At 45.3% G+C, this 107,597-nt stretch overlaps 3 protein-coding genes across 10 annotated transcripts; 1 reads left to right on the forward strand and 2 right to left on the reverse strand.

Moving 5' to 3' along the window:
• Positions 1 to 534: 534 nt before the first annotated feature.
• TMEM39B (transmembrane protein 39B) lies at positions 535 to 30,926 on the reverse strand. 7 transcript variants are annotated; one of them, XM_075908560.1, is made up of 11 exons: positions 29,524 to 30,926; positions 25,924 to 26,021; positions 23,062 to 25,074; positions 15,377 to 15,580; positions 11,871 to 12,090; positions 9,957 to 10,040; positions 5,839 to 5,993; positions 4,396 to 4,732; positions 2,556 to 2,743; positions 1,719 to 1,839; positions 535 to 918 (listed from the first exon to the last, which is right to left on the reverse strand). In XM_075908560.1, exons 4-11 carry the CDS (start codon positions 15,502 to 15,504, stop codon positions 682 to 684), a joined length of 1,470 nt encoding a protein of 489 aa, XP_075764675.1. In that variant the 5' UTR covers positions 15,505 to 15,580; positions 23,062 to 25,074; positions 25,924 to 26,021; positions 29,524 to 30,926; the 3' UTR covers positions 535 to 681. The 7 variants fall into 7 exon arrangements, with proteins under 7 accessions (XP_075764675.1, XP_075764673.1, XP_075764674.1 ...); XM_075908558.1 differs by lacking the exon at positions 25,924 to 26,021; XM_075908559.1 differs by having other exon boundaries at positions 23,062 to 26,021.
• A 116-nt stretch (positions 30,927 to 31,042) lies between these two features.
• On the reverse strand, positions 31,043 to 56,626 carry KHDRBS1 (KH RNA binding domain containing, signal transduction associated 1). Its single transcript, XM_075908563.1, has 9 exons — positions 55,975 to 56,626; positions 46,710 to 46,834; positions 45,984 to 46,100; positions 42,843 to 42,989; positions 40,852 to 40,985; positions 39,345 to 39,549; positions 36,053 to 36,120; positions 35,644 to 35,702; positions 31,043 to 32,310 (listed from the first exon to the last, which is right to left on the reverse strand). The coding sequence occupies exons 1-9, from the start codon at positions 56,279 to 56,281 to the stop codon at positions 32,213 to 32,215; spliced, it is 1,260 nt and encodes a 419-aa protein (XP_075764678.1). The 5' UTR covers positions 56,282 to 56,626; the 3' UTR covers positions 31,043 to 32,212.
• PTP4A2 (protein tyrosine phosphatase 4A2) lies at positions 55,956 to 102,506 on the forward strand. 2 transcript variants are annotated; one of them, XM_075908565.1, is made up of 6 exons: positions 55,956 to 56,047; positions 84,936 to 85,602; positions 87,561 to 87,653; positions 96,348 to 96,478; positions 99,614 to 99,688; positions 101,099 to 102,506. In XM_075908565.1, the coding sequence occupies exons 2-6, from the start codon at positions 85,507 to 85,509 to the stop codon at positions 101,205 to 101,207; spliced, it is 504 nt and encodes a 167-aa protein (XP_075764680.1). In that variant the 5' UTR covers positions 55,956 to 56,047; positions 84,936 to 85,506; the 3' UTR covers positions 101,208 to 102,506. The 2 variants fall into 2 exon arrangements, with proteins under 2 accessions (XP_075764680.1, XP_075764679.1); XM_075908564.1 differs by lacking the exon at positions 55,956 to 56,047 and adding an exon at positions 71,691 to 71,918.
• Positions 102,507 to 107,597: the final 5,091 nt, after the last annotated feature.

Consider the following 107,597-nt stretch of genomic DNA (forward strand, 5'->3'; position numbering starts at 1 on the left):
TTTTGCTTAGTAACTGCTGTCAGGTTTTTTTTTTTTTGTTCTCAATAATTTGTGTCTCTCCCCCCTTTTTTTCCCAACAGAATTTTTTTCCCCAGTGGTTTTTTTTTGGGGGGGTGGGAGGAGTGTTTGGCATTTTTGGTTAAACCATCTGGCAACCCTAACCACAAGGAGTATTTGGGTTTCAGCGAAACCACAGTAAGATTCTCAAACTGTAAGTGTCCACCCAAAGGGCCTTGAGTATCAGGGCCTTGCCGCTTTCACTCAGTCTCCTCCTGTAGGCAAGGCCTTAGACTCGAGCACTCCCAACCAACAAGCAGCTTTGGAACACGATCCTATTGATCTATCCATTCCTCACTGACCCCACAGCCTGATCCCTCCCTACATCCTCCCCGCCCACAGAAAAACAACATTTGCACCTGTCAAGAGCAAAGGTTCAGAATCACTTGTTTCAACAGAGATATCCTCTAAGTATAGGCAGGGAGGGGAAGACTTTGTTGTTTGATCCTGCTCCCCAAACAAACACACAAACAGCTGTTGGGAGTACAAAAATATGTTTTTTTTCCTTTTAATTATATCAGTTATCAAAGAAAAAAAGCAGTGGTAACAAAAATACAAAGCTCTGAGGTTGTTTGTGGTTTTTTTCAGGTTTTTTTTGTAATACAAGCTGAGCAGCTGTGTGATTTAATTGAGCTTCTGCTCTGAGTCTCTGCTGGCAGAGTATGAGTACGCTTTTCCCAGGACCAGCCGGTCACGCAGCAGCTTGAAGAAGGCGTAATAATTGCTGAAGAGGATCAGAGCCAGTGAGATGGTCTGGTGCCACTTCTCTGACGAGATCAGGGAGTAGAGCTGGTAGAAGATGACGGCTCCTTCCAGCAGAATTAAAATGTTCAAGATCCTCAAGGGTTTGCTGAAAAAGAACTGGAGGATAAAGAGCCAGGGTAAGGAGCCGCATGGGAGTTAGTTCTGCCTTGAGCATGCTACGGAAAATATGGGACACACCACAAATGGATGCCCAAGGAGCTAACACACACAAAGGCCTGGCTGCACTAGACCAGGCAGGTCGGCTTCAGGTACGCCACCCAGCAACGCAAAATGCACAACCGAGTCTAGCCGAGCCGCCGCAGCATCTACACTGCGGGAGGCCAAGGAGAGCACGTGCTCCCGTCAGCTTCCCTTACTCCTCACAGAATGAGATGTACAGGCGACCGGTGGGGGCTGCCCTCAGCAGTTGATGGGGGGAGCAGGAGGGTGTCTACACTACACCCGCTAAATCGAACACTAGAAGATCGACCTCCGGAGGGTCAATCTTCTCTGTAGTGTCCACCTGCCCTAAGATTTTGCCTCTAGCAGCACACTCGCTTCTCACCCACGATGAAAAAAACGTTGGTGATCTGATCTCCGGGACAGGGGCACAGAGGTCCTTCCCCGAAAGCCCCCCCCCCTCCCATTAGTGCTCAGGATAGGAACAGAGAAAGCACAGGACTAACACTCAGACCAGGGGCTATCCCTGGCTCTGTCACTCCCCTGCTGCGTGACTGTGAGGAAATCACTCCTTCTCGCTGGGCTTGCTTGGCTTCCAGCTTTGTCTCTCTTGTCTGTTTAGTCCCTGAGGTCTTTGGGGCAGGGACTGTCTGCGTGCGCAGCGCCCCAGACAAGGGGGCCCTGGCCCTGTTGTGCAAGGAATCACTCATAAAGGAGGAGGAACACCGCCAGCTTACATGAAAGCGGAAGTGTGAGACATCAGATGGCACAGCCACGTTGTAATGGCCCACGGCTTTGTACACGTTCTTGCTGTGTTTCACCAGCACCCCCTGGGGCCACATGCATTCTTCGGTCCACCTGCAAGAGAAACCGGCTCCTGTAGTCGCCACCTCCAGAACAACAGGATCAGGCACAGGGAAGGTGGCAGTGGCTCTGAACAGTGTCTCCAGAGGAGTCAATGACATTCCCCCATTAGTGGTGGTGGTGGGGGGGGAGGTGTACAGCAATGCAGCTACCCACAGTTCTAACCCTTGAGTCCAACACTAACGACTCTTGTAACCATTTGCTAAGACACTGAGGCACGGTGATTTGCGAGGGCAGACTGTGGCTTGTTGCGTCAGCGTTTAATAGCCACTTTTCACCAACACATCAGAGGTTTAAATTATTAATGGAGATATCCCTATCTCCTAGAAGGAGAAGGGGCCTTGAGAGGTCATTCAGTCCAGTCTGCTGCCCTCACAGCAGGACCAAGAACCATCCCTGACAGATCTGCCCCAGATCCCTAAATGGCCCTCTCAAGGACTGAACTCACAACCTTGGGTTCAGGAGGCCAATGCTCAAACCACTGAGCTATCTCTCTCCCCTGGCCATAGACGGGGTACATCAGACCCAGACAGTGTCAGGCTGATTAGCAGCCACTTTGGAGCAAGTCTGGTTTCATTATTCCTGATGCTGACCTGGGATCTCTCCCGTCCCCCGTCCCCCGCAGGAATAGAAGCCTGGGAGAAGAACGCCCCGCCCCCACACACAAGAGAGAACAAACCCGTGCTAGCCAGTGGGAGCAGGTTCCTTACTGATGCTGTAGCACATTGGAGCACAGGGCTGGGTCGACTTTCTGCCAGCAGCCCAGGTGCGCTGCAGCTTTGTGGAGGAGGTCGCAGTAACGGGCAGGCAAGAGATGCTGCATCAGAATCACCGAGGTGCTGATGGACACCAGCAGGAACAGCTCGCACGACCACCGTTTGTCGTAGTACTGAGTGTTCTGTCGGGAGCACGAACACAACGGGACAAGGCGTTAGGACACCCTGGCCCCACAGAGCAGTGTTGGAAGGCGGGAACCAGCCCCGTTTGCTGCAGCAATTACAGCTGCTTGGGAAACCAGAGCAGGGCCAGAGCTGTTCCAGCCCTACAGTCAGCAGTAAGAAAAGGTGAAACTTCTGAGCACTTGGGATGAGAAATCGAGGCCCTGCTGGGTGAAAGGAACCTATTGGGCACAGTCACTTTCCTATGCTGGGACCCCACCATGATGACTCGCCTTTTGCTCAGAGAAGAGCGGGCCTGCGCTTTCAGAACAGGTGGCTCTGAGATCGAGTCCCATGGCTTGCAGAAGTGACAGGCATGAAGCCAGAGGCATGGTTCCGATTACAACAGGAACCCGAAGTCTCCACTCTCTGCTCATCCGAATACATGTGCTATACTGTACAATGGACTATGAAAATCCAGTAAAACAGACACAGGAGAGTCCCCTCTATTACAATCTACCCTCTCCCTAAGGAGAGGTTGGAAAGAAAAGAATTTCAGTTTTATTCTGGTCTTGGATCTGCCCCCACAAGACATTAGAGAGCATGAAAAGCTGGCATGGCCACAACCAAAGAGAAAATTCTGCAACTCTCTAGTAGGGATGTAATAGTGGAGTCGATTAACCGACAAACAAAAGCTTATCGGTTAATGCTATATAGACCACATGCAATTCCCTGCCCCCTCTCGCCAGTACATTTTTAGTAGGCTGGTCAGCATGCTCATGCCGGGTCTGGGACCTACCCCTGTTGCAGCTCAGCATTTAAAGTGTATTAGGAGCCAAGCAGGCAGACAGCTTGGCTCAGTTCCGGCTCACGCCAGGTCTGGTAGTTCAGACCCACCCTCAGAGAGGGGCTGCAGCCACCCCACGCTGCTGCCTCTGTATCAGAGGCAGCAGCGCAGGGCGGCAGGTAGCCAGTCTGTGAGGGGAACTGGTTTTTAAATTGGCTTCTCTCATGGACCAGCTCCTGCCTGGCACCCCGCGCTGCTGTCCCTCTGATACAGAGGCAACAGTGTGGGGTGGCAGGGGGCTCCTCAGGAGTGGGGCCAGAGAGCACTGGCTGCCAGCCCCCGCCCCCGGGGACTATAGAATAGTTGAGTAACCGATAAGAATTCACGAGGTTAATCGAATATTCAATTAACCGATATTTAACATCCCTACTCTCTAGGGGAAAATCAGCTTCACCCGAATAGACAGAAGTTTGCATAACTCGAGATAATCACAGTGTTCGATAGCAGAAACACGCTGTAGGGTTCTGTATTTATTATGTTACATTCATGCTTTTCTGGCTTTTTTAAGCATCACAACATTCAGACCCTTTCTACTCCACAAAGCGAACCACATCACAGAAGAATTTGGAATTAAGCAAATCCATCTGAGACAGGTGCACGCTGATTTGTAGGAATCTGTGTGTAAACCAGACTCTCGACTTACTGCACCCACTTCCCATGCACCGGGTGAGAACTAACCTCGTGAGAGCCACCCCCGCCTCCCACAGACCAAGTGTCTACTTCTGCTAGTGACTCAAACCAACCTGCTTTGCTTGTCCCACCAGAGGAAGGAATTACAGAAGCGCCTGCCAGGGCAGCGAGCACACAAGGGTGTAAGGCACTCACCTTCACAAACCAGACAGGCACGAAGGCCACATAGTAGGCACTGAGCATGGAGCTCACCAGCACCTCTTTCATCCTCCAGTTAAAGTCCATCTTCAAGTACTCCACCTCACTGCGGATGAGGTCTGGGGAGAGGCAGCAGGCATGGGTGGGCATGGCCTCCATGCCGTATATGTGTTTGGTATGCTGCTTCCAGGTCTCTTTTAAAACGGTTAGATAGTCTTTACTCCTGGAGTTTACTTCCCCCGTCTCTTGAGGGCCAATGTTAGCCACCTGGGAGAAGAGGGCCGTCTTCCGAAGGTCACAGTTCAGCTGCAGAAAAGGAATGTACATGCCGAACCTGGAAAAGGACAGAGGCAAGAAGGCTGTAACAAACGGTCCTCTGTTCCCCCAGTCTGACTCCCATCACCATGAGAGTGGAAGTGTCAGAAGTGTCAGCACCCAACTCTCTCTTCTGAATGGAGTTCAGGATCATGAGAGCCACTTCCCACCCAGCATCTAGAAAGGGACAACTAGAGGGACGCTGCCATATCACCCTGGCCCTGTATCTATTGGGAGCTAGACACACCACATACTTACTGTGCCCTGTTGCTTTGGGATGTGCATTGCCAAAGGTGCCCGGTCAATTTTAATACTGCTTGCTCCTGATTTAACTGGAGACACTTCTAGCAGTTAGGTTCTCCTCCCTGAAAGTTCCTCATCTTTTGCACCCATGTCTATCAGATAAAATCACACCATCTCGGCACTATCCACAGCAACACCGCGAGCGGTGCTCCTTATGTCTGCCCACATACAGGCTCACTGCCTCATCTCATTTACCCTGGGTCACCTTAAAAACTGGCTGGGCACGGCCCCTTACTTTTCTGAGATGCTCCTCATTTCACTGGCACAGAGTGATTTTGACGCCCGAAATCACATTTGCTTACAACACTTAGTCTGCCCCTGTTCACCATGGGGCAGGAAAACCTTTGCCAAACTGGGGAAGAAATACTGCTGCCTGCATAGAAATAGAACCAGATTCCTCAGATTTGGTCAAGTGGCAGGGAAAAGTGCTTGTTTCTGCCCATCTCGCTTAAGATAGATGGAGGAAGACAAAGAAGTGGGAAGCTCTGGGAACTGAGCAACCACGGACAAGTTTGAGAAACGAACTATTTGTACAGCCTGAGAAATCTCAATGCGGACAGTCGTTTTACAAAACCCTGGGCAATTAAATTCTGGTTAACTTAGCCTGGGCAGGTCATTCAAGTGGAATAGGAAAGACATATACTTAGCCCCCAAACAGCTAACCTAATATAGTTTTGATCTACTGACAGAGTGAAAGATTCGGTTCCAAGGAGATCAAGTGCTCATTTACTTTCAGGCTACATCTTGCCGGGACTGATTGATTGGAGAGGCGGGTTTAGAAGTTCAGTATCAAACCACAGCTGGGAGGAGAGCGGTACTTACGGGTAACACAGGAACAAGAGATTGAGGAACGAATAGGTTCTGAAGAGGTGAATTATTGATCGGCACAGGCTCCAGCCTGTCCCAGTGAGGACTGCAAACCGAGTCATCACAAGGAAAATGGAACGTGCCAGGGAGACTTTGCCACTTTGTGAAGCCTGCAGATGAGTAAGAGCAGAGCAGGAGTTAGATGATTTACCCTCCTTCCAAAAAGTAGACAGAAAAACTAGCAGCATAACTAGTGAACGAGTTCTACTCAGTCCAGCTAAGCCAGCACCACAAAGTAACAAAGGCGGCTCAATCGCTAGGTACCATGTGGCTGCAGCCAGCTGAGAGGGGCCTGGTTTAGATCAGAATCTGCATGTGGACTCTTCAAGATCAAGAAGCTGAACCTTGGGCACAGATTTCAAATACACTTCCCATTTTGCTGGCGGAGAGGAATGGCCCCTCTGGTTTTTTGTCTAGCCCTGGTGTGTCATCTGTCTACTACAGCCTTGAAGGCCACTCAAATAAGAAGCAGCTTGCTTTCTTGAACACAGTGGGAAGGAAAAACCTCCAGTCTCCAATTTAACGCAGCAAGCCTCTGAAGTCAGCTAAATCCAACCAGCAATATAAACTGTTGCTTATTCAGCTTCTTCTTTGCAGGAAACAGGAATAACTAAAGAGGAAGGGAAGATGAAAGGAGCCAAACATCATTCTTTAGTAAAGGATAAAGTAGGGCTTCAAGTGATTATGAAATAGAATATTATTGATTTAAATATTTTGGATGTTTTCTACTTTTTTCAAATAAATTGATTTCAATTACAAGAGAGAATACAAAGGGTACAACGCTCACTTGATTTTTGATTACAAGTATTTGCCCTGTGAAACAAAATATTTTTCAATTCACCTAATACAAGTACTATAGTGCAGTCTCTTTATCATGAAAGCTGAACTTACAAGTGTCGAATTATGTACAAAAAGCTCTCAAAAATAAAACAATGTAACATTTTAGTGCTTGTAAGTCCATTCAGCCCTTGTTCACTTCTTGTTCAGTCAATCACTCGGACAAACCAGTTTGCTCACTTTTGCAGGAGACAATGCTGCCTGCTTCTTGTTTACAAGATCACCTACAATGAACAAGAGAATGAGCGTTCTCATGGCACCGCTGTAGTTGTTGTTGCAAGATATTTACATGTCAGTTGTGCTAAACATTCATACACCATTCCAAAGGATGTGTATCCACGCTGATGACAGGTTCTGCTTGATAACAAGCCAAAGCAGCGTGGACTGATGCATGTTCATTTTATCTGAGTCAGATGCCACCAGCAGAAAGCTGATTTTCTTTTCTGGTTGGTCAGGTACTGTAGTTTCCACATCGGAGATGTTCTTTTAACATTTCTGAAAGCATGTTCCACACCTCATCCCTCAGCTTTTGGAAGGCACTTCAGACTCTTAAACCTTTGGTCAAGTTCTATAGTTATCTTTGGAAATCTCATGTTGGTATCTTGTGTCTTGTGAAATCTGCAGTGAAGTGTTCTTAAAATGAACAAAATGTGCTGGGTCACCATCTGAGATTGCTATAATATGGAATATATGGTAGAACGTGGGTAACACAGAGCAGGACACGTACTATTCTCCCCCAAGAAGTTCAGTCACAAATTTAATTAATGCATTATTTTTTAATGAGCATGTCATCAGCATGGAGGCATGTCCTCTGGAATGCTGGTCAAAGCATGAAGAGTCATACAAATGTTTAGCATCTCTGGCACGTACATACCTTGCAGTTCCAGCTACAAAAGTGCCATGAAAATGCCTGTTCTCACTTTCTCACGACATTGTAAATAAAAAGAGGTCAGCGTTATCATCTGTAAATGTAAACAAACTTGTTTATCTTAGCGACTAGCTGAACAAGAAGTAGGACTGAGTGGACTTGTAAGTGCTGAAGTTTTAAATTTTGTTTTGTTTTTTTGAATGCAGTTATGTAACAAAATCTACAGTTGAAGGCTGCACTTTCACAACAAAGATTGTTCTACAGTACTTGTACGAGGTGAACTGAAAAATACTATATTTTAAATCATTTTTACAGTGCAAATATTTGTAATAAAAATATACACTGATTTCAATTACAACACAGAAAAATATATATATCAAAATGTAGAAAAACATCCTAAATATTTAATAGTTTTTCAATTGGTATTCTATTGTTTAACAGTGCAATTAAATCCAATTAAGCATGATTAATTTTTGAGTTGTGATTGACAGCCCTAGGTTAAACCAACCTACTACAGTCCAAAACACCACCAGAAATTCAGTAACCAAATATACCTAAATATAGTGAAACTCATATGAGTAATGGATTGAGACATCCCTATACATCAGTTTTCCAATAGGAAACCACATCTAGATTTTATGTTGCAGTCAGTTCAAAACCCTTCAGAAGAGGGAAGGAAAAAAAGCAGTTTATAAGGGAGTCGGAACACTCGATTTTACATTCCGCTTCCAGTACATCTAAACTACACCCTATATCAGTGTTTCTTAAACTTTTTGAGACTACGGAACAACAAACAATATTTTTTTATGCAGAACACCTATGAAAATTTTCTTTAAAAAACAAAAACAAAAACAAAGAAGAGGTCGTGGTACACCTGTGAGTTGTTCACGGAACACCAGTGTTCGGCGGAACATAGTTTAAGAAACACTGCCCTATATTCAAGCTCCAATAGCATTGCAGGAAGTACTATCTATCATCTGGTTTTTACTTTTAAATTTATCATTCCATTCCAAGAATCTTTTACACCTGGTTGTCAGCACAGACCTTTGAAAACCTACACCACTCTAAGGGCTTAGAGTACCCACAGATCTCTCTTATTGTGGTTTTACTGATGGCTCTAGAGCAATAACAGCTAGAGCACACTGTGTTGTACTCCATATTCTTTATGAAAATATGCTTATGATATGGATATGACATAACAGACGTACCTTATGCAAGATGGCTCATGTAAGATATCACTGGAAAGGTTGTGATTTATTGAATGTGATTATCTAATTTGTATACCTGTATCATGTCTGTATCTAAAGTTAGAAATACGGATCACATATTTGTATTTCAAATGTGTTATTTGAGGTGTCACCCATAAGTAACCCTTTGGGTACAACAAAAGAAAAATGCCAGTGTTTTTCCACTGGGAGACTAAAGGATTCCCACCATACATAAGAACTACAGAAAGCCAGGGAGGGATATCATCAGGGTTTTCCTCTGCCACCCTGCCCAAAGAGAGTCTGAAAACACCTAGAAGCAAGAACTGAAGTGGGGCAGAAGAGCTGATCCCAGAATGGAAGGGCAACTAGCTCATGAGTGATAATACTTGAAATCTCAAACTGAAGGCCAGCGCAGCTGCCTTTCAAGACGGTCTGTGATGGGCCTGTGACAACATTTAGGGTGAGGAATTACTATTTGTAGCTAATTTCTTCAGTGAATCAAGCGCAAGTTTGTGCTAGTTGTTTTATGTGCTTAATAATCTGCTTTGTTCTGTTTGCTATCTCTTGAACCACTTAAAATCTGTTCTTTAATAAAATTGGTTTTGTTAATTATTAAGCCCAGTTTATGTAATTTCTAGCTGTGGGCAAGAAGTAGTGCATACCTCTCTTCATACAGAGGAAGAGGGTGAAATTGTATGAGCTTGTGCTGTGCGGATATTTCTATTAGACAGAATTAGTTTGGATTCACCTCCCAAAAGGGGTGTGCACGTCTGCACTGGGTGATTCCTTTCACACAGAGCTGACTTCAGTCTATGTCAGCAGCTGGGTGTGGCCCTACCTGTGTGTGCTGCAAGAGGCCGGAAAACCTAATTCAGCAAAACAGGGAAAGGAAATTCAGGCTGGTGGAGCAGGAGAGGCTGAATGAAATGCCAGTACATCAGGTGGCACCACCAAATGGGGTGTGCCCCCATCACAATGGGAGTAGGCGGCACAGTTAACAAGGCTGGCGTTTTAGCTTGATAAGGTTCTATATTGAGTTGAAAGACACTTCTGTGCTTTCTTTTACCTAACGCACCCACAATATAGCAAGGCAAACACAGATGCTAATCAGGGAAGGCTGGGAAGGAGAAAACAGTTTTGAGCTCGGGCTGTGGCTTTACCTCCTTCACAATGGCACCGATCAGCCTGCGCGCTAAGACGATTGTCGTCACCGTCAGCACGTTGAAGTCAATGAGATGAAAGTTCTGCAATGACAAAAAGGAAACTCTCCCATTTTGCAACAGGTAGCAGAACAGCCTGAGGGTGGTGGGAAAGAGACCCACGCTACTCCGACCTCTCTCCTGGATTATCAGGAGAATGCCCAGGGGGCACGGTGCCAGGATGTCCACACTTTGCTCAAATGAGAGTCACCTGACAATTTACCAAGGGCCTGAGACACCTCGTTTGCATGAAGTGGGGATGATTATAGCCACCTTAGTATTAACAAAAAGGTGCAGCCTATAGAGACTAAGTCCTAGGATGCAATGAGGTCAGGCTACTCAAAGACGGAACAGCGCCTGCTTGGACCCATAGTTGCAATAAGCCGTATTTTTGTATTATGGTTCAAGGCAGCTACAGGCCACAGTGCAGAACACAGCGCATGATGCATCTGAAAGGATGGGAGAGCTCCACACCCCAGCCCAGAACAATACTATTAGCCAGGAGAAGCTACAGCTTGTTCCTTTTGGGAAAGAGGTTTCTCTTAACATTTTAGATCTCCTTTTCTGCTCCTCTCCCCTGCTGTATGGACACGCAGTCTCTCCAGTCCACCAAGGACTGAAATTAAGAGGATCAACTTTATTCAGAGAAGGAAAGTCAGTGTTGGGCTGGAATCCCAAATCTCATGATTCTTAACATTACAAATAAATTCAACATAAAAACTGGCAGGAGCCAGGGTGCTTGTACATTCCTTTTTTTCTCTAGGTCTGTTCTACAGTAGAACCTCAAAGATACAAAGAGTTATGGACCGACTGGTCAACCAGACAGCATGTGAAACTGGAAGTAACCGTTCAGCCAGAGCAGGAGCAGCATTGGGGTCTACGCTCCTTTCCTCTACACAGTAGGGCTGCATCTAGACTGGCAAGTTTTTCCTCAAAAGTGGCCGCTTTTGCACAAAAACTTGCCAGCTGTCTACACTGGCTGCTTGATTTTGTGCAAAAGCACTGACGTTCTACTGTCCAAAATCAGTGATTCTTGCACAAATGCTTTGACGTTCCCGTTCGGGCAAAAGCCCTTTTCCGGAAATACTTTTGTGCAAGAGGGCCAGTGTAGTCAGCTAAAAACTGTTTTGCACAAAAAAGCCTCGATGGCAAAAATGGCGATTGGGGCTTTCTTGTGCAAAACCGCGTCTAGATTGGCACGGACACTTTTCCGCAAAAAGTGCTGTTGCGGAAAAGTGTCCGTGCCAATCTAGACGCTCTTTTCCGCAAATGCTTTTAACGGAATAACTTTACCGTTAAAAGCATTGCGGAAAATCATGCCAGTCTAGACGTAGCCTAAGTGCTAGTTTCACTCTGTTCCTGCCCCTGGCCAGGAAGAGAAGGGGGTGCTGTTTTCCCACATCCCTCTTCCACTCCCACCCAGGCTGGAAGGAGGACAAGCTTGCCCAGTAAGAAGCTGCCTCAGGAACCTGGCCCAAAGCGTGAACTGCTGGAAGTGGAGGTGTGTTTTGTTTAGTGTTTTGGACAACCTCTTTTCCTGGGCCGTCTGTAACTGTGAGGTTCTACTGTGTCACTTTCTAGTGAATCAATACATAGCCCTATAGTCCCTACCAGGATAGGATGCTGAGCTGTTTTGCACAACACCGCGAAAAAGCCACTGTCACGAGAGCTGGGCTAGACTGGGTGTTGGATCTTAGACTGATGTGCTGTCCGAATAGGGCATCTACCCAGACGCTGTTGAAAAGTAGTAGGCAGGGAATGGGTTTTGGGTGCTCAGCAATCTGGAGAGCAACCACACATATAGGAGTGTGACTGCAGGTACCTGCCGAGGCCAGGGATCTATGAGAGTACAGCAGCACATACCCAGGTACCTACCAGTGAGGTGTGTGATGGAGGATGGGAGGGTGGGTACCACCACACAGTTTTGTAGATATTGATGTAGTGGACAAATAGAGCGATGAGATGGCAGAAGAAGAGCTGAAGTTCAAACAAGATACTCCGCTCCACAGGCAGCTCTGGGATCTTACAGTGCCGGAGGGGAACCACTGTCTGGGTTGCCAGAGGAGGGCTGGAGAGGCCTGTACCTGAACCGCTCCTACCAACATAAACCAAAACCCACCAATTACTCTCCAGAGATATGCTGGGGAAAAAACAATGCCCATCCCGAGCCCCCACACTCACACTGCCGAGGATGGACGGGTCTATGCTAAGTGGAAAGTCCAACCTCAAAGCTACCTGCAGAGGCTGCAAAGAACAGGTACAACCAATACGCAGAAGATACCTCTTGCACGCAGAGGCAAGACAACATACAGAAATAGTGTTGCGGGCTCAGTAGGGATGTGATTGTTTAACCAGTTTACTGGTGGGGTTGGAGGAGCCCCCCAAGGCCCGCTGCAGGTGGGGAGCTGCTTTAACCCCAACTGTTAACCAGCTGGAGCAGCCCCCATTCACAGCACGGGTGCTGCTCCAGCGCAGCCTGGCTAGAACACACACACGCACCTCTGTTTAATTGGTTAACCATAACATCTGGCTGGTTAACCAATTAAACAGGCTTTTACATCTCTAACGCTCAGGATATGCTGATACCCTTTTGCCTGGTCTAGGCATGGCATCTGGTTTGTATAGCAACCGCAATTTTTGAAATCAGGTCTGCCTGCAGCACCAGGACATCTGATTCCTCCACTTTGAGCAAGCTCTGAGAGCAGTGCTTGTACACATGCAGCCCTACAGGGACAACTGTTATAGTTAGCTGCAAGTATTTCTGCCTCATGCTGCTTATTTACATTGTGTCATGGGTATGCAGATTCGGTGCCATAAAATAAAGAGATTTCTTATTCTCCCAGAGAGTCTCTTATGCCACAGGTCTAATTCCAGCTATGGACCACTCACTCAAAGAGAAGGGTATAAATGCAAGTCAAGCAAGGTGCATCCAGTGAATGATCCCTAAGCAATACTCAGTATTAGATCTTGGATTTCTAAAGGGGCTTCAGAGCATTAGATGCCAAACTCCCATTAAAAATCCCATCCCAGATCCACAAAAGTCACAGCTATAGTGACAGCAGAAAAGCTTCTGTCAAGAGAATGGACAAAAAGAGAATCAATCCAAACTTCTTCAAAATGTAAGACTGTGAAGCCTGAAAGCCTTAAACACCCTGCATCGTGGCAACTCTGATGGTCAGAGCTTGTCCTCTTCAAGGAGCCAGCCAAAGGTGCTGGAGAACAGAGAGAGAGGTAGACACCAGATGACACGTTTGCTCAGAAAAGAGACAAAGCATGGAGACAGGACCGAGGGTGGTGACGGAGGCTACGCTGCTGCAAGCTGGTCAGTCTCCTGGTTTGGACCGAGGGGAGCCAGGGGCCACGTGCTACGGATCCCCACTCCTCACAATCGACTTTGCCAAACGTTCCTGCTTACTGTGCTAACAAGATCTGTTCTACGGTGTTTCCAATGACCCTTCTGTTTTACCTCGGCGGCTGAGTCACTGCTGACTGCAGAGATGTGATGGGTGGGGCACGTAAGGCTTCCCCAGGTGGACTCACTGTGGGGAGCTCATGTTGTGAACAGGGGTGCTAAACGCTGCGTAGTCAGACCCAGGCGGCACTGGAGCCCAGGAAACTTGCCCTGGTGAGAGTGTGCCCTAAGGGGGGAGACAATGCATTAGAGTCCTGACGGACTTCATTCCGAGCACGCCAGAGCATCGAGTCTGACTCCATGACAGTGTCTTGCCCAAACGAACTAGCCAGCTCTAACAACTCCAATGGAATTGCAGCAATGTGGGTGGCAGCACAGGCTGTCCTTGGCCATGCAGGACCTGGGGTGTTTACGCAGGACTGAGAGGTCCTGCCGTGACCTTACTGCTTTTGAGACTGGAGCTAGCTAGATCCACGCTGGCTCAGGTATGTCCACACATGCTGCATTCATACCTCTGATTGCAGTATAGATTAGGGATGTTAAATTAAGATTAATTGGCTAATCAAACAGTTGATGCAATTTGCATTGACTATTCGATTAGTTGATAAGGGCGCCTCTGCCTTTGAAGTGTAGCAACAGCCCCTCCCCCCCACTAGCCCCATGCTTCCTGCAGCATTTCAAAGAGACAGCGCTGCATGGAGCCCGGGGTCAGCAGGGGAGTCTTTAGCTAACCCTGGGCTCCACTCAGTGCTGCTGCTTTGAAGTACCCCCCACCTTTGCTGCCTCTTTCTGATAGGGGAGGGGAGGGAGTGACTAGTTGACTTGTCTGTTGACTATCCGATAAGCATTTGCTTAGTGGATAGTCAACTAGTCGTTCACATCCATAGTATAGATATACAGAGGCTCAGGTGTGTTACTGAATCGAAAACTTAACATTCACAGCATTAGCTCCCAAGTCCTCAAAGCCCCAAAACTCGCAGGATTGATTCAGCCCTTCAGCCTTTGGAACTCCTGTTGGAAACACCACTTCTATCATACAGGTATCCAGGAGACAGAGACAGGAGGCCTCATAGGCTCTGTGTGGACACTAGATATCTAAGGGAACTTTTTATGAGTAAGATTCTCACCCTGCCAAGACTTTTCCCTGCTCATCACAGGGGCTTGCCCTTCATCTCCAAGGAGGCGTCCTGCACCTCAGGGCTGCTATATGTATATGGATTATAAAATGCTCTGAAGAACGGCTCTATAAATAATATGAAAGAAACATCTCAGCCGGGGGCCACAATCATGGAGTACATTAAGGGATATTCACCGGCAGGGTCAAGGATGTTCTAGCCAAGGGATTTATGACGTGCTCATCATGTGGTTATCTGAGTGCTGATTTTCCACCTCTTCCCCTCTCCTCCCCACACCTCTGTGCTTTCCCCACAGAAGTCAGGCTGAGAGCGAAAGCATATAATCCACGGCTGAGCTGTCACCATTCAACCAGTTTAGGATTTGTGAAAGAAAATCCATCTGCCCCAACGAACCACTGTCCCAGAAGTGCATCAACTGCCATGCACTGCTGGAAATGGTTGACTTAACAAGCAGGACTCTGGAGCCATTTTTTAGATAAAACTTTGTCTATAGCACTCCTCTCCCCAAGGATCTCCAAGTGCTTTAAAACACTTGTTGGGTAGCTAACCATCATGTGCAAAGCACTTGGGAGTCCTTGAGTGTATCACTACCCACATTTTCCCCTATTGCTATTTTGTGTTAAGGACAAAAAACATACTCCAGAGAAGTTGTCATGGATAACCAAGACCGTTGCAAGCTGACATCCATGTACCAAGAACAACAAAAAAACACTGAACCACTGACAAAACGGCTACGGTAAGAGATGGGAAAACATGAACCAGCCTCAAGCTGCATGTTTCACGGAGGAGAAGCGGTCACAGTACATAAAGGAATACAAGAGATGCACATTTACCTGGTACGTGAGCGCACACCAGTGACCGATGAACTTGTGGAATGTCCAGTACCCCCAGGAGCCCCAGTTTCACAAAGAGGATTTCGGCAGTAAGATGTCCGGTTAGGGCCCCGCCTTCCCCCTGCCATAACAACAAAGGGTATGGAGGCTGCCCTGAGAGGTTGATCGCTCTTCACTGTTTAACTATTTCTTCAGTCCTTCCAACTGAAAAGGAAAGATTTATAACACACATGGATTTGGAGCAGAGTAGGCAGGTAACTTTCCTTCTCCTCTAGCACCTCAAAGCACCAAAGACTGTCACAGAACAGGTCGTGTGGGTGGGGGAGTGGCACTATATGTGAAAGAAAATTTAGAATCAAATGAAGTAAAAATTTTAAATGAATCAACATGTTCCATAGAATCGTTATGGATAATAATTCCCTGCTCTAATAAGAATATAACAGTAGGGATCTATTATCGACCACCTGACCAGGACTGTAATCGTGACTATGAAATGCTAAGGGAGATTAGAGAGGCTATCAAAATAAAGAACTCAGTAATAGTGGGGGATTTCAGCTATGCCCATATTGACTGGGTACATGTCCCCTCAGGACGAGATCCAGAGATAAAATTTCTTGATACCTTAAATGACTGCTTCTTGGAGCAGCTGGTACAGGAACCCACAAGGAGAGAGGCAATTCTCGATTTAGTCCTGAGAGGCACGCAGGATCTGGTCCAAGAGGTAACTATAACAGGACCGCTTGGAAATAGTGACCATAATTTAATAACATTTAACATTCCTGTGGGGGGGAGGAACACCTCAGCAGCCCAATACTGTGGCATTTAATTAAAAAGGGGAACTATGCAAAAATGAGGAGGTGAGTTAAACAGAAATTAAAAGGTACAGTGACTAAAGTAAAATCCCTGCAAGCTGCACGGACACTTTTCAAAGACACTATAATAGAGGCCCAACTTAAATGTATACCCCAAATTAAAAAACATAGAAGAACTAAAAAAGAGCCACCACCGTAGCTTAACAACCATGTAAAAGAAGCGGTGAGAGATAAAAAGACATCTTTTAAAAAGTGGAAGTCAAATCCTAGTGAGGTAAATAGAAAGGAGCATAAACATTGCCAAATTAAGAGTAAAAATATAAGAAAAGCTAAAAAGGAGTTTGAAGAACAGCTAGCCAAAAACTCAAAAGGAAATAACAAAATGTTTTTAAATACATCAGTAACAGGAAGCCTGCTAAACAACCAGTGGGGCCCCTGGACGATCGAAATATAAAAGGAGCACTTAAAGACGATAAAGTCATTGCGGAGAAACTAAATGCATTCTTTGCTTCAGTCTTCACGGCTGAGGATGTTAGGGAGATTCCCAAACCTGACCCGACCTTTGTAGGTGACAAATCTGAGGACTTGTCACAGATTGAAGTGTCATTATAGGAGGTTTTGGAATTAATTGATGTTACTGTTAAGTTTAAGTCACCGGGACCAGATGGCATTCACCCAAGAGTTCTGAAACAACTCAAATGTGAAATTGCGAAACTATTAACTATGGTTTGTATCCTATCCTTTAAATCAGCTTCTGTATCCAATGACTGAAAGATAGCTAATGTAACGCCAATATTTAAAAAGGGCTCTACAGGTTATCCTGGCAGTTACAGACTGGTAAGTCTAATATCAGTACCGGACAAATTAGTTGAAACAATAGTAAAGAATAAAATTGTCAGACACATAGAACAACATAATTTGTTGGGCAAAAGTCAACATGATTTCTGTAAAGGGAAATCACGTCTTACTAATCTATAGAGTTCTTTGAAGGGGTCAACAAACATGTGGACAAGGGGGAATCCAGTAGATACAGTGTACTTAGATTTCCAGAAAGCCTTTGACAAGGTCCCTCACCAAAAGCTCTTACATAAATTAAGTTGTCATGGGATAAGAGGGAAGATCCTTTCATGGACTGCGAACTGGTTAAAAGACAGGAAACAAAAGGTAGGAATAAATGGTAAATTTTCAGAATGGAGAGGGGTAACTAGTGGTGCTCCCCAAGGGTCAGTCCTAGGACCAATCATATCCAACATATTCATAAATGATCTGGAAAAAGGGGTAAACAGTGCGGTGGCAAACTTTGCAGATGATACTAAACTGCTCAAGGTAGTTAAGACCAAAGCAGACTGTGAAGAACTTCAAAAAGATCTCACCAAACTAAGTGACTGGGCAACAAAATGGCAAATGAAATGTAATGTGAATAAATGTAAAGTAATACACATTGGAAAAAATAACCCCAACTATACATATAATATGATGGGGGCTAATTTAGCTACAACTAATCAGGAAAGATCTCTGAAGATGTCCATGCAGTGTGCAGCAGCAGTCAAACAAGCAAACAGGATGTTAGGAATCATTAAAAAAGGGATAGAGAATAAGACGGAGAATATCTTATTGCCCTTATATAAATCCATGATACGCCCACATCTAGAATACCATGTACAGATGTGGTCTCCTCATCTCAGAAAAGATATACTGGCATTAGAAAAGGTTCAGAGAAGGGCAACTAAAATGATTAGGGGTTTGGAATGGGTCCCATATGAGGAGAGATTAAAGAGACTGGGATTTTTCAGCTTGGAAAAGAGACTAAGGGGGGATATGATAGAGGTCTATAAAATCATGAGCGGTGTGGAGAAAGTGAATAAGGAAAAGTTATTTACTTGTTCCCACAAAATAAGAACTAGGGGCCACCAAATGAAACTAATGGGCAGCAGGTTTAAAACAAATAAAAGGAAGTTCTTTTTCACACAGCGCATAGTCAATCTGTGGAACTCCTTGCCTGAGGAGGTTGTGAAGGCTAGGACTATAACAGGGTTTAAAAGAGAACTAGATAAATTCACGGAGGTTAGGTCCATCAATGGCTATTAGCCAGTATGGGTAAGGAATGGTGCCCTTATCCTGTTTGTCAGAGGGTGGAGATGGATGGCAGGAGAGAGATCACTTGATCATTACCTGTTTGATTCTCTCCCTCTGGGACACCTGGCATTGGCAGACAAGGTACTGAGCTGGATGGACCTTTGGTCTGACCCAGTATGGCTATTCTTATGTTCACCCCTAGTGTGTTATACCTATTTTACAGATGGGGCAATGTAGAAAAGGGGTTCAGACCTGAAGAAGAGCTCAGTGTTGCTTGAAAGCTTGTCTCTTTCACCAAGAGAAGTAGTGGCCCAATGAAAGATACTACCGCACCTATGACTCTCTCATATCTTGGGATTAATGTGACTACAACAATTCTGGAGAAAAAAAAAGATCCTCAGAGGTATTTGGGTTCTTTCATTGAAATGAATGGAAGTAATGTATCTAAATACTTCTGAGAATCTGGCCAGAAAAGGTCAAATGTCTTGCCCAAAGGTTACAACCACCTGCAAATATAACCCAGTTTTAATCACAGTTTTATGCCTTAACCACAAATCCATTCTTCCTCTTTTAAAGAGTCCTTGAAGAAGAAAAAAGTTGGGCTTCTGCCATTTTTGCTTCCTTCCGATGGGCAAAGACCGTAAACACTTGGCGGCAGGACTATCTGTATAGTCCATGACTGGGGCTCTGAGGTACCACCACGATCTAAATAATAATTTCAATCTTTCTTACAACTAAAAAATTTGCTTTTTTAGGCTGAACTTTTAAATCGTGTCTTGGCTGGAACTAAGCATGTTAAATTGCGGTTACCCAGCTAATCATATAGTCGATACAAATTGTATCGACTATTAGTCAATAGGACCGCTCTGCAGGGCCATAGTGGGGGTTGCTCCAGGAGCCAGCTCGAGCTGGGAGCGAGCATTCTTGGCTTGTGTTTGCTCTGAGAGCCACCCATGCTGCGACTTCACATTTAAAATGGAGAGGCGCAGCGTCCTTGCAAGCTGGGACTGCTTGGTCCCGGCTCGCACTAAGTCCAGCAGTCCCTGTTTACGGGGGACAGCTCCCTGCTGGGACCCCTGCACCGGGACTGCTTCACAGCAGCCTCTCCTATCCCCCCACTGCTGCCTCTGATAAGCACCCTGGAGACAGTGCTGGGGAAAACCAGCTTTTAAGGTGGCTCAGCTCAGCACCAGCTCACATTCCCGCCCCCCCCACTGCCATTCATGGAGGCAGCAAGGGGGGGGGCACAGGGATCATGGGACAAACAGGGACTCAAGCAATCCCCACTGGCATCATTTCCCCACTGTGCCTCTGCCTCCCCTGTGGAGACGGTGCTGAGGGAAACCTGCTTTTAAGCCCAGCTCCCCCAGCACCGGTTCCTGTCCCCCCCCCACCCTTTGCTGCCCCGATACAGGCAGTGGGGTTAGGGGGGAAGCGACTAGTCGCTTACATTCCTAGCTGGAAGATGCCTATGGAAGTAGTAAGGCGGCCACAACACATTTAATAAGAAAGCGCAAATTGAGCTTCTTTTTGGTCTTGATTGCTTAAAACGCTGTTGTGTTATTTATCTTTAATTCTCCCTTAACCGAATTCTGTTAATTGGGATAGAAATTAAGGCTCAACAGCCAAGTCCCTCGATTAAACCGTAAGAGCGGCCACAGTGGGTCAGCCCAAAGGTCCATCCAGCCCAGTGTCCTGTCGGCCGACAGCGGCCAGTGCCACCTGCCCCAGCAGGAAAGAAGAGAACAGGAAACCACCAAGCGATCCGTCCCCTGTGGCCCTTTCCCCGCTTCTGGCGAACAAAAGGCGAGCGCGGGGGCGGACGATCATTTTCGGGACGTGACCACGGGCTGCACTTTTCCACGGGTGGAGGCTGGGGGCAGGAGGGAGCCGGGTAGCGGAGTGGGGCACAGAGGAGGGGGTGGGGTCCGCGGGGGGGGGTCACAGCACAGGCAGCTTCCCCCCGCCCCCAGCGCAGACAGAGGGAGCAGCTCTGAGCCCTGGGGCTGCTCCCCTGTGGGCCGGGCCCGATAGGGAGGCTTGGCGGGGGCTCCCCCCACGACCCCCCCCGGCCATCCGGGGGGGGGGGCAATGAACGGGCTAGACACCGAGTCAACACCTGGGGGGGGTCACTCAGAGCCCCCCCCGCAGCATGAACGCGCCCAGGCCCAGCTGCGGGAGGGGGGGCCCGGCCCCAGACGAGGGGGGGCAGAGCGGACCGCGGGGGGGACTCCTAGCGGGGGGGGGGCGGGAGCCCTGCCCCCTGTGCGAGCCGCCCCCCTCTTACGCCGAGGGGCGGGGCGCCGAGCCCATCCCGAGCCCTCTCACCCATCTCCGCTCCGGCGGCGGCTCGGCCTGCGGCGGGGACAATATGGCGGGCGGGGCCTGGCGAGGGAAGGAGGCGGGGCGAGGGGGAGGGAGAGAGAGAGACGGCGGCCAGGAGCGGACACACTTCCTCGGCGCGCGAGCGGGCCCCGCCCCGCCAAGGGGCAGAGAGGGGCTGGCCCCGCCCCCTCCCCCGCCGCGGATGGGGAGAGCGGGGGACGCAGGGCGCGCCGCCGCTGCACATAGGGGGAAACTGAGGCACGCAGCCTGCGGCAGCGCCCGAACCCGGGGGGTGCTGGTTCCCTGTACCCCCCCCCCACTGCAAAATCCCACGTCGCTGTCATCCCCTGCGCTATAGCCACTAGACCTCGCTTCCCTCCCAGCTCTGGGTTCCCGGCCCGCTGTAACCACCGGACACTCCTATTCACGACTGTGCAGAGGCACAGCTGTAGCCACTACCCCACACTGCCTCAGTAGCTACGGCCGTGGACTTTTGGACCCAGTTTCTATATAGACAGACCCCAGGCAACGGCAGCCACGTGCTAGGCAGCCAGGCGATGCATTTCCTTGCCCCAGCTGCATCAGGCTGGTAGCTGCCTTGTAGCCATTGCTGGCTTCCACGCTGGACCCTGCCTTCCACAGGCCCTTGACCTGGCAAGCATGGCTCCTGCACTGTGCCCTTTCTATTAAATAACCACAGCACCGGTGAGGGTACAGGCTGGGAAAATGTGGTATAGAGCAGCCATTTTCATCGCTGTTTTCAACTCTATTATGTATTTGAAGGGAAAGAAGAAAGCATTTGCAGAAAACCATGCCAGTCTAGACATAGCCTCTGTGTTTTTGAAAACTAGGACTGCTGTAGGTTTTGCAGTGGAAGTAGGGGGAAAACATATGTACCATACAGAACCTAGTTTGTCTTCTACAAAGAACACACACACACACACGCACGCATGCACGCGCCAGATAACAGCTACATACATTAGCAACCATTTAACAGTTTACCACCAACTACGCTGGGGAAGTCACAGTCCGAGAGCCTTCCCCAGTTGTGGTCAGCTTGTGTGTTACTCCGTATTAGACTTATGTTTCTGCAGGATTTATATGTTTAAACTGTTTCACCGTTACAAATTAAGTACAGGCAGGGCCCAGCATAGGTTGTAAACTGATGGAGGAAGGGTGGGAAAGGTTAGTAAATACCTTAGCTTTTTTTTTTTGTATAGTTTCTAATATAAAACGAAGCCATTTCAGGGCTCAAGTCAAAGCTCAAGTCAAAGTGACAAAAGGTCTAAAATTACTGTAATTTCAACCCAGGTGAGGAAGAAGAGTCTATGACAGCTAGAAAGAAAATTCCAATGGCTAGAAAAATATTTTCCTAGACAATCTGAAAATGGGACATAATGGAACACTGGCTATAACTTTTCATCTCCAAGTAGCAGCAAGGCACCTCCAGACTAAAACAGCCATGGGCTAAGGTACATTTGGTGCCTTCATAACAAGTAAAACTGTACTTTAACAGCTGCTTGAAAGACCAAAGCTGCAGTGTCCAACTTCCTCCTACTCTAAGAATGCACTCTTCCTTGGGCACAAGATGGAGCACAGGTTAATGGCTCGAGTGCAACTCCTGACTTGAGCAGCAAGCTCTCTGAGAGCCAAGACAGGAGACTCACAGTAAAGAGAACAGAAACTGCTGATGCTTAGACGGGGGGGGGGGAGAGAGAAGAGTGAGGGAGAGACAGGGGCAAGAGATGAAGACCTATTTTGTCAGATGCATGCTCCGATAAATCTGTCTATAAGGTGCCACAGGACTTCTTATTGTTTATGCAGATTCAGACTAACATGGCTACCCCTCTGATACTTGTCCCAATGCAGACTGCTAGCTCCTGGCCAAACTCAGCACCTTAAAAGGTACATGGATTTTTAAAGAACGAGGAGCTTTAACTTACTTGCCTGATAATTCTAAGTGAGTTAAAAGCTAAGCTCTTGGCCCTTTGCAATCTCTTGTTTTTCTTCTCCGGGACTGTGAAATTCCCAACAATCTAATATATTCACGACCACAGCAGCCGTTTGGCCTCATATCCCTCATCTTTCCAATCTCTCCCAGTCACACTGCATTCCTCCATAGTCTGTGACTATGACATTCAACCTGAGACAGACTTCATTGCACTGGCTATGTTAATACACTATAGACATTTCAGTGATGTGTCAAATGTACCAACTGGAAAGATGTGCAGTATTTCTCTGTTCTATTGCATCTGTTCCCTATATCCAGGACTCCCATCCCATCTACCATGGCATTAGATAGAGATTCCGTGAATTATAGCAATAATTGCAGGATGAGAAACTTAAAAATGTTTACATTTGAAAGCAAAGAAATTTAGTCAAGGATTTTAGCTACAGGAAATAACTATAAATGTATATTAACAGTATGGTTAACTTAACTCAAACAGGCTTGATAAGTAACCTAGCTCTTACCTATGCAATAGTAATTTTAAATTAGTATGTGCCTCGAATCATGTTGACTGTCTTCAACATCTTCAGCTGTTGTCTAGGCTGGAGGCAACACAGTTTATAGAATTAGTGAACTTATATTAAGCAAGACAGTACCAGATGGTGAAAGGGATCTGCTGTTCTAGCCTAGTGTTCCTTTATGAAGGTTATGCACAGAAAATGAATATTCAGACATCCAAAGGCCTATTTAACTCATTAACATTTTCTGTTCCATATGTAATTGCAAAGATTGTGGATAGCAATTACTCACTGCACATCAAACCGTGAGGTTTAAGGTAGCAACCTGTGCGCTTTTATAGCAAGCCTCCTACTGGGTTTGCTTGCATAGCTAGAAGTGGAAATAGCACTTTAACTGGGAAACAGGTACACTTCGCATTTCAGTGCTGACAGTTACCACTTCCTTTCCAGGTTCTGAAGTGAGTGAAGCAGCAGGCTTCAAGGTCCTCTTTACATAAAGAGGCCCCTTCTGAAAGACAGGTGAGGTTAGTTCGTGAGATTGAATGTTCCTGTTCACATTGAGAGAAGCCAGCTCATCTTACTCTATGGTTTCCACAAATCTGACAGCAGGAGGACTGGCCCATTTTGCAAAATGGAGCATTTTAAGATAGAAACAGACACTAACAAAGTGTAATACTGGAAGGTTTCAAGGGCTAGGTCATATTAGCAAAATTAGCAGCGAACTCCATTACTGGTGTGTGGGGGAGAAGAGGAGGAGAAGAGGGTTAGTATTTACATTCAGCACTCTAAAACCTTGATTTTGACCACCCTACAGCTACATTAAAGAGATGGCCTCTGCCTTTGTAAGACTAGTCTAAACATACATGTAAAGTGTCAGAAGCTCTAGTCTTACCAAGATTTATGCCCTGCAACCAGCTCTTCCTCAAAATAGAGTAGGGTATTAAACAACTGTCCCCCTTCTCCATCCAGCTTACTAATAATGAAAGATTTCTGTATGTCCTCTTCTTGTCTGCATCCCACAACCACAGTGCTTTAATCCTCAACAGGCACTCCATATCCAGAGAGCCAGGGAGGAAGATACCACAGCTGGTGTCTCACCCCTCTCCTTATATCATTTCATGATTTCTGCTGGACACCTTATAGATTATCTCATGCCCATGTGATTTTTGGAAGGCAGGTGTATAGCTGATAGTATTACTGTTCAAGAAGGGAATAGCTATCACAGTGCAGCTGTAAAATAAGACAGACACTCACTAAGATGCAGACTTCTAGTCTCGCCTTACTACTGTTTTCACTTCCTCTTCCCACTTCAGTTTCCCACATTTATTTTGCATCAATAAAGACAATAGACTTAGGATCAGGTGTTGACTATTACAGTGTCATTATAGGGTCCTGGTCTTGATTGGAACCACTAGGTGCTATTGTAATCTATAAAAACCGTAAACCCCTTGGAGGAGTTCCTTTGGTACTGTTGACTTTTGGACCTTAATGATTCTATTATGGTAAAACACTCAGAGGCATGTTAGATCTGAACCACACTAGATGGAAAAATGGAATGGTATGAGAGAACAATTACTTTTAATAGATTCATAGATATAAAGTCCAGAAGGAATCCGTCTGACCTCTTGCATAAACACAGGCCAGAGAACTGGACTCAGTCCCATGCTAAGCCCATAATTTCTGGCTCAACTAGAGCATCTTTCAGAAAAACCATCAATCTGATTTTCATATTATAATTCTAAAATCAGTACATATAGTAGACTCAAAAAGATCAGATTATACCAATGCTATATTCAAACCAGTTTTTGCAAATAAGTTATTTACAATAAGATTTACATTCTTCCATAACACTATTTTTTCCCCCCCACAAACACGCAACATATGCAGGAAATGTAAGGTAGAGGCAAGCTGTAAACATTCCAAATAGCATTGTCACAAGATTCACTTCTACCGGATAAAAATTTGCACCATAACAGGTGGTCTTTATCACATCTTTTCCTTGGGATATAAAGGTTGTGCCTAGTAAGAAAGAAATGGGAAAATAATTGGTACAACAATAGAAATACATACTATAATGACATTGCAAAAATATGTATTGAATAAATGAACCATGGAAATCACCAATATAAAAATTGTTTCCCCAATCAATGTTTTGAACACCAATGGACCATGAATATAAATGACTGGTGATATAATATTTCAACACCACCCTGATTCCCACCCTTCCTTCCCTACTGCGTATTAATAGTATTAGAGACACTAGTTTGTCTCCTTTCCCATCTGCTTCTATATAATCAGGGGTTTTGTTCATTGTGCAACAAGGTAGTGCTTTACAGGCAACGTAATTAATAAGACTATTTGCAATTCTGTTCAAGTTTCTCACTCCCAGGTCTCAAAAGTGCAGTGAGAAACTGACCAGAAGCCTGAAAACCACAAGCTTTAGAAGGCTGCTCTTCCCACTCTGTCTTGTGGACAGTTCAGCCGTTGATGTCTTCAATTGTCAGTTGCTTTTGAGTGAAGGCTGGGTTGTCCAACAAATTACTAGGTTTGCAAGGAGGGCAGTGGGGTGCAGACAACAAAATGCCTCCACAGGATAAGAAAATGAACGATAATTGGTGTCCACCAGAGGGAGCATGCCAGTTGTCAAGGGTGAAAGTTACCGACAGCCAAAGGAAACATGAGACTACATCCTTAACATAGCAAGGCTCAAATATCAGCTGATGTGGGATATGTGCAACCCCCCAAAGCTCTTAGCTAAACAAGCTGTGGTCAGGCTTTAAAACCTAATGGTGAGAAGCCTGTGCAAGTATCTAACAAAATGAAGCAATAAAAAACAGCTAGCAGCTAGTTTGAACCTCAGAAACCTACCAAGATTTGGTAGCCTGGATACAAGTAGACAACCTTGTTTTTTCCTTAGAGCATCTTTTACACATTCCCACTCTTCTGATACTTTGGCAAGCAGAATGCTAAAGATGAGAGGGATGGACACAGACTCTAAATTAAACAATGCCTGAAAAAACAGCCCTGCCAAACAGAGTCAGAGCTGACTGCCAAACCTAATGTACTGTGTTTCATGAATGTGTGAACTGAATGCCACTTGGCAGGTCTACTTAGTGCCGTAAAGGAAATGTATTTAGCACGTGCTAGAGACAGAGCAACTATCCTAGTGGAAAGGGATATAGGAACAAAAGAAGGGGCAAGTGAAGAATTTCTATAACTCCTAACTATACATTGTTTAGCCTAGTGGTGTGCAAACTTTTTCCCAGCACAACCCCCAGGAAAATGTTGGCTGAGAAAAGAAAAAAACAAAACCAACCACCCCCCCCCCCCCCCAAACAACAGTGGCCCTTTTAAATGGTGCTCCTCCACGCTGAGCCAGGGAAAAAGTTGCCCCTGGCCCAGCACTGCCAACACCACCACTCCCCCTCCGAAGACAGCCGCAACCCCCAACACAGGTTGCGAACCGTTGGTCTAACCCGCCTAGATACAAACTGAGCAGAAACAGACCAAAATAGAAAATAAAAAGGCCCATGCCATACATTTCTATTCAAATAAAGTGTTTTTTTGCATCTACAGAATCATGTATGTGAGTTTTTGGAAATGCTGGTAAATTAATACTGTGACGTAAAGAAATTTCAGGTTTTCATGTAAGTACTTTGAGGAGCAGCCCAAGGACTACCTTGTCCTTTTGGAAAAAAAATCGTAAGGTGGTATTCAGCCATCACTTCACATAGCTCGCTGAGTCTTTAAGTGGATGCATTACAAGAGGCATCTTTGTGTACAGACGAAATAGGAAGCCGCTCACATGACGTTAAAATGAAAGAGACATAAGTTATGCTAGAACTATGTTTACATTCCCTGAGGAACTGGGTCTTATATCAATGTCTATAAAGTTGAATAAACCCCTTAAAATACATTTTTAACAAACGGATTTGAAAACACAGATTTGCCATCAATCTGCTTATGGAATTCTGCTAAATGGACTTCAATGGGGATGGACAACCCCACAACCTTTAAATATAATCTAACGGTGTGTAATAGGACCTGAAAATGGATCACACTCAATACCAACATGCAAAAGGGACCTGTGTGTGTTATGTGGAGTGAGTGAGTTGAAGAGTGAATACGAATACAAGAGAACCCTTCATACTGGATCTGACAGCTTCTCAGGTTTTTTTTGGGGGGGAGGTGTGGTTAAGAGGAGAGAAAGGATTGGTGCTTACAGCTTTTGCTGGTTGACAAAGTACCTCTATTACTGGCGAAAATACTTTATATTTGTAGTCAAACTCAAAATGCTGAAGAGTCAGTGGGTAGCTTCTTCCAAAGCTATAGATGAAAATTTATATCCACTAATCTACAGCACTGAATTGAATCTTCCAGAGGAGATGAAGCTGAAGCTACATTTTCATCTGGAGATGAAACACTAGTCACCTTCTAGTTCAATGCTGTTAAGCAACTGGAAGGAATATTTCTTCTCTCCCCCTCAGAAGGCATATCTTGTACCCAGGTAGGAGAGCACACTCTAGACAATGATTCTGGGTGTCTAATCAGATCATCATCGACACAGCTTTAGGTGGAAGCTGAGAGTCAGACCTTCTTGTATGGTATGAAGCAGGGGTTGGCCAATAGAGGTAAAGCAGTGGTCCCCAACGTTTTGGGGCTGCCGGGCGCCTGGGGGCGGGGCCACTCACAGGCCACATGACTGGGGGCAGGGCCAAGCATGTGCTGCACGCCCAAGGTTGGCACCAGCATGTGCCGCGATCCTGGGCAGGGGCTGCCCAGGTTCCGCGGGGCCAGCGCGGGCACGCACGGCGCCCCCAGGGCCAGGGGCGGGGGTCTGGGTCAGCACCAGCACACGCAGCGCGCCCGGGGCTGGCTCCTGCCGCATGCCCGGGGGCGGGGCCAGCCCAGATTGCTCCGCGGGCGCACATAAAGGAGGTAAAGCATCCATGATGGCATGTGGTAGTCTTGCCTCCATTCTAGCATCAAATCATACATCTCTTGCAGAGTATCTCATTTAGGAAATAGGAAAATTGTCTCTGGAGATCTATTCCAGTCAAGATCCCAGCTTGGTCTCTCTATTGGGGGGGGGGGGGAGAAAGGAGAGAGTCAAATTGCCCTCTTGTGGAACTGCATGAACCTACAATGTAACTGTAGAAGTTGGAACCTTAATAGTGGACATATGGGATTTCTCTGGTCTCCTTTGGATCTACTCCTTAGAATGATCTGGCATTTGATCTTTAGATCCACACTCAACTCCAAATGGCCCCAAGAAGCATTTAAGTAAGATGTGCTTCAAGTTTGACCTTCCTTTTTGCATAATTGATGTGCTTGGTTCCAGTAGTCTCTCTCGAGCTTTATGTTCCTTAGCTGGAACCAGCTCTTCTGGAGGCAATATCTTTGGAATAGGATTGGAGGATTTGGCAACCGCAACTTGGAAATGGAGCTCTCTGCCAAGGCCAGAGCCTTCACTGTTAAAGCTTTCCGGGATCCAGAAGTACTTGAAGCAGATTCATGTCCCCTATCCTTCCCTTCAGATCCTCTAACCCCACAGGTTTGGCTGACAAGTCCTGGTGTAACAAAAGGCTATTGTTTCTCTTTACAGGCCCAAGGAGTAAGCATGCTGCGCATAGCATGAAGGAGAATTCTTCTCTCCTAAGCATTTCAGGCAATCATCATGAATACTGAAAGCTGGGAAAACTGCTGGGCACGACACCTTTAAAATCCATGCTGCTTGTTGTTGGGCTCCATTATGGTATTGGTACCAGGTAATTATCATTCAGTTTTAGAAGTAGTTAGTCCAGGTACTGACCAACTAATTTAACAAACTAGAAGGCATTTTATCTATGTGATCTGGAGAGAGTCAGATCCTTTCACTGACGTGGTTGGAAAGAAATGAGGCTGCAATGAGTACTATGCCTCCTTTTGGGCCCACACCTTCAGAATGTGTTCACATGCTATAGAGGGGGTAGGACTTGTAAGCACAACTGATAGTTACCAAAAGATGCTTTCATGCAAGCTGCACCATCCGTCCCCTCTAAGAATGAGAATATGCAGAGGACATGTGAAGAATGTTACTAGATAGAACTGCTTCATTGCTGGAAGATGGAGTAGCACCTCCAACACTTCCTTATGCTGGCTTTGAAGCAAAGCCTCTTTGCACATCACAGCTCAAAAGACTGCCTTGCTCTTGTCTTGCCACACTTCAACCTCTCCCCAGACCCACCACAACTTCGTTCTGCAGGAGGCTCGGTGGGAGAGCTCCTAGTAGGTGCACATTCACCCACACAACCCCCACCTCCCTGGGACCACTACAAAGGCCAGTCACACAATGAGCCTTCTACGACAATCTAATTTATCCATGTGCATATGAAGAGCTACTTCTGTTTAGCACCTCAGATGGCAACACCGCCACTTCCTACACAGAAGATGTTAACTAGCCATGTGATGCAAAACTCAATAACCTACCCAGTGTGTCTTTGGCAAAAACATCTTCATCCAGGTAATTTGCAGCAACATCCTGGACTCCTGCAAATTGAGAAAAGATTGTGAGTTTCCTTAACAGAAAAACAGATTTAAAGAAAAAAGATCCTGCATGCAAATTACACAGGAAGGAAAACATGCAACTTAAGCTGAGCTCTGAATAATATTTCACAGTGAATATCAATGTGGGGAGTCTATAAGGGCCATCATTTTACATTTTAAATAACTGAACAGAATTTTTTTTTTTTTGGCAGTAGCAGGACTGTCTATATTCGGTGTCATTTTACATTTTTGAAATTTAAGCTTTCAGATTCCTTTTTTGCCCAGGTTACATTACAGTGCATTTACAAAGTGCACGATTATTGAAATTATGGCTAATTTATGCAAAAGCACGTGGTCTTTTTTTAAAAACATCTACTTTTAAACATTTTTTTTCAAATTTTACATTAACATTTGAAGAATTGTTTCAATAAAGTTTATGCAAGTTGCCGTCACAGTTTATGTAAAAGAGAAATGTGCTATTAAAAGCAGACATTTAGGTTACCTTTTGTTTTTTGCGATGCATGTTAGCTTTACACATCCTTATTCTCCTGCGATAATTTTCCTTTAAAAGGGGGGTATAGGGTGATCTTTTCATCAAGCAAGACATTATGCCCTGAAAGCTGACTCCAAACCATTGTTGAAAATTGTTATTTACATTTTAATAACAATCTACAAATACAACTTTTTGTTTTAAAGTATTCCCCTCAGTCATGCACTGCTACAAGCAGTTTGGTTCCTAATGTTCTAGCGCATTTTTCACCCCCGAGCAGTTTATTTCTCCCCCGTCAGCTTTATATTTTGCAGAGAAGGGTAATACAACAAACCATCTCAAATTTCTCTAAACAGCATTTTACTTTAACCTATTATACTTTCCCCAAAGGATATTAAAAGCCATCACCTGCCCCCTTCTCAAAACAACTGTGGGTTTGTAACTGGCTTTCCAAATGCAGGCCACCTTAAAGCAGGCAGGCATCACCTTTAGACAAGGATTAGTTGTGTTCATAAACAAAATAAAGCTCCTTTTTTCATCCTGTTGATAGCTAGGTCTTAGATGTGTCAATCTTCATTATGTCATTCTACTTTTAAACCAGCCATTTCAGACTCCATCTGGAGTCTGCAAAGACGCTGAGGCTATTTGAAATCTGAATCACTCAATTCAGTAACAGCACCATAAACACTCCTTCCACTTGCAGTTTTGCAGAAGTCAGATTTCTGCTTTAAGTACTGGTTCAAACTGCTTTCAACAACTTCCGGGGGGTGAAAAAAATAAGTTTTTTTCCCTCCTTTTTAAATTAAGCTCACTCACCAGAGGTTGATAGCTTTTTGTAAAAGTTACAGAAAAAACACCATTTTTAGAATGTCTCCATATTTTAAAAAGACCATTAACTTTAGCATTAATTTAAGTTTATTTGAAAGAGAAAAGCTATTTTATTGCTCAACAAAAGAATGACAATTCATCACATTTACTTTGATTAAAAAAGGACTAAACTTTATTGACAAACTGCTGCAGACATTTTGACAAATTTTAGCTACCTATTTAGGCAGACTTACACACGTAGCATTTAATCTTCAAGAACAAAGTGGGAGGACAGCGTACAAATCCAATTAGGACTTTAACCTATGTACAGAGTGAAACTTCTGATTTTTTCAGCTGCAGTGTCCCTTTTTATATAAAGCTAGTGTTGAGACATACTTGAACAAGTTACTGGGATTGCTAAATATTGACACCTTTGCCAATTTTAAACTTGCACTGTATTATCTGCCCCAAATATCCTAAAATGAGAAATCTGTAGTTTTACAGAATGCAAGCCTACTATTCATTTAATACTTTCTAATTTCAAACCCTGGGCAATTAGAGCCAAGTAGTAGTTTAATTTGTTCTTCTCTTAAAAGTCCTCCACATAGAACCAAACTAAGAACCCCTTTTCACTGGAAAATCTGCTTCCCAAGCATCTCTCAACACTGCGTGTTCGGGGCTAGATTTCAAAACCCACGTAAAAAGTCAATTTTACAAACCTAATTTTTTTTTAAATCAATTAACTTTAAAAAAAAACTATTTAATTTATTATGAGGATCTTTGTATTAAAATTTAAACTTAAGATTCATCAGCAATCTGCTTTTAAGGAAAGTTTGACATCTGAGCTTACTTTTAAACGGTGGCAGCCACTACCGTTACATTATGATTTTAATTCTTAAAAACAGCCCTGAATTTTGAAATGTAGCCTACTTTTGGGATTCTGCAACTACAACTTTTACGGGTTTCTTAAAAACCAAACTTAAAGGTTAACAAAACCTTAATTTCATAACTGTTAAGCAAGCATGTCACTTTTGAAACTAACTTTAACTCAACTTTCATTAAAAAAGGTACAGTTGTGTTTATATCTAAACAAAGAAAAGCAATCTACACACTTAAAAAAATTAAAGTTGGTCTTCTAAATCTATTTAACTCATTTTAAAATACTACATACAGAAGCCAGAATGCAAGGTGAGGATGGAGTGGGAGAAAAGGGGGCCACGAAGAAAAACAGTTAGACAATTACTTGTCTGGTGTGGGTAAAGCAACAGGAATCCTGGGAGATACAAGAATCAGTAACAACTGTTTGCTCATAACTGATATTTTTCCCTCATGTTTTTAATAGCGTCCGTAGGGGTGCTCTCTGTAGGCCCCCTTCACTGGCCTAGCTGGTGGAGCCTTCAGGGAGGGCCTTGTTCCATTCCAGTCATCTTGGCCTGCAAAAGAGCAATAAACATCAATGGGCACAGCACACTAACAGCCTGAGATGCACAACTGCACTGTGTACCAGTCAGAACACCTGCCTCCAGTTTCATATCATGACTTTGTGAAGACCAGTGACAGTAATACTCCCACAACTCCATTGGCTCACAAGCCTTTAGAGGCCATCTTTTAAAGACAAATGTTTATCTACAAGATCCCAGTGTCAGTTAGCATCAAGTTCCATAAACATTAACTCTCTACCAAGAGCACCTCCAACTTATTTGTATGGGAACCCCTTTGGATGTCTCCACCCCCAACTATGCTCATATTTGAACAAACCTAATACCTTTAATCTATGAATGGCAAGTGATTTAATTTCAGTAGCTCTGAAATGGACTCCTGAAGCAGCTTTGGCAGTCAGCCTCAGCTAAGGTCACAGCTGTGAAAGCTCTTTCAGTCTGCAAGAAGGCAGCATTTTATAATCCAGGAACTCTGATTCAGCTGTGCAGGATGCTGCTACAAGAAGTGCATTTCTCAATTTTAAAAATAGAAGCAAGGAAGTCTCCTTGCATAAGCCTGTTCAAAAATCACCACCACTGCTCTGGCAGCTTCATACAGTACCCAGACATACAACAGGGTTTTAGCAGCAGAGGGGTGGGACAATGACTGTTTAGGGACTGGATTCCAGGAGACACCTCAGCACTTTCAATGCTTGTCTCCTGAGATCAGGATTTTATTACCCCCTACATGACACCCGCACCAATATGCATAACTGATTATGGTAAAAAACTTTCAGTAGGATAGCACAAGACTCCCTCAAAATCCTGTTGCCATATAAGTAACACGGAAGCATGTGCTGTTCAAATCCCCTTCTCCTAGAGCTAGCTCAAGTCCCAAATACCCAAGCACAGCTTTCATTATAGCTTGTGCTCGCAACTTTCTTATTTTGAACAGCTGCCCCTCTCCACAGGTCACTGTTTCAGAGGAATGAATAGACACGAGGCACCAAGAGGCAAGTTTAACACTGTCGTGACATGCATTTTTATTTTCCTCAGAGTGGCCTCCATACTGGCTGCACAATTTATTTTTCTAATTTTGTTTTCATGAAAGCAGAGGCCAAAGGAAATGACTGTGGATAAACAGATTAACTGTGGCAACTACATGCCAAGTGTACTACCAGCACTTTGGCCTTCAGAACCCAGACAGCAGCACTGCTCATACCAAGCAGAAACACAAAAGCCTTTTTGTGGTGCATGACCAACACAGGCAACAAAATAAAGCATTTAACAGCCATTCTAAATGGAGACATGGAAGATATTCAGCATTACTGAAGCATTTATTCATATTTAACGCAAATAGTTGAATTTAGATTCCTTACAAAGTAAGTATGGACCAGTATGCCACCACAGTTAAGTCTCAGTTTCTGCTCGCTCCTGAAGCAGGTGGTGTAATGCCATCTTAACATTTTCATATGCTTAATCATGGGACAGCTAAAGGCCTCCCCCTGCTTCTCCAAGCCCATAAACACTTGTACTCAATGCTGGCTACCTTCTCCCCCTTAAACATACTCAAGGCCCAAGCCCAAGCAAGTGTGCCTAATGGGATTTCCACTGAAACTAGTTGTGCCTTGACTTTAAAGACTGCTAGAAAGTGTGCTTCCAATACATCCACTGGCTGATTGCACTGCTTTTACAGAACTTCCAATTTGTTGACCTGAGCAGAAAGATGGGAAGACCAGAAATCTCGCTCTATGATATATGGCAGTGCAGTTCACAACTAGCACTAGAACAGCCTCAGGTTACTTAAAGTATTACATTATAAAGAACGTACATAACAAATATTTTACTATGACTTCTCAAAATGTTGTACCTTCATATTTGGTTCAAAGAAATAGCGTTAGATCAGATTTTGGGAAATTGCAAACTGCGTATTTTCATTAGCCAAACAGAGGACATATAGTTACTACTGAGTTCTGTCAAGGTAAAGAGGAGACTTAATGCTAGATTAAAATTCATCTTTCCAGGAAGTATTTACTGCAGATACAGTTTCAGCTGGAAGGGTTTTGAGGGATACAAGGAAACAGCTGGCAGTGTACATTCATTCAACTCAGGGTGGGCAAAAATATGGCCTGCAGGCCAGATCCAGGTCATCACCCTCCCATGGCCCAGCGGGACACTGGGGCAGGCTTCCTACCTGCTGCGCCCCCACATGCTGCTCCAAGCAGCCAACTGCTGAGACCATGTGCGTATCTGCATGCCCTGGGGAGTAGGGGGGCGGACTTTACATGTTGCCCCTGCCACCATCACAATCTCGCAGCTTCCACTGGCCCTTTCCCAGCCAAATGGGAGCTAACTGGTCTGTGCTTGGGACATTCAGACACACATGTAGCTTCCCTACAACTGCCTGCTTTGAGCAGTGTACAGGGGCACAGCAGGCAGGGAGCCTGCCCCAGGGTCCACTGGGCTGCTGACTGGGAGCTGCCTAAGTAAGCACCTCCTAGCCAGAGCCTGTGCCTGGCACCCCACTCCTGTCCCAGATCACCACTCAAACCCCCTCTGTACACCTGTCCCAGATCACAACCCCTTCCCAGACCCTGCACTGCCCCTCCTGCAACCCAATCCGCTGATCGTGGTCACAACCTCCTCCTGCCCTGGGTCTCTATTCTGTCCCAGAGCCTGCACCCCCCATCCTTGCACCTGTACCCCAATCGTCTATCCCGAGCTCCTGTCTGCACCCAACCTTCTTTCTAGACCCCACACCTCCTCCATTAATACCATAGAAGAGTGCAGCCCTTGACCACTTATCAAATTCTTGGAGTAAACACCTCCCCCCCCCATCCAAAATTATTGCCCACCCCAATCCAACAACAAAATATAGCATCCCTGCAAGCCAAACTGCTGTAAAAGCTGTGCTGTGGCTGGGAGTTCAGATCTTGAGCACAGAATGCCCCAAACTGACAGAAACCTAAATACCCCATTTCTGACAGAAAAAAAGGGGGGAGCGTGCATATGCAGGAACAAGAATTCATACATAGCATTCTATTGTAGGAGTTTAGGTAAGGCCACTTCTGCAAGAATCAAACTAGATGTGAGCTTAAAGCCATGATGACCTTAATTTGACTATCATGTAGACCTGTTATCTGTGGAATGTAAATATTTTTCCTCCCATGAAGGCAAGTTCCCTTCACCACTGACGACCTCCTCAGCCCAGTCATTTTTTAGAACAATTCCATCAATAATTTCGTGCTTTAAGACAGAATGTTTAAATCAAAAATATCTGATAAACTTCAAGCAACTCCCCCACTGAATTACAACCCCTTCTCTCCCTGACAGCGTGTCCAGACATACCATAAGCTTCATAGGATTCTTGTGCCTCCCCATGTCCATAATCATAATATTCTGTGTCCCTGGAAGAGGAAGACAAAATGTGTTTAGATTAGTCACGTAGAGGTGAAGACATTTATTTCCAAATACCAAGAACTGGAGCATTCAAATTCATGTAGATCCTCAATTCAAGACTTACTTGAATTAAGACACCCAACTACCTACTTTGGGGTAAGTATGCCCACTCCTTTCTAGGGTAGTGGGAACTCTCTTAAACGTACCTTCCCAAACACATTAGAAGCCAACAGATCCAAGTACAATTAGCCTCAAAATATTAAAACAGAAATGTGTTTAATTTTACCTGTAAAAAGTCACACAGAATTCACTCTCAAGAATGGGAAGAAAGGGAACTCAACACCAATGACACACTTACCCTTGGCCCTGGCTGTAGTAGCCTTCATAGCCCTCATAACTCTGCTCCGCATATGTATCATCGTAACCCTGAAACACACAATGACATAAGGATGGATACATGTGGAGGGCCTTATTCATTCTGAATAAGGGGAAGAGCAAAACTGGGTTTATTCAGCAGTCCTTTTCAAATTACTCCTGAAAGGGCTGCAGAATTTATAGTTTCTCATTTATTTTTATACACTCTCTCTCTCTCCCCCCCCCCCCTCCCCGGGGTTACGTACAAGATAGGGACTGTAGGTTTGTTCTTAAGTTGAATCTGTATGTAAGTCGGAACTGGCGTCAGCTGCTGCTGAAACTGATCAGTTTCAACAACGGCTGAATCTGGACGCCAGTTCTGTCTTACATACAGATTCAACTTAAGAAACCCAGGCATCCCCAAGTCAGCTGCTGCTGAAACTGATCAGGGGTTGATTCCAGGAAGCCCGAGGCAGAGTTGCTCTGCCCCAGGCTTCCTGGAACTCTGCCTCGGGCTTCCTGTAGTCAGCCGCTGGTCAGTTTCAGCAGCAGCTGACTTGGTGCCGGGTTGGTCCGGAGTGGCGCTGCGGGACCAACCCGGCAGCACCCCAGCTGCTCTACCCCAGGGGTAGGCAAGAAAAGCCTGGTCTGCTGGGGGGGAGGGGGCACTAGCTGCCCCCCCCACCAGCAGACCAGGGAGACGGGAGTGGCGGGACCGCCCAAGTCCTCCACGGCTTTGCTCCGTCTTCCTGGTCTGCTGACCCGGGAGACGGGGAGCAAAGTCTTGGAGCACGCCTGCAGCGGGCATGCTCCGCAGCTTTGCTCCCCGTCTCCCTGCAGACCAGGGAGATGGGGAGCAGCTTTTCTCGCCCCGGAGGATGGGGGCAGTTGACCGCGGCGCATCTGGGCGTCCTGCCGCTCCCGTCCTCCGGGGCGAGAAAAGCCCCGTAACTGTGGATCCGACATAAGTCGAATCCACGTAACTCGGGGACTGCCTGTATTAGGGAAGAAGAGCTGTCCCGCAGTGTCCACTGGGGGCAGCCATACCACTAAGGGAGTGACCAGCAGAGCTGGGGCTCCACCATCTTGCCTGCCAGCACACTGTTTAGTAGCCCCCCCAACCCCAAACCATTTCCCCGCAACTTGACTACAGTGCCAAAAAGGGAGAGTGGGGGAAAGGCCGCTGGCAGCTGGAGGGCTGGGGGAATGGGGAAAGAACATCCATCTCCTACATGCACACAGACCCCTAACCCACATCCCCAAGGGCCTGCCCTGAAGGACACAGGCAACGCTTGGTAAGTATGCTAGATCTATATTTGTGCCCCTAGCACAAAAACCATAAAGGGAATTTATGGTGGGACATGTGCCTCTTCCCCACTGCCTGGGGCAGCCTGAGGGAGACAAATCACTCACTGCAAGGACAAAGGGGCTGGGTGCGCAGGCATGCCAACGCGACAGATCAGCACAGAGGGGTATGGCTTTTCATTATGTAGGAGGCAGAAAGGTTTGATCTCATTCTTGGAGGCAGAAATATGGCAGCCTGCCTGCATAGTAACACTGTTAACGTTCCCATTGTTAGTTAAGTAGTTCCATTTTCAGTCAATTCCCTCAGGAGCATAAAACCTATAAAAGTTTTAAGGCCCCAATGTTGCCAGAGTGATGTAAAGCCTTAAAAATGACAGTAAGGGAATCATCTAGGAAGGTCTATGTGCTCTCACTCTTTTCCATGCCAAAGTTGCACAAGAGGGTTAGAGCACAACTCGGGATTTATTTTACTTATCCATTAAAAAAAAAAAAAAAAAAAAAAAAAAGACTTGGAGGGTAAATAGAACATTTACCAAGCAGTCAATAAAATGTCAGGACAATTAGAACCAAGCACTTCCCAAAGTACCCAGCCAGATCCAGGGCAATGATTAGGAAAACTGTAGGACTCATCTAAAAGTCTAAGCAACATAAAATGACTTTTTGGCTGTTTGATGATGTGCAATATAATTTAAATGAGAAACTAGAATCATAACTGGAATGCAAGTTATTAGTTACCAGGTGTTTGGAACCTAGCTTCCATGAGTTTAAGAAAATACTGAATTTGACCTTTTGCCTGTATTGTAGTTTAAATTACCAAAGCAACAGAAACTGGTGTGATTAGAATGCATTATTTTAATAAAATATGTAGAACTGGCATGGAATTTAATTTTTTGGTACAGAATCCTCCCAGGAATATCAGATGAATGGGTAAATCCTAGCATGTCCTGAGGGAACCTGTCTCTTACAGTGAAGGTGAGAATGTTAAAGCATGTTCACAAGGCATGCCAGACTCCTGTAAAGCATCCAAGGCTGCATTATGTCCACAGTATATCAGAAGTCTCATAACTGGGTGACCCAATATAGGATTTACAGGTAGACAGAAGCTACTAGGTTTTAACCTGAGCCAATGGAAAATAGAAGGAAGTTTTTTCCAGAGGGAAGGACTTTTTTTTGGGGGGGGGGGGGGGGGGGGGGGGAAAGAAGGTAAGTGAAATCCCATGTGATGGTTTCTTAAATAGTTACTCTGGTACTCAGCTGTTTCTTTCTAAGATGGCAAGAGCAAATATTCTTAAGTCAAAATGCTGAGAAGTACTTGTCTGTAGTGACAACACTGTCATTTTAACCCAGTTTGTTCACATTAAAATAAGTTCTTACCACAGTTACATGGGTCTGAAGACTCCAGTACTCTCTGCTTCTATAAGACACTTTCTAATCTAAGTTTGTTAGTAAGCAAGGGCCATAGCGCAGACTCATTGATAATCGCAATTGCTTTAATACCCAACATTTAGGGCAGGGGTGAGGAACCTTTTTTGGGTCTAGTGAAGAGCCAAAAAAAGGCCCTCACTGAGGAGAGACATTCCTCATATTCCCCTTGCATACCAGCACCTACAGGGGCCTAGTAGATTGTGTGCGCTCCAGCTCTGGGGTGGGATAGCAGGGGGGCTGGATCACCACTGCATGCTCTCCAATGCTGGGGGAGGGGCCGTGATTGAACCCCCGGGCCTGAGGTTCTCCACTCCTGATTTAGCGTATACTGCAATGTAGGTGAGATACCAGTGCCAGCCAACTCAAGATTGCAAGATGTTTAGCTGCAGTATAGATGTTTGAGTTTGGCCTCCAGCCAGAGTGCTCACACCACAATTAAAAACAGTCTCTTAGCCTGAGTCAGAGGACACAGGCCAGGCAGATTTTTAATTTCAGTGCCGACATGCCTGTAGGATCTGCAAATGTCTTCTAGCTACTTGGAAAGAGTATGTAGTACAGTTTCTTACATAATCTTCGTAAGTTTCGGGTGCAGGTGGAGGAGGAAGCGGTATTCTCTGAATGCCGGCTGCACGAGCTCTTGGTACAGGAGCGCCCCTTACTGCTGGAGGAGGAGGTACACCACGGGCCACAGTAGCACCTCTAGCTATGGCACCCCTAACTGGTGCTCCTCGCACCAGGGCTCCACGAGGAGGACCCACCACACCACGCCCTCTAAAAAGAAAAAGGGTTAGAAATAGCTACGCATGTATTCTGCAAAAGCCAGAATGTTCTAAATATCCAAGATAGCAGCTAATGAATACTGCTTGTCTGTCAATATACTATGAATTCATTCATAAACAATTACCCATGCTATAAAGTTGACGACTAAATGCATAAATAGGATTATAATGTAATTCTGGTAAGAGTCATAAGGTTACATAAAACTACTCTCATAAAACATTACCATAGGAAAATGGAGACAGTAGCTGAATACCCAAGTCACCATGTCTAAACATTTTAAAAAGGTGTGAATCTGCAGAGCTTGTCTGGTTATAAGAAAAGTAGCCCAGAACTTTTCCTCAAATTTCCCACAGCAAGCCTACTCTTATCAGCTATTGTAACAAGGGAACCCTGGGGCTACTCTACACTGCCCAGTCTTGTGCAAGAACATATGCAAATGAGGCGCAGCAATGAATATTATCGCATCTCATTTGAATACTTAATGAACAGCCAGTTTTGCACAAGGGGCTTTTGCGCAAGGAGCAGTCTCCAGAGCTCCTTCTTGGGTAAAACCCCCCCTCTTGTGCAAGAGCCGTTCTGCCGCTTATTTTCAGGCAGAATGGCTCTTGCGCAAGAGGAGGTTTTTGCACAAGGAGCAGTGTAGACCGCTCCTTCTTGCACAAAATGGCGGCTCATTAAGTATGCAAATGAGGCAGTGATATTACTTGCTGCATCTCATTTGCATATGTTCTTGCAGAAGACTGGGCAGTGTAGACATAGCCTGGGGTTTTACGAAGTCCAAAGAAGGGATGACTAACCACTTCTGAGTAATAAACACTTTTTATCCTTCATTTGGGATAAACGGTAGGTCTACTGGCACTGTGTGGCACAGGTTCATCATTGACTTAGTCCAACGCAATGAGCAAACAAGCAGTATCAGGCTAATATCATCAAGCTTTCAAAGAGTTACACACAAGCTGCACGGGTGGGCCCGCTGACTGAGAACCATGGATCAAGGAACTTTAGACTTCAACTTTACCCTTTAAATAATTCTAGAAATAAGATGCGATTCCAGCAAGGTGGTATTCCAAAGCTATCGCAATTCAGAACACACAATATTCGGTGACCTCCATTAAAAGTATTATTACCTCATTTCCATAACACCCCCTGCTAGAGGGAACTCTCAATTTAATAAAAGCAGCCCCACAATATTGGAAGTTGCAATATTGGCATTCAGGCTCAACAAAGAAAAGATTAGTCATCTTGCTAGCAGTAAGAGTTCCCGTGTCCAGCATCAATACTTTTGAAAAATACCTAGGAACTGGTGGAGGAGGGGGAGCTGCTCCTCTTCCTCGCACAGGGACCCCCCGGCCACGGGTTGGTTCTGGTACCCCATTCAGATAAGACAGCTCCAAAAACTGTTCCTGGCAGATGTCATCCATCATATCCTGAGAAGAAAAGGGCAGAGAAAGTCGACTCGGACACTAGGCTAGCCATTGTGCTCTAAGGTGTCAGAGGTCAACATATTAGAACATCAGTTGCTGAAAACCACGAGTCACACTTCAAGCTACAGCAGCTGTCAAAGCATCTACAGTCCCCTTTCAAAAAAATGTAGGTTCCCTGCCAGCCAAATGCCTGTGACAGAAAATGCCATGTTCTGCTCCAAAGACATACTGGAAACTGATCATGGCACTCACAAAAGCAGGAGCTGGATGTATCCTGATGAAGAGTAAATGCCCATTTACAAATCCAAGCTAACTCTTTACATTCTCATGAACACAGCACATCTCTGCGCTCCATGCCTTTTTATCTCCCCGGGATACAGCTTCGAGTATTAGAAGGTGGTTTTGGTAACTCAGAAGAAGCCATTCCAATCCACTTCCTCCCCAAACATGCATACAAATCAGGTTAGCACTACTACCCTGCCGGTGGGATTCCACAGAGCCGCCACAGCAACTCTGCTTCCGTGAGCTAAGCTTATTGCACATACCAAGAGCTCTAGCACATTCTCCTCTCAGAGCGCCCACCCCTTCCCCCGGATATGCCACTCCTTCCAATTCACCCTCTATTTCAGAAACATTGCAAACCCCAGCCCTCCCAATGCTAGGAGCCCTGTGTGCCCACCATGCTACCTACCCACAGCTTCACCACTCATTCTCTTTCTGTCCACTCCTTTGGGGCGGTAACGTCTTCAACTCAACTGAGACAAGTGCAGAACTCAAATAAGGGATATTGTTATGCTGGATTGTGTTGTTTTCTGCCCTCAATCAGTTCTTTTATCTAGACTAAGAATTACAGAAGTAGCAGAAGCTGTTGTTCTGCTAACCAAAGTCAGGGGTGACATGTACCCCCCATCTCTCTCTTTAATCTTGTTTTCACCAAAATCCAGAGGATTCTGCTTACTGACACCCAGAACATTCCCTGAAATTTTAGAAATTTGGATTGCATTCAAAACGTATTGCTTTATAGCTAAACAAAGCTCAGTTATTGAAAACCATCTCCAAATTTAAAAACATGGTGTAAATATTCATCTAACATGCCTGTTACCAGCTGAAATCGACTGCCCCACGTCAAACTCATTATAAGAGATGGGAACACTTATTTAAGAGCTATCAGGAGTATTTTCTGCAGGTCTCTACAAGGCAATTTCAAGTGAAGAATGGAACCCATTCAAGAAATCAATTACCCTAGAGGGCACATCAAAGGTTGCTCTCTTGATAGAAGAGCTGCCATACAAGCGCCGACCAAATTCTGTCTATCATACCAGCCAGTAACAAGTGCTTCCAAAAAGTTTGGAGTTTCCTGTACGGCATGGCAGCTATAAAGTAATGTGCCATTAGAAGAAGCTTCTGCTACACCTGACAAGGACCAGCTTCTTTTGGTGAGAGAAGTTTATACAGAATGCCAGCATCAGAGCTAAATGACACAATGGAACACATTTGTAATGTGAGTGTTTAACACATTGTCAGAGGCCATTCAAGGTTAACTGGCCACATCACTAAGATGTTAACTACATATGCCAATCAATTTGTTCCACCTTGTATTTAGCTGCAACACCAAGTGCCTTTCTAGAGCTGAAAAAGAGCACCATAAAAGCATGCTGGTTTAATAAAAAGTATTACTTCACCCACTTTGTGTCTCTAATATCCTGCGACCAACACAGCTACACCACACTTCTAGGCCTGGTCAGTTAGTGGTTAAAATCTCTTCCTTCAGGGCACAAGTTAACTACACTATATTCCACAGGGAAGGGTACCAAAACCAAGGCTCTATTCTAAAAAGCATCAAGAGCCAGATTTACATACTGGAACAAGGAACTTCTTGACTTCTTCCATGGCATGAGCCATGAGAGCATAGGCCTCGCAAGGTGGTCCAAAGACTTCAATGAAGACATGCAGATCCATATTTAAATGAGCGTATTTGGGATCTCCTCCTTTGCGCAGTTCTTCCTCCTAAAAAATACAATTCAACATTGTGAAGCCAGACAAGGTGCAGAGAAACCATCTACTTCCTTAAGCATGTTTCTAAACATTAATTAGCAGACTAAAATTGACATCCACGGTCAGACATGGCTAGAAAATAGTAATCCCTGCAAAGTTGCTATCATTATTGTCCTGGTGAAATATGTGCAATAACTTTGTATGCAAAGATGTTGAGTTTTACTCTACAATATTACTAAAACAGGTTTCAAGTCTGAGGGCCAAGGACAAAACCAGCTCCCTCCCCCCCAAAAGTTAATACCTCAGCCCAATGTCAACAAATCAAATGGATGACCACCACCTAGTTAAATGGGCTAGTAGTTAAGATGGAAAAAGGATGTGGGTAAAAATCTACAGCCTGACAAAGAAACAGCTGAGATTTCCTCTCCCCCCTCCTCAGGCTTTGTCTACTGACCCCCACCTTTTTGTGCACCACCCAAGATGACTCCTTACAGCTTGCTCTTGTGTAAAAGAAAAAGCAATTAGCACAAATTCTCTCTCTACTATCAACAGTGTCAGCACCAGAAGCAAGCAAGCAGCACAGGACTGGGAGAGATCCTTACTGAAAGACCCAGGGAGTGAAAAAGTTGGAACGTATGGCTGGAGTCCTTTGCTTTGAATTCACTTAGCTTGTTCAGTTAGGTATTAGTTGTGTTTTCCCTTTGTTTTTGGAATTCATTTTGATTTTTATGCCTCATTACTTGTAATAAAATAGTAAAAAAGTATTAATCTCTACATATTAAAAAAATTCCCTGTGGGACGACAGTGACACTACTCTGCATCCACAGGAGCCAAGCCCAACGTGGAGAACTGGGGCAGTCTGTGGCCCTGGCCTCAGCCCTCTCCTTCCCAGTGGCCAGGGGAATGGCCCTAGCTGCTCTGGCCTTGGCCCAGCCCTACTCTGTGGTGGGGGGAGGGGGGGAAGAGAAGAGAATGAAGAGCTGGGGCCAGGGTACCTCACCACCAGGCCCTGGCCAAGAGGGGGGCTGGTGAGCATAGTGAGCAGGGGGTGCAGCCCCCTAGTTTATCTAAACCAGTATGTTTAGGAAATTTAATTTGGGACAACAGAATTTGTGCATACACTTTTCTATTACTAAATTATGCAGTACAAGACACTTCTGGAAATATGTCTGCAACTTTGCTGGTGTCCCTCTGCAAAATAATTCAGGAGCAACTGGCTAGAGAATTCACAATACAGCTGGGAGTAATTTGTATGCTAGAAGCTGAGAGCACGCAGACCAGGAATAGTTTCGGTCACAGTGAAGCAGTGTAACAGGAGAATTTATAGAACACAGCAGTCTAGATTGCACCTTGAATAATGTCATAAATGGACATATAAAAGAAGTGGTCTCCCAAAACAGGAGGATTGATTTTTGAAGTGCTGAACACCTGTAGCTCCCATTACCGTCAGTGGAAATTGTGAGTGTGCTCAACACCTCTGAAAAGGCATACCAGAAAGTTTTAAGAGGCTATTAATGATTTTACTGTGATTTGGCCTGGATGAATTTTACTGCAGCTTTCAGTAGTATATACTTTGTGGTGCTTGTTGTACAAGTCAGCTGTACTAAACTGGTTTGCCATTAACATCTAATTGTATTTCTTCTGTGTAAGTGCTTTTATCACTTCCTTTGTAACGGCTTCCTGCTCTCAAATGCACAGCAGGACTCAAGTCACATGTCAGCAGTAACATTCTTATCCAATGATTTACCAAGAGCAGTTCCCTATTCCCCCATCCCTTCCACCTTTTTACATCATAGGAAAGAGGTGTCGGTACTTGTAGTAATGTATTAACTGCTTCTTCCAGAAGATTTCTGGCAGATACAAGTAACATCATTCCATTTCAACAGCACTCCTTCCCTCCAGGCACTGCTTTGCAATGAAAAATGGAGGCAACACCTTAGTGCCAATTCAATTTTACTGTTAAGTGTCTAAATTAATTCAACAGATTTGTACTAAATTGGAAAAAATTCAACAAATATAAAGACAACCTGCAAAATTAAAGTAAAAACTTAGTGAAATCCTAGCTCTGTATTGACCCCATTTAACCAAGCTTTAGGTCAAGGAGGAGAGGAACGTTCAGCACGGAATTAAATATTTGTTGTTCTATTCAGAAATCTTCCTGGCACTTTGCTATTCCCTAGAGAGAAAGACTGACACATTGGCAACCTACAATGTCAGCTAATCAATAAGCGTCTAGAGGATTTCACTTAGGGGAAAGATTTTTTTTTTTTTAAAGGATGTATTTCTTTTGTGAATGCCCTCACATATTCTGGCTAAGGAGGGCACTAAGGCCACATCTACATTACAAAACTGTGTTGACTCAACTCAGCATACAGCCACCATAGTTATTTGAATTGCTCGTGTGCACACGCTTGGTTCCTCGTCAGCACTGTGAATCCTGAAAAGGAGCCCTTATGTCTATTGTATTGTAAGTGTAGGGCTCGGAGATGGCTCCTGAAAGCCAACAATAGTCAAGGTAAGCAATGCAGTGTTTACATTGGACACTATGTTGTCCAAATTACATTGACTGTGAATCTGTGCTGCTCAGAGAAGTGGTGTTTACTAAATTAGTGTAGACAGACAATTACAACAGCAGGAGTCAAATGTAAGCTAAGATATCTCTACAGCTAGGTCAATGTAAGGCAGCTTATGTCAACCCAACCATATATTGCAGACCAGGTTGTAGTAACCAAGCTACAATTGCACTCAATTCTTTAAAGTTGTTGTTCAACTTTCAGAAGAAAAAATAGTTAAAGGTTAACCAGTTACCAAAGTCCATATTTTTTGCAAGGAGTTCAGCTCAACCATCATTTTTATGGGATAACATATACATGGGGGTAGACAGAACAAGAGACAGAAATCAGCATCCCTGAGTTCTAATGATTTTCACCTTTGTAAAATGCTTTGCTTATCACTTGAGAATCTCAATCTATATCTGTAGATCTACATACACTTCCAAGCCCTTACCTTTGCTTTGTCTCTCATTGAACCTTTTCCAAGCACAGAGATCTTGGCCCCAGTTTCTTCCTGCAGTCTTTTGATGGTATTGCCTTGGGGTCCCAAAATCTTCCCAACAAAATTAAACTGATAAAGAGAAAGACACATTTAGTCCCAAAGCTTAAGGAGGTTAAGAACGGCTGCTGTTAATACTGCACTGGCAGACACGGCAAAACTGGAAGTTTAACCAAGATCAACCACAGTCCCAACCCACACCCACATCACACAAAGTCCCGTGGAAATAAACTTTACAATAATTTTTGGAGAAAAGATTAACAACTGGCTGGCTTGCTCTTTTTATGAGATTATTTTGCCAGCAATTTATGTTCAATTAACTCAGTCTATTTCATTTTAATTATGAGACTCCAACCATTTTGTAGACAGCAATTCTTAAGTGTTAGAGGGAATCTTAATTTTGAAGCATGAAAAGCCAGCTAAAGAAGAAACTCTGCTCTGGTAATGAAAGAATGTAACTACTCAATTGACACATTTTTAACGTGACAGTCTAGAAATCCAAAATGTTAGAAATAAGATACTAAAAATTTGCATAGGAGAAATTCCACAGCAATAGAAGAGCACTTTAGTATAACTTAAAATTACACTTAGAGAAAGACACTATTTACTAAGCATAGCATGTAAAATCTTATATTTACAGGCAGATCAGGTAGACTTGGTTAGTTACGGTCTGGCCCTCACCTTGGGATACTGTTTGACAGGTATCAGAACTCGTTCCTTCAGTTTCATGTTCTTGTGGGAAAACAAATCCAAGTAGTTCTCTTCCTCATCCTTCTTTGTCTCCCCCTTCTGAATTTTTTCAATTTCTAGACAAAATAAAAATAGCATAATGTTTGTTCCTCAAACTGAAATGACACTTGCAGTGACACTTTATAGTGGGGGTGGGAACCTCAGGCCAGGGGCTGGATGCAGCGCCTGGATTGGGTGCCTGAGGCTCAGCATTGGGGAGCCTGCACTGGTGCTCCAGCCCCCCAGCTTCCCACCTCCAGGGCTGGAGCACACAAAATCTACTATCTTGGGCCCCCCTAGGCTCTGGTGTGCAAGGGAAGCCTGGGGAGTGTCTTCTCAGTCAGGAGCTTCTCACTTGTGTGAGGGCCCTGACTGATTTTTTTGTGGGTCAGTGACCCCCAACCCAAAAAAGGTTCCCCACCCCTGCTCTCTACAATCCTAAATTCTCTGCCAATGTATGTACGTTGATAGCTATGTCGGAACAAAACTAGGAGGTGTTAAAAAGGGTAAGCTCATTTAATCTAGTCTGCATGTCTCTCTAACCAATGCCCAAAGTCTAGGGCTCTAACAGGACCAAGGACATTATTGGTTTGTAATAAGTAAATGGAACACGAGATTATGACATGAATCACCTAAACTGATAGTAACCATGCACCCTTAAACACAATATACCATCTGTGTTGTGCCCTCCTTTCTTCCAAACCTCAAATAAATATGGCAAACAACACTTTGTTAGCAAAATGTTATGGTTGCCTGGTGATAATATTCTGGAAGAGCACAGACTGAGTTCCACAAAACAAACCTCTGAAAACCAGTAAATAAAGAGTTAAGGTAAGAGCCCTCACAGAGTTAGCCGCTAGGAATTATTTGCATGGATTCCAGAGGTTTTCAGCATGTCAGGTGCATAAACAGTGGAAGAATAAATGGGAGTTCAAAAAAAGCTCTGTCGTATGAGGAAATCAGTGTCCCTGTGTGTGAAAGAAAAAAGGTACCTCTGTACAACTTGCATTCTTTCAGTACAGAATTGTGTAAGCTGTGTCAGTAGAAGAGCACTGGGGTCTTCTCGTTAGGAGTACTGTCAGTAACGAGGTTGGATACGAAAGCAGTTTGTGGATTTAATAAAGGGTAAAGAAAAAGACAGGGTTTAAGTGGTACCCTGTGTGCAAGTATAAAGGAGGTATAAAAGAGACTGAAGTGGTTGTTAAATTTTACAAGTACGATATTCTGCTTTTAGTGTTTGAGCAGAGGGCAAGTGTAGATTAATGGAAGGAGACAGATCCTCATAGATGAACAAGTATCCCCCAACCTGGCTCATACACACAGACAGGTAAGAGGCAAGTAAGAGGCAGGGCTTAGACACTTGGTGGGGAGTAAGAGAGGGACTGAAATCCCTGAACCCAATTATCAGGAGGTAGGGTAGGCAGAGGAGTCAGACCACCCCCCCCCCAATCTCCTAAAATGCCCCTCTCCTGACAGTCAACATTTGCACCCTTTAAAGAAATTGATTATATTCTCTGAAAAAATTCCTAACATATTAGCAATACACCTTCAAACTTTCTCCAATTTTCTGGTAGGACTTGAAATTGACACTGGTTGGGGGAAGTCAGATTCAAAGGACAGCTGGTGTGAAACTTTGAAGGGTAATAATACTGTAACTTCTCTGTGCATGCTCAGTGTAATTCATTTATCTTGTCATTAGAGTCAGTGGCTTGTGTCATACTAAGCTACAGGCACAGTCCCACAAACCCTTTGCCAAATAGCCCCACATATGGACCTCTAACAGTATCCTTGCGCCCTCATGAAGTGCACCAAATCTCAAGGCAACCTGAGCAATCATACATTTTAGAATAAGGCAGCTGTTCTACAATGAAATTAGGTCAACCTACATTGCACAGAGGTTTGAAAAATTAGCATTCCTGAGCAATACAGTTAAGCCAACCTAACACCTAGCATAAAAAAAATACCAGGTCAATGAAGACTTCTTCCACTGATCTAGCTACTGCCTCTCTGGGCAGTGGATTAATCACAGCAATGGGACTCCTTTTCCACCCTCTCCCAGTCACTGTAGTTAGTGTCTATACTAAAGAGCAACTATATCTGGGTTGCTAAAGTGTTCTGAAGTTCAGACACAGCCTTAGAAGAGCAGAGAGTCAAACAAAAGCCTCATCTTAATCTTATCCATACCAGGGCTATGGCTCTGCCATAATACAAACCTTATCTCTATGACAAAGTAAAACTGCAAAACCACCTTCAGTCCCAGAGAAACACCCCCATTTCAAGGAAGCAACCATTTGGGAATTAGATCAAGTCAGTTTAAGGCCTTGTTTGTACATGAAAGTTGCACCATTTTACATAAGGTACCATTTTAATCCAATTTAGCCAAATTTATTTTGGTTTTAAGAGTAGCTTATTTCAGTCTATCCTAAATTAATCCCTAATATAAAAGAAACCAAACGAGTCTGTACTGGTTTAATTAAAATTGGTTTCCAATTATATCTTTAGTGAAACCAGCGCAACTTTCACAAGCCCTATATATGTGGATTTCAATTGTATTAGCTCAATCAAGTTGTCTCAATAGAACTGAAAAAGTCAATTTAATACTTATTAAAATTAGGGATGTGAAAGTATATTCATGGTTATATGCAAGTTCCCGTGTGCCTTGCCTCCCCCCCACCCCGTGCTGCTGCAGCATGGGGGGAGAAGGGGCAGAAGGCTACTTGCCCCTTCCCTCTGTGCTACTGCCTCTGAGGGAGCAGCATGGCCAGGAGGAGAAGAGCTGGCACGCATGAGCTGGCTCTACATGAACACCAGCTCCTAGGGAGCCAACTGCCCACCCCCCCCCCACATAACCACTAAAAATTTCAGCAGTTACCCATTTATTTGGTTAACTGCATTTTAATATCCCTAATTAAGATGCAGACCATTCATTACCTTGGAGGCACATTAATTGTTCATGTATTCTGGGGGGAGGGGGAGAGCGCCAGAGCTACAACATGGCCATCTAACATCAGTACAAACATGTTAACTTGCACTGCAAAGAGTCAACAGGGCTTTTCAATTATGTCAATCAACACAACTTTCTTTCCAGTTGTGATGACAAGCCAGATGACGATAGCTTTTAGTTGTAATTCGTAGGATTTATAGCTAGGCAATTATATTTCTGTGGGAGAAAAAGTAGTGCAAGAGACTGAGATGAAAGCATGGTAGTCTTGATCAGAAATCTGGCTAGAATCCCAAGCATCTTCAGGAAATACTTTATAATGTAACTCAATCACCAGGATCTAAAACCCTGACATCCTCCTAGCTGTGGACAGAGATGACGCTTTCACGGAGAGGTGGGTGGCACAGAGGGAAAGAGCCCAAAGGGGAATTACATACAACAGAAAATTAAAAGATTAACATCTCTCCTTGGAAGGCCCTCATACGACTATGATGGGTCCAGTACAAAAAACTTAACAGAACAAAGGGTCAACGAATCTTCCCATAAGCTTTGGAAACACAAAACTGAAGTCCACAAGATCAGCAGATTTTCAAGTGGGAGGATATAAATGTATGCCTTTTAAACCTGGGATGGGGAACTACAAGTCCGTGGGCTTGCCTTGAATCAGGCTCTGCAAGTTATGTTCCCCCTCCTGCCCTGCCAGCTAGGGAAACAGCAGCACAGGGGACTGCTCGGTTCCTGTGCCTGCTTGCAGGTCCCACACTCCTCGCTCCCACCGGCCACAAATTGCAGCCAATGGAATGGTACAGGATGGTTCCTAAAAGTGCTGGGAGGTGCAGAGACACTTCTACTGCCGCTCCTGGAGCTGCATCTGGTGGTGCCCCAATCCTCTGCCCCTCCCTCCCAGACCCTGCACCCCCATCCTGCTGCTGCTCCCCACCATCTACAGAAAGCCTGCATGTCTCTCTCTGTCCCATCCCTCCCAGACCACACTTCCCCACCCCCCTACCCTCTTCCTCCTGCCCAGGCCCTACACTTCCACTCTACTCTCCTGTACACCAAACTTACTTTTGCCCTCATCCCAGAGCCTAGGAGGTCTGCACAAAATCTATTAGCCATGGACCCCCAGAATAGTTATTCTGGAACTAAGGGGAAAGACCTGAGCCTCAGCATTCCTCCCCACCCCCACAGGCCACTCATGCGTTGCGCCCACTCCTCCGATTTTTCTGTGGCTCCCAATCAAAAAAGGTTCCGCACCCATGCTCTTAAACATTTCATCAAGCAATGATGAGACACCACAATTCTTTTCAAAAGGACACTGTAGGCAGAAATAGCAACTCACAAGGTTTAATTATGGCAGGGGTGGGCAATAATTTTTGCCCAAGGGCCACTTAAATGTTTTGAAGTGGCCCTGGGGCACCCCAGAAAAGGTGGGGCCTAAACCAAAAGGGGTGGGGCCAGGATGCTTCTGGGCTTCCCCACCCCAAGACCATGATTGGTCTAGGGGTGGGAGGGAGGAGTCCTTTTGTCCCCCCTTCCCACTAGGCCTGGGGGCTCCTTCCCACATGCAAAGGCTCTTCCCACCCTGTGAGGAGCACGTGGTGCTTCAAAGCGCTGCATGCTCCTGGCAGGGCAGGAGGAAGCTTTGTGTGCTCCCCCATCCCCAAGCTCTAATTGGCCTGGGGGCAGGGGAATGGCAGGGCCTCCGCGGGCCAGATCAACTCGCTTGGCAGGCTGGATCCGACCCTCGACAGCCCTTTTGCCCACCCCTCAATTAGGGGCACACCAAAAATGTTGTTTACCAACTGGCCTACTGTGTGACAGCCGAGTTTACACAGGTCAGTCAGTGTGTAATATGTGGGCACCAGAATTCACATCGATGTGCACTACACACCCTGTAGACAAGCCCTTAGCTGCTAAAGATAGCTTTGATGAAAGGGACAAGAAAAAAGCCTTGGCCATTACCACAACATCTTTTAAACCCGTTTCTATTTGACAAGACCAACAGACATTCTGCCCATCAAACATGAAAGCCCCTTGCATCACTTGAAGGGAGGATGAAATAGTTAGTACAGCATCAGCTGGAGATGATATATCAAAGGAGCACCTGCAAGCACTGTGCTACCAGATCCTGACTCCACATCAGGCAGTACTACTGATTCCCAACAACTTGGATGGAGGTAACAGGCATTGCCAGAGAAATCTGCCTTTTTCTGAATACATGTAGAGTGGAAAGGAAGCAGCAGCCATGGGTCCCCTGGCAAAGTCCACAGTAGCCTTATTGTATAAATCCTGCATAAGACATAAGGACTATGGAGCTGGGCACATTAAAAACCAACAAACACTGCCTGAAACAGGTTCCTTCAGGTGAAATTACAGTGCAATAGTACCCATTTATCTTGAAACTGAGAAGAAAATGACACTGGACATATATCCTTGGGAACTGTGGGCCTTATGGGACCAAGCTGCTCACCCACAGTAGGGAAGCTAAAGGTCAACCAGTAAACATGCGCCTCACCAGCATGCTTACCAGCTAACTGGTTAACCAGCGCCCCTGCCACCTGTAGCAGGCGAGGAGCCGGCACCGCAGCAAGTAGGGGATGGAACCACCCCTGCTGCTGGTGGTTAACTGGTTAACTATTCTAGATGGTTTTTATATCCCTAACACAGTGCTGAAGGAACAGGAAAAATAGAGGAACAGCCCCCACTGAATAATGGGCGGCGGGGGCGAGTAATCTGGACTCTGCATCTGATGTTCAGTCTTCTGAAATGCTTTTCATGAGAATGCTGAGAAAGCATGGATACAGGATGGACAAGATGGTCCACTGACTACCTATTATATGACCACTGTCAAACACTTAAATATTTTCGCAAGAATGCCCTGACACAGGCAGCAGACTAGCTTTTTGATTGCATCATGGTGCCACAGAACTTCAGCTCATTGTGTCTCAATTTTCTGAGTTAATATAACTCAGTTAAGTAAATTTTTTGTAGTAAGGCATAAACATTTAAGGCTAAGCCACCTGGAGAACATAAACGTCTTACTCTTTTGAAAGACTCGTAGGATCCAAGGAAGATAAAATCTGCTTTCCCTAAGCCACATGAAGAACTCAGATCCTTTGCCATCACAACCCATTGAGAATAACTTACTGTCTAACAGAATCAGTCTATAGCTGTTACATTGGCTGAAGTTGTAAAAGCACAACTCTTAGAACTATAAATAACCTTTCACAACGTAAATCTGCTCTGAATACAAGTTCTCTTTTTTCAAGTCTCTTGGCAACAGCATGGCAACTGTATTCATGACTGAGGTAATCTTGTGAAAGTTGCATGACAGCACTGAAATTGAAGACCTCTGTTTATTCACTAACCAGGTTTCAACAACATGGCTGCACTATTTAAGTTTTCCCAGTGACTTCATACCATATCAAAACACACACACACTTCAGGATGAAATTTAGTTTCCATGCTGGTAGCTTTGACTGGAATGTCAGAGCCTTTATACATTATCCAGGGATCCTTTAGACTAACTGAACAGAATTTTAGAATATGAACTGCAAATTGTGTATGGTAAATCTTGTTGAGAAAGTGAAAGTCAAACATAAAACCAAACTGGAACACCGCTCCATGAGGGCAGAGTTAAGGGTGATTGCAGGCATAGCGTATACCTTACCTCTTCATTTCCTGCCTTTCAGAAGATTTACACACACCCCTCACCCCTGGCAGCAAGCTCACCAGGACTCTGCCCTGGCCAGCCAATGCAAGCCACAGGAACCCCGGGCAGGGTGGCTGGAAATTTCTCAACCAGACGCCCGGACACCTGGCCTCCCACCCCCACCTACCTGAGCTGGGCACTGCTTCTTCTCTTCGTTCCCTAGCATTCTAACTTCTTTCCCCGTCCCCCATGCCCAGGGATACTTCCTTACTCCAGTGGTCACCAACGAGTAGATCTGGATCTACTAGTAGATCTTGGAGCCTCTGATAGCCAAACCAGTCAGGATCACCTATCAAGTGCCAGTACTTCAGCTGCCCTTCCCCAGGGAGCTTCCTACTTGTGAAACAGAGCAAGGAAGGGAGATGGGGGGCTGATGTCAGGGTGCCTCTTCTTCCACTCTGTAGTCTATCTCCACAGAACTGGGAGAGGGGAACAACAGGGCCTGGGATGAAAGGAGTTTCTGGCTGCTTTGGAGAATGGTGAAGGGCCAGGGCAGGGGTGAGCCTGCCTTAGCCCCACTGCAACACCACCCAATAGCCACCTGTGGTAAACAGTGTCCAGCTGGAGCCAACTCTGAACCCCTGCCCCAGTCATGTACCCCACTATACCCCAAACCCCTGCTCTAGCCCTGAGCCCCCCCAGACCCAAACCCCCTTCTGCACCCCAGGCTCAACTCAGAGTCCCCTCACACTCCAAATCCCTTAGCCCAAGACCAGAGCCTGTGCTCCAACCCTCTGCCCCTGCCTGGGGAAAGGGAGGGAGAACGAGCACGAAGGAGGCAGGACAAGGGTATTTGGGTTTGAGGTAGATCCTGGATTGCACTCACATTCAAAAAGTGATCTTGGGTTTAAAAAAAGTTGGAGACCCCTGCCTTAGTCACTGAAATGGTATTCAATTGATTGGTTTAAGTTGAGTACCACTGCAGGTGAATGGCTCCTTAAAACTAAGCCAGTTGTAGAGCTGGAGCGGGAGAGGGAAGAGGGAGACAGGGACACCACCTTTTCGAATGTGTGAATGGCTCCTTAAGAGCGCCACCTGGGGAGACACTTGCCAACCCTTTTGAAATGTAATGAAGACACTACGGGTCACAACCCATAGGTTGGAAAACCCTGGTCTAGTCAACAGGTTATCTAGTCATCTTTAAACATTGTTTTCAGAAAAAACATGATTTCAGGAAGACCCTTTAATTAACCTGGAAATAGCACATATCTAATTTATCATAACCAAGAGGAATATCAGTGGCACCAAGATACAAATTCAGAATGGAGCCACATCAAATCTCTAGTACAACGAAGATGACAGCTTTAAACAGCACTTTCCTACTTTTACATGAAGAGTTGAGATGAGTGACGTAATGTGTCTACTATATTAACACTGGCAATGCCATATTATAACTGCTTTCTAATAATGCAGTTCATAAAGAATGCATTATAGTTTCACTAGTATCAGATATTTTTAAATGTAACAATCCTAACAAGGGGCTAAATTATTCTAATCTAAAAAATTATATCCTTTATATGCAGTTTACACTTCCTTTTCTTTTTTTACACAGTAAACTGTTGGTTTAAAAACGAACAAGTTAAAACACTAACAACTATTTTTAAACAAAACTGTCTACTTGATACAGCTATGTGTGACCACAGTGCAGCTGCGCTGTAGTGATGTGGAAAAATCTGAGCCGCCAGGCGATTGGACAGTGATGATCAGGGGAAGAGAGTGCTAGCCTAGTCACAGAACAAAGACTACCATGGCCATTTCCATTTAGTTTCATCAGAGGCATGAAACAAGCTCTAATACAGATTTTCATAGTGGTGAATTAAAAAACCCCACAATTTCACATTTCAAAGGAGTAGACTACATAAAAAAACCGAGTTTACTGCCGTACCATTCTCTTTAGTCTCCTCTTTCCCATGGATGTAAAGAGCCAAGAGAATCACGCTTTCAGAGAAAGAAGTTATAGGTTCGTGTTTGATCCCTTTCAAACCATGAATTAATCTTTGGGGCTGGATGCTATTTAGGATACACCCATATCGACCCGGATTAAAACTACCCATCCATCTAACGTGCATTAGAGCAGGAACGAGCGCAACGATAAAACGCGCCCCACCCCAAGCCTTGGCGACTGAGCTTTTCCACGCGCTGCTTCAACCCTGCCGAGGAGGCAGTTTACAGAAGCCACCAGGAGCGAGCCCAGGACAAAAAGGCGACCGCCTGCAGCTCGCGGCGGCGGCGGGCCCGGAGGGAGGGAAGCGGCCGCATGGCAGCCAGTCGGCGGCCTCCTGGCTGCACGAGGATCCTGCCCCCCGGGAGCAGCCAGTCACCTCCCGGGGCGGGGAGAGCAGCTGTGAGCGCCGAACAAAGAGCGGGGTCGGCCAGGACTGGAGCCTCAGCCCCTCCCCGCCCCGGATCGCGGCCTAGGGAAGGGGGGAGGTGTTGCGTAGGCGGCGGCGCCTGGCGCCAGCAGCAGCACAACGTGGGTGACAGACACACAGACCCCCCCCCCCCGCCTCTCCCGCGCCCTTCCCCCTCCCGGCCTCGTCCCCTCCCCCACCCCGCGCTACCTGCCGTCAGCAGCTGCATGGCGTGGGTGAAGGACGGGTCCAGACTGTCCTTCTCGGCCATGAGCTCCGGCAGGTACTTGTTCTCGGGCTCCATCTTGACGGTGGCCCCGGGCAGGAGCGGGGTGGGCGCGGCGGTGGGGGTCTGCGAGGCGGCGGCGGTGGCGGCGGGCGGGAGGAGCGGCGGCGGCTGGGCCCCGGCCCCCCGGGCCCCGCCTCGGGGCGGCCGGCGGGGCGCGGGCCCCCCTTGCCGGGCGGCGGGGCCCGGAGCTCTGCCCAGCCGGGCGGCGGGGTCCTCGCGGCGCTGCATGCCCGGAAAGAGGGGGCGGGGGGGCGGCCGAACGAGCGGGGGGAGCGAGAGGGCGAACAGGATTGCCACACACCGACCGCCGGGGCTCCCAGGCCAGGAAGTGAAGGGCCGGAAACGGCTCCTCGCCCACTGCGCCTGCGCTCCCGCCGCCCGCTGCCGAGCGGCGTGTACGTTCGCCCCGCGCCCCCGTCAGAAGCAGCCAGCACCGGGCATGCGCCGCCGCCGTCGAGAACAAAGCGCCGAAGTGAGCCGACGCGCATGCCCAACCGTCACCCTGCGTGCCCTGCCCCCGCGTTGCGCGCGCGCGCACGCGCAGCGCTCAGCCCGCGAAGGCGAAAGCGCGCGAGACTGGCGGCGAAGGGAGCTGCGCCCGCCGGAACTCGCACGCTCCGCCGCCAACAAAAGTACCCAGGGGAAGCAATACGCCTGCGCAGCACGGTGACGCCCTCCGGAGGTACACTGCGCGTGCGCAAAACAACGCCCGGCGTCGAGAACAAAGCGTCGGCTACACTTGGGGCGCATGCGTATTGTCCTCTCCCCCTCCCCCTTCGATCGAATACTGAGGGCGTAGCGTAGTGGCTGTAGTGCGCATGTGCACGTCTCTCCCCTCCCTCCCGCACCCGGGAATGTGGCACGTGCTGTGGTGCGCATGTAGCCCTGGTGCGCAGGGCGCCACGTGGTCGGGTTTGGAGCCGAGGGGAGAAAGCGCGACAGGAGCCAAGGGGAGCATGGGGCGCAGCCGGGAGGAGGGGCCACACCCCAGGGACAGGGGGATTGCAGGCGGGGGGGGTGTTGTGGGGGCAACCACGAATAGTGGGTGGGCCACGTGAGTGGCTCTCCTTCATCTCAGTAGGTCACAGCATCCCATGGCCCACTGGGGATTCACCGAGGGTTGCCAGATGGTTCAACAACAAATACCGACCCCCCTCACCCCCAAAAAGGGGAATAATTCTGAGAAAAAAAGGGAGGGGGGGCACTGCCTTTAAATGGCTCCTCACTCCCCTGCCAACACCAGACATGGCAGAGGAAAATTGTGCCTGCTGGGCTTGTGTTTGAGAGAAACAGGAAATACCAGACTTTTCACAGGTCTGGTTGTTGTTGTTGTTGTTGTTGTGTTTTTTTTTTACCGGACGAGGGACCTGAATAACGGACAGTCTTGGTGAAAACCGGACACCTGGCAACTTAAGATTCACCTATGGGCCTGCAGGTCCCCCCCCCCCATGTGCTTCTCATGCACTGGGGCACCAGAGCCCCCCCCACCATTCAACTGCTCCTCCCCTTCCCGCCTAGCACTTTCACAGTGGCACTGTCTCACGTCCTCCTGCTTCCTGTCCTCCCCCTTCCTCCCAAAACTGGAACACAGTGAACAGTTGATTAGCAATGTTCCAGCTCTGGGAGGGAGGGGGAGCCGTATCAGAGCGCAAAACAGGCAATTTGCTGGGAGGGAGAGGGGAGGCATAGGAAGTGCAAGGCTCAGGTGGCCTAGTGTGTAAGAGGTTCATGGGGGAGGAGACATGGGGGGGAGGCTTGTCTGCAGGAGCCCCAATAGGCTGCATGTGGCGCGCAGGCCTCAAGTTGCCCACCACTGACATGGGGTGAGGGCAGGGTGGGTGTTGTAGGGATACTGGTGGGGAGCATGGGGTATAGTGGGGACACAAGGGATTCAGGTAGGGGGGTGCTGTGGGGATACAGGGAACAGTGTAGGATGGGATAGGAATGTGTAAGTCAGACCACACACTCATACAGACTCTGATATTTACAGCAAATCAACCAAAGAAAATTGCCACTGGAGGGCTGGTGATCTAGTCCTAAACTCATGTCATCCTCCCTAAGCACTAGCAACAGGTGTTGAGTTGGCTGTTGCCTTCTAGGGAAATTATAGTAGGCACAACACGACCCCTTGGGCACTCTTGCCTGAAGGCACTTTAGTGTCTTGCATTCGCCTAAATTCTAAGTGGTAGAGTAACATAGTTTTGGAAGTGGATCTAAGATTCTTGGAAGGGAGGACATCAGAGATTGATCCAGTTCCAGTAGTGTCCAGCAACTCAGACTTTGCAGAGCACCCTAATAAGCTGTTGGAAATGAGCTGAGTCCATGCAAGGGAGGAAAAAAGACTATGGGAAGCAGCTGAATCTATTGGGGGTTTATAAATCCCACACATAAGGTGATGGTGACAGGAGGCCTAACGCTGAGCTAATGTGGAAAGAACTTTCTCCTTGCAAATCCCCATGAAATCAAGTAACATTGCTGAGTCCAGAGTGAATCTGGAGAATGAGCACAAACCTCAGGGGAAGAAGCCTGGCACACAATTTGGGTGGGCATTCTGAACTCAGATTTCACCAACCACTACAATAGCCTTAAAATGGAATCAAAGACAGTCCCATGAGGTACTCCAATCTATACTGCCTCTCTGGTATTCTTTCCTTTGTGACAGATGGGCCCTTACATAAAAAAACACAACAATATTCAGGTTACTTCCAGTCTCAAAGGACCACTCACTTACTCCAGCTGCTTTTTAGAGCCCACACCAAAGACAGTGCTAGCCAATCCTACAATTAACTAAAGATTTATTAACTAAGAAAAAAAGTTAATTAAAAGGTTAAAACAATTAAACATACACAAACGAGTTACAGGCATGTAATAGAAGTTGCTGTGATATGCAAGTTCTATAAGTTATTTACAGAACCCAAGCTAAGCAGCTGGAGATCCCTTGTTTTTTTCCCTCTTGTGTTCCACAGTGTCTTCTGTGGTATCTATGGGTGTTCTGTTCAGCAGAAGATGACACCTCTTGTGAAAAACTAGTATTCCGCACTTGGTAATGCTTCTCTCCTGACTGGGAGTTTACTGTATCAGAGCAAACATTTAAATACTAATTTATAACATGGGATATAGATATTATAAGTGACATTAACGCATGCAACAACTCAAACATTCCATAAAGCCTAAATACATTTCTATAAATCTGATACCTATTGTAGCAATACTAACACACAAGTGGACCAGACTGGTTTCCAGCCATGCACTTGGCAGTGTTCAGTTGAGGCCTCAGGCCTTTGGCATGAGCTGGCACCTGGTCTGCCAGTAGTACAGTTGCACCAAGGGATTTTTCAGCAGGAAAACATTGTGGGTCACTGGTTGCAGGGATCTCTGCCAGTGTTGTTAATGAAGTCAGTATTCCTTTACCGGTTGGCAGGACCCCGTTCCTGGAAGCTACAAACCTCCATGCCACTGTGACCAGCCATTCTCCCATAATGAATGGATTGATGGGTTCATAGTTCAGGAACACAGTGGAAAAGTGGAATACAGGATGTTGTGGAGTCCAGGACTTTAATAGGATTTTAAAAAAAAAAGCTAAATAAATTCATGGAGGTTAGGTCTTTCAATGGCTATTAGCCAAGATGGGTAAAAATGGTGTCCCCACCCTCTGTTTCTCAGAAGCTGGGAATAGGTGACAGGGGAGGGATCACTTGATGATCCCCTGTTCTGTTCATTCCCCCTAGGGCACCTGGCATTGGCCATTGGGATACTGGGCTAGATGAACCTTCGGTCTGACCTAGTCTGGCCATTCTTATGAACAGTTTGTAAAAGCTATGGCTACTGTAGAAAATCCTGCCATGCCTGATAGTGTGTGGGTCTGTCACGCAAGGGTTCACTCAGGAGGCTCTAGAATAGGGGTGGCCAACCCAAGGTTCTTTCCCCTCCCCCCCGCAGGTGTGGCTCGTGAAGCCCCCCCCGGTGGCTCAAAAGCTGCCCCCGCGCCTCCCAAAACGGCCCTCTCCTCCTGTCTCCCTGTGCTAACCTAGGCACGGCGCAGCCATGAAAGCTCGACCAAACGCGACTGGGGACTCCTTTTAAAAGGGCAAAAGGGGCAGTCCTTTTTTTTTTTTCTCTCAGCAACTTTGCCCCGGCTCTTTGTGCTGAATCCACCATCCGGGCTTCCTTCTCTGCCCTCTTCTCTGCTTTCACTTCCTGATTCAGTTGCGCTCTCCCTTTCCATCTGTCCAATTCAATTTCACATCTCTGACATAGCTCTCAAATGCTTCACCCAGGATCCTATTCACCTCTCCCTGCCTGTCCTTCCCAGAGCACACGTCTTCTATGCCATCCCATCGGCCCAGCACCTTCTGCTCCAAACAATCCATCCTTGCTCCTGCTAACGGGCCACCATGGTGCCAGTCATTTGCCTGCTCTTTCAATAGGAAGATACAAGAGTAGACTCTCTGTCCTCCTGCACACTGGTTCTGCAGTCCAAAATCAGCCCCCTGCTACAAAGATTCTTCTGTCCACCTACCTGCTGCTTCTCGCTGGGTCAGATTACCTTCTTTGATGGAAACCCCGCTGCTGTCAATATAGCAAGCATCTACACTATGGTGCTGCAGCAGGACAGCTGCGGGGCCAAAGTGGTGCTTCTGGTAGTGTAGACACACCTTTAGACAGCAGAAGCCTGAGCCTGCCTGCCTGTACAGGGCTGTTTTCAAAACAAGGCCGCTGATTCATTTCTCTCTGTCACTCTATGTTTTTCTTTCCAGGCATGATCATGTCTGTTTCACCTCCCTAACTCCATACATCTCACACATTACCAAGTTGCCTGTTAGCTTGTGTTCCCTGCCTCTCTTCTCTTTATTGGATCCTGTGGTTCTCCCTTAATTTTTGTTCTTTTTTTTGCTCCAACTGCCCAGTTATGGCTGCCTAATTCCAACTCCATCTTAACACTCAGTCTCTTGTTAAGTCCGTATTCTATGTGCTTCTTGTGCAGTCAGAGAGTAGAAAAAAAATTTTGCTCTGTGTTTAACCCCAATACCTGCTACACATGCTGTAGAAGGGTGGTGCTTTGGGGGCTAGTATAAATGTTAATTGGGAGTACACACGGCTTGGCGATAACATCACAGCTGGGGCTGTTGTGCTAGGACTGTGCTGAGAGCTGCAGTGATGACAACACACAGTAGTTGCCATTTGTATTTGACTCATTAATTCATGGATTTCAGAGAAAATATGCATGTAGCTAGTTTAACGTTTGCTATAAGTTTTAGAGGAAGAGAGGTTTGTTAAGGCTCTGTGCTGGGGTTCAGGAGATCTAGTTTCAGTTCTTGGCTTTGTCCCAGCCTCTGGGCAAGTCACTTAATCGCCTCTGTAAAATGGGGATAATACTTCTCTTTTCCCACTCGGTGTCTTGTTTTTGTAGTTGTTTTTTTGGGGACAAGATGCCCTCTAATTGTGTACAGCTTCTAGCACAGTTAGGTCCCAATCTTAGTCAGGGCCTCTGTGTTTACTGAAATACAAATTAAAAGTAGTAAATATTTGGTTGTTTACCTGGCTGCCACGTCCCTCAATCAAATCCCTGAGACAAAGCTAGGGGGTGGATATGCTTTTCCTGGATGGAACTGGGAGTCAGATCAGTTCCAGCGCTGAGTGTGTGGTCCTCTTGGCTTACCTGCCCTCTGCCCTATTCTACATGGCTGCGTCTAGACTGGCATGATTTTGCGGAAATACTTTTAACGGAAAAGGTTTTCCGTTAAAAGTATTTCCGCAAAAGAGCATCTATATTGGCAAGTGCCTTTGCACATAAGCATCTGTGCCCAGTATAGACGCGGTTTTACGCAAGAAAGCTCCAGCAGCCATTTTCGCCATCGGGGCTTTCTTACGCAAAAAAATCCTGTCCCTGTCTACACTGGCCCTCTTGCGCAAGAACACTTGCGCAAGAGGGCTTTTTCCCGAGCGGGAGCATCGGAGTTCTTGTGCAAGAACACTGACAATCTTACATTAGATCGTCAGTGTTCTTGCGCAAATTCTCGTGGCCAGTTTAGACAGCTGGCAAGATTTTGCGCAAAAGCAGTTGCTTTTGTGCAAAATCTTGCCAGTCTAGACGCACCCCCTGGGTGTAATAAGGCAGCAGAGGATTACCTGGGTGGAAGTGCTTTCACAATTATCCCCTGAAACTGGGATGATGGGATCATTAATTGGCTGGCTTGCTACGAAGCTGCCTTGTTTTGCTCCAAAGGGAGACAGAAGCCTCAGAGCCTTTAGGCTCCAGAGATTGTATGCTGTGCAAATGGATGTGTGCCACAGAGACGCCCATCTGCAGCCTGGAGAGGGGCCCGTGTGGAGGGTTTTCATGCTGCATTGGCGAACAGAGGAACTCTTGTTCCCATGTCACCATTGTCAATCCTGTTGCAGCTGCCTGCGTAGCTAAGCAGCAATGCAGAGTCGAGGGGGCTCGTTCTGGGAGAGGGCCTGGAAGGGGGTCCCAAGTCTTTATCTTCTTTGCAACCCTCTCTCTTCTGCTAAAAATGGACATTTTGGTTCCAGGGCTCAGATCACAGAGATCATCATCATTCATTGTTATCACAGGGTAAGATCAGCTATTCCTGCATCCCCTTGGGTCAGGGAGACCCCTCCCTGTTTGCCGAATGCTGTGCTCTGCTGCCCCCTGGTGAGGAGAGGAGGGTATCTGAGACAGACCAAGCTGTGGTGTGCACTCTGCTGGCAATCGGCATACTTCAATTGGGCCTGGCCTGAGCCAGCTGACTTGAGATCCTTGGGTTAAGGGACTATGTCCTTGTGCTGCAGCCTGGACTTTAGGTCCCTGTAAGCTAGGAGGTGCCGCCCAAGCCCGCCGTTAAATATCCCCTTAAACCAAGCCCCGTTAGCCAAAGTCAGCTGGTGCCTAACGGCAGTGTAACCATGCCCAAAGACGGAAAGATGTGGCAACCGGAATGTTGGAGAGGAGAAAAAATACTCCAATTGTCACTGATCAACGGGCGCATAAGCCCTCTTCAGAACTTTCCATGTCTACAGTGCCTTCCGTCCAAGGCCTTCATAGAACAAAATACACCCCTGTCCAGGGGCTCGGCATAAGGTCTATGCACTAGGGATGTTAAAATGTGTGTAACTGATTAACTGTGTAACTGCTGAAAATGTCAGCGGTTACACAGTTACATGCGGGGCAGCAGTCAGCTCTCTGGGAGCCTCTGCATGCTGGGATCTGGTTTTTAAGCTGGATCCCGGTACGCACCGGTTCCTGCCTGCCACCCTGCTCCTGGGAAGCTGGCCGCTGCCCCATACTGCTGCCTTTGATACAGTGTGGGGTGGCAAGTGACTCCCAGGGAATTGGACCAGGAGCTGCGTTTAGCCATTTGCTTAGCATGAGCCATTTGTGTGTAGCATGAGCTTGTCAGTTACCCATTTAAAGGGCTACACTCTTATACCCTTACACTCTTGGGCTACATCTAAACAGCAGCGCTTTTCGGTATCCCGGAAAAGCAGTGCCGCATCCAAGAAATGCGTCCGCTTTTCTGAAAAAGCAGACATGCTCTTTCGCCATCCCTATAAACCTTGTTCTACGAGGCAGGTTTTTCCAAAATTTGGCACCATGTAGACGCACCAACTTTCGGAAAAGCCTCTTTCGAAAGAAAATCAGAAAAAGATAGTGACCGTAGTGACAATAATTTGCATATGCAAATTGCGTATCTTTTTCCGATTTAACTCTAGCCGAGACGTAGCCTTACAGACGCAGCCTAACATTAAAAAGGTTATAGAGCAGTTTTTAAACTTAAGAGCTGGGGAAAAGCTGATGGGTGCGGAGGAGCACATGGGCTAGTCCCAAATGGAGCGCAAGATCTGGTTCAAGAGATAAATATAACAGGACCACTTGTAAATAGTGACCGTAATATAATAAAATGTAACATCCCTGCAGTGGGAAAAACACCTTAGCAGCCCATCACTCTAGCATTTAATTTCAGAAAGGGGAACTACACAAAAATGAGGAAGTTAGTTAAACATAAATTAAAAAATACAGTGACAAAAGTAAAATTTCGGCAAGCTGCATGGAAACTTTTCAAAGACACCATAATAGAGGCCCAACTTAAATATATACCCCACATTAGAAAACACAGTAAGAGAACCAAAAAAGTGCCACCATGGCTTAACGACCAAGTAAAAGAAGCAGTGAGAGATAAAAAGACATCTTTTAAAAAATGGAAGTCAAATCCTAGTGAGGTAAATAGAAAGAAGCATAAACTTTGTCAACTTATGTGTAAAAAATATAATATGAAAAGCCAAAAAGGAGTTTGAAGAACAGCTAGCCAAAAACTCAAAAAGTAATAGCAAAATGTTTTTTAAGTACATCAGAAGCAGGAAGCCGGCTAAACAACCAGTGGGGCCCTTGGACAATCAAGATGCTAAAGGAGCCCTCAAAGATGATAAAGTCATTGCAGAGAAGCTAAATGAATTCTTTGTTTCAGTCTTCACGGCTGAGGATATTAGGGAGATTCCCAAACCCAAGCCATTCTTTTTAGGTGACAAATCTGAGGAATTGTCCCAGATTGAGGTGTCATTAGTGGAGGTTCTGGAACAAATTAATACACTTAACAGTAACAAGTCTCCAGGACCAGATGGAGTTCTGAAAGAACTCAAATGTGAAATTGTGGAACTACTAACTGTGGTTTGTAACCTATCCTATAAATCAGCTTCAGTACCTAATGACTGGAAGATAGCTAATATAATGCCAATATTTAAAAAGGGCTCTAGAGATGATCCTGGCAATTACAGACCAGTAAGTCTAATGTCAGTACTCGGCAAATTAGTTGAAACTACAGTATAGAATAAAATGGTCAGACACATAGAAGAACATAATTTGTTGGGGGAAAGTCAACATGGTTTCTGTAAAGGGAAATCATGCTTTGCTAATCTACTAGAGTTCTTTGAGGGGGTCAACAAACACGTGGACAAGGGGGATCCAGTGGATATAGTATACTTAGATTTCCAGAGAGCCTTTGACAAGGTCCCTCACCAAAGGCTCTTAAGTAAAGTAAGTTGTCATGGGATAAAAGGGAAGGTCCTTTTGTGGACTGATAACTGATTAAAAGATGGGAGACAAAGGGTAGGAATAAATGGTAAGTTTTCTGAGTGGAGAGAGGTAACTAGTGGAGTCCCCCAAGGGTCTGTCCTGGGACCAATCCTATTCAACTTATTTATAAATGATCTAGAGAAAGCTGTAAACAGTGAGGTGGCAAAATTTGCAGATGATACCAAACTGCCCAAGATAGTTAAGACCAAAGCAGACTGTGAAGAGCTTCAAAAAGATCTCACCAAACTAAGTGACTGGGCAACAAAATGGCAAATTAAATTTAATGTTGATAAATGTAAAGTAATGCACATTGGAAAAAATAATCCCAACTATACATACAATATGATGGGGACTAATTTGGCTACAACTACCAAACAGAGAGATCTTGGAATCATTGTGGATAGTTCTCTGAAAACATCCACTCAGTGTGAGTGGCAATCAAAAAAGCAAATAGAATGTTAGGAGTCATTTAAAAAGGAATAGAGAATAAGAAAGAAAATATCTTATTGCCTCTATATAAAACCATGGTTCGCCCACATCTTGAATACTTCGTACAGATGTGGTCACCTCATCTCAAAAAAGATATATTGGCATTGGAAAAGGTTCAGAAAAGTACAACAAAAATTATGAGGGGTTTGGAATGGGTCCCATATGAAGAGAGATTAAAAAGACTTGGACTTTTCAGCTTAGAAAAGAGGAGAGTAAAGGGGGAATATGATAGAGGACTATAAAATCATGAGCAGTGTGGAAAAAGTGAATAAGGAAAAAATATTTACTTATTCTCACAAAATAAGAACTAGGGGTCACCACATGACATTAATAGACAGCAAGTTTAAAACAAACCAAAGGAAGTTTTTCTTCACTCAGCACACAGTCAACCTGTGGAACTCCTTGCCAGAGGATGGTGAAGGCTAGGACTTTAACAGGGTTAAAAAAAGAGCTAGATAGAATCATGGAGGTTAGGTTCATCAATGGGTAGGAATGGTGTTCCTAGCCTCTGTTTTTCTGGAAATGGATGACAGGGTAGGGATCATGTGAGGGCATCTGGTATTGGCCACTGTCAGCAGACAGGATATAGGGCTAGATGGATCATTGGTCTGACCCAGAATAACCGTTCTTATGTTCTTATCCCTAGTATGTATCACTGAATCTCCCCAAAATAGGACATACTTGGGTGTTAAGTTGTGCATGGGCCTCATGCTCGCCCCGCGCAGGGGGTGAACTGCACCTAGAGCGCTTTAGAAACATGACTGCAGCCTTGCCACACCCTTGGGAGATGTCCCCATTCCATAAATGTCACACCAGACTATACCTGCTTCATGTTGCCTGCATGGGATCAGGAAAGGAAAGCATGTGACACGAGATCGGTCAACTGTGTTACAGGAGACTGAGCACTAGGGAGGTGGGGTCTATCTGAGTCAGTTGCAGCCCGGATTGAAATTCTCCAGTTCTCAGACTACTCTTCCTTGTTCTAGATGGGAGCCCAGCCAGAAGCAGAGTCAGGGCTGTAAGAAGGGGAAGAAACCTGCTGAGGCCAAGCTCTGAGTCATCTATATCCGGTGTTCCACCCTTCGATAAGGAAGTAGATCAATGGGTCATTCATTCATACCTTTCATCTCACCTTCCCGGGAGCCACTTGGAACCTGGCCAGATGAACCAGGCGACTCAACCTGTTTTCCGTTTTGTGTGCCTGGCTCACCTCTACCCATGCTCCCGGCCTTTTCCCAATTAGCTTCTACCTCCCTGCTCTCTGCCTGTCAGGATCAGGCTTGAGGACTATTTCCATTCCCCGCATACTTTGATTTTGTTGGGTGTTTGTCCGACGTTGGGAACTGACATAAGCCACAAGCAGCAGGAAGGTATGCAAACACCACAGATCTGGCTCCACTCATCTCACTGGAGTAACCCTGTGGAACTCAATACACTAGAAAAAGGGAGATTAGGATCAGGGACCTAGTCCAAAGCCCGGTGTGAACAGCTAGAGTCTTTCCACTATTTCGGTGGGCTTTTTCTTAGGCCTCAGGCCCCTGTCCTTACATCCTTACTCCAGCTATTTAAGCTTTCTCTGTGAATCAGTACCTTAGTTAAATGCCAAGGGAAGAAGTGAAACTGTTTGGCTCTAGCTATAGTTTCAGGTAGGTTTCTGAACGGGTAACAGGTTAACCAGTTACCTAGTAAGCATCATCCTTACCTAGTAATGGTTAACCTGTTCCCAGTAGGAACTCCCACCCTGCTGCAGGCAGAGGGCCGCTCCAGAGTCAGCGTTTAATTGGTTAACTGATTAATCGGGATTTTGCATCCCTCGTTTCAGGCTGCCTCTGTAGATCCTGGCTTGGTCACATTTGGGCTTCCTTTGCAACCATAAGGGCTAGACACATTGTTTTAAAATGAAAACTGGGATTCAGGAGCACAATTGTGTAACAAGAGGTGGAGTCTCATGGCAAACCCCGCAGCTATGGGATACTTGAAGGCCAGTCTAAACAATGAGAAATTTGTGGGCAAAGAAGCTTATGCTCCAATAAATCTGTTAGTCTATAAGGGGCTACAGGACTTTTGGTTGTTTATCCAGATTCAGACTAAAACGGCTACCCCTCTGATACTTTAAGGCCAGTGTTATGACCCCTTGTACTACCCAAAATCTCCCTCCTTTTTATGTATCTCTGCAGTTCTTTTCGTGAACCAAAAGAAGCTGTAGCCAGGCTATTTTGTGCCTTCTTTGTATCCTGATCTTGTCCACTGCTCCTCACCTTCCATAATTAGTAGCTGCTGACTTCTAGCCAAGTTAACCTTCTCTGCTCAGTAAACAACACACCCATGCTTTTCTCTAGGCACAAGTTCCTCAGAGCAGTGACCACTATGTTGTCTTTGGTTTCTGTCTTGCAATTGTTTTGTGTTGACCAACATGTGGTTTCATGTTTTTATCATAAGATATGGAACTGGCAGTCTCCTCCTGCCCTGCATGTCAGATGGCACCACTGACATGTACAAATGCCTCTTAGAGCTAATTTAGAGCATTGGGTAAAGATCAATACAGGTTAGAGAATGCCCAGCCTGTCTGACCTATGGAATCCCCTCTGAAATACCTACAGGATCTCAGAGAACATTATCTAGGACACATATGGTGAAATGGGCCAGGGTTGGGATGACTTCATTCAATCCTGAAGGACGTAGTGTTCTAAACAGCCTTCCAGGTATTAACATTAGGCCTTTAAGAATTGACTTAGTATGTAAACCATCCATCAAGAACATACCTTCCTGTTACCTGTAAGATCTGCCAAGATCTCGAATCACTGAACAGAATGAAATGAAATACACAACTCTTTGGCTGCGTCTAGACTGGCATGATTTTGCGGAAATACTTTTAACGGAAAAGTTTTTCCATTAAAAGTATTTCCGCAAAAGAGCGTCTAGACTGGCACGGATGCTTTTGCGCAAAAAGTGTTTTTGCGCAAAAGCATCTGTGCCCAGTATAGATGTGCTTTTGTGCAAGAAAACTCCGATGGCCATTTTAGCCATCGGGCTTTCTTGTGCAAAAAGTTAAGGTGCCTGTCTACACTGGCCCTCTTGTGCAAGTATTCTTGCACAAGAGGGCTTATCCCTGAGTGGGAGTGTCAAAGTATTTGCGCAAGAAGCACTGAATTCTTACATTAGAACGTCAGTGCTCTTGCGCAAATTCAAGCAGCCAGTGTAGACAGCTGGCAAGTTTTTGCTAGTCTAGACGCACTCTTTGTGTTGTAAGAAAGCGTGTGAGCTCTGCAGTTTTCCATGATATGCCAAAGCCCCCATGACTCTGTGTGGCCACTTTGTGGGTGGGTCATGTTTAGTGGGTAACAGCGCACACCACCCAACAGTTTAGGACAGGGAGTAGGGAGAAGCAGCATCTCCAATTGCAAATGCCAGGAGGAATTAAGAGAGGCAGAATGCAATTACCTACCCTGGAATCTGGCCAAGAGTCTGGATTCTGTGTTTCAAGACCCAGAATTCCTGGGCTCTCCTGCACCCAACTTGCAGTCCTGGGTAGTGAAAGCAAGTGGGTTAGATAACTCCAGAATCATTTAAATTGCCTTGCTGTGGCCTGTGCTGTTCCTCTTGCGTGGATAATAAACAGGGGACTTTATTCCTGATGCTGTATTCCAGCACCACTAAACTGACGTACTAAATGCTTGCCCTTTGCCTGTTGTTCGTAAGAGCTCAAATACATCCCCGAGGCTGCCCACAGAATGCCACCTTGATGGAGAGGCCCAGCTCTTTCTGATCTATGAAGGAGAAACAGGGACAGCACAGAACGGGATGAGTCCATGTGTGATGAAAGTGATTTTGTTATAGGGGACAAGGGAGCTAGAGAGCCAGGAATCTGTCATCTGCACTCAGATTGCAGAGGGTGGAGATTTCTGTGCCTCACTCGTTGCTTTTCCGCATAGAACAGAATCCTTGGGCTAATGTCCCAGCTCTCTATCCCCACTGCACATCGTGTTATAGATGGAGGGTCAGGATGACCTGATTCTGGCATCTGAACTCATTCCCCGCTCCTGCGTGGCCAGTGCTGATGGCAGCGTTTCAGCAGAGGCATGGCAGTCTCTCTGCCCTGCTCAGTATCTTTCTTGGCATGGGGCTTGACTTAGGTCACTCTCAACTTTTTGCATGTTACCTGAATGGGTCCCATTTGCTGCCTGTTTGTTCTGATGGGCAGCTGGCATGCAGCTGCTCTCATCCAGTGAGTTACCTGCACTTGATGGTAAAGATTTCAAGGTGGGTGGCATCTGAAGTGAAGCTGTTTTCCCCAAGTGCCCTGCTTTTATACTGATAATCAATGTTCCCTCTACTCTTTTCCATCCATGTGTGGATTTCCCCCCCATCCTTGTGCAGAATAATGTTATATGCACCAAGGCATGTGGAATGTGCACCACCAGTAGAAAGAATAATAATAATAATAATAATAAAACTAGCAGTGGGTGCTCTGCTAATCAGCTTGGTGGCATCTGAATCTCTCCTGGGTGACTGCCTAAGCGCATATCCTGCAGGTAATGTCTAACAACTTCATCTTTGGTCAATGAATAACAGCGAGCAGAAGCCACTTCAACCTTGGTTACATTTTAGAGGAAAATACCCATCCTTCCTGCAGCGTTTATTATTTTACATAGTGCCACAGGTATGCTTGGCAGTTACAGGGGAATAGAAAGACAAAGTCTCTGCCCCAAGAGGACTACAATCTCAGGGATTTACCCTCATCAGGATGAGAGGATTATTCTGGGAGGGGTGGGTGAGATTCTGTGGTCTGCACTGTGCAGGGGGTCAGACTAGATGATCATAATGGTCCCTTCTGACCTTAAAGTCTTTGAGTCTATCAGAACATCTAGATTCTATTCTGCCAGTGCCAATGACTTTTTACATAGCCATGGAGAAGTCTTCTATACAATGGGGTTCTTATTTACACATCTTTGTGAAAAGCTTTAAGATCTATGGGTTCAAAATGCTATGCACATGCAGAGTAATATTATTATAACTTGCACGTGCGAAATCTCATTGTGTGAGGCTGAGACCTTCAAAATCAAGATAAAAAAAGGCCCCCTGGAAATGTAAGACGCAGCCAGCATTTACCTCTTGCTTTTTCCATGGGAAATAACATTCATGCCACACCCAGGGCTTTTTGCTCAGGACCCCTGCTTTCAATGTCTGTTTGTCATTAGGGCAGTAAATCCATGGCCAGCTAGAAGATCTGGCTGTCACTACACGTGTCGCAGCAAACAGGTACAGAGCTTGGTCCCTCCTGTTTCCAAAGCAAAGGAGCCTCGCCCTGGAGTCCAGAGGGGAATCATTATTAGCAACATATGGCTTTGGATACGCAGCTGAGCAGTTCCAGCCCCTTCCAGCAGAGGGCAGGCGCAGACCCAGCTGGCATACTGCTGAGTTAAAAGTGACCTGGCCCCAGCAAGCAAAGGGAAAGAGAATGGAAGCGGTGGGGGAAGGGGCAATGTGAGGAGCAAACCAAGGTGTGTGTGTGGGGGGGTGTTCTACACCATGAGGCTCTGCAGAGAAGCATGTGGGCGTGGGCCGTACCAACACAGCAGTTGGAATGGGGCATTCCCCAATGATGGAGTGGAAGGGGCCATCCTGTCACTGCTGCTGGGCCCCTCGGCTAAAGATATTGTGTGGGAAATGAGCCATTCCAATATTGATTGTATTTCCGCTGGGGGAAGTGGACTAAACCATTGCTGACTTGGAAGGGGGGGCGGGGACGGGAACTGGCGATTCCAATGGGGGATGGGTTATACCACTACTATATGGGTGGATTATACCAATGCTGGTTTAAGGGAGGACAGTCATACCAATGCCAGGCTGAGGAGGGGGGAGATGAGCCGTACCAATGCTGATCAGGGGGTAAGAGCGGCAGCATTCTGCCGGTTGGGGTTTTTTTTGTGGAGGGGGGGAAGCTTGTCCCAATGCTGGTGGGAAGTGACTGAGTGGATCACTCCACTGCCGGGTGTGTGGGGGGGAGCCCAGGCCATACCAATGGCGGATTTGCGGGGTGGACTGTACCAACACTGACGGGAGGGGGGGAATGTGCGCGGATCGTGCCATCGCGCGGCGGGGCGCGGGGGGTGGCTGAGCGAGGAGGAGCCGTTTCCCGTGGGCGAGGCGGGCGCGCTCGCAGTCTGTGGGGCTCCAGTTAGCAGGGCTCGGCCGCCATTCCCCCTCCGCCGGCAGAGCGGCCGCCGCCTCGCCCCCTCCCTGCCCGCCGTGTGGGAGGCGCCGGGCCCGCTCGGACGGACACAGCCGCGCTCAATGCCCAGGGTGAGGGGCCGGGGCCGGGCCGCGGGGGGAAGGGGGGAGCTGCTGAGGGGGGCGGCCTGAGGAAAGGAGGGGGCTGGCTTCGAGCCTGGGATATTGGGGGGCTGCCTGGGGGGGTCGGGCTTTGGGATGAGAGGGGGCTGGGATATGGGGGGGCTGGGGCTTTGGGATAAGGGGGGGCTGGGATATGGGGGGGCTGGGGCTTTGGGATAAGGGGGGCTGCCTGGGGGTTGGGCTTTGGGATAAGGGGGGCTGGGATATGGAGGGTTGGGCTCGGGCTTGGGGGGGCTGCCTGGGGGTTGGGCTTTGGGATAAGGGGGGCTGGGATATGGGGGAGCTGGGGCTTTGGGATAAGGGGGGCTGGGATATGGGGGGGCTGGGGCTTTGGGATAAGGGGGGCTGCCTGGGGGTTGGGCTTTGGGATAAGGGGGGCTGGGATATGGAGGGTTGGGCTCGGGCTTGGGGGGGCTGCCTGGGGGTTGGGCTTTGGGATAAGGGGGGGCTGGGATATGGGGGGGCTGGGGCTTTGGGATAAGGGGGGCTGCCTGGGGGTTGGGCTTTGGGATAAGGGGGGCTGGGATATGGAGGGTTGGGCTCGGGCTTGGGGGGGCTGCCTGGGGGTTGGGCTTTGGGATAAGGGGGGCTGGGATATGGGGGGTTGGGCTCGGACTTGGGGGGCTGTCTGGAAAAAGGAGGGGGCTGGCCTGGAGGATAAAAGGGGACTGGCTTAGCGCCTGGGGTATTGGGCTGGGGCTTTGGGATAAGAGGGGGTTATCAGGGCGGGCGGGGGGGAAAAGAGGGGGCTGCCCTGGAAGCTGGGGTGTGGGAGAAGAAGGGACCTGGTTTGGAGCCTGGGGGGGCTGGTGTGAGGTGCTGCAGGGCAGCCTTGGGCTGAGGGGAAAGAGGCAGGCTTCATCTTAGGGTTTGTGGGGCCCTTGGGGCCATGCTTACCTACCCACTTGTGGGGGTATTAGGAGTTATGCCTGGCTGCAGGAGGGAGGAGGGGGCTATTAGGGAAAGGCTGTTTACTGGGCTGCCCGGATGAGTGAGAGTTTGGGGGAAGGAGTGGTCAGGTGACGTAGGGGACAGCTTGCACAGGTTTGCCTGTTGGGTTGTGCTAGGTACCTTCCGTGACGTGTGTTGGGACAGTGTGTGCAATGGGAGCTGGGGGGACAGCTTGCACAAGTTTGCCTGTTGGGTTTTGCTAGACACCTTCCGTGAGGTGTGCGGGGACAGTGTGTGCAATGGGAAGTGAAGGGTTGCACAGACAGGGGCCCTGGAGGGAAGGGGAGGCTGGCCCAGGAGGTGTGGCAGAGGGCACATGTGGGGATTTAGGTGCTGGGATAAGTGGTTTTGGCTCTGAGATACAGGGTGGTTTTGCTGAGTTGTGCTGGTGACTCCTCCTGTGGCTCATTAGCATGATTAGTCACAAGCTGCTTTTTCTCTTAGGGCATTTTCAGTTGGGGGTGGGAAGAAGGTTGACTTTTTCAAAAGCTCCTGTGTAAATGGAAAATGGATTGTGATCCCCCCCCCCCCCCCCCCATGAACAGCACAAGTTCTGACTCAGAACTGCAGTGGTAGTTAAAAAAAAAACCTAATGTGTGACTCAAAGTATAGAAATGTTTGACTTCTATAAGCCCAACCGATGGAAAGAAACTATTTTATAGACTGAGAGCTTGACAAGAGGTAGGAATATAAACACTGTTGAAAATTGACTGCTGGAATGCATTTCTATGAAGGAGACATGGTTGTAGCTGCAAATCTCTGTGTGTCTAACAGAAACAGAGGTTCAATTTCATAGTTCTAATTATAAGTGTCAGTTTTCAGTTTAGACAGTAGAACTTATGTTTTCTATATCTAAATTGTGAACATAGTCTGTCTCATAGTTCTAGCCTCTGTACTTTGCCCTGTTGTGGAATGCTGTGTTGGTTAACTATTGTGAGGCCTCTGTGAGAGAACTTACTCAAGTACTGTTCTAGATATTCACTCTTCCAGAGAGAATCAATATGCTAGATTGTTTATATAAAGGCAAGTTTTTTTATTGGATCAAGAGGAGAGATGAGCAGAATGATTCAGTAGATACTATAGAATTATTTTAGCATCAGATGGTTTCTGCAAACTTTAGGTGGCAGTATTTTATTGCCATTAAGGGGGGAAGCATATTGTCATTTGTGAGCCATGCTGAACTAGTGAATCAGCTTTCTTTGTTATGCATACATTTATTTATTTATTATAATAATCAGATTAATCTGGTATTTTATTCCTTTGTTAAATGTTGAAGGAAGTGCAGACTGTCTCCATGTAAATATTACTGTTTGAACACTGAAAATGCAGCACCTTAAGGCTTGGAAATTCAGAGTTAAGATTTTCACCTTTTTAACACATAAGAACATAGGAATTGCCATGCTAGATAAGACCAGTGATCTGCGTAAGGCAAGTATCCTGACTGAAAGTGGCCAATACTAGATACTTCAGACAGGGGTCTAAGTAATCTTATAATAGATCATTTAAAATATTGTAGCCATAAATAATTTTTTCTTATCCCCATCAGTTTCTGGATGATTTAAGGCCTGAAGCATGACTATTTATATCTCTCTCTCCTAATTTTAAACTTTTTTAAAATTTTGAACATCTAAGCCTATTTTAAAGTATACTAAACTTGGGTGTCAGTTAAGGATGTTAAAATGCAATTATCTGGCTAATCGTATAGTTGATACAAATTGTATCGACTATATGATTAGTTGATAAGCACTGCTGTGCAGAGCCACAGCAGAGGTAGCTCCAGGAGCCGGCTCTGGAGTCTCCCACACTGCTGCTCTGCATTTTAAATGTAGTAAGAGCCACTGGGCTCTTACTACATTTAAAATGTTGAGGCGTAGCGATCAGCGTGAGCCAGGACTGCTTGGTACCGGCTCATGCTGAGTCCAGTAGCCCCTATTCACAGTGGACAGTCCTCTCTACCGCAAACAGGGGCTGATGCCAGACCAGCCCTTGTTTGCGTTGACCAGGGCTGGCTATGGACATGGCTGCTGCTAGCCCTGGCCGCCACAAACAGGGGCTGCTTGGTGATACTAGCCCCTGTAGGTAGGGAGCCCAGCTTCCTGCTGGGACTCCTGCAGACAGGGGCTACTTCCTGGCAGCGTCGCCTATTCCTCCGCTGCTGCCTCTGATAAAGGTGGGGGGGAGGGCGCGGGAGGCGGCTCATAGAGGCAGCGCGGGAGAGGGGGTGTCGCTGCAGAGAGAACGGGGCAAGTGGGGACTGTTTGAGTACCTGCTTGTTGTAGCACCTCTGTTTTTGAAATGTACAAGAGCCCCTGAGAGCTCTTGTATATTTCAAAAGCAGAAGTGCCCACATTGGTAACCAGCATCAGTAGGGACTGGAGCAGTCCATGCTCCTGCTGTTTTCCCCACTGTGCTTTTGCCTCCCCTGCCCACCACAGAGACCATGCTGGGGGAATCAGCTTAAAGCTGGTTCACCCCAGCACCGGCTCCTGCTCCTCTTCCCCCCCCCTCCCCCACTTGCTGCCTCTTGTCTGATAGAGGCAGCAAGTTGGGCGGGGAGGAGGGGGAGGGTGACTAGCCACTAACATCCGTACCAAATTCACAGTCTGTTTTGGTCAATGTCATGGTCATAAGACTTAAAAAATAATAAATTCCATTATTTCGGCTATTTAAATCAGACATTTCACAGTGTTGTAATTGGGGTCCTGAACCAAAAAGAAGTTATGGAGTGGGTCACAATGTTAGTGTCAGGGAAGTTGTGGTATTGCTACAATTACTTCTGTGCTGTTACTGGGGGCAGCCAGAGTGAGGCAGCTGCTGGCCGGGGTCCCGGCTCAGAATGCAGACCCACCAAGAGCAGCAGTGCAGAAGTATGGTGGTATTGCCACCCTTCTACACTGCTGCCTGCTCAGCTAGGCCCTCACTGAGCAGCTACCATTCTCCAGCTGCCTAGTTCTGAAGGCAATATAGAAATAAGGGGTGGCAATACTATGTACCCCCCCAAAAATAATCTTGTGACCCCTCCCCTTATAAATTCCTTCTGGGTCAGGACCTCTAAGTTGAGAAATGCTGATCTCTCCTATTAAATCTGTATAGTGTAGGATAAAAACATACACCACCAGATTTCACTGTTCATGATGCATTTTTATGACTGAATTTGGCAGGGCCTTATCTTTTAGCAATGAGCGCCACAGGTTAATTGTGTTGGGGTATTTAACAAAGGTTTCCTTTTATCAGTGTTGAATTTCTTGCCCCCTCAGCTTCATTGGTGTTGCTCTGTGATTTATGCAAGCATATATTGGTGGGAGTATTGGCTTATTCTCTCTGATAATTGTTTAGTATACTTGTGTCATGTTCTCTTGTTTCCATCCTTTCTACTCTAAAACCAGTTATTCTTTTAGGTCTGTAATACAGAAAATCTAGCTATGCGTGAAAGCACAGTTGCACATCTCTTTGAATTTTAACAATAGTCTATTAAAAGTTCAATTTACATATACTTATACATTTCAGTGGAGACTGAACATGGCTTTTAGTACGTGTACTTTTGGCAGTTAACTTTCCACTATACGTTGTCAATTTTCCAGTAGAGACTGGCTAAACTCAGGCCTAGTTTATGCTAAAAAGTTATGTCAACCCAGCTGCGTTGCTCAGGGATATGGAAAATCCACACCTCTGAGACATGTGGTTAAGCTGACCTAACCCATGGGCGTATATAGAGGAGGTGCATTACCTATGCCAATAGGAGAACTCCTCCTGTCTATGTAGATGATGGCTATGCTGAAGTGTTAACAGTGGTGTTTCACATGTAGACAAGCTAATGTGAAATGAGTAAGGTAAAGAAATTGAGTTTTTCTGCTCTAATTTTATTTCCGGAATAATATCTTTATTTTTTTTTGTTTTAATGCTATGAAAATACCACTGTTTGCTTCCTATTTGATGGTTTTATATTTCTCTTTTGAATCTTAAAAACGGTTTCTGTTATCACGGAAACATTGGTTTTCCAAAATATGGTACTTGTAACAAAAAATGTTCATACAACTCAGCACCATTATTTTGGAATGAGCTATTAAAACGGAAAACAAATTTCACTTTGATACAAGGAGACTATCTAAAATGTAATTTAAATTCATTTAAATTTGTCTTGGAGTCTAAATTCAGTTCTATATTTTGGACATAGCAGCTTTTAAGCTAATCACGCTGAGGTGTGCTCATTGTTTTTGATTATTTTGAAGATGTTTTCACTTTTAGGAGCCCAGATGGAGTTGTCTGGGAATTGTACTTAAACAATATTCAAATATGGTTTCTCTCTGAGCTGGTTTTAGACATGAGGGTTGATAAAAAAAACAAGCACACTAAAACAGTGTTTCCAGTTTCAGAGCTACTTCTGCCTCTCAGCAAACAAACTCTTTTGGTATAGAACACATACACAGTAGCTTATCTTTGGAAATCCAAATGGAATATCAGCCCATTTCCCACTGCTGGAGTATACAGAAATGTTTTCTCTTTCTTGAAACAGTTTCTCTACTGTTGGTTGTATTAGTTCTTTGAGGTCACTCAAATATGGGAAAGGCCAGTGTTTTCTCCCACTGAATGTTTTGATGCAAGATTAGTGCCCAATTGGAAAGAGTGTTGTCTTGTGAAAAACACCTGGCTGCTTTTATTCTCTCTTGCTAATTTGTCTGTCTTATCAAGCAGAACATTGAGGTAAACCTGCCTAGTTTTAGGGCAGAGAACAGAGTGAGTTGGCGCAAGCAAAAGGAAATGAGTGAGTCATCAGCAGAACTTGTCAGCAAACTGGTAGAGAACTCAGAGGGGTGGTGGGTTGAGAGGAACTGCAGAATTGCTTGACTTCTCCCCTTTCCAGGCACGTGTCATTACGAACAAGCTTCTTTTAGAGATTGTTTAAGAATATTCCCAAGAAATGATCAAACTAGTATTGTGTTCTCTACAGTCAGGCAACATTAGAAAAGAATTGTCATTGACTAGATTGGAGAACTCTTTACAATCCTTGTAAAATCTTTTGCTTACAAAACACTTTTTGAATCCAGCAGAACCCTCAAGGCACTTCAGAATGTGCCTGTGTGGTATTACAGAGGCAAGGTAGGTGAGGTCATATCTTCTATTGGACCAACTTCTGTTGGTGAGAGAGACAAGTTTGCAAGCCAGATAGAGCTGCTCTTTCTGGGACCGACATAGCTACAACTGCACTGCATGCAAACTGTTTGCTACTAACACTTCTCACTTCCACCACACATTGAGTGGATTGTTGCAGTGCTGTATGGTGACAGGAAGTGAAGTGTGATGTAGTCAATTGAAATTACAGGGGAAGTTGGGGTAGGCCACAGACTACATGAGAATTGCAGTTTTTCTAGGACGCAACCCTTGTAGTGCTCTGCTCCCTCCCTTCCTCCCCAAAAAACAAAGCAAAACTCCATGTCACTTATTCCAAGTATGTAGGTGTAAAACACAGAAATGGAACAAGTTCAGCAATTCATGACTATTAAGTAACCTCCTTAAAAGACTATCACATGTAGCATTCAACTAAGAACACAATGAGTTAAGATAAACTGGATTGCAAAGTGCTGTTCTCACAAATGCTGAAGGTGTTCTTTTAATATAGACTGCCAAATTAGCAGGTTTTGCTTTACATCCTGTGTGCTAGGTTATTTTGAAAGGTGATCCAAGTAACCTTTCCCAAAGTATCTGTATCTTGCAATCCTGGGAAGCTGCAGCTGTTGCAATCAATTTAACTGCCTTGCTGTAACAAGGGAAACACTTGCATGGTGTCAAGTATCAGAGAGGCAGCAATGTTAGTCTGGATCTGCAAAAGCTGTGAGGAGTCCTGTGGCACCTTATAGACTAACAGATTTATTGGAGCATAAGCTTTAGTGGGCAAAGACCATTTTGTCAGATGCATGTAGTGGAAATTCCAGGGGCAGGTATAAATATACGGGCATAAGAAAATCTCCAATAAATCTGTTAGTCTATAAAGTGCCACAGGACTCCTCGTCGCTTTTAAGGGAAACACTTGTAAATGTATCAGAGGGGTAGCTGTGTTAGTCTGAATCTGCAAAAGCGGTGAGGAGTCTGTAAATGTAGGCGAGGAGTATTGTAAATGTAGGTTTTGGAAGGGGGCAGGGAAGCCAGGGAGCACTTTATGATTGTTGATACCTGCTTGTCAGGAGGACTATTTTGCTAATCTCAAGCAGGATAAGTACAAGTGATTTCGCACACCTAAAGGGCTTGAATTAGGTATCAATCCATAGCTAAAGTAGGTAGTCTCTGGCAATCGCATTTAAGTTTGATTTTCTGCTTAAAGTTCACAGATTTAATATTGCTTTCTGTCAAGTCAGGAATCATGTTTGACCATTTTTGGTTCATCTAAAACAAGGGACTGATGTAGCATTTCTTAAATAAAATTTTAGAGCAGGGTTTCTCAAAGGTCATTGAGCCGTGATTATCCTGACACCAAAAATTCCTACGCAACATTTTAGGAGCTAGGACTGAATGCTGAGCCCTGCTGCCACATGGGGGCCTCTAACCTGAGTCCCAAAGCTTGAGCCCTTCAGCTTTGGTCCCCAGCAGTGAGGCTCAGGCTTCTGATTTGGCTCTGAGTTTCCAGCAAGTGTAACACCACCCCGGCGAGCCCCTTGAAACAGGCTCGCAACTTTTGAGACCCTTGCTTTAGCGGTTAATATAGGTATCTTCTTCCATCTGTTTTTAAAAGTAAAAACTCTTGCAAGTTGTACAGTATTTGTGTATGTAATTTAATAAAGATGCCTTTTTAGGCCATATCAAATGCTATGAGGCTATTATAAGGGAGCCTAAAGAGCAAAATGAATTGTCAGTACAAGGTCTATACTGTTTTGTTACAGACCAGTCATGGCTTACTGTAGTGCTGAGGTTCTGGATACTTTTTTGCCTTTTAGCACATAATACTTAATTATCCATAAGAAAGCAACCTAGTTGCAATGTCTTGGTAGCTGTCCACTTTCACCTTCCCTCTTTCTGAAGAACAGAACCTGGGAATCAAAAACTAACTCAGAATTCTTTATTTTGTGGCATTCATTGAGCTTGAAGATAGGTTATATTTTCATTCTGATCAATTATAATGGCCAGTCCCTGTGCCCAGGATTAAGTGCTGTTGATTGCTTGACTGGCAGAGTGAAAGATGCTTAAGTTTACTGTCTGGAGGTAAGGGCTTGTTGACCCAGCATGATGGATAATAGTGATTTTCCTAGTCTAGTTCCCATAATGCTTTTTTAAAAAGAGTTTTCACTGATAAAATGTGTTCCCTTACATTGTGGTATTGGGGGCAAATATGCATAGAGACAACCAAATCATCTTTGGATGCTTATAATTTAGCATATAGCATAGTTTCTCAAAATATTCATATACAGGCAGTCCCCGAGTTACGCGGATCCGACTTATGTCGGATCCGCAGTTACGAACGGGGCCCTCTCCCTGGTCTCCAGCAGACCAGGGAGAGGAAGCAAAGCAGCAGAGCACGCAGGCAGCGGACTGCCCAGACGCGTCTGGGCTGTCCACTGCCCGCGTGTTCAGCCGCTTTGCTCTGCTTTGCTCCCCGTCCCCCTGGTCTGCAGACCAGAAGGACGGGGAGCAAAGCGGCGGAACACGCGGGCGGCAGACAGCCCAGACGTGCGTCTGGGCTGTCTGCTGCCCGCGTGTTCCGCCGTTTTGCTCCCCGTCCTTCTGGTCTGCAGACCAGGGGGACGGGGAGCAAAGCAGAGCAAAGCTGCGGAGTCCGAGGGCAGCAGGACAGGCACGGCGCGTCTGGGCTGTCCCGCTGCCCCCATGCTCCGTGGCTTTGCTCCAGACGCCTGTGGTACAGCAGCTGGGGCGCTGCTGGTTGGTCCTGTAGCGCCGCCCTGGGCGCTACTGGACCAACCCGGCAGCACCCCAGCTGCTCTGCCCCATGCGTCCTGAATCAGCGGCTGAATCAGGACGCCTGGGGCAGAGCAGCTTGGGTGCTGCTGGGTTGGTCCAGTAGCGCTGAGGAGCGGCGGTGCTACTGGACCAACCCAGCAGCATCCCAGCTGCTCTGCCCCAGGCATCCCCAAGTCAGCCGCTGCTGAAACTGACCAGTGGCTGACTACAGGAAGCCCCTGCCCTGGGCTTCCTGGAATCAGCCGCTGATCAGTTTCAGCAGCAGCTGACTTGGGGATGCCTGGGGTTCTTAAGTTGAATCTGTATGTAAGTCAGAACTGGCATCCAGATTCAGCCGCTGTTGAAACTGATCAGTTTCAGCAGCGGCTGAATCTGGATGCCAGTTCCGACTTACATACAGATTCAACTTAAGAACAAACCTACAGTCCCTATCTTGTACGTAACCCGGGGACTTCCTGTATTTAACACATAGCTTCACATCCTTAATCATTCTTTAGACATGAAATACAAAGCTTTACATCAAGAGTAATCAATAGGTGGCTCATGGTCCAAATATGTATCACCAGAAGCTTTTCAGCAGATCATGGGGCACATAGGGGGTTGCTTCAGTCCCAGCACACCTCCCTCAGGGATGAAGCCCCAAGTCCCAGCATGCTTCCTGTGGGTCCTGAAGCCCTGAGTCCTGGAGCACTGGGTCTGTGGAGCTTGTTCCTTCAGCTCTGTGGATGTCACCTTCTGGGAGCAATTGAGGAAACCTGAAGCACTATCCCTTCCCCACCAGAAAAAAGAAGTAAATTAGGTAATGGTGAGAAATTAGTGAGAGATGGGTGAGAAAAAAAAATCTTCTTGCTCCATAACCTTGGCTTTCCAGAGATGATGGGGTGCAGACAGACCTCTCTCCCACATAATCTGACCACATGGGGAGGAACAGCGGAGAGACACCCCCCACACAGCTCCCCAGAGAATCTGACCTGATGGGGGGAGTAAAGAAACCTGGCCCCCACTTGGCTCCCCTGACGCCTGTGGAGAAGGAAGAACCAGAGTCTTTCCCTCACATGGTTCCCCAGAGATCACACCAAGAGTTTGTTTTTCTGTGATTTTTTCATAATTGATTATGTGGGCCATTTTGATCTTTAGTTCAAGTTTTAGGCTACTGATTGTAAGATGTCAGTTTTGCATTTTTTAAAAATATATTCCTCCATTGGTTAAGGCTGCTTTTAAAAAATTGCTGTTACACATTTCTGTAGCTTTAAGTGTGCTTTTTATTTCTTTTTTCTTTAACTTAAAGGTCTATTTTATTTGAAATTATTCATAGTGGTTAAGACCATTCTGGTAAAGTGTGTCTTGTTTCCAGTAGGTAAAGCTGAATTCCTTGTCTGAGTACAACATTTAGTGCTCTTTATTCCTTTGTACAAAGATTGGTTTAATGATTTTTTTTAATTTAAAACTTTTCTGTCATTTTTATGTAAATAATATGTTGTTGACTTTTTGTGTACAGAACGCTTGGCAAAATCTTGGGTTGTCATAGTGATATCAGAGGAAGCCCAAAACCTGAGTAATAAACTGTCTATGCTCAGATTTCTGGCTGCTGTCATCACACTTCTCCAAAGATCTTGCTAAAATCTTCTAGGAAAAGACACACCAATCTTGAGTTTTCTCTGCTTAAAAACAAGCAGGGAAAAAATATCCTGTAGTTGTGCTGAAAGGAGCAATAAAAGGTAGGGATGCAAAATCCCGTTTAATTGGTTAATTGCCCAGAAGCAGCCCTCGCCTGCGGGGTGACCAGGCTTCATACATGGTGACCAGGCTTCAGACATGGTAGCAGCCACTGCTTGTGGGCCACCTGTGGGTCAAAGCAGCCCTCTGCCAGTGGAAGGTGGGGAGCTGCTCCAGCCTCCACCAGTTAATGGTTACCAGTTAACCTTTCACTTCCCTAGGAAAAGACAAACTTCCTGCTTTTGCTTAGCATTTCACCCTTAAGTGTGCCCATTTAGTTTGCTTCCAGCAGTTAGGTGGCTCTGTGTCTATAAACTTTATGGGAGCATTAAATTAAATTTGTTACATCTTGTTTGTCTAGTATAAAACATCCTTCATGTGACTTAAGTGGCATGAGTGCATGGTAGACACTGCATTATTGAAAACTTGGATGCAGTTGGCAGAGACTAAAAGTTCTTAATTTTAAATGTTTGGTTGCCTTTGAAGTGGGTTTGTGGTTTCAGAATAGTTCCTACTGGATTATGCCCCATCCCAGGCAGGCCTGGCTCCCTTCACCCCTCTGCATTTCAGGTCAGATCCATACTAGAAACATTTGCTGGTTTAGTTAAGTGCCTAGTGACTAGCATGTTGGACACCACAGGCTTAGCCCTTGCAGCCCCGGACTGGAGCATGCTCATTGTAAACAGTCTTCAGAGAATTTAGCTACTGCACTCTCAGCAGAAACTTCAGAGTCTATGAACTGAGAATTTTCATAGTTGTATAACTTGGCCTAATTTTGGTACATTTTAAAGGGGACAGCAAAAAGCATTTTTGTTACAGGAAGGCAACCTCCTTGCCAAATGTCATGACCCTTCTCCAAAATATCATGTAGACGAGCGTCATAGCAAACTGGCTGTACAGTTTTTCTAACACGAACAAAACATATTTTACCACCCCCATGCTGAGGCAAGCAGCCAGCATGGAAAATTTCATCCCAAATGATTGATGTTTGGTAAAGTGATGAGCAACTGAAAGCAAGGTCTTAGAAGTATTGAGTAAACAGTGGTGGCACTACCAGCGTGGCTATAATAATTCCATACTCCTTTGTTTTAGGGTTGGTCCAGACTGAAAACTTACACTGACAAATCCACGCCTCTAAGAGATGTAGTTAAGCTGGCTAACCCCCAGTGTGGACAGCACAAAGTCAGGCAAAGAAATCTTCCATTGACCCGGATACCATCTCTTAGTGAGATGGATTAACAAAGTGATGAGGGATCCCCTCCTGTCAGTGTAGAGTGTGTCTACACTAAAGCACTAATACTGTGCAGTTGCGGGTCTGCAGCTGTGCTGCTGTAGCAATTTATGTGTAGACAGTCTTACCTGATGAATGCCCTAACTTGGGTAAGATCAGCATTGATCCAAAATAGCTGTATTCCATTATGTTGTCTGTTCTGAATATTGTTTTGCAAAGTGTCAGCAGCGTTGTTGTTTCTCTGCTTCCTGCTAGTCATATTTACTTGAGGGAAGCGATGATCTGATTAGTGAAACTGTCATCTAATCGTTTTGTGTTGAAACTGAACTTCCATAAATAGTTGATGAAAGGTCATCTTATTTACAGATTAAGAAACATAAGAATGACCATAGTAGGTCAGACCAATGGTCCAGTTAGCCTAGTATCCTGTCCATTTAGCCTATTGGCCAGTGCAAGATGCTTCAGTGAGAGTGAACAGAACAAGGTAATTATTCCCTGTCATCCAATCCCAGCTTCATGGATCAGAGGTTTAGGGACACCCAGAGCATGGGATTACATCCTGGACCGTCTTGGTTCATAGCCATTGATGGAACTGTCCTCCAAGAACATACCGAGTTCCACCAGGCCTGCTGATGGGGATGAGGCGGAGGCGGCAGTTGTGCTGGGGCCTGGCGATTCTAAAGGGCCTGAGCGCATTGCAGCTACTGAGCCTCAGGCCTTTTAAATCGCCCTTTCCCCCACCCCCACAGTAGCTTGCCTGGGGCCACGCACTGCTGTCTGCTCCCCTGCGTCCCATATAGATTGTGTGGCTGTGGAGAATGTCTGCTGTTTTCTATTGTAAATGTTTAATTATGAGCTACCTGAGCGGAAAATGATGGATATTTCCCCTTTAGTTCTGGTGTTCAGTTTTACTTAGCTTTTTGATTAAGTGAGATTTTGTAGAATATTTGTCATCCAGCATGCTAAAAGATAAACCGAAAGGATGCTTCTTTGTAGGACAGTAAAATATGATTGTGTACATCAAAACACTTTCTAAATCAGTCTTGTTTCTCTTAAAGCTTAATGATTAATTACGTTGAGGTTTCTGGGTGCACTGTATTCAATAGCGCTGTACGATCAAAAGAAACAATCTCTTTTAAATATGGCATTTTTCTTCTTCTTAGGTTTTCTGTTGGAATATACGTCACACATTTATGGCGATTCTGAGCATCAGGGCAGATTTCTGCCAGGCCCAGCACAGCACCCTGGCTGACAAGTGAGCGTGTCCTACGTACCATAATTACTTTGCCTTGAAGACTCCAAACACAGCGGTCACCTTCAAATATATGGGATATCTTCTGCATATTGGAAGCATATTCCTTTTACTGACTCAAGCAAAACTAAGTGTCAAGAAAACAAAGTGGAGAGAAGATCTGCCCTTATTTTTTTCGCCTCACCAGTGCCTAAATGTAGTACAGGCTGCCTAGTCTTGCGTGTAGTCAGAATTTTTGGAGTCTGAAGGATACCACCTGCAGTTTTTGAGGCCTAAATTGAATTCAAGTGGATTCTAAAGTAAACCTGGTTTTCTTGAAGTGAAAAATCATAAAGAACAAGTCAATAAAGATAGTTCTGATCAATCCCAGGCATTTTAGTTGTCTTTTTAATGTTTTCTGCTGTGGAACGTTTCAAGGGTTATTGATTTTTTTTTTTTTTTTTTTTTTTTTTTTTGCCCCCTATCTATTTTTGTTTGCCATTATGAACCGTCCAGCCCCAGTGGAGATTACTTATGAGAGTATGCGTTTCCTGATCACGCACAACCCAACCAATGCAACTCTCAACAAATTCACAGAGGTAAGATAGCCACGTACACTAGTATGGTTTTTCCATTCTTTGTGTTTTGAAATTTTTAGAGCAGCACTAAAGACATCTCCCTGATCCACCATGGGTGATGCTTTCAAAAATACCCTTTATACTTAAAGTATTTTTTAAACTGTTCAGTACTTTGTTTATAAACTGCTTAAAGTTCTCTTGATTCTATAAGAAGGAAGCCTTTGATTTCCTTTCTTCAAAGTCCTGCATCTTTTGACTGAGAGAAACTGGATTAGACTCCTTTTGGAGCCCATAAACATGACTCTCTTTAGGCTCAGTCTGCAATAAAAAGTTAGGTTGACCCAGTTTCATGGATCAGACAGTGTGAAGAATCCATGCCTTGTCTGTAAGCTCGGGAAGGGGGAGAAGTGGGGACAAGGGATGCTTGGGAGAAGAGGCAGGGTGGCTGCAGAGCTCTGCAGCCGGAGACTAAGAAGTGCAGTCCCGCAGCTGGTGACAGGCCAGGAGTGCAACCAGGCTGCAATGCTTACCCATCTGCTGCTGCCAAAGAGGAGCGTGGGAGCAGAAGGTCTGGCATTGACCTCCGCTCGTCTGACAAATTCCTGGGTTTGGGCCTGGTCAGGTTGCAAGAGAGCCAGACTAGGGAGGTGCAATCTGTAATTAAAACCATAAGGTCTTAAACACTTTTTAAAACTGAAGCTTAAATTTTGCGTAAATAGATGGCATCACCAGAGAAGTACTGAGAGCATACCACTACATCACATCTTGTTGCGAACTCTGGCATATTTTATAAGCCCTTTTGGGAAATGATATGATGCCCTTGCCAGGAGTAAGATTTGATGTAATAGATCTCTTCCATTCTGTTAAAATCTTGTAATTTGACACTGAGCTTTCATATCAACATGATTCCACCTTTCAGGAAGACGCTCTCTAGGTCAACAGTCAGTTCGGGATACTAATGGCTAATTTGGACAGAAACCCCGATCCTCCCATTGATGGGATGTTTCCATTTTATTGTTATGGATTATTTTTCTAATACCTTGTCTGGGGGCCTAGAATCTGGGACGGATTGTGCATGTGGTATAACATTTAAATATAAAATTTTGAAGAGCCATTCCTGAGACAGGCATAGGAGGAAATGCTGCTTGCTCTTTGAACTCTCAAAATGAACTGGGTCAGCTTTAGTTTGATTTTTCTGATTATTTAACTAGCACGATATGCTACTTAATAACTAGAATATGGTTCTGTGCATGTTCTATTCATCCGGTCTCAAAATGTGTCAGCACTGCTTGAGGCAGACAGCTTCGTGCTTGTATTAATAAAGAGAAAAGAATCTGCATAGGGGTATAAGTAGCTATTTTCTTTTTGCTGTTAAATGTGCATACCTATAGAGCACTTTTCCCACTCTGGCCTCCTGCTCTAGGTTAGATGGACAAAGTAGTGGACTGATCCCCCCGCAGTGGGGCGAACTCCACCCATTGCTATATAGTCTACACTTAGAGACCGAGACTCTATTCTGCTCTGTGGGTGTTGTCCCTGGGGTTGTGTATAGACTAAAGTTTAATGACTTCCTCATTTGTATCCGAGACAAGGCGGGTTATGTCGACAGTTTGTAAACCATATGCAGTGCTCATTGTTGCTGTAACTCACCCTGGAGCTGTGGATTGCTTGTGCTTTATTTTATCCTGTACAATTTGTTTGGCTTTTAATTTGTAAACTTTCCTATCTTCCCCCTTCCTCAGCCTTTTAGTCCGCATCCTAATGCCTGGGAAGACCACATCCAGCTTAGAACCATGAGACTCTTGGAGCTATCCTTGCTCCTCCATTATTCAGTCGTCTCCATGGAACTGCAGAGCTATGTACACTCCAATTGAGTCAGCATAGCATGTTTATGGGGCTTTGTTAAAGCTGAGAAAATGCTCTAATTCCTCATTCTGGCAGTATGCTTCATGTGTTTGCTTTCCTTCTTGTTCTCAAAGGAGCTTAAGAAGTATGGAGTGACAACTTTGGTGCGAGTTTGTGATGCCACGTATGATAAAGCTCCTGTTGAAAAAGAAGGAATCCAAGTTCTAGTGAGTCTCCTTTAAAATTCTTTCTGAACTAAAAAATCATTAAATATGAATCAGATGTTCCAGCACTGTTTGGCATTGATGCTTTTGCCTGATAATGACTCGGAATGTGTGACTACTATAACAACTGAGGGCTCACTTAAATATGGTTGTTCAGTATACTGTTTGTAACTTTGTGAAATATGTCAGATATTTTTTATTATTACTACAACCAGGTATCCTTGTTAGAATAGAAACTCCTATTCATAGAGGTCTGGGTGTCTCAGGAGATATTTTGCTGTTCATCTCTTGATCCATGTTCAAACCAGATTATTGATAAAGTTAATGACTTTTGATGCATGCACTTTTCAACAGAAATGTGGAGATAGAAGGAAACAAACTGAACCTCTGGTAGAAGCAGGATTGCATCTGTTCAGCCTCAGTGATTTGATTTGGTGGTTTCAACCTTGTACCTAGAACCAGTGACCATTTCATAACTGGCTTTGTTACTGGTTCCTACAGAATGAAGCATGACTTCTCACTGCTATAGGTGGTACCCAGCGGTGAAGGTAACTTGACATTTCTTACAGGTCCTGTCCTATTGTAACCTGTGTCTCTGCCAGCTCTTTAAATATCTCCCTGCTGGCTTTTGCCGCAGCTCAGCCAGCTCTTGCCAGAGCTGTGCACCGGGGCATACCTGCTTCCTTTAACCTCCGGTGGTACCTTTACAACCTTGGTAAGACACACTGATAAGATACTTGTTCTGCATAAAACTTAAAATTTCTTTGCTAGTGATGATCTGATACATTTCACAGGTACTCACTTGATTTGAAAAATATTGTTGTTGATCTTCTGGCATTCACTTAATTTTGTCACTTGTGACATTTTTAACACACAAGCTGAAAACAGCCATCATTTTACATGGTGCTTTTTCGCTGGAAGTGGGTGACAGGCTAGGGATCACATGAGGATTACCTGTTATGATCCCTCCCTCTGGGGCATCTGGTATTGGCCACTGTCAGCAGACAGGATAGTGGGCTAGATGGACCTTTGGTCTGACCCAGTACGGCTGTTCTTATGTTTGACACATGGCTATATTGCGTGTGATATAGACCAGAACTAGCATAAAATACTGGTAATGTGAGAGATTGACCTGGCCATAGAATTCAGTGGGTTCAGCTATAAGTGCAGCGTAGCTATTGGCTTCTTCCTTTGTGCAGGAGAAATTCTGTAACTGCGATTTAAGGTAGATTTGCACAGTGAAATCTGGTGTTGCTTGGTTTTCTAGGTTGAGTTTTCATTAGTGGTGTGACTAGATACAGATGAAAGCACACGTTAACTTTTGAGGCAGACCATCTTAATAGCTATAGTATGTCATTCATGGCTTTTCAATAAAATAAAAAACCCCTGAAGTGACTCAGCAGTCTCTCCACTGTGATTCCAGAAGCTGCACCTTGCTTAAGAGTTGTAGGTAGTCAGTCTTCTAATGCCTCTCATTTTTATGGCTAGAAGCCTTGGGAAATTTTGGAGGAAATCTCTGCAGGACTCACATATGTGGGATACATCTCTGCAGAACGTACGTATGTGGGATACTTTCTATTCTGCTTGATCCTGCTCTTCAAATTATATGTGACTTCAAAATAAAAGGCTCAGAAAAGTTATTCGGAAATGGGTACTGCCACACTTTGAATTCAGCACAAGGTTTGTGGGGAGCCTCCCGCCTCACTGCAGCATTGAAGTTTCTCTGCTGGATGATCTTCCCTGCTCCAGCACTACTGTTAGCCTTGGTATTTCCAGAGCATCATCAATGCAAAGGAATGAATGATAGTAGTCAGTTTGTTCTGCTGGGAAAGCAAACTGCCCAAGAACATCACAGGCTCACGGGAAATCTTGCTTCTAACAGAGGTGCAGTTTTTCCTTCTACCTCCACATTTGTGTTGAAATGAATCTGTATCCCTGTCATAAAACTCTATAGAGAAGCATGCTGGAGGCTTGAGCAAAATGATTTGTTTATAGTTGTGGTGCATATGCCGTGCTGACTGGAAAACCGCCAATGTCATTTATGGTGCAGAAGGGCCAGTTACTTGCGCAATGAGGACCGAATATCCATTTCAGAACACTGTCCTCAGCACCAAGGATGCTAAATTTAGATTAATCAACTAATTGAATAGTCGATGTAATTTGCATCGACTATTTGTAGTCAATAAGGGCGCCTCCACCTTTGAAATGTAGCAAGAGCCCTGCTGGCTCTTGTATGTTTCAAAAGCAAAGTGGACAGTCCCCCCTGGCCCCATATGCTCTCTTCTGAAATGTAGAGAGCTCTTGCTGCATTTCAAAGGGGCAGAAGCGCTGCCAGTTCCCAGCTGTGCCCCTGCCCCTTTTCCCCACCGAGACAGTGTTGGGGGGGGGGGGGAACTGTCTTAAGCTGGCTCCCCCCAGCACCAGATCCTGCTCCCCACCCCTCAATGCCTGCCTCTGATAGAGGCAGCAAGTGCGGGGAGGAGGGGAAGCAACTAGTCGAGTCTCTAGTCGACTGTCCGATAAGCATTTGCTTATCGGATAGTTGACTAATTGCTTACATCCCTACTCAGCACCATACTATTTGAATGCCTTACAAATTCTGAGTTACATACACGGGGTCCTGTATGTTTGCCACACTTGTCCTGAGTACTCTGCAGTTAGTTTGTGACTGATCCTAGTATACTGTTGTTGCAGGAGAACAAAACTGTAGAGGGAAGAAGTCCTCTAAACATCAGATAATATTATCAGAAAACAGGAGATTGCAGAAGATTTTCTGCTAGTCTCACACTTGATTCACATGATTCCAGCCATGATCGTTTCTGTTTTTATTAACACATCACAGTGTTTGGGCAATTATGACCCTGAATATTCAATCACATGACCCACAGCTACTTGCCTCTCTTGAAACCAACTCTCTCAAAACATACTGTTGGCACCATTCAGAACTGGTGTTATATTACCAGTTGGTTGATAAAATGACGTAAACCACTATTTAAAGCCAGCATTTGTTTACAAAAATAATGAAGGTTAAAACCACAGCCTGATAGAGATTAGCATCTGTTATTGAAAACTGTGGAGGTCAAAAGCCTATGAAACTCCTGAAACAAAGTTTGAGTTCTCCCCACGATCTGAGGTGATACACTAGTACCGTGGTCACCAACCGGTTGATCGTGATCGACTGGCCGATCGTGAGGGCTCAACCTGTTGATCGTGAGGCGTTCGGGGGCCTGCCTATTCCCCCTATCCCTGAGAAGCCCCACTACCTACCTCCAGTGAAAATGGAGGTAGTGCTGGCTTCCTGCGGGGTGGATGGAAGTCCTGCAGCTGCGCGCCACTTCCGGGGGTTCCAGAAGTGCTCTGGTTGCTCTCCTCCCTCAGGTCTGTGGTGTGCCAGATCTTGCAGGGGGGAGGGGGTCCCCAGAGGAGGCACGCACCAGGGCTTCCCTCCTTTGTGGGAAGGGGAATTGGCCCCGGAGGAGGCGCGCGTGGGGGCTTTCCTCCTCTGTGTGGGAGTCCTGAGAGGAGTCTGGTGCAGGGGACTCCCTGTCCCCTGCTGCAGAACCCTCCCCCCGGTACCCTGTCCCCTCCCTCCTCTTCCCCACTGGCACCCTGTCCCCTGCTGCAGAACCCTGTCCCCTCCCCAGCACTCTGTCCCCTGTCCCAGCACCCACTAGCACCCTTCTTCAGTACCATGTCCCCTGCTCCCACCAGCACAGTTGGGGCCACATTAGTGAGGCTTGGGTTTTTTTGGGGAGGAATGTGTGTGTGTGGTGGTTTTGTTTTCTTTTGCATCTCCCTTGTGTGGCCCCAACTGACTTTTCTGTGGGTCAGTGACCCCGACTCAAAACAGGTTCCCTGCCCTTCTCATAAATAAAGACAATGCAGAAACCTTTTGTGTTTGACATAATATTTTATTTAAAAATGAAGCTTGGCCAGCAAACCCCCAATTGGGGCCAACCCCCATCTGGCTCCAGCATCATAACACACTGCACACCCCCCCAAACCTTAGATCTGAGCCTATCATACACTGGAACCCCCTGCCCTGAGCCCACATACCCCAACCCAAATTCCTGAACCCTCACAGCCACAAGCCTACCACAACCCTCCACCTGACCCCAACACTCCCCAGCCTGGAGCCCCCTCCCCGAGCCAGCATCCCCTTCTCCACCTCCTCCTGCATCCAAATTTCCTCCCAGAGCTTGCACCTCTCACCCCTTCCCACACCCACATCCCCACCCAGAGCCATACCCTCAACCCAGTGAGGGTACGGCTAGACTGCAAGAGTTTTCCAGGATTCCAGAGATATCCTGGAAAAACTCTTCCGTTTCCAGGGATGCGTTTGTTCTTCTGCTTTTTTTTAGTGGAAGAGTAAACATGCTCTTTCGGTAACCTCTATATTCCTCGTTCCATGAGGAATAAGGGGGATTCCGAAAGAAGGGGTTTTTCTAACATTTGGTCCAGTCTAGACAGGACAAATGTTGGAAAAACCTCTTCCTACATAAGAATTGGGGAAAAAAGTGGCAGTGTGGAGTGTATAAGGGCTGGGGATAGCAAGTGATGGAGAGGAGGAGAATAGAGAGGGCAGGGCTTCAAGGAAGGGGTGGTGTCTTGGGGGAAGGATGGGGTGGTAGATCTTTACTTGTTCTGATATTTAAAAAGTTATCTTGGGTGTAAAAAGGTTGGAGACCACTGCACTAGTACGGAAGACAGAGATGGTGGAATGTGGCAGCTAGTAAGCCTGCTTTGACAGATGGCATAGTGAGAGAGCAGGGAATTGGAGAATTAGACTCAGCCTGTTTCTTTTAGTGTTGGTGGCTGGAATGGATAATAGTATCTTTGGGATTAATGTACCAAATGACTGGACGATAGGTAATATGATGCCAATTTTTAAAAAAAGCTTCAAAGGTGATCCTGGCAATTGCAGATCGGCAACCTGAACTTCAGTACCAGGCAAATTTGTTGAATCTATAGTAAAGAGCAGAATTCTCACACACATAGAAGAACACAATTTGTTGGGGAAATGTCACATGCTTTTTGTAAAGGGAAATCATGCCTCACCAATCTATTAGAATTCTTCTAGGGAGTCAATAAGCATGTGGATGAGGATTATCCAGTGGATATAGTATATTTAGATTTTCAGAAAGCCTTTGACAAGGCCCCTTGCCAAAGGCTCTTAAGCAAAGTAAACTTTCATGAGGATAAGAGAGCAGATTCTCCCATGCATCGATAGCTGGTTAAAAGATAGGAAACAAAGGGCAGGAATGAATGTCAGGTTTCAGAATGGAGTGGTAAATAGTGGTGTCGACCAAAGGTCTGTACTGGAACCAGTGCTGGTCAACATATTCATAAGTGGTCTGGAAAAAAGGGTCAGCAGTGAGGTGGCAGAATTTGCAGATGATACAAAACTATTCAAGATAGTTAAGTCTAGGGATGTTAGCGAATAGTCAACTACCCAATAAGCATAAGCCTCTGAGAGAGGAGCTGGTGCTGGGGGAAGCCAGCTTAAAAGCTGGTTCCCCCCAGCACTGGCTGTGGTGCTGCCTGCTTCCCCCACTGCCTCAATCAGAGGCAACAGAGAGGGATAGGGGAAGCTGCTGCAAAGCAGCCTCTGCCAGCAACCCCTGTTCATTGTGGCCCAGGCTGATGCTGAAGCAGCCTCTGTTCACGGCGGACAGGGGCTGCTGGTCTCAGTGTGAGCCAGGACCGAGAAGTCCTGGCTTGTGCTCATCCGGGATGCTGCACCTCTACATTTTAAATGTGGTAAGAGCCCGGCAGCTCTTGATATGTTTAAAATGCAGAGCTGCAATGCAGGGAGCTCCCAGAGCTGGCACAAGCCAGGACTGCTCAGTCCCGGCTCGAGCCAGCTCCTCCTGCGACTCTGCAGAATGGTCCTTATCGACTAATTGTGTAGAGTCGATACAAATTGTATCAACTACATGATTAGTCAGATAACCACAATGTAGCTCCCTGCAGTCTGGTTGGTACTCAACTAGGAATGTTACAAAGGGTTATCTCAAAACTAGGTGACTGGGCAAGAAAATGGCAGATGAAGTTCAGTGTTGATAAATACAAAATAATGCATATTGGAAAGTACAATCCCAACTATACATATGAAATGATGGTGATCAACTTAGCTGTTACCAATCAAGAAACAGATCTTGGAGTCATTACGGATGACTAAACATCCACGCAGTGTGCAGTGGTAGTCAAAAAAGCTAAGAATGTTGAGAATTATTAGAAAAGGGATAGACAAGACAGAACATATCTTATTGCCTCCATACAGATCCATGGCATAGGTTGAACCTCTCTGGTTCTGCAACACTTGTGGTCCAGAAGAACCAGGAATATTGCTGGACCAGAGAGCCCCAGCACTGGGAGCAGGGACTAGTTGGGAGGCTGGCGGCTATGAGGGTGGCCAGGAGCAAAGCCAGGCTGTTGGTCACTGGGGAGAGCCCAGAGATTGGCAGAAGTGAGGCTGGAATTCTGATCCAGCAAACTCCCTGTTCAGGACCGGTCAGGTCCCAAGGGTGATGGACCAGGGAGGTCCTACCTGTGTGCACACATCTTGAATATTGTATGCAGGTCTAGTTGTCCCATCTCAAAGATGTATTAGAATTGAAAAAGATGCTGGAAAGGGCAACAGAAATAATAAGGGGTATGCAACAACTTTTATATAAGGAGAGATTAATTAATAAAACTGGGGCTTTTCAGCTTGGAAAAGAGATTATTAAGGGCAGATGAGAGAGGCTGGTGTAGACAAAGCAAACAAGAAAGTGTTTACTGCTCATAACACTAGAACTAGGGATCACCCAATGAAATGAATAGGCAGCAGGATTAAAACAAACAAGAGGAAATATTACTTCATACAATGCACAGTCAACCTGTGGAACTCCTTGCCACAGGCTATTGTGAAGTGCAAGATTTAACAGGATTCAAAAAAGAGCTAGATAAATTCATGGAGGATAGGTCCATCGATGGCTATTAGCTAGGATGGGAAGGGATACAAAACCATGCCTTGAAGTGTACTTACCCTCTCTTTGTCAGAAGCTGGGAATGGATGACAAGAGAGGGATCACTTGATGATTCCCTGTTCTGTTCATTCCCTGTGGGGCACCTGGCATTGACCACTGTTGCAAGACAGGATATTGGGCTGGATGGAGTACTGGTCTGACCCAGTATGATCATTCTTGTGTCAGTTCTTTAAACTGTAGGTTGACATGGTTTAAAATATTTATATGGAAGTAGCATGAGGGAAACCCAAAGCAAGGATGTTAAGAGTTAAGGCTGAATTCTGTTCTTTGAAACCTTTAAGTTGACCGGGTTGAATCAAATAATAGATCAATTTCCATGGAAGTCAGTCAAGTTTGTCATTGACTGACTACTGTGAGAACAGCATTGGCCCTAAATGACTATGGAAACTAATTTGTTTGCTTTTGGATTAAATATTGAATGGGTATTATAAACCCCTACGAAAGTTAATTTTAAAAGGAGCTGAGAGTGCTAAGTACCTAGTATGGTCAGCCCTATAGCCATACTCTGGACTAATCACCTGCAAAATTATTTAGGAGAACTGAAGCTTTCTGTTTCAGTAACTCTGACCCTGGCATATTTGTACCATTGAAACTTCTAAACTACAGATATTTGAGAGCTTCAGGGGGTAGCCGAGTTAGTCTGTTACAGAAAAAAAACAACAAATGGTCTGGTAGCACTTTATAGACCAGTGGTTCCCAAACTTTTCGGATTCACGCCCCCCTTTTTGATTTTTGAGAAACCCTCATGCCCCTTCCTCCTAAAAAAAATAGCAGCAAAACTTGGGGTGGCATTGATAGAGGGGTGTGTGTATGGCTGGGTCGCCTCGCGCCCCCCCTGGAATTTCTTCATGCCCCCCCCAGGGGGACATGCCCCCAGTTTGGGAACCCATGTTATAGACTAACAAAACATGTAGATGGTATCATGAGCTTTTGTGAGCACAGTCCACTTCTTCAGATGACCGGAGATATTTGAAGGCTACTCTTCAGTTGAAGTCTTTTGTAAAAAGGTGCGGTGGTCATATATTTCATACAGAAGTTTGCAATAAAAAAAACTGACAGTCTTATTATAGCAGTTTTAGATGACTGTTCCTGGAACTGATAAGCAGATGACAGTGCCTACTCTGATGTACCATCCTGTCTTAGGTTACGATAAGAAGAAGCTACATATCAGATTCGGTGGTCCTAGCTCTTATTGTTTAGGAGGAGTTCTTGAACATAGACTTTTAGGCAAAAATGTGTATAGTTCTCTGTATCCTCTTTTAAGTATTCTATTTAATTAATTTTTTTTCTGATTTAATTACAGAATTTCAGTGATATTTCAAAGACAGCTATTTAGTTTTTTCTCTACTGAAACTGGGTATCGGTCAGCAAGTTCCACTAGACCAAATTAGCTCTATTTAGTGAGTTAGCTTTTAATTTAAAATGTTTAAGCACTTTTAAATTTGGTTGAGTATTGTGGTGAAATTGAATCCGTATTTGGAATACTTTACAACTAGGAAATTACATGTTTAATAGCAACATTGTAGAATTTGGATGTTGATTGAATATAACCCTGTGCTGCCCTCAGCCCCTCTTCCACTAGCCCTACTATTGATTGTGGATGGCATTCTCTATTATTGTGTAATCCCTGCACAAAAATGATAGCTAATTTTTTCTTCCTCCCAAGGACTGGCCATTTGATGATGGAGCGCCACCCCCAAATCAGATAGTTGATGACTGGCTAAACCTGTTGAAAACCAAATTTCGTGAAGAGCCTGGATGCTGCATTGCGGTGCATTGTGTTGCAGGACTGGGAAGGTAAGTGCTTTTCTGGTCTGCTTTGTAAGACGTTCACTTTAGCACGTACATAAGCGGAAGATTTCATCCTGGAAGACAGTGGCACTTATTCAGTTAACCAAAAGAAATCCCTTTGTGTAAGTAACCTCAAAGACTTTGAATCGCAATCAAGGATGCTTACTATGATTTTAAAATGGTAGGTGACATGGCAGCTGTATCTCAAAGCTTTGGTTTAATTTTGGATTGTTTGTTCACAGTAGTTGATTTGACATAGCATAATAGTGCCAGGAGAACTGGAGAATCTACTCCATGAAAAATGCATTGCATCTCTATTAGAAATCTGCTGTGCTTTTTGACAAATTGAATATATGTAGGCAGTATAAGCCAAATGCATTGTTTGCTCTGGGCCTAATCTGCAAGGTTCTGAATGCCTTCCATTCCATTGACTTCAGTGGGAGTTTGAGATCCTTTTTTGTTGCTTCCCAACCATTCAAAGCCATTGGATAATGTTACAGAATATTGGCATGCAACATTTCACTCAATTGTAAAAAGGCTATTTTTTATCTATTGGTGTATGGAAGTCCGAAACTAGTTTTTGAATGTTTGCAGTTTTGAGGTGGAGACATGCAGAGGCACACCAGAGCACTTTTTCACTTATGAATACCTGAAAAGAAAGATTCACATGAAAGTGCTTAGGGTGTTTCCTACAGCAGTGTGAATGCTGGAAACATTGATACAAGGCAGGTTAAGCAGATTTTTTTGCTAGTTAGGGGACCCAGTGAATTGTAATTTGCTCCATCAGCCCTAAACTGCCTTTCCTCAAATTGGTAAATCAGGATATTGGTTCTGTGGCTCTCTAGAATCCTTTAATTTTTATCTGCCATGCCTACCCCGATATACAGCTATTATATTCATCCTAAGAGTGGCATAGGACAGGGATTGTTTGAGGTTGTAGTGTTGCTTTGTTACTGGAAACTAAGCAAATTGTCATGTATGCCAGTTCCCTGTTTGTTTTTCTATGTCCTGTTACTCCCCAAACACACATACATCATGTTCCCTCCCGGCCTGGGAAGGGACTGCCCCAAGATTGTTCCTGATTTGTGGATTTTTTTATAGCCTCTTATTACTAGGACAACTGATAAATTTATTAATCACCACTTCAAAAATATAAAAGCTCCAGTTTAATATATAAGATAAACTTGTGGAAGGTGGCTATGGACAGATTGGACTGTCATTTAAAATTAGTCTTTTGAATCATTTAGTCAGATTTGATAAGGTAAGCGGAGTCAGGCTAGTTCAGTATTTGCATAAGGGAACTCTGAGATGTGGCAGAATATAACCATTTCGATAGGTGTCACACCTGCGGTAGTACTGGCTACCATCCCAGCATGATGCTGGGGGCACATTTCTATAGGAGTTGCCATTTTTTATAAAGACCCAAAACCAACGTCCATTATGGCCTGAGGTCCCCCGATACTTACTGGTGGAGTATTAAACCAGGTGTCTTCTGGCCATAATTCAATTTTAGTAATGTATACATAGTCTCCTAAACTTACTCCTTTCTTTCCAGTGAGATTTGCTATTCACTCCCTCCTCTAAATTGTTGTACAGTAGGACTATGTGCTTTTTAAAAGTTGGTGACTGGATTATAGTGGGGTAAAGAGAAATACCTTCTGCATATGTGCTGATTTCTTTGATTTCCTTCTTCTCCAGGAACCATATTTGCAACCAAAAAGAAAAAAATCAATTTATTCAAATAATTGGGAAAACTAAATAGAGCAGCCAGTCTCTCACATGCAAACACAAGTTCTATAAACAAATGACTGCTTGTCTTGCATGCGGGGAACGAAGAGATAAATACTTGAGATGTGTTTGTGATGGGGGTGGGAGCCATATAAATCCTTAAATAGATATAATGGAAATGCAGAAAGGTGGCATAAAGAGAAATCAAGAATAGTCACGTAAGTTGGGTTGACCTGTCTTAATTTGATCTTTAAATCCATTTCCTCTGCTAAGGGAGAGGTGAAATGTTGAAGTAGGAAAAGCCTGAATAATGCAAACACATGGCAGTTAACATGATTTGCTACTCCCTTTTGTCTTGTTTCTAGCTGAGGATTTTTTTGAGGCAAGGGAGCAGGTGAAAGCTGAGCGCACATTTGGCTCAATGAAATGATTTAAAGCCCTCTTGTTTCTTGTCCAGCATTAGATTAAAGTGTGCTGACAGTGTGACAGCCACTGTTATTACATACACGAGTTGTTAGATTTTAGTCATTCTGAATGACTTTTCAGGTTGTCCTCTTGGGTTCCTTTTTCTGTAGAAAGCAAAGGAAGAACTTCTCATAAGTTTTGCTTAGGCCCTAGGAAGCAAACCTCAAATGTTGTCCGTTCTACTACTTTCATTTTTAAAGCGCAGTTAGTGCGTGTGGGGTTTCAGCCAGCCAGCCTGGATAAGTTAAACTGAAGCCAAGTTTATCTAGGTGCTGCCCAGCAGGGACAATGCAAGCTGCCCTGCCAGAGTTGCTCAGTTTTGTTCAGTTTACTATGTCAGTTCAATCTGAGCTCTCCTCTGCCACCAAGGTGCTAGGTGTAATTGTGTGCTATTGCTATTATGAGCAGCTGAGCATTAGGAAGGGGACTCAAAGCATCCCTCCCTTCGCACAACAGTTGTGAACAGCCACCCTCACATGCTCCATGCTCAGCTGGGCTGGCTTCAGAGCAGTGACCTGCCAGTGAAAATCTTCCACCATTGCCCCATAAGTTTCCCCCTATCACCTAGCAAAAGGAACTAGTGTCGATGTAATTTCAAAAGTGGTACATATCTTTAGTGTTCATGGGATTAAAGCTGCGTTGTAGCAAAAAGTTAAGTGCTTCAAGATGAACCTCAAGTTTATTTATGTGCAGCAGAGTACAAAATATTATAGTAAAAAAGAGAGACTAAAAATCCGTTATCACTATTTCATGGCAGACACTGAAGGAACTATTGATTTTGATGCTGGAGAATTTTACATTAGACACTGCAGGCAAATAATTTTCTGTAGGTAACATTTAAAGGCAGGAGACTTAAGCTGTTAGTTTACAGACTAATATGGTCTCTTTGAGGGGTTCAGTGTACTGTTTTTCTAGACAGTTAAAATAAATACTGATTTCTCCTCATAGGGCCCCAGTCCTGGTTGCACTGGCTCTCATTGAATGCGGAATGAAGTATGAGGATGCAGTTCAGTTCATAAGGCAGTAAGTAACACTGGCCAGCTCTCCAGCACGCTTCCCTCCTCCTTTGTCTGTCTATGCAATTTTACTTGGGTGTTTTAAGAGCAACGAGCACTTTATAGCAAGACTTTTTAAACTGCTGAGAGCTTCCCAGTGTCTGTGTCCAGACAGTTCTCGGCTTAACTTAGTGAATGTCAACCCTTACTCCTCCTTGGCTAAGGAGGTGAATGTGGGGGAAAAGCACCAACCCTTCTAAGTCTGCTTTTGCATCGAGGCACTGGTTGGTGACCCAATGTTTTTGCAGAGAAAGTAAAATGCTAACACAAGAACCTACAGAATCATTTAGTAAAATTACTGCTTGAGGAGGACAGTGACAAATTACTAGTGAACCAAGAATAAATGTAGCCTGGCCAGGTACTGTAGCAGCATGCTATTCCAGAGCCGTGGTGTCCAACACACTAGCCACATGTGGCTATTTGACGGTTGAGTGTGGCTAGCTGGCTTGAACAGTGTAGCTAGTTGACTGGTTGAGTGTGGCTAGTTTGCTATAGCAGCAGCCATTAGAATGGCTATTAGAACTGGTTGGACACCACGGCTCTAGAGTTCTTGGACCAAGCTGCATGATCACTCTGCAGCATGAGCTCTAGGAATCCTGACAGTGTTGTGTATGGAAGTAACATTGTCTACTGGAGAAATGTTGCCAGCCATCCAGCATAGAAAAGGTGGTGTTGAACGAGAGCAAGCACAAAATTCTGGTGTTTTTGTCATAGCACCAGATCTTGAAATGGAGCCCATGAGAAAGGAAGATGCTGTATAATCATGTACTAAGAACACGCTTCACGCTGCTGTTGGAGCTCCAAGGTCTTCAGAGATTGTCCTAACCCGTTGTCCTCATCAAGAAGACTTTCTTGGTCCTCCTAATTTTTTTCCCTCTCGCTTGTGCTAGTCTTACCCTTTTTTTTTTATCCTGCTCAATTACCCTCTCTGTTAACTCTCTTCAGATATTTGTACTTGGTTGTCATGTCTTCACTTAGCTAATATTAAACATGTAGACAGCACATGGCTCTAAAAGGCGTGGGTGGAGTGTCCTTCTGTCATTCAGCAACCACTTCTGCTTGTGGGAGAGGAAGTGGACTCCAGAGACTGTAAATCTACCAGCCCTAAGGCATGCAGCTGTCTGCTCAGTATGATGAGGAAAAAGTGTTTTTATCATCCACAGATCTGACTAATTCAGCTCTGCCAATCCTGATCCATGTCCCACTTGAGCTCTCCTTTCTTAGAGGAGGCACTGAATAACGAAGCGAGCCAGGTGGCAGCTCTGTGGGGCTGGAAAGCCCTTGCAGTGCAGCGAGGGGCTATCTGTTTTGAACTGTACACAATAACTGAAGCAGTGCTTCTGCTGTTGATATGATGTGTTCATTCTGTTTATTTTAGGAAAAGGAGGGGAGCTTTCAATTCCAAACAGCTGCTTTACCTTGAGAAATACCGACCTAAGATGCGATTGCGCTTCAAAGATACCAACGGTCATTGCTGTGTTCAGTAAAAGAAACCCTACACGAAGGCTGAAGTTATCATGGCTGTTTTCTGGACTCTTTGTCACCTGGAAATGTGAATCTGGAATCAAACTACGTCATCAAATTAGTGGTGGAGTCAGTGCTCCTCAGCCTCTGTCCTAATGGTGGTGATGATTTAAAAAAAATAATAAAATTAAAAAAAGAAACATTTCAGTGAAGGATTGTTTTCTCCTCAGGCTGCAGTTTGAATATCTGCCAGGAGAAAATCAGTTTCTGAACCTTCTGTATTTTTAACTTTTTTTAAAAAAATGAAATAAAGTAAAGTTTATGTCTAAGGAAAACCAGCAGAGCATTGGGTTATGCGGAAACCATGTTCTTGGTTCGGGGACAATGCTTTATAGTTAGGTCCTGGTATGTGGAATTCCCTTTGGAACTTCCTTTTAAAAAAAAATTACCCCCTCCCCCCTTTATTGGTGACAGCTGGCAGACAGAAATAGGGAGAAGAACTTTTCTGCTATAGGTGAGTGGTCTGACAGCCTTAAGCCCACCTGAGCCCTTTCCAAGAAATATGGTGGTGGTTGTGTTGTGGGGTATTTAGAGCTTTCCAATGACAGGTCATTTTCCCATTAGTTCACTCTAATACACTTGGTGAACCTGCTAAAGGCTTTTTTTAATTGGCGGAGGGAGTATTTTTTTTTAAACTCTGCGTGTGTGGACGTGGGTGTGTGCGCTTGACTAAATCATATTTCTCCAAAGAACTTGGCTAAGAAAATAACATTCTGCTATTTGGGTAGAAAAATTATATCTTGGCGGAGGAATATTCAGAAATCCATAATCCAGAAGTGTCCTACTCAACTAATGGAGACTCCAGACAGGAAGTTTTTAACTCCTCTGTCCTAAGAACCAGGTAGGCTGTTGTGATCATTGTCCAGATTTTTGTGGGGCTGGAATGTATTGTTTAGGCACCAGTGCGATATTTTCTTTGCTGGGTTAAGTGCATTAATTAAGAACTAAGACTAGTTATTTGCACGGCCTATGAGAGGTAGTTTCAGTAAGCTGGCATCACAATTTGTATGGGAAAACTAGGCTTAGTGCCCTGCCACATCAGCGATCTCTTGTGCTTTCATCTCACCATCGTGTTTGTAATGTTGATCAGCCACTGAGGTCTGAACACGGGTTTAGGATTGTCTTGTCCTGTGGTTTCTTGCAGTGTAGCACCAAAAGCTTTCATTTGTCTGTCCCAGCAGCAGTGCCAGCAAGTGCAGACTTGTGCCCCTTTAGTAATACCTCAGATGCTGGTTATGAGAACTGCCTATATACAATCTTTTCCTATTCCAGAGTTTAATATTGATTTGTAACCGAACAAAATTGCAGAAACACTTTCAGAAAACAAATAATGGATTTTTAAAATTCTGTTTCTATAAGTGTTTAAGTTAAAACAAAAAGGATGGTACTACTCAAGCCTTCCCACTTAAGGACATGCCAAAAGATCCCTTTGTCAGTTCAAGGCTATCAAATACTGCACTTCTCCTTCCCAAAGCTCAGATACTATACCTTGACTTGAACTGTATTAATGTAGTAACAAACTCCTTCCTGCCTTAAAATGTGTAATATGCTCAGTGTGTTTGTGTGTCTGTGTGTGTGTGTTGCAGTTAAAATCAAGGCACAAGCATGCATGATACTAATTCCTACATGTTAGGAAAATCATCAGTAATGTTTGATTCTGCACAGGGGTACCTCGGCTGGAAGCATTTAACATTGGCCCTTTCCCTCTGAACAACAAACCAACATTTGAATTGTTCTCAGGATTGGATTTTTGATTCTGTGAAATTAAAATCTTCGATTCTGAACTGAATCACGTACTGTTAGCTAAAGCTGGTTTGACAGATGGAAGATGTAGGACTGGAGGGAAAAGGGTTGTAGCCAGATTATAAACCAAAGCCCAAATACTTTTAAAGAACAATTAAAGAACAATAAAAGACCCTGTTTTACATGCTGTCTATATAACTGTATTCCTCCTCATTTTACTTTGATAATATACTATATTAGCTTGTACTATGGCCCTGCAAACTAAACTAAATTGATAAAACACAATGATCATATAGGTGCAGAAATTCATAGACATGGAGTGGGGGGGGGGGGGGGGCTTGATTGTGACCAGGGCCTAATAGACACAATAGCTGGTTCAGCACTTAGACATAGTGCAATAAAATTCTTATGGCAAATGGCTCTCATTTCTGGTTCTCAGTTTACTTGCTGCATAGCTGATACATTTTGTTCTTTACCCCGTTCTTTCCTTGATGGATTCAGACCAGTCTGTCTACAGATGCTCCTTCATAATTAGTCTGACCATAGTTCGTAGTGAACAATGTGAGCTTGCTTGTGACTCAGTGACTATGTGAGAGGCACAGTTCCATACTGAAAAGAGGAAGAAGTGCCACAGACATCAGCTATTTCTTTCTCCTCGCATCACCTGGTTTAAAACCCCCCTGAAATCTCTATGCAGCCTTTCCAAATGCTGTAAAAAGATCTGTTGCAAATCTCGCGTCTCCTGGACAAGACTAGACAATGTGCCACTTGGCAGTGTGTGAATTAAAACGTTGTCTGGGAGCTCCATGGGGAAATTTCTAAAGCCTTGGGTTTTAATCGGTTTCACTTCATTTGTAAGGGGAGCTCCATGGAATAGAGATGTACAGTTTACCATGTAACAGGAGTTCTACTTTCTAACCCCCCCCCCCCCCAAAGCTCTAGTCAGCTTTGTTTTGTTGTAATGAAAACAGATACATTACTCACAGATCAGTACTAGATTTCTAATTTTTATCAGATTTCCTCACCTGTGCGTTGATGCATGGTTTCAGTCCCCAGTGGAGATCAGAAAATAAATGACTGGAAGCTGGCTCCACATTCTTGTCTATATGTGGGCTTCTCTTGCCAGTCTGTTCACCCTGCTAGCCCTAGTCTCACTCTTTGAGTTTGCTGTTCGAGTCCCACTCCGCTCCTGGGGTGGGTTCTCATCCTAGATTCCCCACGCAGACTCCTTGCTCCAGTCTTTCCCTGCCCTGTCTCTTTGACAAATGGCTGTTTTGACAAAGCTGCATTTTCCAACAGAAAACTCTTCCCTTGGAATGTTTTTGACCAGCTGCAATCAATTTCTTAATAGCCTCCATTTTCAAGCCCTTTATTTCCTCCCATCCTCCCTGCTGTGCACTCTGCTGATGTCAATAAACTGCTTACTTTCCCCTAAAATCCCATTTTGAGTCTTATAAATGTCACTTCTAACTATCTACCCCAGATACCACTGGGGAGCGATAATTAGGCACAGACAGTTAATGGGGTTAGTGGGAAGAGTTCCCCTGAAAGTTGCTTATCACCATGTTGGGTATTAAGGACATAAATTATGTGATTGAGGATCTTTTTTCTCTGCTTCTAATTTACTAGGGCCCACTGGGGTACAGTGCTGAATAGGGAAACTGATAGGAAAAGAGGCACTCCGCACCTTGCAGGGTTCTTCCCCTAGGGAACTGATAGGAAAAGAGGCACTCCGCACCTTGCAGGATTCTTCCCCTAGGGAACTGATAGGAAAAGAGGCACTCAGCACCTTGCAGGGTTCTTCCCCTAGGGAACTGATAGGAAAAGAGGCACTCCGCACCTTGCAGGATTCTTCCCCTAGGGAACTGATAGGAAAAGAGGCACTCCGCACCTTGCAGGATTCTTCCCCTAGGGAACTGATAGGAAAAGAGGCACTCAGCACCTTGCAGGATTCTGCAGATCTACATGTCGCATCAGCATGATTTCAATAAAGGACTCCTTAGCTGATTTCTTTGGACTGGCTTGACTCTGTGCATAGAACTGACGGCAATCAGGAATCCCTTGAAGCTCCTGTGAAAATTGAGCAGTTTTTAGAAGTGGATTAACTTTCTCCCCATTTGTACTTCAGCCCTGGAAGGGAGGTAATTAGTAATGTGTTGCATCTGTGTCAATAGCATCTTTTGTTCTAGACCCGCCTCCAATTCTCACAATAGCACTGTGAGCTAGGTAAATATTTTTACCCCCATTTTACAACAGGGGAAATTGAGGCACAGTGATTATATGCGTTGGCCAAGAGCACACTGGAACTCCCAGTGTGTAGGGAAACTGGAATCCCGTCTCCTGGACACGTGTTTCCAACCACATTGAACATTCTGCTAAGAGAAAATTAAATGACATAAGCAGAGTTTTGGCTATGATTTCCTGCCATTGTCTAATCAATGTGAGACCTGCCAAAGTAAATGCTCAGGTAATGTGATGAAACTATGATGCTTCAGAATGGGGTTAGGTGACAAGAGTTTAAATGCGGGATCCTTATTTAGCCTACAGCTACCATGAGTAGGGCAGCACCTGCTGGGAAGTGAGGCCTTAAGAAAAAAAATCTCGCCTTGGACAAGGAGACTGAGGATGGATGATTATGGCCCTTTGTCTGGAATGGTGATAAGAGAAACAGAAGCACCATGCAAAAGGCAGCAGAACTTGTTCCATCTAACTCTGCAGCTAGCAAATAAGACCAGCTGCTAGGATCCAGGCAAATATAGGGACTTTGGCTGGAAAATCACCAATTCCTCTGACATTGACCACAAATTCTGTAGTATGTGTGAGAGATTCTAGAAACCATTATAGCTTTTAAAAACCGTAAACTGCCCGAAACTTTCTTCTACGACTGGGTAAAATTCTACTCACCTGCCACCAGCATCCCTTGGTGACATCCAGAAGAATAGGATTGTTTAAAAAAATAAATCTTCTGCTCTGGACAGTTAACCAATGGCATTTTAACAGTCCTTGGAGATTTTGTCTGGATGCAATCACCTTAAATAGAAAACCACCTCTGATTTTGGACAACTGGCTCTGAGGAGGTATTTCAATAAGATGTCACTAACCCTTCATTTTGCAGCTGTTTCTCTGCTCAGTTCAGGCCCAATATTAACTAAAATATTAGCCAAAAACAGATTAAAACGTCTCATACTTAATCTAATCCAGGTAGTTCAGCCCAGTTTTATCACCAGCAAAGGCCTTTTAGATGCCAACAGGAGTCATAAGCCTAATCTTCTATGTTGGCTCTCTTGGATATGGCTAGCAGAAATTCTATCATTACATGTAGAAAAGATACAAAGTTTATCCTCTGAGAATATTGGTGCTGGTGGATTCTGGCTGCTGCTTTACAGCACTGTTGAAAGCTATTAAACAAAACCCCCCACTTCCAGAATCAGAGTTCAGAATAACTTTAAATGACTCAGAGGTTTTTCATCTATACTTCCTGACCAAAATTTGTATTTCATGGAGTAGTTATTTTTATTTTTTACTTGCATTATGAGATCAGGGCCTAGACAGCATCTGCCCACAATAATTTCTGGTCAGGGAGCTGTCTTGCCAGGGAGCTGGCTGCCTGGGGAGGTAGCTGCCTGATTCCCTATGTACCTTGGGGAGCTGGGGAGCCTACCAAGAAATCAGTAATCTTAGAACCATACTGCCTGGAAGTTGACGGCCAAGGGAGACAGCCAGCTGGTGAGTCTGCAATCTCGGAAACCAGATAGCCATGGAGTCTCTTGCCTTGGAAGCTGGGCAGCCCACCAAGTGGGATGCTGGCAAGTTGGGAGTTCAGGGAGGGGGGAAACCCCAGGAGTTGGGCAAGTTAGCAGGAAACCAGGCAGGGACATAGTCTAAACTTTGTCAAAAGTTGCAATGAAGTTCACAAGTTACCACAGAACATATTGATCCCCTCTAGTTAGCATTTTCTGACAAAACTTTTGTTGGAAAACTTCCAGCCACCGCTAATCTATCCATTGCCATAAGGAGACAGGCTGATGGAGGTAGCTCTGTTGACTGGCAAATCAGAGCTATAGGTGAGATTAAATTCACGGCCAACAGACCCACTGCTAGGTTTTAATGCTGTTGGAGGAGATGAAAATACAAGTCAAGTGACAACTTACTGTAATGTAGACCACTATCTGGTTGCGATCTCCACTGATCTGCCATCCTTAAGAAAAGTGCTCCCAGGACCCATGTAATCTCTATACCACCCCTTAACATGCTAAAATGAAAACATGCTGGCAAAAATCACTCAACCCCACCAAAAAGAAATCCAGAATAATGCAGCAAATCACACAACTAATGACATCTGCTAATTATCAATGTGCAGTCCGTAAGAACATAAGAACGGCCGTACTGGGTCAGACCAAAGGTCCATCTAGCCCAGTATCCTGTCTGCCCACAGTGGCCAATACCAGATGTCCCAGAAGGAGGGATCACAACAGGTAATTTTCACGTGATTCCTCCCCTGTCTCGCACTTGCAGAGAAACAGAGGCGAGGGACACCATTCCCACCCATCCTGGCTAATAGCCATTGATGGATCTAACCTCCGTGAATGTATCTAGCTCCTTTTTGAACC

This window comes from Pelodiscus sinensis, chromosome 25 (genome assembly GCF_049634645.1).
Source record: "Pelodiscus sinensis isolate JC-2024 chromosome 25, ASM4963464v1, whole genome shotgun sequence".
In the NCBI taxonomy this organism is placed as follows: Eukaryota; Metazoa; Chordata; order Testudines; family Trionychidae; genus Pelodiscus; species Pelodiscus sinensis.

Excerpts from the sequence above, each read along its gene's own strand:
- TMEM39B (XM_075908556.1), bottom strand. The coding sequence starts at position 20,833 with ATGTGCAGCGGCGGCGCGCCCTGCGTCCCCCGCTCTCCCCATCCGCGG. Across the intron at positions 12,091-15,376 it reads GGTGTGCGCTCACGTACCAG|GAGCGGTTCAGGTACAGGCC; the intron begins GTAAATGTGCAT and ends TTATGTTGGTAG. Across the intron at positions 919-1,718 it reads TCTCACACTTCCGCTTTCAT|TTCTTTTTCAGCAAACCCTT; the intron begins GTAAGCTGGCGG and ends TTTATCCTCCAG.
- KHDRBS1 (XM_075908563.1), bottom strand. The coding sequence starts at position 56,281 with ATGCAGCGCCGCGAGGACCCCGCCGCCCGGCTGGGCAGAGCTCCGGGC. Across the intron at positions 46,101-46,709 it reads CTGTCAAACAGTATCCCAAG|TTTAATTTTGTTGGGAAGAT; the intron begins GTGAGGGCCAGA and ends TCTCTTTATCAG. Across the intron at positions 32,311-35,643 it reads AGAATCCTATGAAGCTTATG|GCCAAGATGACTGGAATGGA; the intron begins GTATGTCTGGAC and ends GCTCTTTTGCAG.
- PTP4A2 (XM_075908565.1), top strand. The coding sequence starts at position 85,507 with ATGAACCGTCCAGCCCCAGTGGAGATTACTTATGAGAGTATGCGTTTC. Across the intron at positions 85,603-87,560 it reads CTCTCAACAAATTCACAGAG|GAGCTTAAGAAGTATGGAGT; the intron begins GTAAGATAGCCA and ends TTGTTCTCAAAG. Across the intron at positions 87,654-96,347 it reads AAGAAGGAATCCAAGTTCTA|GACTGGCCATTTGATGATGG; the intron begins GTGAGTCTCCTT and ends CTTCCTCCCAAG.